At 43.9% G+C, this 144,179-nt stretch overlaps 1 protein-coding gene across 2 annotated transcripts; it reads left to right on the top strand.

Annotated features, from left to right (window-relative positions):
- The first annotated feature begins 31,989 nt into the window (after positions 1-31,989).
- On the top strand, positions 31,990-134,009 carry pcdh7b (protocadherin 7b). 2 transcript variants are annotated; one of them, XM_054601768.1, is made up of 4 exons: positions 31,990-35,064; positions 80,326-80,545; positions 132,961-133,441; positions 133,991-134,009. In XM_054601768.1, exons 1-4 carry the CDS (start codon positions 31,990-31,992, stop codon positions 134,007-134,009), a joined length of 3,795 nt encoding a protein of 1,264 aa, XP_054457743.1. The 2 variants fall into 2 exon arrangements, with proteins under 2 accessions (XP_054457743.1, XP_054457744.1); XM_054601769.1 differs by lacking the exon at positions 133,991-134,009 and having other exon boundaries at positions 32,029-35,064; positions 80,326-80,521; positions 132,961-133,445.
- The last annotated feature ends 10,170 nt before the right edge of the window (positions 134,010-144,179 follow it).

Below are 144,179 nucleotides of genomic sequence, written 5' to 3'. Positions count from 1 at the left end.
GATGACAAACTATATGCTAAGCCATTAGTTTAGCAATTAGATTGCTTGTCACATGCCCTTTGAGTCACATATTCACTACCCACGTCCTAGCCACGTCATGCATGTGCAAATGACAATTAAATTAGATATATGTTCATCCCTGGATTTACCATTTTTGAAATTACCTTAATTTCCCAGTCAATCCTCTTAACAGCCAATGAGCAAGCGATGTATAGGTAAACAAACCCTCCCCTCACCCCTCATTCCTCAACCCCACCTCTGTGCAAGAAGCTCGGCCCTTTAGAATTGATCCTAATGACTCATGGCTTGTGCTGGGGCTGTTTGTATGAATGTGGGAGTTGCAGTAATTGCCGGCCCATTAGCATGTTCAGGATTGTTTTGTTTGATTTTTCTGTGTGATAATTGATTGAGTCCTCACAATACTCGCTTGGTGACGTGATTCCTGAAAGCTGCATTCATTTTTGGCCCACTATGGGGCTATTCGACTCAAAAAAGATATGAGTAGAAAAAATGTTGATGTTTTGGTGGCTGTCGAGGAAATATGCTCATTTAAGAGCGGCTGTTGCATTTTTCATGTAGCGAGCTCTGACATTGATATTCCGAATTACACCTGTAATATATTTTCTCATCTATGAGTTATATGAATCACACCTATATGAATAGCTGAGGGGTCAGGAACCAGTTTAGCTACAATTGCTGACAACTGAAAAATTGGGAATGTGATTATGTACTGTGGTAGTGGCTATAGCACATAAACACATTTAAATATAATATCTGTATAAATGTAGCTTTCTTAATAATGAGATAAAGGGAGCTCCTTAATTTATGAAGTTTTAAAGAAACATGGGAGAAGTTAATGTCTTATCGTCTCGTATGAATTACCACAACATTTCCACATGTATTAAGCATACCGTTCAACAACCTGCAAAAATAGAAACGGGTAGTGAAATCTCTACCATGACGGGCACGCAGTATATGCCATGCCGCATGACATAACAACCTCCTAAGTCTCAGCTCACCAACGCAGTAAAATCAACTCAGCGTTGTTTGTGTTGCTTGCCACTTGTCGTTCTTTCACTCTCATTTACTCGCCTCGCTGTGGTTTTTTTCCCTCCTAACAACAAGCACAAAACATTGTCACTGGACCATCACTGACTCGGCTCAAACGACTTCTCAAATTGCTTTGTTTCCCATTCCCTGCGCGCACACACACACGTCACAGATGTTGTTCGGCTGAGTGTGGCTGCATGCCAAAATCAAGCGTGACGTGCCATTAGCAATTGAGCTGACTGTGCGGGGTTTAGTCCTTCTTCCATTATTCATTTTATGTCTGAGGACTGAGAGCAACGCAGACGCAGTAAGTAACTGTTTTGTTGTGGCAGGGGTGCATTTGCCCTGTGATGAACCTGGACGGAGCATGAGATGAGTCATCTTTAGCCTGTGTCGGTGGATGTAAGCAAAAAAGAGCCTTTAGGCCTATAAAGATTTGGTGGGGTAAAGTTGGTATTTTGTGTGATTGTATTAAGTAATATAGGTTCAGTAAAGCAGCAGGTTATCATTATTAGGATGATTACAATTACCAATCCAAACTGTAACATTCATTTTGCCCTTGAAACTCTTTTGGTGGCAGATTCATTTCCAGAATTAAATGCGAGTCTGTCTGTGTTGTGTTGGAGGAGCTTTGGCGCATTAAAGAGTCCGTTGTCTCTCTTCCCCCAACTTGCTCTGAGGTCAACTTCGGATTAACTAACGTGATGTATCCCCGCTGCCACGATGCATTACCGCTCACATTGTTCTCCGGGTGTGCTCACACGGCCGGCATTGCTTTCAATTACACCCTCAACTTTTCTTTTTAATTAAATGTACAGGCAGATTAATTACAGGACAACTTAAATGATGAAAAAATTAGAGGTGTCCCGAAACATTGTGTTCGGTGTGAATCTGCCTGCCTGCTCTCTGGGTCCCCTCCAGCCCTTAAGCTGTCACGCCCGCTGTTCAATAAGCAATCTGGTCGGGAGGCGTACAAACGAGGGGAGTCGTGCAGGGCAGTTTGTTTCTGTTTGCCAGACAGGTTCGATTCTTTCAGAGACACGGCCGACAAAACCCAGACACCCAGGGCTGGAGGCTTGGTAAAAACTAATTATGGTGGTGTTAAAAGGCGAGCTCAATGAGGCACAGAAAAGACAGCCAGATGCTCAGCACCTCTTGACTTAAGCTCTGCAGGCCAACAGCGGGAGTTGGTTGGACTAAACAATGCTGTTTATACTTTTCTTTGAGGAACCTTACTGCCAAATTAACTATGTGAGCTCCTGTCTTTGAGGACAGTTGAGTCTTGTATTATGAAACAGGCCCTATTATGCTATTTTCCGGGTGCATATTTTCATCTCAAGTTACAGGTACAACATGTTTACATGTGTTAATGCTCATAATCCTCCTTGTTTTTCTCATCCTGCAGCACCTCTTCTCACCCTCTCTCTGAAATGCTCCGTTGTAGCGCTTGCTCCTCCCTCCAGAAAGCAAAGTCTGCTCTGATTGGTCAGCTAGCCCACTCTGTTGTGTTTGGTCAACATTTCACATTTCAAAAAACTATTCCTCCGGAGCTTCAGCTCTGTCTCTCTCTTTTGTAGTTTGAGGGCCAAACTAGCTGGAAGGAGTTTTATGTCACTTCCGTAACATTATGACCTCATAAAGTTCCGGAAGTGAAGGAGAGAATTCAATCGAGCCGTTTCAGGAGCTTCTGAGGGGGAGGGTAACTCCTTTTAGGCATGGACTTCATGTGTTACACTCTACGGACCTTTTACATGTACAAAAATAAATATAACACACTAAAGAAGAGGGAAAAAAGTGGAAAAGCATAATAGGGCCACTTTAAGAAACAAGTGACACAGGACTTTCGAATGAGTGCGGTACATATTTAAAATGATATAAAACATAGAAATAGGTGGAAAAATGCCTATACATGTATTCTCTTATCCTTTTAAATTGATTTTCATTCATAAAAAAAGGAGGAATGACAGCAGAAACACGGTTCTTTTCATTTCAGACTCTCAAATGTCTGTGCGAGACCAAAGTAGACAGATATCTATCAAACCGTCCCGATCGTCATAGTGATAGATCTGGTCTATATCTGGAAGACACCAGAGGGCCTTTAAAAAGGGAGAACAACGGATATGTGGGTATCAAATGAAGGCATTAGAGAGAGAGAGAGTCTGAGTGACACAAACATGTTATGAGAGATGAGCAACATCTGGTGCAATGGATCTTATCCTCTGGTCGCGGCCATTACTTCGAGTTCCAACGCAGGCCCACTATTTGCTCTACTTGCCGTACTAATCTCGGCCCTAATTCCCACGTATCCGCTGGCTTAATGGGCTCTTTAGAGTATTAACATTTTTACTTGTTTCTAGTACACTTTAATGTTAGTGTTTCTCCTTTTACAACGCGCAGAGCAGGAGCTTTCCAATGCGTTTGCATTGTTTAAGTAGCATTACAAGGGATTTTAAGGAACATCTTGTTTGAATTGAGGTATTAATAAGGTTAGATTTTTTTAGCATTAATGCACTGTTACAGTTTGACTTTCATGCAAATGATACATGTCTTGCCGCAGAGGACGGTCTCTCATTCTGCAGGATATCTCCGGGGATTTATAAAGTGCATTTGGCTCCCCTTTCAAAAAACTGCTGGAATGTGAGGAAGAAAAGGCAGAGAGCAATACAAGGGGTTAGAGAGGTGGTTGAAACTGCCTCCGACAAAACGAGCACGGCCCCTGAACTAAACCCAGGGGATTGAAAGTGGATTGAATGCATCTCACCATATATAGACAGCCACTGGCACAGAGGGGACAGCGATAGGGAGAAGGGGAGAGAGAGAGGAGGACTTGGAGTGAGTCGACGAGTGGGACGAGGGATGAAGAAAGGGAGCAGCAGCGGGAAGGAGAGAGAGAAAAAGAGCAGTGGTGTGTTACCAGCTGACCACTGGAGCTTTTCAAACCCCCCCCACACTCCTCTCCCATTATACCATTACTGAGACTGAGGGGTCCTGTTTTCACCCAGCCGTGCAGGATTCTGGTCCAGCGCCAAGCCTGCTGGCTGCCCCGCCGAGTGCCCCGCGGACTTCATCAACACCACGAAATGGACACACAATTGAAAAAAGAGCCAGACTAATTCCTGGATGACAAGAGCTAGAGGGCACCGGGTTCCTAGGGGGTTAAAATGCCTTAATCTTTTTATCCTGTGCCAGAGAGGACTATTCACAGATTTGATACACTTACTCTAAATCCCTAAGTGGCATGCGGGGGCAAGGCTTCGGGGGGGGATTCCACACAAACAGATGAATGTTGGCGGCCAGCCGAGGATGCCGGATAAAACATCACATCTATGGTGTTGGGTTTTACAATGTGCATGATGACATTTTTTTTTTTTTTCTTTCTTTTACCATGAGGTCTCTATGTTCTGGGATTAGTTGGTGATGAATCCGCTGTCAGCAGAGCAGATTCATCAGCCACAACCACACAGAAAACATCACACTGACAGTCTTTAGGTGGGGAATCTTGTCCCCTGTAAGCAGCTACATTCTCTACTCCACACTTCCTTGGTGCTCTCTTATACTCACGCACATCCTCAGCATCCCCAGTTCCCTAATGAGGCGTGATCACTGTGTTAAACTGCTAATTAAAATCAGATATTAAAGCCCCACTACCCATAATCCCTCTTGGCTTGCGCTACAAACACCATGGCTGGCTGTCGCCTGGTATTATGCGCCGACGGATCCCAGGCAGCAGGGCAACAAGTAGCTCACCTCACCTTTCGCAGAGCAGCCAGTCCATCAATCAGCCGGCTAATCTTTAAACTCTGCAATATGGGCCATCATGAGGCAACTTTGATTTTCCCACGTCAATCCCTTTTAACCGGTGTCGCGGTCGCGTCTAAGCCGGGAATGAGGATGTGTGCATAGGCAAACAGATTACTGAAAACATGTTTGAGGCATATGGTGTATGTCATCATCGTACATATTTGAACAGAGAGGCTCTAATTTGAACAAAATGAGGGCGACATGTCAGGGAGTATGCTCATTCTGTCTGTGAGGGATCTGGCTTTCACAGAACAGCCGGTGGGCCATTACACTAATGATCAGCAATGCAAAATTGATGAGTCATTGATCTTAAACATTTATTGGATTTTTGGGATCTTAAATGCGTTCTTAATGTGTTTAGATGGAGGAGAATATAATTTCCTTCTTTGGTTGGAGACAAGGCAAGAAAAGAGCAAATATTTAGGTTTAGTATGTGTTTGACATCTTGTGATGTATGAATGCCTGTATTATATGGGCATTTTCCTTCCTATTACATACCCCCATCTTACCTCTCAAATCCTTCCCTGCTCCAGAAAAAAATGAAAAAGTTTTTCCCCACCAATTTCCAATTAATATTCTCTGCTGTAGAATGGTCAAGACCTTAGTGATCTTCCGTCTCCTCTGCTCTCGGCGATACGGAGCTGAGGGCACGGCTCCAAACAAACTCAGGTCTCCACGGTGGAGAAGTACTGCTGAACTCTGAACCCTACTCTGCTACCTCATTAGCCTGCACACACAACGGCATCTGTTCTATCTTGAACCCTAATATGACCGCGTGAATCCAGAAAAGAACTGCTCTCATTGGGCCGCGTGGGATTAGACCCCGGCGATGACCGGAGTTCACCGACTGCATGGCACCATTCAGCTTTCATTCATTTGGACAATAAATGCCTATTTCATTACAGGAAATAACCAAATGAGCCCTTTCACACGTGGGACGTGGTTGTAGTTTTTTTTTTTTTTTTTTTTTTTTTTTTAACTTGTGCTTTTCCTGCTTGAAGAGAAGAGATGAAATAAGAGGAATTTGAAAGTAGCCAAGAAGGAGGGAAAAAGGAAATCGACAGTCAGAATGAGAGGGGTCATTGAGCACAACAGGGACACGGGGGCCCGCTCAGCTGGAGGGACTCTGGCGAGGACGAAGCCACCTATCTTATGGTGACAAGCGGCAAATGGGGGCCCATTACCACACGGAATGCTAATGCCAAACTTTGGGCCCCGGGGGGATTGGCCCCGGTCCCTCAAACACGCAGAGAGGCAGACCTGCCAGGGTGCATGCATGACAGCTTCCATTCACACCCACAAGTGCAGGAGATAATAACCGTATAAATCACAAGAGACTCTTCTTCCTCGCTCCTTCGCTTCTCTCAATCTGTGTCTTGACTGCTTCTAACACTTGCTGTTCCTAATTGTCCCCTCGTCTATTTTTTCCTCCTTCTCCTCCCACTCCCATTCTTTATTGTCTCTTAGCAAATCCCACACACACACACACACACACACACACACACACACACACACACACACACACACACACACACACACACACACACACACACACACACACACACACACACACACACACACACACACAACCACACAATTCCCTTCGTTGTGCTCTCTTTCATTGTCAGATTGCTTGGGTAAAAAAAGCCAAGGACAGCTGGTGAAAACCATTCATATTGATTAAACAATCTCTGTTCACTCTTATCCAAATATAGTGCTTCCGACATAGATTGAAATGCACATCTTTATGAACAGTAATGGGCTAATAATTAAACAAACAAGTGCTTACGTCTCCGGATGTGGAACATGTTGTTGTACGTTTTGTCGGAATTAACGCTCCAAAAAAAAAAATGTTCCTATGCAAATGCCAATGATGGGAGAAAAAATATTTTATCATCTTTTTAGATTCCTTTTGATCAATACATTCCCTTTTCCGCAGGTCTTTCGTGGCAGGGAGGGAATTCAATTTTTAAATAAACTATTCAAAATGTGGACTTCTATGTTATTGTGTTGGAGAAAAAGTGAGGGGGGGAGTCAAGGGGGAAAGATGAAGAGAAGAGACTGCAGAAAGGCAGACTTGTCTCCCCGTTCCCTCAGGCCTGTGGTGTGGGCACTGACTCTATTTGACATCGAGTTGCAGTGCTGAGAAAGACAGAGTGAGGCAGAGACCGAAACACACAGAGAGGGAGACATCAGAGCTCTTATGCCTTCAGGGGTTGTGTAAATGTGAGTCATGCCATGATGGGGCGACTTGTTCAGGGTAACATCGCCCTTATGACTTTCATTTCGTTTGGGGAGTTCAAACAGGTTTGATTTCCTTGCTCCCGCTCTTTTCTGAGTGGCAAAAAGATAAAAATACAAAAGTGGCAAACTGAGATTAGATATTAAAGGGGAAAAAGGTGACGTCTCGCTGTGTCCGACCATAAAGTTATGGGCCTTGATAAAACCTACAATAGATCTGAGATATGGGAAAAACATGTACGATGCAGATCACTGTAAGTATATTGCAAACATATTATGTAATGTCATCAGCAAGCAATAGCAGTAAAGCTGAAATAATATATCTATTGGAATAAGCAATAAATCATTTAAATGATTTATCAATGCAAACATTTGGTCCAGCTTTTTATCTGTGATTTCTTTTTTTGGTGTTATCATATATCATAAGAAGATTTTGATTTGGTGTGTATTCCTATATTTGTTTGAATGCACCGCCAAGAGTAGTTGGTACCTGCTTACAAATGCAACAACAAATATAATCTTAGGCTAACATGAGTGCTACATTACTAAGGCAGTATCTACAAGGGGATTTTTTACACCGTACTGAAATAATTGGAAACCAATAGCTGTTCTGGTGGTATGAAATCAGTCAAAAAACCTGGTATGCTTTGAAAATAGTTGGCAAAAACGTAGCGTTCGTGATAAGTTGTTATTTGGCTAAGATATGGAAAAGCTTCGGTACGGTCCTTTAATTAGTTTTTGGCCACGTAATTTATTTCAGAAATCATTTCGCAAGAAGCTGTTGAGCCATTTAACATTAAAACAGTCTCTTCCCAGAAAGTGTTCTATAAACACCTGCTTTCAACACATAAAAAACCTTCTCCTAGCCTTGGCCCCATAATGCCTTTGACTGCAACAGTAGAAAGTGAGGCCAATACGATACTAGCCGCAAACCACTAGGGAGAGATGGGAGTAAAACCTTTGGGTAATGCACTCCACACAATGGCCCTATTTACTGAGACACCTGAAAGAGAGCTGAAAAACAACACATTACTGTGTGGGAGGACTGTGTAGGATTTCAGGCCAGTCGCACGGTATCCGTCACGCTGTTGACAATAAACATGCAGTTGATTGTGGTGATTCTAGGTTGTGCATGTGTGTAGGTATGTAGGGATGAAGGGGAAAGATCAACCATTGTGTGAAGATGTGTATGTGCACGTGTGTATTCATACATGTGTGCATAACATCTTGCATCTTCCTGTTCGGTGCAGTATGTGTTGTGTATATGATGTGCTGCATTGTAACATAATGCATATACAAAAGTAAAAAGAGTAAATGCACACCTAAAAATGCACACATATAAAAAGGGCGGGATACTGGGATTTTTTTATTTATTTGACACAAGAAAATTTGAATTCAAACCTGATCTCAACTTTATAATTGTTCACTTTCTTATCTGCACGTTCCCTTAACACCTCAAATTTGGCAAAGCAATCTAAAATGACGTGAAATTAAATAGAACAATTCAATGCATTTCCAAGCAAGCCGTACTTCAACCTGTGTGTGTGGGTGTTTTTCCATTTATTTGTCTGTCTGCCTGAATAGCTGCCTGTCCCCCCTTTTGGTTTGTCTGTCATTGTTGTGCCGTGCTCCATTTGGCCCCACACAGTAAGACACGGAGTGGCCGGCTGTACAAATCCCGTTTGAATTCCTCAGTAAAAAAGGGATTTAGTGCCCACCTTCTGACCGTGCATTCCAAAAAAGCAGCAGGGCACCCTCTTTGATATCCGCCTGAAGAACAAAACACAGCTCCATTGCCTATAAGGTGGCATTTTCTATCAAAGCAAAAGGCCATAATCCAGACTTATACTCTAAATCCTATGTACACTGACATAATGCCCCTTAAGCTGTCTAATTCCTTCTAGAGCCCTCAATGTTTTCTCCACTGTCTCTCTTTTCCCCGTCCGTCTTGCTGTTTCTCGCTCTCACACAGTGTATCTTTCCTTCATGTCTCCTCTCTATCCCCTTTCACATGCCTGTCAGTTCAACCACGTCACAGTATCGTTATGCTTTTTTCCCCCCCCTTCTCTGTATTCATCGTCCTCTCTGGCCTTCTCTTTGTCTCCCAGCACATATTTATACTCTTCTGCTTTTTTTCAATCCCCCTCCAATCTGTGCTCCCATCACAATAAGAACCACAACAACAATATATTCTGTACTATGCCCAAACAACCATCCATGCGATTGCCGGTTGCTAGGATACCCCGAGGCTATTGTGATTGGTTCTCATTATTAGCTTGGATTTGCCGTTTAATCCCGGCTACGTAATTGGCCTGCTCTCCGGTGTTCAGGCAGGCTTAATTCCTCAGACGAACGTGAGTTTAGCGATGATGCAGTGCTATCATGTATCAACAAATATGGCGAGCTAATACAGAGAGAAACACACTCAATTTCAGCCCTCTTGCTGCGCTCTCGCTGGGCAACATAAGTGGCGATGAAACAACACATGCTTTGTTTGCCATCCAGCTCGACAACAGCCCCGGTCAGTACGTGCCACATGACACCGAAAAGTCAAGTTATGTTTGACACGCCGTCGCTATGTGCTCGTGTGTCACTTTCCGTCTGTGTGGGTGTCATGAGTGGTCACCGTGTCGACACCCGACCCAATCACACACACACACACACACACACACACACACACACACACACACACACACACACACACACACACACACACACACACACACACACACACACACACACACACAGAAACACAGAAACTTCAAGGCAGCGTTGTCACATCGGAGTGAACTGTCGATTCCTGATGGGAGATGTGTCACACATACAGCACGTGAACACAAGCAGGGCTGTCACATGTGTGATGACTGTCAGTAAGGCAAACTGGTGATGAGACATTAAAATGCAGCAGAATGTATGTGTGTGTGTGTGTGTGTGTGTGTGTGTGTGTGTGTGTGTGTGTGTGTGTGTGTGTGTGTGTGTGTGTGTGTGTGAGAGAGAAATATAGAAAGGCTGTAGGCCTATAAATTTGGACACGTTTACAGATGGTGACCAACTTGACAGAGACAATTCTGTCTTGTGACTTATTAAACTGAAACGCAGAATGCATGCAACTGTAGTTTAGAAAGTCACACAGTTACCTGTGAGCCACCATGAAAACTGCATTACATGATAAGAATTAAAGGGTTGGTTCACCCAAATCACAAATATTTTTTTATCTGGCCATGATGACATTTCCGGTTTAGGTTAACACCTGCCACTTCTAGGTAAATCATTTCGCTTTCGAATCTGAAAAGAATATTCGGGATGAATGATTTTGAAGTTTAAAGTAAATTTATCCAAGCTCTATTTCCAAAGCCACGCCCACTTTTGAGCTATACAATGAAATGTTGTAACCATTTGAAAACTCCATCCACCTTGATTGTATTCAGGCTGAGGCAGAAATATGACAGACTGATATTTCAAAACCTCCTCATGTTAGATACCACTTATCGGGGAAAATATGTCTTTTGTATATTTATTTGAGTGAACTGACTCTTTAAAAGGGCCTATTATTGTGTCTTACTATAATAACATCTGGACTGATACTTTTGAAAATGTCTCTCTAATTGGGTGACCGATTACACTTTCACCTAAACTCAACCTGTAACTGCCGTTGTTAATGGCCTACCAGTTTGATTGTGCCCTTGCAGTTATTTCTGTGTCGCTGAGTGTGTGTTGTGGTGTCTGGCTAAGCCGAGCAGACTGTTTAGGTGCTAATAGAGTTATGGCTCCCATATGGCATCATTATGGTGTCAGCTAGCCACACTCACACTCATGAGACACACAAACACATTTGACTTTCAACACATATACATGCTGTTGGCAGCTGCTGGTTATGAAAGACCCAGGTGCAGGAATCTTTAAGGAGTTCACACTTAGCCTCAGATGCATGTGCATGCCAACACACACAATTGTATTGCAACATAATGGGATGTATTTTTCTAACTTTTTGTGGGATATGAATGAGTGAATGAATGAATGCAAGGTCCAAGCTACATCTGATATTTTGAGCAAATACCAATATCATCAAGAAAATCCACAAGTGAATGAATCAACTAACCAAGTTTTGATATATTCCTTTTTATATTTGTTTTTGTTGCCCAATTTAACATTGAACCTTTCTAACAGTCCTCTGCAAATTCACAGTAGGCAGAGGTTATTTGGTACAAGGTCCAGAATGCATCTGAATATAAAACGGAGGAATATAAAGCATATGCATCTGTATATATATTACGCATTTACACAGTGAATCATAAGTCTGTGAGTTAAGCTAATAAAATAACGACAAAAACAACCTTTGAATTTCAAATATAGAAGATAATAATTGCTTTTGCCGACCAAAGTATTTGATTTCTGTTACCTTGAACTCACCCGTATGCTAAGCAAATGGCTTGGCAGTAAAAATAAATAAAAATCAAACCCAAGAAAGAATGAATTTCAAAGAATGCATAAATAACCCACGTAATTTAGCAATTGTTATGCTGTTTGCATATCCAGTTGGGCATGTGAAAATGCATGTTTTGTATGCTAATGATTAGTACACGACACAGTGTGTGTACACGTCTCGGCTTGTGTGTGATAAATGCTCTCCACACAACCTTGATTAATAGCTCTGAGAATGCATGTGATGATGGCGTCGATGATGGTTCCTAAATAGGGATTAGCCCATGGCCGCACTAAACCTGCAGCAGTCAGTCAGAGGAGCACCGGGGTCAGAGTGTTGACTGGGCCTGCCATTCATCTTCATTTGGCTGTTTTCACTCCATCATTGCTGAAGGTCAAGCTGAGAGATACATGTGAATGAAACGCTTCCCCCTTTTTGCAGTCAATTATGTGTTCACGTGTCAAGGACATGATGGAGAGGATTTGAGAATGTTGGGTTCTGGAAGGTGAAGGCATTTTTCAGTCCGAGGTGGGAGCATCGCACTGCTTGATACGGAGGCACGTCATGTGAGGTGGGGAGATAGGAAAATGTATAGGCCCATAAAAGGAGCTTATCCTGCTTTCTCTCTGTCTTCTGTTATTTATTCATATTTTTCATGGAAAAGATAAGAAGAAATAAAAGGGAAACTGCTTTGTGTATATGTGGGTGTGTGTACTTTATATTTCTTAAATCACTATGATGTTTAAGAATGTAGCTGAGTAAACCCTTATCATGATGGGTAATAACAGTCAATTCAACCAAATGACATACAAATATATCAGTTAATTTACAGTTTAGAGGGATCTAGTCATGAAAGAAGTAAATGTGCATATAATTATATTTGTTCTGTTTATACTTGAGACAACATGAAACAATGTCCTAGTTATGTTGTATATTCAACAGAACACTCAATTAACAGTATTCAAGGGGGACTATTTCTTCACCAGATAGAAGTCCCTTTAAAAGTTGTTACATTGAGTTTCTGTCTGTGGATGTTTTCTGGACTGATGAGCACCACAAACCAAATTCCATTTACCTACATTGTCCTAAAGTTTTGCCATTTGAGACTGACTCATCCACTGTGTGGGAGAAGGTCCTGGATGCCTCCCATTTAAAAACCATAGTTACTTCCAGTAAAATATAAATATTTTCTGTGCTGTGGACAAGACAGTTGCTTAGAGCTAAAGGTTCTGATCATATACCACAACGTCTTGGGTTTGAGTCATTCCTCTTACCTCTCCTCCTCCACAAAATGCCCCAAAAAGTAAAAAGAGACCGATAGCTCAAAACCTGTGGAGGTGAAACCAATCTGAATCAAACAATAATTGATCTTTCAACCAGGAGACTGCTGTTTGTGACCCATGGGAAACGAGAAGTCAACGTTCATTTATTTGTCACCAAGCTTCCGTACATAGCAAACCCTATGTCTGTAGTTATTTAAACCCAAAGCACAATCTTTTCTCAGACCAAACTATGTAGTTATGTTGCCTAAATCTAACTTAGTATCTCAAAATATTTTCCTAAACTTGACCAAGTAGTTTTGTTGCCTAAAATTAAGTTGTTTCCTGTGAAAAAGGAACTTTATTCTAAAAAGGCTGTATGCTTGAAACAAGCAGAAATTGACATGTGTTGTTGGAATTTTCTTAGGAAAACACACAAAAAATGAGGAATAACTTCATTCGTAATATACCATACAAACCGTCGTACAAGGATACGTTGAACAGGGATAATGCATTTTTTCTATTTGCATCACAACGATAAATGGAAAAAAAATTTTTCCTTGTTATTACGTTGAAGTGGTCCTTCACCTATGGTTGCATTGTAGTTGAGAGCGGAGAATCAAGGAGGTTTTCTCCTTTCTCTCTCTCTCTTTGTCAAATATCATGTGACAACCACTGACAACAGCATTTCTTCATGGGAACACTTCAAGAAAAAGAAGGTTATGACCTCATGGGAAAGAGCACTTTACTCCTCCTGCTTCATTGAGGCTGAACAGGGCAACTCCCAGATTCAAACTCATGTTACTGTGCAGGTTTGAAGTAGTACGGCGACGGAAGAAAAAAAAACCCCACAAGCTAACATGCTTGGCTAACCTTCCCAGAATGCGTAAAGGTTACATCAACCAGTGCTGCTGTCCATCCGACTCCCCCACCGCAGTCTCTCCTCACCACAGCCCGGTCCACTTGCAGTTTTCATGCGTCTGACTTGTGTTGTTGTTGTTTTCTCCTGTGGGCTGAGTTTTACACAGTCTGTCAATCTCCTGAGCGTCACACATTAGAAGGACCAGTGGAGTGAGACACCAAGAGTGATCCCTCTGGGGAACATCTCTTCTTCCCACCTCAAACCCCCACCTCCTTCTCTGTTTGTCTCTCTTTATCTTCCAGGCTTCCCCTCTCTCTCTCCCCTACTGTTTTATTTTTTTTCTCTATCTCTGCATTCCCCTCTCTCTTCCTCCGACTCCATCACCAACTCCCTAGACTCCTGGCCAAGTTTGAGCGAGTCAGCTCCCCTCTGTTTGGAGAGGCTATGCTACATCTGTTGGCGCGCTCAGTGCTCGAGTGGTCGGCCAAGCCCAGCCAACATCACGCAGCATGCATCACAGCGAGCGTGCAACTAATGAACGCCACCGAAGGAATATGCCAGTGCCCATCCGCCGCCTTTTTTTGTTTGATAAGTTTCATTCTCAATGGGGGCACTGTTTGCAATGACTCAGTCTTGGAAACAAGGAGCGGAAACATCCAGTCAGATGACCGTGAAATGTTTGTGGAAACCTCTCAAATGAAACAGAAATCACACACCAAACCCCTCAACTGCCTTTTGAGGGTAGAAAGTCAGTGAATCACATGAAGATCCCGGGTGTGCGGCTTCTCAAAGAAGCAGGAGTTTGGCAAAACTTTGAAAAAAGATAAGAGCATCCTGACCCTGTAAGAATGACTGCAGCCCAGACATCTAAAAAGTCAAATGAAAATCAGTCAGAGTCAACGTGAAATTCGAACTTTCTTTGCTCTTGCAAGTGACTTTATTTGAAGGATTGTGTCTTTAAGTATATGGAGATGGGGATATATGGAGAGGAGGGGGCCTGAATGTTAAGGAAATATAAAAATGCAGAGCTTTTAACTCAGGCCTCTGTGTGAATAGCCCTGGCATTCTTCTGGATTTAATGAAAGCTTCCAAAGTGAGTGAAAGCCTGAAATGGCATTAGTTGGCACACAATAGTAGCCTTAACTGTAGGTATTAAACTTTAACAGCCACGACCTAATTGGCTGACCAGTGAATAGGCCAATGGGTGGCTGGCTCTTGAGGCCGCAATGTCAAAATGCCTGAAGGTCCTACAGCTTATCCTCGTCTCCTTCTTTTTTACTTCAAATGAGAAAAAGCACGGACGTCCTTCTTGATTAAAAATCCGTATCGAGCTCCGATCAACCCTCATGCCTGTTCTTTTGTTTGGGGGCTTTTCTTCACAAAATCGCCTGTTAAATTCTTCATTGAACGTGGAGGCCTCAGCTTGATTTTTTTGCCAAATGTAACCGCTATCAGTCCTTTCATCTGTGTACACCTCCGCGGCGAGAGTTTAGATCTATTCTGCTTCTCGGTTGCTCATTGCTGCCTCCATTTAACTCGCCTTCGTGTGACAAAAGCAACACAAAAACACTCAGTCAAGTGAAGAAAGCATCAGACCCTTGAATCTTTTTACAACAGAGGGTGGAAAAGAGGGGGTGGTGGTGGGGTGGGGTGGGGGGGATGGGGTCTAGGGTGCATCCAATCACTGACTCCAATGAAATGAAGTACTCCCTGGCCAATAGAGGAACAAGACAGTGGAATGGCGGAGTACAATCATGCAGTGAAGCACCCCTGTTATCCAGCCAACTGTGCTAATCAAAACCTTGTGTGCCTGATCAATACCAGTGGACAGCAGATTGCACTCCTAGGGAGCCGGTGGAGGCTAAAGGGCTGTATCAAGGGCCAGGGGAGAGGGGACAGATAAGAGACAGTGTGAGGCCTGGGGGGTTAATACGGTAAACGGGGACGAGTTGAGTGATTTGAGCGGGTATGTAGTGAGACACCGCCTGGTCCAAAGACGGGAGAAAGGTCGTACTCAGACACACACTGGGAAGTCATTCAAAAGGGCATTGCCTGGTGTTTCTCCAGCAGTACATTCTTATTGTGCAAAGAGTCAAGTGTCACATATATAATAGTAAAATAAGAAGAATAGACTTTAAGGAATATTGTTTAATACTGTCAAAAAAGATGACACAAACCAATAATTGTTTATCAAAATACTTGTTTGGTTTTTCTGTAAAATTGACTAATCAGTTAACTGACCAATGATTAATGACTTATCATTTCAGTTGTAAATAACAGGGTCATTAGGTTTTATTTCCAGCATCTCATTGAGATTCTGCAAACTGCTAAATAATTACCTATGGTTGGCAGGTAGACTCTCAGTAAAATCAATATGCTATATTTGTGCACTTGTCTGTCTAGCCGGAACAGAAAGTTACTTTTTATGTTCTACTAAAATAACATTTTTATCACATTTTATAGTATTGCATTGGAGAAACTGTGTGGAAATGGCGAACAAATCAGAGTTATGTTTTTTCCACAAAATGGAGAGAAATTCTCGGCCAGAGGCCCGTTATTACATCACTGTGCTCTATTATCAACAACTCAGGTTGGTATCAAGTTTCACAAACTTTGCACAGAATGTTTGCAATACCATTTCTTTCCCCACAATCATGTTGTGGTTTCTATTTCTATGTTTCTATATTCTAAAACAACTCTATATGCAAAATATATAAACAAAACATCTTCAAATTCATCACTGGATCTAACAAACAAGTCACAGGTGAGGTTTTCCAGTGTTTTACTTACTTCACGACAGCACACTCTTTAAGTACCATTGTATTTCCATCAATTTTCCCCAAACAAATATAGAAAAAACATGATTTTAACAAAGGTATTATGATGTGATTAGAGTAGTTCCACCTATACCGTGGAGTACTACATTGTTACCATGGTAATGCAGGATTTTTTATAGCCATGTTGGAAAATTGAATTTTCCTGCAAAGCCTCAAAACAAACGTTTCTACTTTTTCATGGTTATGTGACAGTGAGACTTTCAATGGACAAGATGAAAGAGATGATATTGTGGCCTGTCCTCTATTTGGTTCAACTACAGTGCTATGACATTGGCAGACAAGTTTGAAAAAAAAGTGTACACATGAGTCCTAGATCTACAATTATAACTTTTTTCCTTATAAATATAACATTACCAGATAGGCCTGACTCGGTGGGCTAATAGGAAGCAGATGATGACAGATTTCCTTCATCAAATGAACGAGACATATCCTGGCTTAGAGGTAAGAACCATCAAGACGCCAAAGATTCTGGACATGTTCCGCTGAAAATAAAAGGCCCGCTCCGAGAGCAGGGGACATGACAATGCCCTCCTGAGACAACAGCAGGAGCAAGCAGAGAAAGACCAAGCAACTCTGCAGTCCATTTCCACTGTTCTGGGTAAAGCAGTGCAGTGCTTTGCAGTGCAGTAGACAAGCAATGGAGGAACAAGCATGTGCAATTGGCTGATCCAAGGCCAACACAGTGCAAGGCCATATCTGATCACCCTCACCCTACCACAACAAACAACCAATACCCAACCACCTCTGCTGACACACATGATTACAGTATTCCAGTCACATTGTATCCATACTCAGACTAGGCAATTTGGGGAATGTTTTCCCTTTTCAATCCTTAAGTAACAAATAGCTACTTTTGTGTTGTGTTATTTGTATAAGGCCACTTATTATGTGTGCAGTGTCACTTAATAACATCACAGATATGTTAATGTTCTTCTGCCTCAGGGCTTAGGGAGACCAATGTCTATGTTTACTGATATTGAGTTGGAATAGCACAATTTGAATCCTATGTTCAGTTGAATTAGATGGATACATTTACAGCGTATGTTGTAAGACTTGTTGAGTTGCATACTGCACCGCAGAAGAAGCTATGTTTGAAAAATAATAAATACCCTGTCACGGATTAGTGCAATTTGAAATCTTTTTTGAGCACTACTTGCAGTTTAAGGTGAAGTAATCTGAGAAATGAACTCAAGTCAAAGGCAATACCCAGAACAAGTGATATGTAGATATTGTTTTAAACTACATTTCCCTCAGATGAGTATATGTATCTGTCCGTGAGAGAGACTATCCGTTGTTATCCTTGTCCTCCTAGCTTTAGGCAGTTGCCTTGGGCCTGTCTCACAGGAAATCTACTGAAAATAAAGTGAAACATCAAAATCAAGTTTCATGGTCAAGTAGGTTATTCACTAACAGGGAATTGACCATGGTGTTTGTTGCATACAATATACCTGTGGCACAATATGCTTCATGGAGTTGCAATGAGCTATTGCCCGTGCCTCAGTCAGATTGGGTAGTTTGACCAATGGACTCAACAGTTTGAATCGTATGCACCTGCACACTGCTGTGAATGTTCCTCTTGCTGACACCTAACTTCCTGTAAGTCGCTTTGGATAAAAGCGTCTGCTAAATGACTGTAATGTAATGTAATGTAACGTGTCCCTGTAATCCCTGTACACAGGTGGCTAACTTGTACAATGCAATGGAAAAACGTTTTTCCATTGAAGCGTGGTGTCTAACACGGCTTGGCATGATAGGCCCAACGAATTAACAGATCATTGTCCACAACAGTTCAAAAGTGGACTTGGACAATCTGAAATGCTGTAGTCAAAGGCTGGCTGGAAAATCTGTGTCCACTATGACCTACCAGACTGTCTCTCCCACATGTATGGCTCCGGTCGTGGCATATGGCCCTTGCTGCGTGCATTAGAATCATTGCATTAATTTGTCCTTGTCTACCCACAGCATAATACATAGCCAATACTAGCTGAAATGAAAAAACGATTAAAACTAGCCCAATTGAAAAAAAAAATACACTAAACTTTTTCTCTTGTAAATCCAACAAGGTAACTTTTTCCATTTTGTTTTAGGTTTGTCACCTTTTAACCTTCTTCTCTGTTTACTGGCAGTTTTAAAAAAAGTTTCCATGACTTTGGGCACACAGATTTTTCTTTTTTCTTTTGTCAACTGCTGTTTCCAACCTCAAGAGCGTACTTTGAAAGTCAACATTTTGTGGTCGGCATTTAAATAAAGGAAAAGGAAGAATATTTTTCTTTTAGATTCTATAGATGTAATGCTTCGGTGTGGGTGGCAGACTTTTAGAGATATGTGGAGACAGAAAAGTGTCGACACCGTTGGGATGTAGCCTAACATTCCTCACACTCCCCCACACTGCCCATTATAAAGTTTACATTGGAGGAAAAGGTTCAAGGGAAGTTGCCCCCGGAGAGATTGAAGTGAAGGCCTATCAGGTGGAAGAATAAAAACGTTGGCCACAGTAATACACGTTTTTAATAAATGATCACTTCTTACATGAAATGTTTCTACACCATACACTAATTGATTAAAATCCAGCTCATTGAATCGAACCGCGTTTCCTCATCTTCAAGCGTGAATTACATGAATGCCAATTTCCATAAGTGCACACAGGATCAGATTTTAAATTCTGTCAGCCTGTCTCTTTCATCATCTGCTGCATACTTTCTCTTATGAATGTATTAATACTAAAGGGAGTGATAGTAGCCCTGGCTGTAATTGATGCACACAGATCTACAAAAATTAACGTTGTTTAATCTGTCTGTCATCTCTGCGTGCTTGGAAACAAAGGAGATCATGGACGGGATTTAAAGTATTATACTTTTTAATTCTAATCACATCAGTAAAGCCGGAGCTTTTTATCCGTGAAATCATTCCTGCTGCTATTTTCAAAGACGACAACGTGGTATCACGCGGTGGGAGCATCTTTCTGATGTTGACCAAGTACTGTATACTACTAGTGGATAAACAGGTGCTAGGTGTGACAATTTGAGACTAACACGAGTCTGGAAAAGTACAGTCGATCATTTTTACAATGGAAATTTGTAATTCAACAGGCAGCTTTGACTGGAACATTAATCTCAGATAATCTATTGATCAATCCTGATGATCACATTAATCCTGGCAAATCACTGTCATTGATACAGCCACATAACGAATTACTACTGGCAGAGCTGAATATGCCAATATGAGTTTTATTGTACTGCACAGGGGTTTTAAATGAGAGACATAGAGGCAATCAGGAGACTAAAAACAAATAATCTACAGAAATCCTATTATATAGATAATCAGTGATATGAAGACATACATCACTTCACTATAACTTGCTGAGATTCTATTAAAAAAAATGTGGTTTTGCTATTCTCCTCCTTTTGAGCCAACACAAGTGACACAAACAGGTTGTTGACTAAGCACACTCTCTGAATATGAATGCCAAATAAATATTCAACCTTTCCAGAATTTTAATTTCGCCACTTTGTTGTTGACAGCTGTGTCTTCGGCGAAAACATACCAACAATAATAACAAGCAATTATAGTCGGTTTGAGCCTCTTGAACGCAACAAGGACTTATCTCCTAATTACTTGTAATAACAAGAACTTGTTTGGATGTTTACTCGCCTGTTTCTGCTTTATCGAGCCCAGGAGTGGATGTGTGAGACATGCATCTTTGCGATGGGGAGAGGGCATACTATTTTTTTTACTTTACCGGCAATCTTAGGCTGCATGCTGGTTTGAGGGTGTTATTCATTGAAAATCAATATTTTCCATTTCTGAGGATGCAGAATGAATTATTGCTGAGATGAGCATTGTGGAGAGATTGAAGGCTTAGTCCGAGGCATCACTCATCTGAAGACTTTCACAAGGACATTTACTACGTCTCCCTCAGAGTTAACTCCAAGAACATGGATCTGACTGTTTCTCACCACTGTCAGGACACATATCACCCTCCGTCACGAAGACTATCTCACAGGATGCACATTTGACCATATTTAAACAGGCCCTATTATGCTATTTTCCGGGTGCATATTTTTATCTCAAGTTACAGTTACAACATGTTTACATGCGTTAATGCTCATAATCCGCCTTGTTTTTCTCATCCTGGCTGTCCTGCAGCACCTCTTCTCACCCGCTCCGTTGTAGCTCTTGCTCCTCCCTCCAGAAAGCAAAGTCTGCTCTGATTGGTCAACTAGCCCGCTCTGTTGTGATTGGTCAACGTTTCACATTTCAAAAAACCCTTCCTCCGGAGTTTCAGCTCCGTCTCTCTCTTTTGTTATTTGAGGGTGGGCCAAACTAGCCGGAGAGTTTTACGTCTCTTCCGTTACATTGTGACCTCATAAAGATACGGAAGTGAAGCAGAGAATTCAATCGAGCCGTTTCAGGCAGCTCAGGAGCAGCGATTCTGAGGGGGAGTGTAACTCCTTTTAGGCGTGGACTTCAGGTTTTACACTCTACGGACCTTTTACATGTACAAACATATATATAACACACTAAAGGAGAGGGAAAAAGTGGAAAAGCATAATAGGGCCACTTTAAATAAATACGGCTTTAAATCATCAGGATTTTGGCATTAATATTCTCTCTGCGTTTAGTCCTAAGGGTCGGGGTTATCAGATTCCTTAAAGTTCTCATGTTAGGCTGGTTAGGTGAAACTGCCATTTTTAATGAACGTGTCCAAAGAATGCCAACCGTGTAATCCAACAATGACCTCAAATCCTTTTTCGGAAAATGGCGAGCTAAGCACAGACACACTCTAATTAACGAGCCACTCACAATAGAGACGAACAAATTATGGAGCCAGTTTGAAATGTCAAGATAACCAATTATCAAATGAAAATGGCCATTAGGGGGTTCCTTCTGGCCACAGGTGATGAAGCCACCTGAAATAATGGGAAAAAAGCACAGGCAGAATGGGGTTTTAAGACATGGTCATAGGAGAAGTATTAGATTAACCATAAATATAAGATGCCTTGGGGGCCACATTTCAGCAGATAGATTTTTCAAGTGTCCACGCCGTGAAATGAATGATGATTGGCTTCTTAAGTGATGGATGTGCTGCACGTGTAATGACATATTTAATGGCAGAGTAGTGAAACATTATTCTGTTCGTGTTTGTAACGACTGTACACTGAGCATCCACATTCTCAAATCCCTTGGTATGTCTGCTGATGTGGCCAAAAGTACTTGGACAACTTTTGTAAACTTGTGGGTATGTTTGCTTTACTTCCTATTTGGGGGAAATCCTAATGCTACAGCATCATATCTATAAATGTACAGTAAACAAACCCACTTTTATTTAAGGTTGTTTGTAACTATTGTTTATTGTTGTTTGTACAAAATACTGTCATTTTTGTTACTGTCTTTAATAATCTAAGACACTGTGACAGTTACATTTCCTGTCAGGATTAATGAAGTACAATATCCATCTATCCATCCATTTGGTGGTTCACAGCCTGGGGCTTAGGACCCCCGAGACAATCACAGGACTAAGGGTTTTCAAGATGATTAACTAGTTAGGAAAGAATTAAAACGTTCATTCTGCTACATATAACTATATTTAGTGAGGTAGCACATTTATGTTATGTTATTTTCTGGTAAAGTACAGTGCAGTTTTACATCTTTAGGTCTCCAAAAATATATCTGAGAGGGTTAAAAAATAAAACTTGACATGCTCACATCAAGGGAAAAGCTATTTCCTTTTTCAATATCACAATGCTCTCAAGCACAGATCGAGGTCCATTCGAAATGTTTTACTGTTTGTTTTTTAGTGTGGTGTGGACTGACCTGCACAGAGCTCTTACCTCAACCCCGTGCAGCACCTTTGGAAGAAATGAGAGCAATGCCTAACATCAGGGCCCAATGTCACTAATAATGGTGGGCAGATCAATGTGGTGTTTTGAGTATCACTACTGGCGCCAAAACCCTCAAAATGGATCCGACTTGCGGTAGCTCATATTCAGGACACCTCACCTTACATGATCTGGATATTTACTTTTAATAATAAATGGTATCATTGATTTCAGCCCTGGTATTAACCATCCACAATTGTATGAAAAGCTTTTGCAAAGGGCGTTTAAGGACTTCATAAATAACCGATAGAATCCTGTTCAGATAATATGTTCGACTGTACACAAAACATAAAAAATGTTAAATATGCAAGTGTGCCCTGTTAATTGACCCCAGCTGATGCTTTGATTCCCTTTGGTTGTGTTTGTGGGCTACACATCATAATCGCTTCTGACAAAAAGGAACCAAAACCTGCACTGTTCTACAGACAGGACCCAGGAGATAGACATCATGTTTTAGTGAAGAATGGACTTCTGAGTGACTGGCAGATACCTCACCGAGACAGAGAGCTCTGGCGGGGCTCCAGCGAGAGAGAGAGAGAGAGAGAGAGAGAGAGAGGGAGAGAAAGAGAGAGTGGAGAAGGGTGTTTTTCTCAGAGCAAAGGCAGCATTCACTGAGAGCTCCACTGGAGAAGGGGAGATGCCCTTTTCTGTGTGCGATGAAGGATGGACAGAAGGGGGGGGAAGAGAGAATGAGGGAGCGAGAGAGAAAAACAATGAGGAAGAGGGAGAGAGAGAGAGAGAGAGAGAGAGAGAGAAAGGGTGAAACTTTACAGTCTGTATTTCCCATTCAAAGACATTTTGACAGGGCAGAGCCCAGTCTGTGGCAGGGAGTGGAGCCATTTTGAAGTCTCCTACCGGCAGCTTGAAGGAAGCGGGGAGCCAGAATAGATACATCTCAGGACTGCCTGGGTTTTTTTTCTATTTTTTTTTTTTTCCCTCTCTACCACCACTCTTCCTTTTCTGTTTTTGACAGCTAGCTCCGAAATCGCCGAGCAGGTGTCTTCTTATTTTTCTGCAGGAAACCGTGGGACATGCACACAAACACTCCAACGCTGTTCATAAGCAGATAAACACACCGGCAGGCCAGACAGACAGGCAAACACACGCACACACACACACACACACTCACTCACACGTGCACTTAAACATAGCAGTCAAGGAGTAACTATGCACTGGAAAATGACTACCCTTCACACGTGATGTTTTCAACACGTCCGCTCAAGTTGAGGGGACAGTCTGGGACTATCCGCACTGACTCAAGATGAGTGTCACAAAATAGAGCCGCTATTTTCCCCTTTAATACATGCAAATAACAGGCAGCTATTGACACGGGGGGCAAGATTTAGTATGCTCTGCGATTTCTAGGTCACAAGGAAAGGAGGGGTAATTCATCCTTATTATTCCCTCAACAGATCCTAATAATGTAGCTAGTGTTGCATGCTCTGGCTGCGTTCTTTTTTTTTGGAGGAGGATGGGTAGGGGGTGGAGGAATTAGCAGGGTTATTGTGCCAAACTTCCCTTTTAAGTGTCAGATTTCTTTTTTTTTTTAAGGCTCTTTCTCTGCGACAAGAGCCGAGCTCATTGAGGATCAGCGGGCAGAGGGGGAGGAGAACAGAGTGTTGACACTGGAATTATCACAATACGAGCTTCCTCAGACCACATTTGCTCCAAATCAATCCATTCATAGCAGACACAGTGACCCTCAATTGCGTTGAAAACAAAAAGGGTCTCTGAATGGGTGCTTTGAGAGGTCCCCTTTTGAAGTGTGAGGGGCTTTTGAGATGCAGGGTGTCACTGGTGTCTAAGTGATTAAGTTGTGACTGGCTGACTGCGTGGGGGGGTGACTAATGCCTACAATGTATATGCCCCTTGTACTGATGGCAGGGATATGGGGTCAGTACTTGTAAGTCCTCAGTGCTTTTGAAACATCTCAATTACAAGACTAAAATGTATTTAAAACATCAAACAAAAAAGTAAAATATAAAAGTAAAAGTGAACTTTGAAAAATACATAAAATAAGAAACAAAAACAATTGAAAAATGTCCTACATACATTTCTTTTTAACGGTAAATAGCATTACAGTAGGTAATATTTAGCCTGGTTGTGATCAGACCAGAGTTCTGTTTATACAGTACAAACTTGACCAAACATCAGTTGTTGTTGTTGATAAAGACACGTATTTCATTTTTTTTTACCCAACTACATAGTTGGTGGTTCAATCCCTGGCACTTGTTATCCACATGTCTAAATGTTCTTTAGTGAGAACTTCTAATTATCCAAATGGTTAGCAAGTACCTTACATGGAAGCCATACCGCGAGTGATGTGTATGTGTTTAGGTGGATGAATAAAACACTACTACCGGCAGTTTTTGACACATTTGGAGCCAAAAACTCAGAGTTTACCTGTGGATGCTCCAATCAATATGTAAGCCAACAAGCTGTTTCACTCACGGTGTCAAATCAAAGTCAATATGACTCATGAAACTCAATAATCCTACCGGATTTCACTTTCCCATTTTTTATTTTTTTTTCACTGAATGAGAACAAGACACACTACTTCCCTTTCATATTCAAAGCATGGCACCATCCCTTTTACCCCCTGTGACTACCTGAATGATCTGGGCGGTATTGAAACTTTTCTGAACCAATTCTATTGTGTATTGTGATCTCTTCTACAGTTCTTGCAAAGCCCAGGGGGGGCAGAAGGCAGAACAAGGCGTCGGGAGTCCCAAAATAGAAAACTCGCCAGAGGGAGTTGGAGAGAAAAAAAGGCTTTTGCCGAGCTACACCACCACAATACTGGACGCCTCTTCTCCGCCTTGTTGATGTTTCTGTCTTGCCGTTCAAAGAGGAGGATGCCGTGACATATTACCGCTAGGGCAGCACTACAAAGAGTCGCCTAAGAGTGGCCTGGCTGGCTGGCTGTCTGGCTGCCTGCCATCGGCTGACTTTTTACACATTGTTGATGGATGGTTGTATTTCTCTCCTGAGGGCGAGCAGTCAGAGAATACACAGCGACAGGCTCCACACAGGCTCAACCAGGGACAGTGACTGACACATCCACACAGCATACATTGGAAAAAACCTACACATATGCTGCGGAAGCGTGAATCGATGCTTGCACCCACACATGCAAAGATGCATTCGGATACACGCAGGAAGGCAGGAAGATAAGGACACACACATACATTCCTCATTCAGGAGGTGTTGGCAGAGTGTTGATAAGGACATGTGCAGTTTCTGTACTAACATAGCTCTGATAGGGGAGACTGTAGCTCACCAAGACACATCGTCCGGAGCTTTTTTGACACTTATTTCTGCCTCTGTTTCGTGTTCATAGATACACACTGCAGGCAGGAATAGCGAAATGATCTTAACTTTTGAAATAGCTACAAGAGTGAAGTGTGAATTGCGGTCCAATAAGAACAATTTGTGCTGGAGAACTCAATAAAATCCCCTGGTTCGGTGTTGATGGAAACTAACAATGCCTGCTATGTTGTGAAAATACACAAATGTGACTATTTCTTGGCTTTTTTTTTTTTTTTTTTTTTTTTTTTTTTTTTTTTTGAATGTAGCCTTCCTCCTGCCGTAGAGTGCAATGTCATAATTAATTGAGTACATTCGCCCTCAAGTCCAAAACACTCGGTGGCTCAGTACCAGCCAAAACAAACAACCACCAATGGGAGCTGTCAACCACTTCAAAGCGACAGAGTCTATTTATTGTGTTATTAACAGTCCATGCAGCTTTACCAATGTATAAAAAAGTGGGCTGAATTTCTTTGTGTTTCTACAGATTGCAGAAAGGAGTAATCCAGATATAGATGACAATTAATGCACGTACAAAAAGTTGGAAATTGAAAGCCAATTCAGGAGTTTAATGCATCCTGGATCCATAGTCCAATTGTTGTCATGCAGCATCTTTCCCAACTTTTGTAATGGGCTGAAAACAAAAGCTAGATGGAAGAAAGAACAGAAATCAATCCTTTTCAAAGTCACAGGATTCTCATGGAACTGAAATTACAGTTATGCATTCCAGGTTGAATTTGAATGCAGGTGATTTGGCCAATTATGAGCCCTTTTACATGTCTGGTGTTGCCTTGAACACTCACATTCAAACTGCAGGATTGCAAAGTCCTCTATTGTGACAGAATAATCCTGCTAATTGGCATTCAGTTTCGATGGGGTTACAACAATGTTAGCATTTTTCCAGCAAGGTTTTTTTTTGTCTATTTTCTGAGATTTCAGATGGCACGACCAAAATTGAATATGTCTTTGAAATGAAAATTTAGATTTTGGACATTTGCATATCGTACAGAAACAAACAAGATATAATAGATAAATCTGCATAAAAGCAGACATTTAAACATCAACATACTTTTCTTATTGGTAGATGACATTGATTCCCATAGATATATCATCTTGAAAGAGAGGCAAGATTTTCCGATGAAGTTGGACTGCATAGCAAAACCAACGTCAGTTTTGTTCACAGTGTTTACATCTTTGAAAGTTAGTTTTGAGGAATGTAAGAAAAGTTTAATGAGTTACTTCCTGGTTCAAACAATCCAATCAAATTAAGATAATATTTCCCTCACCTTAAACCAATCCCTAATCACCATCCCCTTTATCAATCCACTTAGCTGCACCTGCAGTGTGCAGCTTCCAGCTCCTGATGCCAACATCCAACCAGCAGCTCTTCCATCATGGCCAGCATCGAGATTCCACGCAGAGTCAGAATAATGGCGGCCAAGCTAGAGGTGGTGGAGTGTTCATGCCCGAGGTTCATCTCTATAATTATCAACAGTGTTTCACCATATTCAGAAATATCTAATATTTTCACAGTATTATGACCAACCTTTGTGTTTTGTGGGAAGCATTTTACAGTGACTACTTCAACAAAGTTCTTGCACACTATGATGTCTTATCACAAGTGAGTTGATCAACAACTTGAATGCACTTTCTTATATGTATGCTGTGGAGCTTTTGACCACTAGCTTTTTAATCAACGAGTCAAAAAACATATGCACAGCCACCACCCATTTTCATTGTTATTAGCGGTATATTTTCAGTGGTTATCAGAACCATTACAGTGCCTCAGACAGGCCAAACTGCACCTACCCTTATGTGAAAGTGGAAGTGAAACTTAATGTTGTGGAGTGAAACGAAACAACGTCAGGCGACACAACTGCTTGATTAGGCTTAAGAAATGATCATGGTCTGGGTTAAAATAAGTACCATAGTTATGTAACAAAAGTAGAGTTAAATAAGTCAACGGTGACTTTTTGTTTCACAAAGGTGACAGCAGCCTTCTAGGTGAAAGTCCTGTGTATGTTTGAGCCATCCATCACCCTTGAACACCAGCCCCAATGGGTTTTGTTGCTCTTCATGCTACGTCACCGGACTTCCTCCTTTGCTCCTTCTTATAATCACAAAGGGGGGACAGGTCGGAGTCGTCGTCTTGTATTTGTTATGGTGATCAATCATGAGAGTATATGATAACCTTCTGAACCTACTAGTAGGTGTAGCAGGAAACTTCTAACCCGTTTCTATGAGGCTGATGAACCACTGATAACATCTACTCAATTGGTGTTAACATCTGAAATGGGTTCACCAACACACGTTTTCCTTGCAGGTTGCACACTATATTGCACACTTCCTGCAACCTGATGGAAGAAAGTTATTCAGTAAACACCTTTTTTGTCAACAAGCCAACTCAACTGGGTGTTGAATCTTAAACCGTTTTAGCTTCTCAGTTTTAGCAGTTAAAGTAAACAGTTTTTACTTCCTGTATATGTGTGAAAATAATGGTACTGGTACCATGTTGTCAAAGTCTCCTGCTTAGGTGTGATGTAGTTAATATACAAACACTGACATTTTCTAATGTCTGATTCAGCATTCAGATGTACTTAGCTCCACCCTCTCATGGCACTTCTGAGATGATAATAACCAAAAACCAAGATGCTATGTCCAAAATGCCAAACTTGAGACTCCAAAACGGCAGTCTACAAACAAATGGGTGACCTCACGTTTTCCTTTAAGTAGAGTCACTTGGATCTCTCAGGTTATCATTTAAAACTGCAGCATTAGTCACTTGAACATTTTACTGATGGGGATTCTGTGACAGATGTAGAAAATGTGTGTTGTTTCCATTTGCAGTATGACTGGAAAGCAGAAAATCATAACGAAATAAAGATTGGCAGACATTTCTTCAGTTTTTCCTTTTCTCTTCCCAAATTGCATTAATACATGCCATGGGGCAGGAGTAAAAAAGCAGGAAAAAAAAAAAGCAAGGAAAATATTTTAAAATTGGTATTCTGAAGCTTTAACCATTTTGCCATCCTGATATTCACTAACTTTTGCATTATATGTTTCAAATGCAAAAGATTCGGTTGGAAAATTACTTTTTGGGGCAGAAAAATGTGAATAATGCATCATCTCTTATCAGGACTTATTTTAATTGTGTGCTACCAGTCATAGCGTGGGAGTATGAGTCACTTTTTTTTTCTTCGAACATCTCGTTCTCATAACACCTCGTTTTCGCCAAAGAGGTCTTTGTAACGGCGTGCAGTGCTTTCCCCCTGCATCATTTTAGACCACTCATCCACTCGAGAGCAAGATCGATGCTACACACAGCATGATAATGACTTTCAGTGATGATTTTGTAGCCTTGATCTTCATGGTTCTAATAGTGAACACTGTCTCAGAATCATCTACAAGCTCTGTTCCACATTGACTTATTCCAAAGGCCTTGGGATACAGAGTTGTTAAGGTTATTTCATGTGAGCCTTGTTTGATGCAGCGGATTCATACTGGCGGTTGATCTTGAGGCCGTGGAGAAAGAACCATGTGCTGAGTGTGAGTCTTTGAATGTTTTGATTTTTATAACAGAAGACTATCAATGTGACTGTTTTCCATACATTTCTTGACATATACACACACCAAAACAAATCATCATTGATCAAATTTAGCCAAACTACTGTAATACAATATGGTACGCTCGCAAACTGTTATAATGTACTCTTGCTCTTAAAAATGACATGTCAGTATTTGCTAACAATTGTTCTGCAGTTTTAATGACACATGCACTTGGTTTTGTACAACACGTTTGTGACAGTTTTAAGGTGAAACATCAGCCTGTTATGTCTGACACAGGATCATCATCATCATCATCATCATCATCTCTATTTTAGTTTGAGTACAAAACCCTACAACAATCTCAACCTCAGCTTTAGGCTTTTAGTGTGTTCATTCAAACTTATTCCTCATGAATCATAAAGTTGGATAAATGACACAACGTTTGTTGAATAAAACCTACGCATAGTCATGAGGGAAGTTATAGCCAACTTCCCTCTGATGAAAATATTCTAATTCAACTTGTGATAATTAAAACTGCCTCAACGCATTCATATAAAGACTCTGCATATAAACATATATCCCTTATAATAAAACTTTTATTTAACTCTACAAAGTGTCTTTTGAGCAAGACAAAAAATATGAAAATTCTCGTCCATGATACAAGTAATACATGATTGGATTAATCTTCTATCTGCTGTACTTTCCACTACAGACATTTGGAAGACATTTGGATTTTAATCCGACGATAGAGGGCGCTAGTAAGCAAGGATACAGACACTGCTGGAATCCAGACAGCCGTCTGAGAAAGATGCAGCTGCTGAGGCTGGCTGCTCTTCTCCCCTCAGTCCTTCACTCACTCTTTCTCTGTATAATCAGACGCACTGCCCTGTGAGCATCCCACATTCCAGTTTAGTAGTAGTGCATCCTCCAGTTTCTTCTTTTCTTTTCTGCTCTTAAAATGCACTTTTTTTTTAAGCATGATGATCAGAGACACATGCATGTTTGCCCATCACAGCTGTGGTTTTGGGTTTGCGCAGTGGCCGGTCGTCTGGAGGGATATTTCTCTGTCTCTTCTTCCTCCTTTACGTTAATGCATTCAGAGCCACTGTGTGAGGCTCCTGGATGCTGAGTGGACTGAACAGCAAGCGGGGAGGACAAGACACCGAGCTGCGACCACACACATTCATATTGAGTAACCACAGGGAAACCACAGACAGACAGACAGACAGACAGACAGACAGACAGACAGACAGACAGAAAGCCCCTGTCCCGATAGATATGTGGAACATATCAAATTAAAAACAGAACTTGTGATGTCCTCCTATGAGTGCGTAAAAGTTAGTTAGTCCTTTTTCTTTTTTTGGGGTAAGGAGTCTGTTGCGGCAAAGCCAACATCCCATCATCACACTGCACAGGTTACAACATGAAATAACGTCATGCTTTTTTTTTTTTTTTTTGTAATATAAAATACATGCAATTGTATTTATTTCACTCCCACCAAGAGCATTACACATGAAGCATTCGAACTGTGCTCAAAAAAAAAAGAAGAAGAAAAAAAAAAAAGGTCCGAGCCACGTCTCGGGGAGAAAACCGATATATATATATATATATATAAAATAAAAAAGGATCATTATTAAGGAGTCTCGCTCCCCTCCACCCCTGTTCCCCCTTTTTCGTCAAATATTATCTGCAAGTGTCTGGTGGACCTGGCGATCAAGACCAAGTCCTACCCTGAGCTGCTGGGGTGGGTGGGGGAGAGACAGAGAGAGAGAGAGAGAGAGAGAGAGAGAGAGAGAGAGAGAGAGAGAGAGAGAGAGACAGAGAGAGAGAGAGAGACTGCAATATCATTTGTGAATCCCTCTCACAGTGCTGCAGATAGGAGCTGCCAACACATGCGGCGCGTCTGCAGGTGAAGGAAGGAACAGACAGGAATCCAACCAAACAAGACTGCGTCGGATATACATGATTTCTTTTTTTTTTCTTCTTCTTCTTCTTCTTAAAACATCCGTTGCATTGCAGGGTTGGCAAAAAAGGGAGAGAGAGAGAGAAAGATAGAGAGAGAGAACTGTGCTGCCCGCAAGTGACTTGGGAGGAAAAGAGCCGAGTAGGCAAACCGGACAGGTCATTTGCTTCATATATTCACATCCTCAACATCGGAGAGTTGACAGGCTCCGCAGACAGACAGACAGGCAGGCAGACAGACAGACAGGCAGACAGGCAGCCCATCGCCGGCTTGCTGAGTTTGGGTAAAGTGTTTGGGCATTTAAATGATCCACTGACATATGTGGACACACCGTCGGACAGAGGAATATAGCAGCCTCACCCAAAGAAAGAAACAAAAAACACAAAAGGAGATTCGAACCCAAAGACTGTGAGTAAAAAACAAAAAAACGGCTGCATATGGGACTGAATTCACTTTCTGGAGAGATGATTCTCGGACTATAAACATTTTGGCTTTTACGCGCATTTGGAGAAGGCGCGCGTAAGGTGAGTTTTTGATATCATTGCGTTTTTTTTTTTTCTTTTTAATACTAAAATAAGGTTCAAATCATCTGGAGGAGGAAACAAGCAGTCACAGACCAGAGCCCCGTGCACTGCAGCAGGAGCCATGTAGGAAGCCGTCCGGAGGATGAAGAGAGCTCTGCTCGGTATGAAAACACACATCTGGTTTTATTCCATATTCGGAGTCTCCCTGCAGTGATTCAAATCTTTTTTTTAGGGACATTTTGTGTTTTTGTTTGTGTTTTTTCAAATCTAACTGGACATTTTTTGCAAGAGGAGAACAATGAGGACTACTGGTGCAGTGGACTATTTGTTCTATTGCATGCTCATCCTGCAGCTCGTGCATCAGCCGGCTGCCAAGCAGGTGCTCCGGTACCGGTTGGCTGAGGAGGGACCGGCCGATGTGAGAGTCGGGAACGTCGCCGGCGACCTGGGCATCGTTGCCCAGTCCGGCGAGGTGACATTCACGCTAGAGTCAGGCTCAGATTTTTTCAAAATAGACAACATAACAGGTGAGCTCACCACCAATGAGAGGCGCATAGACCGTGAAAAATTACAGCAGTGCCAAATGATATTTGATGAAAACGAGTGTTTTATAGATTTCGAAGTGTCAGTGATTGGACCAGCACAAAGCTGGGTCGACCTCTTTGAGGGAAAAGTCATCATATTAGATATCAATGATAACACCCCGTCTTTCCCATCCCCTGTCCTGACACTGTCTGTGGAGGAGAACAGACCCATTGGAACCCTTTATCTGCTGCCCACAGCCACAGACAGAGATTTTGGCAGAAATGGAATAGAGCGATACGAGCTTATCCAGGACAATGGGGAGAACTCAAGGCGCTTGGGCTCTTCTGGGGATTCATTCTCGGGGAAGAGGAGATTTGATGAAGGCGCGAGCCGGAGCAGCGTCTTTGAACTGCAAGTTGCTGACACTACCGATGGAGAGAAGCAGCCTCAGCTCATCATTAAAGGGGCCCTTGATAGGGAACAGAGAGACTCCTATGAGCTCACACTGCGCGTACGAGACGGAGGAGATCCCCCTCGCTCCTCTCAAGCCATTCTGAGGGTGATGATCACTGATGTGAATGACAACAGCCCTCGGTTTGAGAAGAGCGTGTATGAGGCCGACCTACCGGAAAACAGCTCCCCTGGTGCCCCCATACTGCAGCTCAAAGCGGCTGACGCAGACGTGGGGGTTAATGGTCAAATAGAGTACGTGTTCGGGGCAGCCACAGAGTCAGTGAGGCGGCTGCTGAGGCTGGACGAGAGCACGGGGTGGCTGAGTGTGTTGCACCGCATTGACCGTGAAGAAGTGAGCCAACTGAGGTTCACAGTAATGGCCCGTGACCGAGGCCAGCCCCCCAAAATGGACAAGGCCACTGTGGTGTTGAACATCAAGGACGAGAACGACAACGTCCCCACTATAGAGATACGGAAAATTGGACGCATTTTCTTAAAGGATGGCATAGCCAACGTGGCTGAGGATGTGGTGGTGGACACACCCATTGCCTTAGTTCAGGTGTCCGACCGTGACCAGGGGGAGAACGGCATCGTCACATGCACAGTGGTCGGGGATGTTCCCTTTCAGCTCAAGCCAGCCAGCGAGATGGAGGGAGAGCAGAATAAAAAGAAATATTTCCTCCACACGTCTGCCACGCTGGACTACGAGGCCACACAGGAATACAATGTGGTCATAGTGGCTGTGGACTCGGGAAGCCCTAGTCTGGCAAGTAATAACTCTCTTATCGTCAAAGTGGGCGACACTAACGACAACCCTCCTATCTTCAGCCAGAATGTAGTAGAGGTGTCGTTTCCAGAAAACAATGCCCCTGGCGAGAGGGTGACAACAGTGGCAGCCATTGACGCAGATAGTGGGAAGAATGCTGAAATAGCCTATTCCCTAGACTCATCAGTAAATGGGATTTTCTCTATCGATGCAGACAGTGGAGACATCCGGGTAAACATCATTCTGGATAGAGAGCAAACAGAGCGCTACGAATTCAAAGTGATAGCAAAAGATAAGGGCATAAACACTCTGCAGGGCTCCGCAACCGTGGTCGTCCTTGTGGCGGACAAGAATGACAACGAACCAAAGTTCATGCAGGATGTGTTCACCTTCTACGTCAAAGAGAACCTTGAGCCAAACAGCCCCGTTGGCATGGTCACAGTCATTGATGCAGATAAAGGCCAAAATGCAGAGATGAGTCTTTTCATCGAGGAGGATGGAGACGTTTTTTCCATTGAGAATGACACTGGGACTATTTTCTCCACCCTGTCCTTTGACAGAGAACAGAAAACTACATACACGTTCCGTGTCAAGGCCGTGGACGGCGGTGATCCTCAAAGAACCGCCACCGCTACAGTTTCACTCTTAATCATGGACGAAAATGACAACGCACCCACTGTCACTTTCCCAATAAACAGCTCCTACACCCTCCTCCCTCCCTCCAGTAACATCAGAACAGTAGTCAGAACTGTCATAGCCACTGATAGCGACCACGGCGTCCATGCCGAGTTGAACTACAGCATCATCGGGGGAAACCCCTTCAAGCTGTTTGAGATTGATGGGGGCACTGGGGTCATTTCGCTGGTGGCAAAGTTGGAGCTGAAGCACTATGGCCTCCACAGGCTGGTGGTCCAGGTGAACGACAAGGGCACGCCTTCACAGAGCACCACCACACTAGTTCACGTGTTCGTTAACGAGACACTTTCCAATTCTACAATTGTGGACGCCCAGGTGGCTAAGAGCCTGAGCACGTCCCTCAACACCAACATTGCCGGTGACCCCAACTACGATCTGAGCAAACAGCGGCTAAGCATTGTAATTGGAGTAGTTTCGGGCATCATGACCGTTATCCTCATTATTCTGGTTGTCGTCATGGCCCGTTACTGCCGCCCCAAGAACAAGAATGGCTACGAGGCCGGTAAGAAGGATCACGAAGACTTCTTCACGCCACAGCAGCACGACAAGTCCAAGAAGCCCAAAAAGGACAAGAAGAAACAGAAGTCCAAACAGCCGCTCTATAGCAGCATCGTCACCGTAGAGGCCTCCAAACCCAACGGGCAACGCTACGATGGGGTCAACGAGAAGCTGTCGGACAGTCCTGGCATGGGTCGCTACCGCTCGGTCAACGGAGGGCCGGGGAGCCCAGATCTGGCGCGGCACTACAAGTCCAGTTCACCGCTCCCCACCGTCCAGCTTCACCCGCAGTCACCGACAGCTGGGAAAAAGCACCAGGCAGTTCAGGACCTGCCCCCTGCCAACACCTTTGTTGGCACCGGAGATAACATTTCCCTTGGATCTGACCACTGCTCTGAATACAGCAGTCAAACTATCAACAAGTACAACAAACAGGTAAGAAGACACATCTCCATGTTCTTTTTTTTTTTTTTTTTTCTCCCCCCTCCACCACTCTTAAATGTCTTCTGTTTCTTCCTGTTAGTGTTCTCTCTTCCATAATGCTTTCTGACAGGGCTAGTCTCAGTAGTCTTGTTGCCTTTATGGTGCTAATGTGTGTCAAGTTAGCGGTATTGATCTGTTTTGGTTTGGAGTGCCATTCACATGTAATATTGAAAGGGAAGAAAAAGGTTTTAGCTTATCTTAGGAAGGGGATATTGTTACCACTCGACCAAACTCCTCAGACTTTTCCCCCCTTTCATCACGGCATGTGTTGAGGCTGCCTTTTTCCGTCTGCGGTGTCACATCGACTAAATTTTGCAACTACGTGTTGTAGTGCTGCAGACAGCTCACATAAGGGTTTGGTTTGCAGTTATTTTATCCCAGAGGGGAGCGTGCCAGGGGCTGGCTACGCTCCCCCTTCAGCCATGTCAAGTCCTGCCCTGGCCTTCTGTCTGTGACAAGGCTGCCTTGTCTTCCAGTGAAAGAGAGCAAAAACAAAAGAGGTAAAAAAGGGAAAAAGGTAGATGTGAGGTGAATGCAACACAAACATGGCTTTGTGAGCTTTTGTGAGTCACTTTTTACAGTCTCGACATGAGTATGAACATCTGGCCAGGAAGTCTTATTAACATTCTTCTGCACTTCGGGGTCTGCATCAATTCATTGACCTAGCAGAGAAATTGGCCGTTTTTATATCACCTACCCTATTGTGCCTCGGCTTCTTTTACTCCCTTTATCCGTTTCCCTCATATATAAATGTCGGCCGCCTTCTACCTGCTTTTTCTTCCGCTCTCCTCCACCCTCCAGCTAGTCTTACCTCCCTTCTTGTCTTTTCTTCCATTTGCAGTGCTGGAAAAAAAATAAAAGATGTAGGTGGCATGATGTGATATTCAAATGTGGGCTTTTATCAGTTCAATTTTTTATATTTTTTGTCTTTCTTTACGCTGTGATGTGCAACAACAGCAAGAAACAAAGTTAATACATAATGGAGTCAGTTGATTTGCGTTTTTCGGGAAAAAGAACACTATTGTTTTATGTTTTTCCACGGCAGTCTAATGAATTATTGATCTTTCTTTTACGTGGTGTCAGCACTGCTCTTTAGAAATCTGGAGTGCTGTTTTCTCTCAGTACACAGCTGGATTGTTCCTTTTTTCCCTCCATTTTCTGTTTTTGATCTTTTCTTTCTTTTTCTCTCGCCGTATCTTTGTTCATGTTGTTTTATATTCTATGCCTACTGTCGCTCCTCAAACTCTACTTTGGCCCTATGTAGTTCATCTTTGCATGCCTTGCATCCACCCGTGCTGCCTCTATTCCCACAGTTTGCCTTTTTCTCTGTGCATTTTTTTTTAGCCTCCGCCACATCATACCCTTTACAATGGTGCTCTCCGCCTTGCTTTTTTTTTTTCTTGCAGTGGTTTCTTTTTAAATCTCCACTCTCATCTCTCTGTATCCCTCTTCCTTCCCCTTTTCTATTACTCCTCTCAAATCATTTCACTCCCCTTTTTACTTCTCCACCTCCTCTTCCCCTGCTATGTCTCTAACAGCTTCTAATATGGTGTATTCACTGAGCTGCTTCCCAGAGTGTGAGGAGTGCTGTTGCTTTCGGATGTCTCCTGCATAATTAAAAGGGCACTCTATTTGCTGCTGCGGCAGCAACATGTATTGTGTGTCACTATGCTCCACTTATATAATTATTTATTTACTCTCTACATTAATGCTGCGGTAACTTTTATGGACTGTGTTTGTTAGAAGACAGTGTCATGGGAAACACCATTATGCACAAAGAGAATTTTCCTGTGACTCTTGTTTGGATATTTCAAATTGTAATAGTGAAGAAAGTGTTTACTGGTCTACCGGGCAATATCGGCCTTGTTTATTCGTTGGTGTAGCCTGTTGGGTATTTAATACACAATAACTAGCAGGTTTTTCAAATAGCCTTTTTATATCCCATGGGCTCAGTAAATACTCACTGTTGATCATACATTATGTTGGGGGTGAACAGGGTGTTATTTAATGGCTGCACAAGCGAGCTAATTGAAGAGAAGGTGTGTGTTCATGTGCTCCAATTATGGCATTAAACAGCCACCTCTGTATTAGATTAAGTAGCGAAGCGGTCACACTCTCGATTTTAGTTGACGTCTAGAAATATTCTGTAGTCACATAAGTGCCACTACAGCTAAAAGTCATAATAAAACACTCAGCGACACTCGTGGTCCTCAGTTAAGGGAACAATTTGTGCAAGATCTAGATTAGTGGTTGATGCCGTCAACGAAAAACAGTGACATTATATTATTATTATTATTATTATACTTAGCATTTTTCTTAGAAAATGGTATGCTTTACTTTCTTGAGATGTATTTTTATTATAGACATTATAGTTTATATTTGATCTTTTCATCACATTCAGCTACAAATGAGGTTGAGTGTGTTTAAACTGTGTATGGTTATGATAAGTGATGGTAAAGGAGGTTTTTTTTCATTGTGTGTGTGTGTGTGTGTTTGCACAGACACTCCCTCGCCCACAAAACCCTTCTCTTTTACCACTCCCTCTCTTTTTGTCCATCTGTGGGAAGAGATAGAGACAGGCACAAGAAAGACGGCCCTGTTAGCTGCATAGAGAATGGCCCCTACTGTTCCACAAGGGACTTCAGGGGTCGGGCGGAGAGAGAGAGAGAGAGAGAGAGAGAGGGAGAGAATAGTGCAGACCATTGACTGCAAGGTATCGGGTGGCGTCTTTTTCTCTCTCCTCGCCTACCTAATCTTACAATAACTGCAGAGGCAACTTGCTCGGGCAGGTAACCAAGCAACTGAGGGAGTTAATCGGCGAGGCGAGCCTCTCTTTTCAGCCCATCAGACATTTAAGCAGTCATTAAGCTGATCTAACGGTGAGGGAGAAGCCAGCGTGTCACCCAGCATCTGTTGAGGCTTGATCAGGAGGGGCAACTGACTTGACATTTCATCTCTTTTCTTTAACTCCATTGATTAAGACTTTCTTTCTGTATATCGCCGTGTGGCTAAATTACACTTGTTGGTCTGTCTGCTTCTTACATACCCATGTCAAGTCCTTACATCTGCACACTGATGAGTAGTGCATGCACTTAACAGAGCACTTAACTGTATTACTTTTGGCAGTAACTTCTGTTGTACCCAGTGCCAGAAAAATAATGCTGTCCAACCGTAATGTGGCGAGGAATGAAATCACTTAGCCATCGAATTAGCACAAGCCATCAGCTTTTGTTTTTTATCATTGCACTTCAAAGCGCCACTCGTTGCCCAGGTGGATCACTTTTAATCAGTGGTGAGCCACAGCAGCTTGTATTCTGTGCTCTCGCCGCGTACGCCCCTCAGGGCAGGCAAAAAGCCCCGGTCCACACTCTTATACCAGGTTGTCCTGCCTCAGGGCTGATGCAGCACGCATAACTGGACATTGTCCTGGACCCAGCACCCAGCGTTCACCACCCGTGCTCTGGCCAGCTGTTCCGTCCTCTGCATTGTTGTAGCTGAAATACAGCCGAGAAGCATTGGATTTGCACAGGGCAAATCCCTGCACCGCCCAAACAATATGACAATGCAAATAGGGGTCACCCGGATGGTGTTTGTAGCCAAAACATAGGAAGTGAGTGCCCTTCAGGCTCCGGGCAGATCAGGAAACCAATATGGAAATGTATTGGCCTCATTTGATTTAACCAACTCAATGTAGCTGCCTTAAACACCTACGAAAAAAGCCACAAATGACCTGATTGAAACTCACAAAAGCCCCAGTGCTGCAGCATTCCAGGTGTCCCCAGTTTAATAGAATCACCTGTACATGCCGACACTGTCCAAACCACTGTATCTGTGATGCTGATGTGATTCTTTCAGCTTAGTTTCAGCTAAGTAATTGCGTGATGAGAGGATCACCAACATATCAACAATGTGTGGCCATCCCCCACCCTCGATGGTGGCTAATACAGGTCAGCCTCCGAGTAAGCAGACAAAGTAGTCCCTTTTCTCAATCATCAGCAACCTGACTTTCTATGGCAGTATGCTGCAAAATCATGGAAGCAATCTGCTTGAAAACTGTTTTCATAGCAACTTCACTGAATGTCAGGACGAGGTGCCAAAGGTGAAAAAAACACAATCTGGAAATCTTGCATTCCGTAAGAAATGAAATTATCTGCAATGAGCTGGTTTGTTTATTGCCACATTATTATTATTAGCGCATGCCCTTTTGTGTGGTGCCCCGTACCGCCAACTGTGGCTAATTTTATCAAAATTGTTTTTGGATCTATTACAGCTTAATTCAATCTACAGCTGCTCGGGCTTTTGTTGTTTACGTTATGAAAGGAAAATGGAAGGAGTTAGAGTGCACGGTAATACTCGTGAAATTGCAGCGGGCAGCATTTTCTGCTATAATTTGGTTTGGTGATTTGAATGCGTTCGCTCTAAGGCAATTACTAATCTCAGGATTAGACTTACCTGATTCGCCATCAGAAATGGTGGGGACCGAGAGAGGAAGTCAGAGAGCAATTGGGACAGCTGGTTTCTGCTATATTACCCTGCATAGTATGTTAATACTGCATCTATAGGGGAAACCATGAAAAGTGTTGCTTCATTTCTGTTTCTTTGTCTACCCCTCTCTCCTCTACATACAATAGATGAGAAAGGCAGCTCTGCTTTTTTTTCCCCCACATGGAAATAAATACTCATGATTGAAGGAGCCCCAACTCATTCGCCAACATTTGTCATGATAAGATGCCAGAATACGGAAAATAGGGGGGGGGGAGGAACAGACGAGGAATTTAAGCCGCATGCCACCTTGATTGCTCTCCACGCTGCTGATTGTAAGTGGCAGTGTCGGGGATGCCACCTTCTTCTCGCCGCTTCTTTCAATTTGATGTCATCGAAAATGGAATTTCATTTCATACGCGGCAGCGATCGCATTAGATAGGGGCTCGCCTGGATGAAGCCGATTCATTTTTGCAGATTTGCCTTTCCTGTGGCACTATCAATCATCGCATACTCATCATATTGCAGACTTGTTTTCCGTGGCAATTTTTTTTTAAGGAGGAGTTTGTACAGTAAATTGACTTTTACAAGGCTCGCAAGGTCTATGATATGCTAGCCTTGTTGTTTTCTCTATAGCTGTCCTCTTGTATCGACTGCAGAAGATAGAACCGACTAAATGAGAACATCGCTGAACTCCGCTTGCTGCACGGCCCCGGGGAATAGTTCTCTGTCGGCGAGCTGGATCACAACACGGATCAGACGTGAGGCTTGTTGTTTGTGAGACTAATAGGCAAAACAATAGTGCTTTGTTTACCGTGACACTGCACCTCATCAAAATTGCAAAACTGTCTGGCAGAGTCAGTCCCATATTGATGTGATTTTTTTTTTTGTTTTGTTGTTGTTGTTTTGCTGAAAAGGTCACTGGCCATTTGTTCTCTGGATGTTGATTCAAACAGGTGGCGGATGGGTCTATTTTTTTCCAGATTCTCTATTAGCAAAGTTTCTGTTTACCTTCTTCTCCCTCCGTCTAATGGCTGATGTAGCAGATGGATCACTCCCTGTCAGTGTTGCTCACATGAGTACACGGTGTCAAGGGAACTGCCAGCAGGGATCGCGGCCCACCCATCAGGGAGCCGGCGATTTAAACCCCATCCAGCATCCACTCATGTTGTGACACGTGGCCTTCGTGGAAAATGAGAATAAAAGCCATGAAAGCCAAGACACGTGGAGTCATGATTTAGCCCCTTAAGCACCACCTTTTGCTCCCGAAACCAACTGTAAAGCTCTTCAGCGCAGAACTTGTTTGTTACGCGGAGCTGACAGGTGAAGAAAAAGACACTTGAAGTGACATGTTGCCTAATAGTATATCAGTACAATTAGAAGGACTTCAGGTTCACATTGTTTTTTTTTTTAAAAGGCTCTGACAGACATGCACCTGCTCTACCTCCCATATGACTTTGACCTTCCTTTCTTTTTTTTGTTGAGAAAGTGCTGAAATATTAACATGTGCTGAGATCTCCTGACTGCGTAAGACACATTAAGAATTGTCCGGTTTAAATAATGCATCTGAAAGCTTTTTTTCTTTGTACAAAAAGGATATGGCGTTTTATTAACAGGCTGCAGTCATACATATTTGCTAGAGCAGCGGAGTATAATGGGTACAACTTGACTCAGAAAAGGGGGGCTTCTATTAGCCCTGTTTTAGTGCAGCTCCCACAGCGCCCCCCCCAAATGAGATTATATGTGTATGAAACAGGAGGTAGAGCACTCACCGACTATCCATCAAAGCCTGGGGGAGGGACCTGCGCGAAAGTTTGTGCACGTGTACTCAGCTGGTGCGGACGTTTGTGTGTGTGTGTGCATGTGTGAGGGTGTGATAAAGTGTGCGGGCGTACAGTATGAATGTGTGCATGTGTGTGTTTTGTGTATAAGAGTGCAAACAGGGGGCCTCCACAGTTCAGCCTCTCCATCATCCCGCACGCCAGGCACACGCGCGGCGACATGCCTGAGAGGGTTTCAATATCCTCTGTGTGTGTGTGTGTGTGTGTGTGTGTGTGTGTGTGTGTGTGTGTGTGTGTGTGTGTGTGTGTGTGTGCGCTGCTGTGTTTACCCAAGGAATGCAGTTGATTATATTTGTATGTGTGTCTGGTTATTACATATACACTCTCCACACATGGGTACAGAGGCAGTTGGAGCCCGAAGGCTAGAGCAATACTTTATCTGCAACTGTTATAAAACCCCACAACAAGCTCGATAGTTGTTGGGTGATGTCACTCCCGGTAACCATTAGTACCCTCGAGCAAGGCACCGGGAATCCTTTGCCCCAACCGAACTATTCATTAGACAACGGCTTAGACGACTTACGTGTATTTGAACCACATGTATCAAATTCTTTGCCCCCAAAAAAAAAAAGGTTAGATATTCATTAGCAGGAGAAAGCCCCGGTATCGATGAGGCCTTAACCTGGCAGAGAGCAGGCTATTAGCCTGGCCCGATAACTCTTGTCAGAGGCTGGAAGAGTCTGCCTGCCTGCTGGAGAATGAAGGTCATGGGGCGTTTTGGAGTTACGAGCGGCCTCGCTAGGTAGCTGCTAGCAAATCAAATGAAATATGAAGTCCAGCCAGCTAAATGCTAATTTCTCAATTTCTTAGCGTGCTCTTTCTTCGCTCGCTCCTTAACCATGCAGCGATGTTGGATTGGAATGTGAATAAGATACGGAATGATTGTGATCACCATCAGGCAGACGAGGGTAACATTGATAGACTGAATATTCATTAAACATCTTGTGTGTTTTTATCTCGTCTTGCCTCTGCTTCTCATTAGTTTAATGATAATTTAATGTCATATACAAAGGGAGGACAGATACTCCTCTAGATATCCCTAAAAAGGACAAAGTAAATAAAAGGAGGACTGCAAGTAAGATGAGACAAGTCTGCCTCTTGCTCTCTGTTTGTTTGACTTTGTCTAGGTAATATTTAGAGCTGAGGGATCAATCAACTAGTTGATCAACAGAAAATGAATTGCGCTATCAAGCAGCGATGCAGATCAATTCCTAGTTCCAGCTCGGTGAATCTGAAGATTCCAAGCTTATGATTGTCACATATGAGAGTTTACTGAATATCTTTGAGTTGCAGGTGAACAAAAACCTTTGTAATGGACATGTTTCAATACTTTTCACTAGATTAATCGACAATGCAAACAATCACAAGTTACCCGCTATTGTTGTTGGAGTGATTGTGTCCAAAAACTGCATTGCAAATAAGTCCTCACACCTTGCTTCCTGACAGTGATAGTGGCAGATAAAAAAGTAAGAATTGTTCTAAGACTAAAGCTTTAGATTTAAAGTTGTGTACTACAGCAGAGCTCTATATATGCTCCATATATATATGTCTGCCAGGATAAATTGTATACAGCTTACACAGTTCCTCATATGCTGCATGTTCCCCCAAAAGGCCTGCCCTGCTAGAAACTGGAAAATAACGTGGAGATGACTGTAAGGCTGGCCTTAGTCAGACAAATTCTGCTGTGGATTGAGGAGCTCCAGACATTTAATATGGTTTCAAGTATTGATTTGCGGCACCTTGCCCTATAGCCTGTTTATTATCTAGCTTTGGTTTCACCTTTTACTCCTTTTCTTTGCAGCATCTCAGGAGATGGAGTCCTCCTCATCATTTCTCCCTCTCTCTTCCCCAGCAACAACGTTCTTAGTAACAACTACAAACAGTCAATCAAACCGGCCACTGGCGAGGAACAGCCAGTCTGCTTTGTGAACGAGCACGTTAACTCAGGTGCTTGAATATTGCCGTGTTTCGATGCCTGTGGTTTTTGGTCAATTATGCAATTATGAAGTAGGGAAACAGGGTTGGGGGGGGTCATCAAGACTGAAAGACTGGTCTTTGATACGGTCCATTTACTGTGAGGTGGTCTGATGCAACACCCGGGACACAATAGCCGATTGTAAATTGCACAGTGGATTCAGTGGTGAGAAGTGACTGGAGTGGGGGGGGAGTCGGTCCACAGAGGCGATCGGGGGGGGGGGAAATAGGGGAATGTTGTTTCAACGGTTGCTACTTTTATCCAGGTTGATGAGGTCTGGGGATTGCGAGGGACATCAATCAAATTGACAAGTCCGGGGGCGGTAAAATAATTAGAATAATAGTAAACAAAAACCGCTCCAACACGAGCAGGTTTTTTTTTTTTATTATTATTTTTTTTTACCTCAACTTTATTTCAAACCCAGCCTTAGTTTAATAAGCTTCACTTAACGTCAGATTCATCACATTTAATCCGCCCATGATGATGTATTAATAACAGACTTCAGCGGAAAGGAGGCGTACCGCTGGGAACATGAGTGCATAACGGCAGCCTATCGCACAGCGAGGAGCCATCGTGAACCGGTGACGTGCAGGGAGCTAATGGGGGGGGGCGTGGCGTTGACAAGCAGCTAAGAGCCTACATGGGTGACATTTAGGAGTACGTCGCGGCGGTCCCCCAGCCGGACTTTAGAAGGGGGGAAGAGGGAAGACCACTACTTTCCTGTTTAATCACCATCAGATATTCTGCGGGTGCTGCAGCAAATGTTTGAGCAGCGCAGATTACTTGCGGGGCGACCGTTTGATTTCGACCCAAATGTGTCCCCGATTCCCTCGCCCCTTTCCTCTGCACATTCGAATGATTTACGTCAGGGTGTGTGCATGTGTTTGTCTGCTCCTTTGAATTCCTTTGAATAAGCCTTTCTTTCGCCCGAGACAGCCCTCTTCTCTCGGTGAATCGGGGGACACGACATGACAATTGGAGACCTTGTAATTTACGTTTAAAAAGCCAGCGTTATCTGGGCCAGCATGATTCTGTTTGAACAAGGGAGATCTCACACTGGCGGACGGGGGTCCTCAGTCGCTGTTTAAACCCTATGCCTGCCGTTTGCTCAGGAATCCTTGGTGGGCTATCCAACGTTACTATGGCAATATACAGTACCCTCCACGGCGCTCGCAACTTCTCCCATGGCCATATGCCTGGAGTTTTAAAGGTTTTCGCTGCCCTCTCATCTTGCTTGTACCTGGTAATTCAGACACATAACTGCCAAAAGCAGAGCTCGGGGCAACGTCCTCCTGAAAAGAAAAAAAAAAGTCACAGTACTCTAACAGCGTTGGCCCGGAGGTTGATGAGGCGTGGGAACGTCATGTTCCACTAAAACTCTTTTGATAAAAGCCACCTGGGCAAGTGGGGAGCGTTTCAAAGATGAAGGTCCCTGAACACTAAATTGGCAGCAGGTTGCTTCACTACAATGGGCTCATCTCTTCCCCGTGTCACAGCTCCTTAGGGACCCCGTAATTTACTGCCCTCTCCACTTTTGAGTACTTGATTCATGAGATCAAATTAGACGGTGAGGGGGAAACATCAGTGGGTGCACAAGACTTTGCTCTTTAACCGGAGCCTTGGTATTTCGGCACCACCTCAAGTCTGGCTGTGCTGGTTAACCATTCACACATCTATTCCTGCATGGGAAATGTGCTGACTCAGGGAATTGCAAATACAGTGCGTCCACCGTACTGTTTTTGGGAGAGACGATGGTGCTTGATGTGGCTAAACAAAAGCATTTAAAAAAAGATCTGAGTCTCACATCCAGCCCCTCTTTTTGAGAAAAGACATGCCTCGCAAGGTCAAGTCTATTACTGATGTAATGCGCCACGCAGAATTTGAAGTGTTTTTCAAACATCCCGGAGTATCAAATAGCCATGAATCGTAAAGGCGGATGAAACAAGTCCTCTATATTTTATGCCATATCTGAGGAGCGTGACGGCTGAGTAGCAATGAATTCATTCAGACAGATTAAAGGAACCGGTGTCAAGGATCAGAAAAGGAGGAATGTTGATACATACTGTACGTAGTAGTAGTAGTAGTGTGTGGAGATTCAAAAGGTATGCAGGTAATTCAGAGGCTAGAATGACGGGAATGAGCTCAGAGAAGTGTGTGTTTGTGTGCAAAAATCGAGCTGGAGTGCATCTCCCCGGGTGTGGCGACTCTTGGCATGCATGTGTCCTAATGAAGTGGGACCGTGACCACCAGGAATGTGTGTTTTGTGATTGCAAGTTGCTGCAGCGTTACCCCCGAAGGACCGCCTGCAGTGTTTTAACGTGTCTGCGCTGTGTATTTGCATAGCTTAGCAAAAAACACTTGTTTTAACCCCCTTGAGGTTGGCAATTAGCCCACGCCCTCATCTCTCAGGTAGGATTTAGTTCTCACGCTCAGTTGATATCATTATTTACAAAAGGCAGATTTTTCAAGTTGATACTTGTATTTTGGGTTTCTACTTAAAAAATAATAAATCATATTATGTCTGTCTAAATATATCAATTCACCCTCTGGAACCCTCCGTTTTCACACCTGTCTCTTTAACCCCGCCCACTTCCCTTCTCCCTGGTTTGCAAGAAAATATAGTGCACCTGCAAAAGGTAGCTCTCAAGCCGTGGTGGAGATACTCGGATGAGGGGCAGTATATATGCTAATTAGCCTGAATGTGACCTCAGCAGAAGCTTCCATACAGACCCACCCTGCCAAGCCCCCCCGCCCCCCAAAGAAAGCAAAAGAAAAAATGATGGAACAGGCTGCCTTTAGGAGCACTGTGGCTCCTGTTTGATTACCAGCCTCAGCGTCTCTGTAGACCTTCTGTCAGAGCTCATAATGAACACTGTGGGCAGTGAATGGTGTGCACCTCTGTTTGTGTGTGTGTGTGTGTGTGTGTGACAAACCATGGGAGAACAAAGGTGTCATGTGTGCCTTGGCATGTGGGAGACATGTACCTCAGGCGTCAAGCGCACTAACACTCGCCACTGACTACATTTTTACCTGCCGGCCTGCAGCTACCTGGTCTGGGTTTTTTTCTCGCGGGTTAGCGCGCAGCTCGATGTAGACGAGACGCCGTTCTGAGGCTCAGCAGTTTTTATATTAACTGCCAGGAGGTGTAAAAAGGTTGAGACTGAGAAAGACAGAGGTAAAAAAAAAAAAAAAAATAATAATAAATGCTGTGGATTACCCAGCAACCACACAGTTGAACTGCCGATGTGTACGATCTACGACATCCTCTCATTGCTCAAGCCATCGGCGCTTATTTGCACAAGTCGTTTTTGGGTTTTTTTCCCCGCCGTTCGTGTGATTTTTCAATACTGACGGAAACATGCTCCATGGATATTGTGCGCTGTCACAAAGCGGGTGCGTGATAAAAAACTGTACCTCCCACAGTAATGTGTGTGTGTGTGTGTGTGTGTGTGTGTGTGTGTGAGGGTTATGGACGACACTGCCTCACGTGTTTACCTCGCATCGGCACAACGACAACAACAATAGCGACAGTGCTAGGAGGAGGAGGAGGAGGAGGAGGAGGAGGCCCCCCCCCCCCGCCTTTTTGTGAGGCGCAGAGCCGATGCACTGAAGGGGAGTGACAGGTTTTGAAAAATTGGCAAACAGTGTTTGCTGGAAGGCTTCCTTGGGGCTCGGGTACCTTTGGAATCATGTGCGAATGCAGAGGAGTGTGAATGAAAAATAGCTGTGTGATCCTGCCATGTTGCCTCTGTCAAGAATGCCTGATTTCGTTTCCCTCCTCTCTCTCTCTCTCCCTCCCTCCCTCCCTCCCTCCCACTGCTTGCTGTCATCCTCATCATCTGCCCCTCAAAGCTTGCTTTTTCTCTCTCTTCCTCTCTCCTCTGTTTTAACACTGCATTCTCTCACCAACATACCCTCCTCCGTCTCTCCTCTGTGTTTACCCTCTCTCTAACACTCTCTCATTCTCACACTGCCGGCCTCCTCCTCCTCCTCCTCCTCCCCCCTCTTCTGTTCCTTCCAGCTTAGCGGACGTGGTTATTTGAGGGCTTAGAGTCCATAAAACCCGCCTTAGGTGTGTTTGCTTTTGTTACTTTCCCAAAATGCTGCATTGACTGCCACATTGTTAGCCGCTGATCCTTGTTCAGCCACTGGCCGTCGGAGGACAGTTTCATGTGGTTTAGCGGTGACTTAAGCCTAGGTGGAGCCCAGCGATCCCATCAGCAGGATTTTTTAAGTGGTGTAGCTGCCACTTAGCGGGGAAGTCCGGAAGACATTCTCGGGATACCTGTCCCTGATTCCCTTCACCGCTGAAGGAAAAACTGTCAGGGACCCCGCCCTGCAGGGCTGTGGACATAAGCTCTTAACTGCTTAGATTTAAAGCCACACATGCGGTTCTCAGAAGCAAAATTTCCCATATATTCTAACACTTTCCTCTCTAGACGACAAGTGTTGCAATTTTCTTGTTTTGCCGTTTGTCCATTCTGTTTTTTTAAGGGGGCAGTTGTGCAGCATAAGCTCCCTAATAATAAAACAAGACCATGCTTGCAACTCCAGACACGACATGTAAGTGTGTGTGTGTGTGTGTGTGTGTGTGTGTGTGTGTGTGTGTGTGTGTGTGTGTGTGTTTACAGGCAATCTTCAGAAACAATTAGTTGCTTTTGTCTTTCTGGAAGAGCGAAAATGTGTTTTTTTCTTCTTTTTTTTCCTTTACTGCGACACAAACTGAAAAACAGTCACAGTGTGATCCCTCCTGCACAACATCTGTCCCGGATTGCTCGACCCTTTCCTAATTAAACCCTGTTTACCTCAACATTCTTAAAGCAGTCTACTGACTAATTATAAGGCGTAAGCTCCTCAAAGCCCTTTTTTCAATCTTGCACACTGATGAGAGTGCTTGGTGTCCTGGTTGGCGAGCCAGCGTTAGTGTTCTATTAGACAGGAGAAGAGTGATTCCCCTCGAGCGTAACGCCATCTTTGTGTCCATGTCTGGCCTTGATGATGCCAAGTCTCCAACAGAGACATATTGGTCTTTTACGCCGTTAAAAAAAAAAAAAGAAAAAAAACTTTAATTAAGGCTCTGAACAGTGCTTAAACAATGTTTTCGTATACTCAACGGAAGGCAGTATTATTAAAAAAAGAAAGAGAATCTAGAACTTGCGGCACTTTCCAATCATACATTTTTAATGTTTATTCCGCTGATTCTTAATTAAATCCATGCATCTGAATATAATAAAACTGGGTTTGGGGATGGGGAGAGTGACTACATGTATAATGCATCATTTCCCAGGGAATCACCACGAGGGAATTTAATAGATATTTTTTCTGAAAGAGTTTCTCATGACATAGACGCAGCAGAGTATCCCCTGGGTCCTGGCAGGAACGGGCATGAGGCCTGGCGGCTTGTGAGTGCACACACACACAGTATTCCCATTCCGTTCACGCGGAAGAAACATATTGGACGGTTATCTGAAGCGAGGGGGTCGGCTCAGAAAGTCAAATTTTAACGATTTTTAAAACCTGGTTTAAAAGACTCCTCGCGAACACACACCTCCACATTCCCTCTCTCTCTCTCTCTCTCTCTCTCGCTCTCTCTCTCACACACACACACACACACACACACACACATACAGAATTATCCTGGGCAGCAGCCTGATTCAATTAGTAGGAGGTGAGGAGCAGAGAGATGAGGGTCACACTTGCCATTCCAGTCCAAATGGAGATGCTTCCTAGGAGACCCAGCTTGTCTCTAAATTCGGCAGCTCCTGGGTCATTGTTTCATCACGGCCTTAAAACGGCTCCCGGGTTTCGCTTTGACTCTATAAGTCTATCTATACATCTAAAGCGTGCATTTCAATTTAAAAGCTCCTGCTCCCTTGGTGGTGGTGTTTTGTTTTTTTTGTGCTCCGCATCTCTGCAGTCACTACCCAGTATCCCCTGCAGCTACTAAAAAGATGTGTTGGTTTCTGTGCACATAGCATATCAATGAGGCTGAAATCTACAATTTACATAACTACAAGTTAAGCTTATATACGTAGGCTCGCATATAACAACTCTGAAATATTGTTTGCATCCCGAGATTCTGACTCAAGGGGATATTTTTCTTTTTTTTTTTTTAAAGATGGAGGATGGAAAATATAATATAAACAACGGAGTAAAACTAAGCGACCTCTATAAAATCACTTATCCTCCCCCACCCCTGAAGGAATGATGATAACTGCCCACACTGCGGCTCATCCGTTATTGAAGTTTTCAAAATGAGCATTCATAATAAGAAGGGTATTAGGTATAGATTTCCTGCAATGGTGGTTACTGACAGGTAATAGATGTAATAGACAGAGGGTTGGTGGGGGGGGGATAAACACCAGGCCTTCACGTTTGAAAAGTTATTCAAACAAATGCCGGTACCAATCTCTAATGGGAGTGTTTATAAAGAGCACCTGGCTCCACGGCGCCTCCTCGCTCCTTCTCCACCACCACCACCACCACCACCACCCTGTCTGGACGGGCGGTCCTGTCGGCCTCGCCTGTAGAAACAGCTCAACTCTGATAGGACATAAAGAAAAAATTCAAATATATGTTTTTGATGCAAATATTTCCCAGCCTATTGCTGTAACCCCAAGTTCTTCTTCCTACAAGGCCCTGCTGCCACCCAGATGTGTCAAAGCACGAGTTCTGCTTGCTTGTCTCCAGATGTTTTCCCTTCTTTTCCGCTTCCTCTTGGTTAGAACCTCAAGAGCTCTAACTGAAACTTTAAGGACCCTTTTTTTAAGCCTTATTTTGTGTGTAGTGAAACATTCCTGACCTTTTACACTGACGGACCTTTGCTGTGTGTCGATGTTTTCTGTATGTTTCTGAGAGGATGTGGATTTAATAAACAGTAGCTCAGGCAAGAAACATCTCCCGGAGGGGCCAGCTGTCAGAGATACAGTAGTTTAGCCTAACGCCTACAAGACGAAGAGTTTGGGACGGACAGCAAAGATACACAGCAAGATCGAGCACTAGCAGCAGGGTGCTTATTTTATACAAAGCAAAAAGAAGAGTTTTCCTTTACCAGAAAAGGTACTATATATATATATATATATATATATATATATATATATATATATATATATATATATATACACACACACACACTTCATCAAATATTTAATATAATAAAATATGAAAAAAGAATATAGTAGTATGCCCTAAAGCACATTTTTTTTTTCAAAGCATCTTCCGTCCCTCTGTAGGTGGCCCCTGAGTAGAAAGAAATATGTATCAAAGCAAAGAGACAAAGGCCTTTTTTTACACTTATGGAAACTGCCCAGGATGAAAAAAAATAAAATAAAAAAAAGAAGCAACAGGAAATCAAAGGCACCCACACTCACCCTTTCTACGGACATGTCTGTTTTTTATTAATAGCACATCTCACAGGCTGTAAATGTACTGGCATGTGTCTCCAGGAGTTAACATTGTCTGAAGTCAAGTGAGGTTTGGATTCGGCACTCGGCTCTGAATCAAATTGCGTGTGAGGCGCATTCCCCTCAGGGGAGAAATGCAAGACGGAGAGAAGGAAGGAGCTCAACAAAAACAAGTTTGTCTTGTTTTTGTTGATTCCTCTCACTGATCACTAATTATAAACTGACAATGGTAAAAAAAAAAAAAAAAAAAAAAGTACAAAAAGGAAGAGAAAAAAAAAGCATTAAATACCTAGTGTAATTACATTTATTGTGATAAGATGGAACAAACAACACTCCACTCATCCTCCGGGGACTCGTGTGTGTATGGGCGGATGGAAATGAATCTCTTTTATTTTATTAAACAAACACTGATATGAGTAATATGTGCTAGGTCTTTGATGTATTGAATTATGGCAAAGTTAAAAGTGTTGCTGGGAGTTTGTCAGTGATTTCCAAAACCCCCTCTAGGAGATGCATTACGCCCTGTTAGGTGTAGTGGGAGGAAACAAGGATGCTTTCATGTTGACAGAAGGTGCTGATGAGGGCGGTGAATGCCCCATCGAGGCCGATCGTACTGCCAGGTTGGAGCATGCCACCCCCCCCAAAAAAAACAACAACACACGCATCAGCGTGTACCTAGCCTAACTGGAAAGGAAGTGGATGACTCAAATCCTCGTCTTTGTCTTTCCTCGGTGGCTCAAGGCCGTTTATTATTGCAACGGTTGTAGTGCAATTTGGATTAATAGCATAATGACCAGATTCTCCTGTGAAAGGGCAGACAGGGTGGAAATAGATGGGCGTTAAGTGAAACATGCAGCGTTCTGTTTGCTCCTTAAAATCTTTTGTTAGAGAGATGAAAGGGTGGGGAAAAACCGCATTCACTGCAGCTGTTGGTTTGATTTTGTTTTGGTCTTTGAGAGGTTGAGTCCAACCTGTTCGCGTGCGTCGGCGCCGTCAATTACACGCCGTCAATGCCATGCTGTCAATATGGAATTTGAAAAGTGACGGCGGCTTCTGTTTTCTCCGTCACCTGGTCTGAAGGTATGTACGCGCAGATCTTATCTCCTCGTTCAACCTCTCCCCACCCCTTGCACAAAGTAGGCGTGTGAAACTCCCCGGCATGCCTCGCCGTATGCAGCTGTTGTTGCGTGCGATTCGAGGAGCGTTCCTTTCATGATCGCAACGAAGTCGCAGCGCTCGTCAGAGATGTTCCACTTCAGAGACGCAGTATTTCTAGCAACTGGAATCAGCGAAGGAGTTGAAAGACGAAGAGGCGAGGAAACAGGCGTGCTGCTCAAAATCACAGTGTTTCTTTTGTTGTTTTTTCTTAATTCGAGACATTTTCCTTAGCCTTTGTAAAGGTTGCTTCAGAAAAAAACAAGTACAGGCATAGAGGAAGAATGAGTCACCTATAAATGTTGTTGCTTGCATATTTTAGGCAAAAAGAGATTCAGATTCTGAAATGAGATCTGAAAGAAATTAAATCTGCTCCTTAGAAAAAGAATTCTACTTCTGATTTAAAGACATTTTTAGAGTCAACACTTTTCTATGAATTCTAAGACGAGACTTAGTTAAAGTCTTTATTTAAATTGCTACATTTAGATAAATGGTGGCCTTGCAGCTGCATAACTTGAAGCATTTCCCGAGTAAACGCTTGTTCACACTGAATCCAGAGAAACTGGAAATGGCTTCTGTGACCTCACGCTGAACTCCTCCACCACAGACAAACCCTGTCTTCTTTTTTTTTTTTTTCCCCCGAGCTCATATCCTCATATCTTTTGAGGCCACCACGACACTTGGCTACTACGACACTCTCTTCCTGGATTTATGCGATGCTACAAGGAGATGTTGGCTTCTGTACACAGTAATAATTCAGTCTGTGTCTGGGGCCTCGGAGGAGCCCCGTCTGTTGCTCACGTTTCTAGACCCCAGGATCATTAAAATGCCTCTGGCAGTGCAATCCTCTTGTAAACCGTTTCTTGTCTTGCACTTAGCTCCGACGTATCATTCTGGCAGAGCACGGCTCAGAAAAAGTCCAAATAAGGTGTTTTTCTGCACAAACACCTTTTTATTTCCCTCTCTCTCTCTCTCTCTCTCCTTTTACTCCCGCTCTTGTTGCCCCTCATTTTTCTAAATCAGCATGCTCTATTAAAACAAAGCCAAACAAGGGTCTGTAAGCAGGGAAACAAACTTTGGGGGAAATTCATTAGTCAGGCTGTTGTTATCACAAATTAAACATTAACTTTTCTTTCTTCTTATTTTTTTCTTTCTCTGTTCCCTCCGCGACTCGCATGAGACACGGTTGCCCGGGCGTTGTTTGTAGCGGTTTCATTCGCCTGGGATAATGAGAAAATTCTGCATATCAATACGAGCTGAATAAATCTCATATCCATACCAGGATGAGGTTGGTTAATTTGAAATTACGAATTCTGTGGATTTTTTTTATTTTTTTTAACAGTCTCTCTATGCTTTTTCAAACAGGAGGGGCAAAAAAGAAAGGTTTGTTTAACAAACTTTATCAATGGAATCCACATGGTTGACAGACTTTGAATGGCTTTTCGCTCTCTGTGTCCCTATATTGGTTTGGTAAATCAATTATATTAAGCTTGTTGGTTTGGGAGAGAGGGAGCTGGTGTGTGTGTGTGTGTGTGTGTGTGTGTGTGTGTGTGTGTGTGTGTGTGTGTGTGTGTGTGTGTGTGTGTGTGTGTTGTGTGTGTGTGCTAAACCAGGCTGAAAGAGAGGGATATAGCCTCAGTCTTTGTCTCTGCCATGAGGTGGGTCTCAGAGGAAGGACGCAGCTGCCACTGCTTTGGAGCTGGTCTCAAGTCAGCCAGTATTGGGGCCACCAATCGAGATATAGGTAGCTGCAATTTTGGCCTGTTTTGGGATGCTTCCCATGTTTGTTTTTTATTCTGGAGTGGTACTGCGGGTGAGATCTAAGGGTGACGTAATGCAAATTCCAATTTAGATGTTACTTACTTACTAATGAGCGATTAAATAACCCAAATAAGAAGATAACAGAAATGTGGACTCATTTATTTCTTACTTTTTTTCTGAACCATTTGGAGAACTAAAATATGTTCACCTTCAATTATTACTAGAACATTTGTGCAGTGATACTATCAGAGCATCCTGTGCTGTAACTGTACTGTGCTGCTGATTCTCAACAGTAAAGAGCTGTGCTATTGATGTACACAAGGCTGCCATACATCACTTGAGGATACTCTGGATTGGTTGCCTTGGGGATACAGAGAGCAGCGGCAAACATAGCACGATTTATTGATTAGATTAATATTCCCTTTAAACATTAATATGGATTCTGCTTGGAGGTGGGTTTGAAAGGTCACAAGATGAATGCTGCATTTAGAACATAATGATATGAAGTTTTTTTTACGCAGCAAACGTGTTTAAATAAAACTACATCACTCACCAAGTACCAGTCGGCCGAAGCGTGCCACCAGCACCGGCCTCCAGCAAACACATAAATTGGAGCCCCATCGGTCAACTCTCAATTTTACTTCATTACTGTGCGTAAAAAAACGGAATACATTAACGTACCTCTGCATGCGGAAAATGTGTTCGCCTCAGCAATTTAATCCATAGAAGGCCCTTTTAATGAGGGGGGGATTTCATACTACAGTGCGTTATTCAATTAGATGGAAGGAGCCAAAGAGGGTCTGCTGTAAAAGTCCCCATCATGGGACACTCGCCAGGTGGCTGCAGCACCAGAGAAGAAGAAAGGCACGGATTGAAGGAGGAAAAGGGGGATGATGGCGTGATGGAGGAAGGAGAGGAAGAATGAATGAGCAACGCAATGCACGATGCAGGTTGCGTGAATACTTTCACTCCAGGCGAGCTCAATAATGTGCACACACCTACACACACACACACACACACACACACACACACACACACACACACACACACACACACACAGGCAGCCATAGCCTTGCCAGTGGCAGCAGCTCCAACCTGCATACCAAATGCAGAATGATAATATAATATTTTGGCTGGATTGGCAGAGCATGCATTACCACTGATGACAGTCGTTGAATTGCAAATCCGCGGCGGCGTGTTCTTGCTTCGGTGGATTATTAACCCAGTTATTTAGCATTTTCCTCTATTACTCGGATTAAAGAGCAAAATAACGCTCCGTCTCTTGTCTCAGAACGCCCAAGACAATTTTTTTCTTTGATGAGCTTGAATGATGAGTGACATTGAAGTCTGGAACATTGTCACGTTACATCTTAACGCGTGCCAAGCGCAGTGTTTGTGTTGGCTGTGCTGGCAGATGCACATTAAAAAGCAGGCAGGTGCACAAACATACTGTAGCTGCATAGAACAACACTTGTCGATGGTTCCTTCCCACTCCGTCTCCATGTGAAGGCAATGAGCTCAGTTTCTTGGGGTCCCTGAACAAATGTGCGCTGATTGAGCCTGATGTTTTTTAAAATGCTTCGGTGCTTTCTCTCCCTCTCTGTGCACACACACACACACACACACACACACACACACACACACACACACACACACACACACACACACACACACACACACACAGACAGACAGACGTGCATACCCACAAACAGGCACACACATACAGCCGTCAGAGTTCTGTAATATTACCAGATTGACCCCCCGACCTCACACAGTTTGAAACAGAGTGGGAATAAAATAGCAGAAAAATGAGCGAGATTTGCCTCGAAAATAGGAGCCGCAGGTTGGCGTCTGCTCGGGGAGATTCGGTGCTATTTCTCTTCCAAACAATAACCTGGAAATCAGAGAGGCAAAAGCTGGGACACAATCTCGCTCGGCGGCCAAAGCGGGATAAGAATACAAAATGCCCGTTTTCTTTTTTTTATGTGGGAGAGAAAGCGAGGCAGGCTAAGATTGCACACAAAGTCCTTTAAAATCCTCTGAGGCGCTAGGGGCCGTCATGTGCCGAGCGGTAAATTGATCATGACATAGCGCCGTGAAGAAAAAAAAAAAAAGAACCCAGAACGTAAAAGCATGTCAAAGGCACAAAGGGATGAGGCCGCGGATGCAGGGCCTGAGAGAATGAGAACACACACAGACCGCATCGTTTCAACATCTTGGCTGAAAAGCCGAGCTTATGTGTTGGTGTCTTTATATTGACACGCATGTGCAAAGACGCCGCTTCACCCTACATAGAGTGAAAAATCTACCCAATCACAGTCCCTTGACGGTGGCATCGTCAGCTGCTCACCTGGCCTCCTCTTATGATTAGGAGTTGAATGTGGGTTCATAGCCCAACCCTAGGCTGTGCACACAGCATCAGATACACACACACTTTGAAACCATTCATTTTACTGAATTGCTATATTTTCTAGGTTAAACACACCCTTCCTTTGAAGTGGATTTCTCTGTCCCAGAGCATGCAAGTATTATGCTCACAACCTTGAAATATTAACGGCAGAGTGCTGCAAAGATATCTGGGTGAATCCCTCTCTTTGCCTTTTTACTGCATTTCTTTTTTTTTTTTTTTTTTTTTTTTTGGGACTGTCACATGCTGGATGGCGACCATCTGGATAAACCTTGGGAGGATTTAGTCATATATCCAAATGGCAAAGAAAAGTAAATCTACCAATGAAGTATGAGGTGGGAGGTCAGACGAGCGACTGGCTTAACCCAAACAATCTGGCGCTGGGAGAGCGAGGAGACCGGAGAGATGTGGCTCTCTCGACATGCTGGCATTTAACGCTGAAATATTAATCATGAAGCGTTCCATTTGAGAAGCTGCTTTGTTTTGTTGTTGAATGCGAGCCGAGGCCTTGGCTCGACGACAACAGGCTTTTATGTCAACACTCTTTTTTACACGTGGATTTTAATAGTTAATCAGGGGTCTTGTCGCCCGAGCTTTGTTTGGACAGCGAACGTCAAAGCGATGCCTGTGATCGCTAAATGCGAAGCTCCATTCGCTGCGATTTTGTTTGCAAGAGCTTTGTATTTGTTTGAATGAATATGTCTTTGCTTGTGGGATGATTTTGATTGAGGTTTATATTGTGATTCATAAAACCTAAATGTGCAATTCAACTCAGCTTTTAGTTAAACCTTCAATCATCAGTAGGAGCCCTGGAGTGTGTTGCAAGCCTAGTTAAGTGTCCTCTTTGTTGAGCCGTCGTCCGGCCTGCTCCCATACAACCGGGCTGGCCCCTTTGAAGAGACGCTTACCCTGGGTCTGCCCTTTTGATCCGCTCGCCTTGGCCTCCCTTGAACTGTTCACTCAAAGCATTCCGACACTGCTCACTACACGTAACATGGGAATTAAACAACAGGCTGAATGAGCAGGGGTAAAAAAGAGGATTGCTACTCCAAAGAGGCAATGAGGCATTCTTGTCAAAAAAAATTAAGGGAGTTCTGGAGGCAAATTCTTTCCTTTGCTCAAAAGCCTCCTGCCGAGATTTGGACTGATTTCCCAAAAGAGGTGTCTTTGCCAATGAAATAAAGCACCATTGTATTGCCGGAGAGTAAGTAGTGCCTCTTTCTCCCGGCACATTTCGCTTTTGACCACAGAATTATCTTGGAATATTTCTGTCTCTATTCAGAAGACAACCCTAACCCCCATTCCCAGCATGGGATTTGGTTAACTATTTTCTCACTGGGGGGGGGGCTTCCACTTTGTCTTTTATACATATATAACAATAGGAAGTGCCGTTCAGTTTTATTCCCGTTTTGACATCAATACCGTTTTAGAACTATGCTGTCGAGCTGGCCTTCTCTCTGCCTGCGGCTACAGAGGATGCATGCAGCATACCTCAACAGCGTTGCACAGCTGAAGAACCTCCGGCCCCTTCTTGTCTCCGGTCTCCTTCTCCCTTACTCTCCCGGCCAATTACCAATTCCCCTCTGAGATACAATGACATTGAGTTTTGACAGCGGAGGTTTTTTTTTTTGGGTTTTTTTTGTTGTCATTGAACTTTTTTCTTCTTTTTCTTTCACCCCCTCTTTTTTTCCTTTCTCCCTGTCTATTTTTTTTGAAGGTCTTTAATCTCGGCTCAAAGACAGGTACGGCGGTTGAGCCGGGCGCCAAATGAAAGCCTGTGGAATTGTAGTTGCCTCTTTGACCTCAGGTTCTCCTTCCGCTAGAGCGGGCCTCGTTACCGGCAGCGGGATGTCACCTCAGTGCGAGCCAGATCAAATGCTGTGTGAAGTGCGTGCTCGTGCGCGTGCACACGTCTGTGTGTATCAGCCAGAAACCTGTTAGAACACCTGATAATGTCAAAAACTGACAGGAAAAGAGATAAAAAAAAAAAAAAAAAAAAAAACCTCGACACGGACACATTTTAACAAACTTTTCAGGGTTCAAACTTCTCTGACAGACCCAAAGTTTTTATCCGTAGGATCTAATCCCCCCCCCCCCCCCCCTCCCCTCGGTTGTCATTCTGTTTCTGCTCGGCTCCCGATAACCATCTGTGATTTACAACCTAAAGGTCAAAGACTGCATGAGGGAGACTGAAGCTAATCCATCCACTGAGGATAACTCTTTTTTGATGACACTTTGTGATGAGTATGGCGTAACCCTGGGTTTGGAGAAGATCTAATATTTGCAACACGCTGTGATATTGAAAATTTGATTTCATACCACCGTTTAAAAAAAAAAAGCCTCTGTAGACAATAAAAAAAAAGTATTTAAACTATTTTCACTGTCGGTGTCTTGTATTTTTGATGCCTGAAGCGGCTTCTTTCTTGCAGTACCTCTGTCTTTTTTCTCTCTCCTGTTTATTTAGTTTTCTCTCCCGTCCCCTCATTCAATCTTTTCTCAATCTGGTGTTTCTGTCTACTGGTGCGGGAACAGGTCAAGGGCAGGAAAATGATAACATTCGCTCATTCTCTGGTCAAATGAGTAGAGCAGCAACCTGCGCGCACGCACGCACACAAACACTAGGCGATGATGGATGACAGGTCTCTCGCCGCCAAGGGTGCAGACATGATTCATGGCTCCTTTTTGGGTATTAGTCCAACTCCCATACGCACGAATGTTCACACAGGCACGAAACTGTACTTGTATTTTCAGAAAATACGCTCTTTTGTCAACACATTTCTTTATAACGCCAGATGGATTCCACCTCTGGCACTTCACTAGCAACAAAAACCTACTACACTGTTTGAATGTGAACAAGAAGAAAAGCAGCAGAGGAGCATTCAACACACTGCCTCCAGTCAGTCACGGCAGGTGGAAACAGGTTCAAGGAGGTGTGTTTATACCCAGACACAACGCCACAAAACAGACTCAGACGCAGATGTCGAAATGCCTCTGATAGTATTTGTTTATGCGCGCAGTCACACACACACACACACACACACACACACACACACACACACACACACACACACACACACACACACACACACACACACACACACACACACACACACACACACACACACACACACACACACTTCAAGCGCAATGACGCGGCAGCTCTTTGTTGATTAATGCTCTTTTTCCATCTCTTAAACAGGCATACATCGGTCTCCACAGAGAAGGGAAAAAATGAGTGGGAGGAAGAAAGATTTAGAGAGAGGCAGACAGAAAGGGAGGTGTGTGTGTGTGTATGTAAAGTAGGGATGAAATGAAAAAGAAGAAGGATGGCAAAGAAGAAATGACCCCCCCCCCCATCCCCGTCCGTCCACCCTTTGCAATAATGCACGCAAGACACGCCGGATGCAATTGATTAGCGCTGCAACATATCGGGAAACAAGAGTTCTCAGCCATGCTAGCAGCTCTTTGAGGCTTAGGCACAGAAATGCTAACATCTGCATGCTAACACGCTCACAGACACACAGCTAACATGCAGATGTTGAGCAGTTTAGCTTACACCTGCTAATTAGCTCCGGAGACAAAGTACACCTGAGGCTGATGGGTAGTGGGAAGCAGGTCCATAAACAAAATAATTGAACAAATTGAAATGTTGACCTGATAGCGGTGTTATGTGGAGTCAGGGGATAACCCTAACCCTAGGGACCTTAAATATCTGTAGCAAATTTCTCAGCAAGCCATCCAACAGTCAGCAAGATATTTCAATCAAATCCAAAAATGGCAGCATTGTGGTGGCGTTGGAGATCAGAGGGATTCATTCCAAATGTCATGGCAACTATTTAATGGTTGAGATATTTTAGCGACCACACACACTCGGTGCACATCAGTCTTTAAGCCCTGTGCTCCTTTGTGTTCCTCTTTATCTACTTCTTATCCATGTCCTCTATCGCATTCTTTCCAACTACTTTCTTCATCTCTGTATCACTTTTTTTTAAAGTCACCCCTCCAGCCCTCTCCCCCCACACACACAAAGTCGTTTTTTTTTCTTCTTCTCCTCTTTCTTCTCTTCTGGGTGGCTTTTTTGTTGACACAGTACAGAAGATGTCTGTTTTGTCCCTGTGCTGGATGCTAAAAGAATGACCTATTTTTGCTAAAAAAGACTTTTCTTTCCTCTTCTCTTTTACTGAGGCCAGTATAGCAAAACAAATTGTATAAAATCCACCATCCATTGTGAATCCCTCTGCGAGAATTATTTTAAATGCCTTACCAAGGTAATATGGATGAATGTCCCCGTCATTACTAAGTGAAACCCACAGCTCGTCTGTGATTTCAGACGCCATTGTCAACGCAGACGGCTATCTTTCAAAAATATATTTAATTAAATTCCTCTTCCACTTTCTCATCATTTAGTCGCTACAGACACTGAACTCCCTGCACTTTGCTCTTGCTAATTCTCTCAAGCTTCTTTCTCCCAATTAGTGTAGTCTGTGACCATAGGAAGGCTCATGGCTCGCCCATTGGGTGCTGTCCAACGGATTTGATCCCCTGCTCAGGCCACGGCCATCTGTGTCTGTTGGCGTGGTAATGAGGGAACAACGCCCGTTGGTCGCTCCTCCAATCCCCGGCCTTCAGTCCTTTTGCATGAGCGTGAGCTCTGGACAACAGTAATTTGGTATCGGTCATGTTTCGACCTCGCAGTCCGGTTTCTCTGCTCATGCTTGCATAAACTTGCGGATGATGAAAACCGGATAAAAGGATAAATATATATTTGGGTAATGGCAAATGAGCCAGGCACAAACAAGTAGTATTTTGCTGTCTCTCTGTTCAGCTAAACAGATATGGTAAAACATTCTGCTTATCCCCTGAGCTAATCCCTTCAGACAAACCTCCAATCCCTCATGGTGCTCAATGCAACACTAGCTGATGTACAGCATTGTCAAATCATGATTTCTTTTACAGTCCTGTATTTCAGACATTTCACATTTATTTTGCCTTTTCTTCTTGCCACAGATTTTTGGATTTGGATTTTTTTATTTTTTTTGAGAAATAGAAAATATCAGATGTTTTGTGTGATTGCTACAAAAGGTCACAGCCTGTACAGGTTTAAAGCATATCCAATCTACTGTGAATCCTTAAATCTCTCAAGCAGTACAAACAATCACATCTTTGCAAACTCTGAACACAGCAATGGCTGTTGCTAAGCTAAAAACGTTTTCAGCCGATTATTATATAGTATTTAAAGTTCAATAATATTGATGTATCAATCCATTAATTAAGAAATACATCCCGTGTACCCAAGTTAAATATTAGGCTACATCCAGTTAGCTTAGCTTAGCCTGCAGCCCGAAAGACTAAAAACATGGGCAAACAGGTAGGTAAGCTCTTTCCTAAGGTAACAACATCCATCTACTACAAACTCACAAAGCTCACTAAATAACAATATATATTATTATTTTTATTATTTTTCTAACTGTACTAATCTCAAAGCTGCTTACCTCTGTTCCTTCACAAACAGAAACAGAAATATTTATGATAAAACAAAACCGTCCAAGCCATAAACAATAAGTGGCCTCTCTGATATGTAGCATATGATTAAGAATTATTTAAACCGACTTGTGCATAGAGTGTGTGTGTGTGTGTGTGTGTGTGTGTGTGTGTGTGTGTGTGTGTGTGTGTGTGTGTGTGTGTGTGCTTGGCTCTAAACCCTACCATGGGTGCCTCCCCATTATAATGGTGCTATTAAACCCAGTGCTTAACTTTGCTTATGGTTCCCCTCCTCCTTTTACTCGCCTACGCTCCTCCATCTCTCTCTCTCTCTTTACACCCAATGCCCCCCCCTCCCTCCCTCCACACTCACTGAACACTCAGTTGACCCGCCCTCCCCACACCCTCACCACCAACCTCTCCACCCGACATGTCCAATCCCTCCGTTTCTTCCCCCCGCTGCATTATAAGTGCGTATAGCTCTCTCCTGGCTCTGCAGAAGCCATTAGCTGAGATTAGCAGCGGAGGAGCCAGGCGACTTTCTCTCACTCACTCACTTTATTTCTTTTTTTTTTTTTTTTTTTTTTTTGCAGGCCAGCCGTAGCTGCCACGCTCGCTGAATGATTACCATCCATTATAGGGCCTTATTGTGCTGACAGAGGCAACTTCTGGCCCTGGCCCCGGTCGTAAAGAAAAAAAAAATAATAAGAAAAGAGAGACTCATAATCTTAGACACACTCCCTTCTGAGTGTAATGTGTGTGTGTGTGTGTGTGTCAGGGAAAGAGAGAGAGATGATGTGACGGTGGAGAGAGGATGGAGGCTGAAAGGATGAGGAGGAAAAGATAAAGCAAAAGAGAGCTGGGATGTTAGCATAAGGGATTTGGAAGCAGGAAGTGCCGCCATGAATGTGAAACGAGGGGGACATTAGGCAGTGATCGGTGCCGTTATTACATATTTGTTGAGGTTTGATGGATGTTACAGCAATGCACCATGGGGAGCGATGTTAACCTTCTCGGCGAGGTACGAGGGCCCGCTACGGGCCCTCAGTCAGAGGCATCCACGCTCTCACAGGATGCCCCTATCCGCTGCAGGAGTCACACACACAAGGACGGCCAAACGCCGGCGCACTCACACTGAAATTACCGCAGAGAGGGGTGACAAATCTACTGTCATTTTTTATTTAGAATATAAAAAAAAAAACTTCCAACAAAACAAAACAGGCTCATTTCCTGGCTGCTGGCTCAGGTTGTTAGGGAGACGGAGAGAGATCGGGAAAAACACAGCGAGAGGAATTGTGTCACTTGACTGGAATATCAATCATTTCTCTCATTTTCTACCCCCCCTCCCCTTCTTCCCGCCCTTATTGCTCACAACTCCCCCGCCGTAGAAAAAAAAAACAGGATGCTCCCTGTCGAATGCTGTTTTTCGGGCCCACCAGGCCTGCGGTGAATAATGTACAGCTCAAGCCCCGCCATCATCAAACGTATTCCGCAATATGTTCTGGACGGGGTGGCGCGCTTTTAAAGTTATTGGTGGTCGGCGGGGGGTTAAACAGTACAAATCTGTGTGATTTTTATACAACGCGCAGAGGGATTTCTTTCAAGCATTAACAACTCCCAGCACCCAGCCTCCCTCTGTCTCTCTCGCTCTGCGTCTCTCTCTCTCTCTCTCTCTCTCTCTCTCTCTCTCCCTTTTTCGACGGTTTGCCGGGCTGCATTTCAATGAGCCTGTCCAAAAATGCCCCGTCAATATTCCTGACAGATCTTTAAAAAAAGCGCGATACTGTAAAGCGTGCCGGAGAAAATGACAAGCGGTCGGAGAGTTTTCTCCTGAATCCTTTAAATCTGTTTCATGATTTGTAGTTTTTTTAAAGGAAAAGAAGAGAGAGAGAGAAGTGTTTGTGTATGTGTAGACAATCCGATTCTGCCCATCCATCACCTCACGGTCACGACCATGTATGTCGCCCAACCATGGCCCTTCTTTGCAAGGTCTGGATTAGCATAGCGCGAAATGTGCACCATCGCTCTCACTTTACTGGTGATCACCGAAACCTCAACCTTAAAAGAAGTGCGTGTGTGCTTGCACGTTGACGTTTGTTCATATATAAAAGGTTGTCATCTGCGTATGCGCCATCTCCAGCTATCGGTAAACATGAACTTCCTGTATATTTGTACCCATACATTAGCACCTCCTATGATTGCATCCCCTTCATCTCCACTCTTCATCCCACCTCCACCCTCCCTCGCTCCCTCTCCAGTCACATCACTCTCAATCACATCCGTCTCTTCCGGAGCCCCTTCTCCGTTCTTGAGCCTTCTCCGTTCTTGAGCCCCCTTCTTCATTTGTAATCTATTTTCTCTCCTTCGCTCAACCTTTCTTTTCTTTTTTCGCCAACACCCCCGCTATCTCCACCACCTCTCCCTTCTTTACTACTTTCAATCTCCCCCCCCCTTCTCAGCCATGCTATTCTCTTTTTGTTTTCCCATCTCGTCTCGCTTACTCCCCCTCAACCTCTCTCTCTCTCTCTTTCTCAGCCTGTGTTTCCCACCAGTCAATAATGAAAATTGCTTGCTACCTTGAATGGATTATGGGTGTGCGCAGGGGCCCTAGGTAGTTTGTTTGAAGGCACAGCGGTGTCAAATGAAAAGGCCCGGGCCATTTTCTACCTGCCACAGGGCCTCTGCCTCCATCACACCATGCACACAAACAAACACACAGGTGCAGAGACACATGGATAGCCACACGATGGAGGCGAACAGAAATAAACACACACACTCACACACATACCCACATCTGATCAATGACAGCGGATCACGCATTACCACTCCTGCCGGCACACTCCAACGCTCCCCCCCCCTCTACCTCTCTCTTCTCTCTCTCTCCTTTCCCCACTCCCCTCCCCTTCTTCCTCCCTCTCTCCCTCCGGTCATGTATTATGAATGTTGCCTAATTACACGGCCCAGAATTCTTCATACGGGCTGGCACATTTATTTGTTTGCTTTGTATCTCTTTGCCTTTCTCTTGTATGCTAAAATCCTTCTGTGATAGAGCTGTTTATTCTTTGGCTCTGCCTCGCCGAGATCAAACAGCTAGCAGATTGAACGGGGACGGTGTTGCGACTGATGGTCAATCCTCGGGTTGATACACGCAGTGAGGCGGGGAAGAAGTGGTGAAAACATGCTAGCAGGGTTACGTGCCTCCCTGCTTCTTATGGAATATGATCCAAAGCACAAATGCTTAGTTTGTGAAACAAATCTAAAAATATGTTTTGTTATTCTCTTAGTCTGCCATCTCAATTATGCCACCCAGTCTGCTGCAGGAACCCGATATGAATGTGTACATCTGAGATGCCTCAGTTTGATCTCATGTATTACTTAATGCTGCCGTCTTCATTTTTTACTCCCTCATTTGTATTTTCTTTTCTATTACCGCAGTAATTGCTTGTAGCGGTGACTCATGACAACTATTGAGAGGACCAGAGAGTGGGAGTGTGTTTTTTTTTATTCGGTCAGGCTTTGACTGACAGCTGCTGTGCATCGTTATTGAAAAATCACATAAAGCCCTGCATTTTGCCTCTTCCTCCAGCAAGTGTAAAGCAGCTGCATCTGTTTGACAAATATGTTAAGACATCGGTATTTCAACATTGATGAGCAGAGCGAGAAAGACGAAGGGGAGCGCGATTCCAAACCTCCTGCAAATCGGAACGGGGCTGCCTGTTTTAATGTCACATCGATTTAAACGGCCCGTCCGTCGGAATGCGAGCCTCGCAGATGTGGGCTCGAGTTGTATTTTTTCCACGTCTGGGGGCGTGCGCGGTCGTACTCGTTTATTAATGTATGAATGCTCCGAAATGTGGGCTCCCTCTTAAAAATCTGAATTCGCTTTTGCGAGTGGCGGCCGTCCAAGCTATTTTTCTTAGCATAACGAAGGGTCAAATCGAGGCATCACAACCACGTGAGGGTTGAACTCGTCGATTTTACATTCACCGGCTTTAACTGTGAATTTAAATAAAGCAAACGTTCTCAGTCGATGGCCAAAGTCAACCTAGCCAATCGGCCTTCCTTCCAGTGTGGGATAAGGAGAAGCCTCCAAATCTCTGGGAACATACTGTACATCGAAACTTATTTCCTGATGCTTACAGTAGCAGAGTTAGTGTTTTGGACATACAAGTAGCTCCTCTGCCTCGTCCGTCTCTGCTTTCACTCCTCCTGTATCATTTTGTGCAAAACAGCAGAGAAAAAAAACATCCTCTTAAAGAAAAAGCATTTCTGACTGAAGCCTGTGAATGCAAGAGAAGCTTTGGGGCTAAGATTTCACAGCCACTAATAAGCATTCAGCCTCATCTCCTCCTCTGCCTTGTGGTGACTTGGCTGCTAATGTGTGACTGACAAGCCTCGGCTTCTGTGTTGATTGGGGCAGTATTTTTTTTTTTTTCTTTCAGGTTGGCTAAACACATGGCTGATGGACAGATCTGGGCTGCGTGTGGGATGGGTGTGTCTCGCTTGACGCGCACCAGATCATACGTGCCCCCATATCAAAGTTTCACCTCGTGTTTGCCGCACCTCTACAAAGAGGTGCACGGCGTGTTCTCCCGTTTGAATTACGAGCGCTCGCTGGCTTGCATCGCCAGGTTTTGTTAAGACTGTAACTCTGAGAAAGATTCAGTGGATTTTAGCCATCTCTCTGCGTGATGGCCTTGGCTGGCTGGCTGCAGCGGGGAGCATTGTTTTTTTTTTTATTTTGCCAGATTTCTCGGCTGCCTCTTTTGTTTGCCTGCTTAAATTAGCCCAGCAGGGACTAGGAGTTGCCAGAGTGATTTCTTTTGGGTCAAATTTTACCATTAATTCCGTCCATATCTCTTTCTCACTCCCTCCGCACGCTCCCTTTCCCCAACAACAGATCAATATGAATTATCTCTAAGCAGTCTAGCAAACAGAAAAGTCACAAGGTCATGTATTGTAGTGCATTGTGGGTCAGGGCCCTGAGTGGTCATTGCTAATGATCACTGGTCCCAGATCAGCAGCACAGATGCACTCCTGACCCCCGTCAGCGCCCGTCAGAGCCATTAAACAGGCCTCAAACGAGAACATTGTTTTTCGTTTAGTGGTCTATAAAACCATGATGAGCCCTTCTCTGTGTTTATGTAAACTATACTCAGCATCTTAAGCAGATAAAGGCCCAGTGATCTCTTTAAATCCATTCCAGAGCCGCTGTGTTGACTTCCTAGTGGAAAAAAACAACAGCAAATGGCTCATCTATGACATCTTTTATCGCGTCCTTCATTTGAAGTACACAATGCAGACGATTAAAGGACCCCCCTTTACATTTACCAGTGTTATCATACATGTAAACCAGGACATCCTATTGTTAAGCCTCCTAATGCTGTGGTTATGTATAGGCAGGGTTAATCAAAGACCTTGCAATGAATGAAGCATTGTTAATCCAGTTCAGATACAGCATCTAGGATAAACCCGCAGATTCCAGCATGCACTTAAGACCCATACTACACACACTTAATGCGCCTGCACAGATGTCCTTTAGTGAGCGCACATGTAATTACATACAAGCACTAAGAAAAAGAAAAAGAAACACACACACGCAAGTTCATTAACGACCAAATACACGTTCGTCTCGCATAAACTGGTGTGTATGCCATTACTGTATAATTAGCCATGGTTTCCAGTTCATTGTGTGGTCAGAAACCATGGCAATATCATGTCCTTAGCTCTTCCTAATCGAGGGATTTGTCCGAGACCAAAGAAAAATCTGTAAAAAATCTGCTTCTCATTTAGCTGCGCAACACTTTAAAACCCGAAATGCTATTTTATTCATGTGGACTCGGGTGGTCTCTGCACTATCCCTGTCTCTCCATCTCTCACATCAACCACCACCATCCCTCCCTTCCTCCCATCCATCTCCGGCGCTTCCCCACCCTTCAGCCTGCTCTCGGCCACTCACGGCGATTGTGCGATGAGGACTCCAGCGAGGGGCTCAAATTAATTTCAACTTGTAAATTCCCTTTGAAAAAAAGAAGGGGTGAGGAGAAGAAGCAAGAAGGAGAATTAAAAAGAAGCAAGCCAGGTCGCTGTTTGAGTTTCTAATTGCCGAGGCCCAGAATGTGACCTACAGATGTGAAATTCCCCACTTGATGAAATATTAACTAGATTGCGGGGCTCGACGGAGATCAGCCGCACTGGATAGCACTGTATAGAGAGAGAAAGAGAGATGGTGACTTTGCAACTCAACACGACGGAGGTTGATGGGGTCATGTTAAGGAATGTGGGAATGAAATGGAACTCATTAGCGGAGAGAGGGAAAGGATGACAGGGACCTTTACCCGTGTGTGCTTAGGCAAGTGTGTGTGTGTGTGTGTGTGTGTGTGTGTGAAGGAAGTTCCCTACGAGGTGTAGCAACGGGCTAAAGCCGTAACGTGGAACATGCCGCGCACCTTATCAGCGGATTTACGACCCAACAAGCAATTCGTCTTTCTCTTTTCCTTGTTAGTATTACGCCTGTACTGCACAGTACGAAGATAAGCGGAGCGAGAGACGCCAGAATTAGGGAGTGGATTGAGTGTGATGGATGACTTGGTGGAGTAATATTCTTGACAGATGGATGAGAAATGAAAAGTTGTCGGTGCTGAAAAAACAATCACTAATGGTGATGATCGCATCTGGATGGGCTGGTACCTGACACATATCGGTTGTAGGGGAAAAAATAAAAATGCAATGACTCCACGTTACAACTTCTGCAAAAAAACACAATCGGAATTGTTATGTAGGACCATGTACTGGAGCAAATGCGTGCCATTTTCTGTAAACACGTGTGTGTGTGTGTGTGTGTGAGTTGCTGCAGTTGCCTTCAGATGTCACGGTGTGATTATACTGCCACTGAAGTAGCAACAAGGCTCGGCAGATGCATCTTGGGAAAAAAAGGACAGCCACCTCACAGCCAACACTTCAAAACCTGCTCCCTTGGGAGTGCGTGTCAGCAGTTAGAATCACTACAAAGGTAGATTTATAACACTTGAAATAATATTCACAGGCACATTTTGCCTCACAGCGGCCGTGTGCTGAATGCCAACGACGATGGCCGCAACTCAGTTTTTGGGGGTATTATACTTAGATTATTGAGTTGTCATGTACGCCCTGACCTGCTTTTCATTCTGGCCGAAGAAGAGGACCAGAGGAGCCAGTGATGGGGCGGAGGGATGGCTGGGGTAGAGAACAGGGAGGGCAAAGTAAATACATCAGGGATAACAGAAACCGTAGCCTTCTGAATAACTTCTCTTCCAATGCCCCAAATTCATAATAATGTGGCATACGTTGCAGATAAATAAAACACGTACAATTTTCTTGTTAGCATAGAAATGTGGGCCAAGCAGCTGTTTTCTTTTTTCCTCTCCCGTTTTAGAGATCTGATTATTGTTTTTAAGCCGGAGCCGCTTCATGACCTCTACCTCTCAATTTACACCAGGGGGTCAAATTAGCCAAGCCTGATGAGGGCTGTCATTAGTGCGGCGGGCTGCTGTGTTGTGCTGTGCTGCCAGTGGTTTGCATTTCGCTTTATGAGACGGTGAATGGGGAGTAAAAACCTGTTCGGCAGAAACTAGGGATGTTTTTAAGAGGCAGCTCGTTCTGATGCAAATCCAGGGGCATTGTTCTTAGATCAAAGAGAAAGAAAACGGCAATGTAATACGAGCTCAAATGAAACGGATGTTTTGTCTTTTAATGTGACCGCCTCCTTTTTCTGTCGTGGCTGAGACAGGGACACAGGGAAGAGATAGAGAAAGTGAAAGAGAGGAGCAGGGGAAAAAAGTAGAGAGAGAGAGAGAGAGAGAGAGAGAGAGAGAGAGAGAGAGGTTCGACACAGAAAACTCTCAAAGCGATCACAGACACGCATATCGCCAACCCCGACTTTCATGCTTCCGTATTGATCCGGCATCATGGAGCCTTGATGATGCTGCATGTGATGCACTGCGTCGTCGCTGGTATCTGTCACACCGATGTCACTTTAAATCAATAATCATCTCAGGAGTCACTGACCTCCCTAACCACCACCACCACCAGCAGCAGCAGCAGCAGCAGCTCCGTCATGGAGTTAGAGAGCAGAACAGGTTTCTGTAACTGCAGAGACTGTGTGTGTGTGTGTGTGTGTGTGTGTGTGTGTGTGTGTGTGTGTGTGTGTGTGTGTGTGTGTGTGTGTGAGCCCCGTCTGATGTGTCCACACGGCGGCGATTTCCACCGCTAGCTTAGGTTACTTCAATTGCAGCCATTCTTCTCTCTGTTCCTCCTCAAAGCTCCCTGCCCTCTCATTCCTGTCCTTCCCTTGATTAAAAGTACAGAGAAGGAAGAGGAGGAGGAGGAGGAGGAGGAGGAGGGGGGGGGGTCGTGCATACAGTAAGGTGCTTTCACCTGCACCACGAGGAGGGGGGGGATTTCAACAAGACACAGGATCCGTTCCATCTGCTTTACCCCCCCCCCACCCCACTCTTCATCTTCATCCTCCGCTGGCCATCTCTCTGACGATTCCTTTATTCCTAGGATACCAGCTGCTGGTGAGGTGATAGGTGAACACACACACACACACACACACACACACACACACACACACACACACACACACACACACACACACACACACACACACACACACACACACACACTCGTACATTTTTAGCATTGGTACACTGGTACGGAGCTCACCGGAGAGTTGGCACAGGTGTCCAGTAATCATGCCTGTTTGACCTCTTTAACCTTTGATTAAAGTGGGAAAAAAAGAGATAGTACTTTCTGGATTGTGCCTGTTTACTTAACAAAGAGCTTCATTGTTGGCAATCTCCCGTGTAACCTGACCACGTTTTTCCCCGCTCCTTCTTATCCAATAAGAGGGAACAGCTTGCAGCTTAGAGAGGACAAAAACAGGGCCAAATAGAACGAGTTTCTTTTGTACTCCTCCACCAGTGTTTTTCTGCATTATTTTGACTTATTGGGCAGAAACACCGGAGGGAACAAACAAGCTGCACTGTTAATTGTGCTGTTTCCGACACTCCTGCGCTCCCTTAACTAAGTGCCACTGCGAGCGGAGAGTGCTGGAGAGCTCATGACAACGGGGACCAAAACAACCTGACGCCATTATCAAATATCCCCATTAGCTGCCCCAAAATGGCCGCCCCGGTTTGACAACTGAGTAATGAGATCTAATAGGGCTGGAGCCGGAAAACGAGACCTTAAGAGCACGTTGAGGATCTTATCTGCTTGTTTTTATTTGTTGGGAATAGACAAAAGGGAGAATGAGGAAAGGATCGGAGAGGAGATACATTGTTAGCTTAAGTGCACTCGAAGAAGTGCCTTGGAGGAGAGGACTATTTTACATGCGGATTAGTGTTCGTATCGCTGTCATCAGACAGCGATACGGAGCCTTGATAGACTGTCTCTTTGATGCCTTCTGAGGCATGGGGGCCTTATCCCTTTCGCCTATCTCCTGGAGCACACATAGCACACTGCTCCTCCTGTAGAACCGCTGAGATGAGGAAGATTGAATAGTAGGATGCATGCGTGTGTCATTTTTTGTAAAGTATATCATACAAAAGTCAATGTAGATATCTGGAGGGCGCATGTCCGCATGCAAGGTGTTTCCTTTAAACATCACACACAAATTCAAGATATTTAATCTGTGAGAGCCACACAAAAAGCCCCACAGGTGTGCACGTTTAGCGCTCCCAACACGCTCCCTCCTCTAAGTCCTGCACTTCAGTTACTTCATTTTGCATTCCTACGTCAGGCAGAATGAACACTGTCGGCTTTGTAAAAAAAAAAAAAAAAAAAAAAAAAAAAAAAAGAAGCCTTTCTACTCTCCCCTCCGCTCAAATGCTATTAAAATTTTTGTTATGTTTTCTACTTTGGCCCCCTGGTGAAAATAACACATGGGGATTGTCTGGGGCCCGAGCCAAACACACATAAATTTCAATATTAATTTGGTCGGCACCTCAGCGAGCCTCCCCAGCTTCTCAGAATCTCCCGCCGCATATCTTCATTATCTGAAAGTGTGCTTTCATCTTAATTCCATTTTCATCCATCAAACGTCGGCGAGGTTTGACCTTGCGTGATCTCGACGAAAGATAGCGAGGCAGGGGAGGGAGCTGGGGCGAGAGTGACGGAGGCTGGAGATAGGGGGAGAGAGGGGGAGGAGGCTGGGGAGATAAGGGGGCCGAGTTGCCGATGATGAACGAGGATGGAGGGACGGGGGGGGAACATGACAGGGAAGAAATGCGGAGGGGGAGAAACATCTCCGACGCCAAGTTTCGAGTGCAGTTAGATGTAAGCGAGTAAGTGTGTGTGAGGCCCCATTCCATTTCTCATAATCCTCACGTTAGCGGCGGCAGAGTGTAGCACGTTAGCGGCGGCAGAGCGGTAGCACGTTAGCGGCGGCAGAGTGTGCACGTTAGCGGCTGCACACATTTCCTTCAATTCCTTAACCTCTCCCGCTGCTCCTGACTCATTCCTTCCCTCCGTTGCCTTGGGCTCTTTTTTTTTTTTTTAATTCATCCTCCTTCATCCTCTCTACCTTCTCACCGTCAGTTTATTTACCACGACATTAGGGTTTAATTACTCGCTTGTAATAATCGTTTCCATAATTGTTGGGATCGTAATTGTCTTATGCTTCTGTTGTCGGGGAACAGGTGGTGGAAAGGACCTTTTGGGGAAGTGTCTGTAAGAGATATGATCAGGAAATACAAGTTGGAAGAGACGCGCCACCTGGTGGTGCTACGCTTATGAAATGAGGGTGATTCTTAAGATGACATGAGCACACGCGCACGTATATAAAGGGGCCCGGACAGTCATTATAAACCCACACACACACACACACACACAAGGACACACAGTACTTATCCCACTTGAATGATGTATGCCCGCATGATCATACTCAAATAGAACGCCTCATTAGCAGATAAGCTGGATATGCTCTCTAACCTCCCCCAATCTATCTCTCTCCTCTCTCTTTTTGCCTGTTTGGATGGCGGCCCTGATCTCCTAAATGCAGGTTATCTGTCATCAGTGTCACAGGATGGTAAATAAAGAATCATTTATCCTTCTGTCTCTTTCTCCCTCCCTTCATCTCAGTCTTTTTCTTTCTTTATCCTTCTCGCCACAAATCCGTCTATCCCGGTAGATCTTATCATTGTCTTTTTTTTTAATCGCTCTTCTCTGCGTTGACATTCATTTCTTTAGATATAGCATTTGAAGGCATCTGTGCTTGCGCGGGACAGGTAGCAAAACAAGTGAGCCGCTGCTTCTCATAACCGTGGCAGCGAGTGCTCAGCTCTGGCATTTGGCCGCTTTGGCTGCGTTGATGCCGTGTCATGTTTTTCTGCTGACACCCAGACCTGTGTCACAACAAGCTAACGTTAGCGCCAGCCCCGGGGCCCCGTCACAAACTGACAGTAGTGGGCCGTTGGTCAGATGCAGCGCTGCCACAGCTGTGATGGGTCCCCCCCCACCAACATCACCACCACCACCACCCACTACCTCCGATGCCATGACAGAACTGGGAATTTAAACTGAAGGCAGGTTGAAATGTGAAATGACATAAGAATGCCAAAGACTTGACACACACAAACATGCACTTATACTGAGATGGACAAGAGGCACTTGCATGCTTGAAAGTACAGGGAGTGATTTTTCTCTTGCACATTGAATGGTACGCCATTCAGGTGTTGGCATATAAACAAGGGCTGAATTCGCCAAAAGTAGGAAATGCGATCTTAAGACTTTGCAGGCAGACTCTATGTAAGCAACACCCCAGTCAGGGTTTGGTTGACAGTTATGCCAGCGCCTGTGTCAGCAGCAGTGGCTCTAACATGGCGACACAGGAGAAGGCCCCATCCATTCATAATGAGAGGATGTAACACAATTCACGTCTGACAGACGCGGATGTTCCAGTGGAAATCCGCAAAGAACTTTACCACAGCATGAAAGCAAATACATTAGCTATTTGGTCAACAATGACAAGCCTCCCTTCATGAATTATGAAGCCTTCATGTATCATTTTCTTTCTTTTTTTAAATGTCCCTTTTAGCGTCATGCTATCAGCTACATGACACCGGCCCTCACTGGGATGGTGTTTCCTGCAGCCCAGCAGAAAAAGCAGCAGAAGCCCACAAAGGGTGTTATTTGTCAGCTTGAAGCTAATCCACTGCCACTCAACATCCCCCCAAACCCATCTCCACCCCCACCCCATCAACCAAAAAAGAAAAAGGAAAAAAAAAAAACCCCACACTTCTCCTTTGGCATTCAGAGCGGGTCAGGGGTTGGGCTAAGCTTCTGAAGATCTTCAAACGCATCCCCCCCCCTGAATAGTATCTCTGTTACACCAATGGCCTAATCCGCCACTTGAAGAGCAATTAAAAGTTTAGCCCAGACTTTAAGAAAGTAACCATGTGTTTTTTTTTTTCTCTCTCCATTTCTTTTTCTTTCTGCTGGTCTGTCTCTCCGGCTGTACACATGGGGGTGCATGCTAATGGTATTGCTAGCCGTGGCACTCTTCCAAAGCCATTCCAAACACAATGGGAATGGAAACGACTAGAAGGGGATGTGGATGAAGGAAGAAAAATAAGCTTGGGATGGAAGGATCCCCCATTTTGTAATTTCCTTATCATATATTTCCCTTTTTCTGCCTTCTTTTAGTCTCTCCAACTTTAGCATCCCCCCCACTTCCAATTCCCACTTCCTTTTTTCTCAATCCAAAGTGGTTCCCAGGGCACAAGCTCTGCGACTAAGAATTCATTCCTCCAGAGTTCTTTCTGAGGACATTTTATGCCTAGCAACAACTTCTCATGGCACAATCCCAAACATTCAGTAGTCGGAAGCATCACGGGACTTCATGTATTCGGTTTCCTGCAGTCTTTTTGTATTTATTGAATAGTCTTTTCTTACTGGAGCACATATAGTTATACAGCTATTTCCTCTGCCAACAAGTGCAATAAAGGGTCAGTAAAGGGAACACTAGTGGACAAGCGGTGGGGGACATGCAATTGGTCGGTGTGCGGTCTGATCATAAAACGACCACATGTTAAAAAGGAAGGGTAAAAAAAAACATTCATGCGTTTAAAGATCGACTAGAGAGTGCTAATAGCATCATCAACTCTTAACGAGGCTGTGTGCTGTGTTGCCCATATGTCTGCACCTTCTGTAATAAAAGTATTTTTAAAGCTGTATAAAAAAAAATCTTATTATCACGCTTTGGACCCATGTGGATTGTATGACCTCACATCTCCCTGACTTGATTTTAAATGAAAGATTGCCATTAAAATCTATCATTGCACTTTCTTATTATGTTCCAATCTTTTATTATGGGATAAGCACCTGTGAGGAATGGGCCGGATGCCCTCGTGAGAATGGCTTTCTAGAAGGACTTTCTTTTCAACAGACTGGAATAGAAAAAAAGGAAAAAGAAAAAAAAACACTCATGCATCTTTGTAGGCTCAGAAGATAATGTTGGTAAAATCAGACACTGAACTTGCAAGGGCCTGTTTTTTTTTTACCTCGGCTTTGGGGGTTTTTTTTTGCTCCACTTTTCTCCCAGAGTTTTGTGTGTTCTTTTGGAAATGTCACCCTCGGTTTCTCCTCTTCATCCTGAGTGACCTGGGAGGAATGCGTGCAGGGGGGTGAAGCTTGAAGAAGACGGGAGAGTGGGGGGGTGAAGAGGAGCACCGGAGCTTGACAGGGCTCAGCCAGGCTAGAACATGATACCTGAGACGGTGCAGGCGGTTGCACTAACAAAGCTGCAGCCAACGACTCCGGCCAGAATTCCCACAACTTACTCGGCCCTGACAGACGCCCTTTGAGAAAAAAATCCCCCTTGTCACAAACACACCTGAGAGACCGTCCGAAAATCTAGCCCTATTGTTTTTGACTAGTGAAGCCAAACAGCAGCGTTCCGTGCTTAGATCAGCCTAGCTTAGCTTAGCATAGTAATTAAGTGCAACAGTGCAGCACCCAAACAGAACCTGAATCCACCCTGATCAGATTCCAATTGATTTCCAGTCAGACATTCACCTTGAGGGCATTTGTCCCATTTATAGCTTCGGCCTCAGTGTATCTCATGATCTTTTTAATTCCCCGGTACTGGAATTACAGCAAGCCTGGCCAGCACTTCAGTTCGCAAAGCAAGCAGCCACGATTGAGTTGAGGCAATTTGACGGTTTCCAGCCAGTCTGTTGTTTGGTGTGCCGTGGCTATTTGGCACTTCCTGCCCATCTCGGGTGGCGTACTGCAGGTCGCTGTCTGGGTTGCCCATTAAAAATGAAACATGGCTTCTTAATTACATACTGGCACTTTTGGCAATCATGGGCCGTACTCATGTGTCACTCCCTTTTTACTGGCCTCTTTATCGGCCTCTCCATCTCACTACTCTCCTCTCAGTATCCCTCCATCTCTCTTGGTTGACTGCAATAAGACACTAGCCCCCCCCAGTCCAACGTCCTGGCCAGCGACAATTACTTCCTGCGGTTCAAGGTAGTGGGTCACCGCCATCCGCCAAAGGTATTTACAGCTGAAATTACAGACGCTGTGTTTTCCAAGCCGACCTACCTACATGGTTCTATTATCCTACGCTCCACCCAGAGGCTCTTGCGAAGGAGGGCTTAATTATAAACCCAGACGTCCAGAGCGATCGGGTTCATGGGGCTTTTCTTCGGTGGATGAGGACTGGTAATAGAGCATATGAACACAGTCACCATTGTGCGTTGTGTACACACGAGCATGAATGAGTGATATTGGATGATTGGATTGGAGGTCTGACAATGCAAGCTCTTTACAAAATACATGACATTAAACGTACTGCATAGCCTTAAGTAATGTGCCTGGACTGTTTTCTCAACTTGATGTGAACGACTATGAAGTTTCGCGCAAAGGCCGAGCGCTCGACCTCAAACAATGTGTTAGCCAGTCGAGGTTGGGCCAGGAGATAAAAGAAAAACTACAGCTCAAACAGAGTGCTGCTGACGGCGGCTCAACTTTTAGTTTTGAAAGGGGTGGGGTGGGGGGAATGAAAATCAAATCCAAGAGGTCACACATTATTGACACGAGTGGCACGGCCCTGTTTTTATTGGCCCCGGCTACGCTCGAGTCAGGCAGCCCATGTGTTTTCCCTTTGGCGTCCAGGAAACAGGCCGGGCCAAGCTTCGGCCAGAGCTCCCAGTAAACCTGTGGCTTGTTTGCATTGTTCAATTTGGTGGGATGACGGATTTGCTCAATCACCCGTGGCTGTCACAGCTGGCTTTCAATCACTGAAAAAGAGGTCCCCACATCTGGTTAAGATAAAGCAAAACTAGTGCTAACTTGTAATGAAAGCCATACATTGGAAGTCAGTGGCAGCACACATCAAGGGCTTTAGCTACTTTATACATAGATATATGTGAAAGTGATGAGATACAATTGTGTTATTTTTCTTTCTTCCAAGACTTTATATGTAATATACTACTGATTGTAAGTCGCTTTGGATAAAAGCGTCTGCTAAATGACTGTAATGTAATGTAATGTAATGTAACTTTAAAAAAGACTCATCACACAATAGACAGAATTGGCTAAAACAAATGGGACTTGGCCATAACATTTCAGTATGTCTGTGTGTGTGTGTGTGTGTGTGTGTGTGTGTGTGTGTGTGTGTGTGTGTGTGTGTGTGTGTGTGTGTGTGTGTGTGTGTGTGTGAGTTCACTGCTATATTGAGTGGCAGCTGAGTAGACCAGGAGGCCAGGAGGTCAGGGTAGGAGGTAGAGGGACCTGCATCAAAGGGGCATGTACTCAGTCAGGCTTAACAAACTCACCGGGTCTGAAAATGACCAGTGTCTGGTGAGAGGGGGGGTCAGCTCTGTGTCAGCAGAGACAGACCGTGAGGCGAACCCTTTCACCCTAACACCCACAGCCTTTTTTTTTTATTTTTCTCACAATGTAAAACCTCCCTTGCTCATCGCTCATGCATTAAAGTAACTTCTGGTCAGCGAAACCCCAGCCGTCAACCCTGATATGGCAGTTAAATTTGTTCCATCTGATGAGCTCCCAAAATAGTTAACTATGAATACTTGAAAAAGAGACAAAATAACATTGGATTTGACAACCAGAAAGCCTTATGCGATTTCACATGGCACGTTGGACAATTCATTTTTTTTACTTCTGAGACACATGCCTAGACATGCACACACAAATATAAAGGGAAGAAATGACTAAGAAAGAATCACTTTTTTATATTATTCATTTATTTAAAATACACAGAATGAAGGGAGCGAAGGTCGCTGTGCAGACGGTGGTTGCTGCAGATTCTAATCCAAAGCCTCCGGCGATCTCTGCGTGAACTCCATTTCTGGTCTGCAAACAAATTAGCTTTTTTTCCCCCCACTCTCTCTTCTATCTTACTCTCCCTCCAGTGAAAATAAGAGAAATTCAGGTGAATAAAATCTATTTGTTCATTTAACTTTTTTTCTCCCCCCTCCTGTCAGCCTCTTTTCTCTCTCCCAAACTCAATTTTCCCTCGGTGCGTGCCTGCTCGAGTGTTTATTTTCTTTGCAGCGGTCTCGCCAGCAATTCATTAGGAGACAGTCATTTAATTTGTATCATTAGAAAACCGTGTTTTCAACGAGTGTGGCACTCCACTAAATCTGATCCAGACAAAGTACTTTTTTTTCTATCCCCCGACCACACACAAGCTGTCGTATTTGTGAACACACACCTCACACCAAACAAGTGTTTTTGGAGGAATAGGGTGAAAACAAACAAACAAACAAACAAACAAACTAAAACATGGTTTAATATCTTAGCATCCTTTCAAGTGTTATTACACTTATAGAGAGCAGTTCTCCTTCTGGGCCCCCGAATTTAATTATGCAACAAATGTTTGACTATCCAAGTGAAATTTGCATGAATATTTATACCAATTCATTTGTTGAGTGTGGATTGCAATTACATGGAAACATGATTTATTGCCAAGATTGCTATGCTAGCCAGCCAGCCAGAGAATAGAGAACCGGCTGGAAATAAATAAATAAATAAATAAATGCAAATTTCTACACAGGCACACACAGCTAAAGGAAGCCCATGTTTTTTTGTTTTTTTGGGGTTTTTTTGCCCAGTGGCTTGTGGGAAATTTCATTATGAAAAAGACAATCTTTCACGGTATGCGCCTGGCAGAAATTCAGAGGTGCTTACAGTAAGTGTCTCGGGATGACAAAATAACAAAGAGGTTCACCTTCATAAAGTGACCTGTCAACACTTGCTGAGATTGTCCCTTATATATCCGTGTGCATTGGAGTTGCTGTCACTTCATTTGTCACTCTATTTTCAAAAGATGTAGACGTACGTTCATGCATACCAAATATCCGTCGGCACGATAAGAGCTCGACGTGATGTTTTGTCATCTGCCTCTCAGATAAAAAAAAAAATTATCAGAAAATGAAGGGGGAAAGGATAGATGTACAAATTAAAGACGCGGTTTTTTTCCCCGACAGCAGGGGCTGATAGCAGATTTCATTTCATCAGGTGAGACAAACAAGAAGATGGAGGGAGAAAAGGAAAAACATCTGAGTAATGGGCCTCTGTCCTGTTTAATATTAATATTGTGGAGGGAGGAGGAGAAGGAAAAACAGAAGAGTGGGAGAACAAGTGATGAGGTCCACCAACGGGCTGGAGGAGAAGATCAGCTCTGACTGTGTTTGTGTCTAATTAATGAATAGCATTAGGCATTTGTTATGCCATTTATTCCCGTAATGACCAAGCCGGGTTCTTTCATTCCTTTACTCATCCACCCTCTTTCATCCACCCCCCTCTCTCTCTGCCATTACCTTTGTACGACGCTCACACAGGGATTTAGAGATGCAGAGGGGGAGGGAAACATTTAATGACATGCTCTGTTACTGCTTAGCTCAGGACGCTGTTCGATAATGAGCAGGCTACAACTTATTGGCAGCGTGAACCGGCAGCTCGGCTAGCACAAGCTTGTTGGGCGTGTGCACACGCTCGCATGCAGTCTAGTCGGTGTCCCCGTTTGTGTGCATTCGGCCTCTGTGCGAGTGGAATCAGACCTCCTGCAGAGCCGGACGCCTGTTCACCTTGTCCTCTTTTTGAGTGGCCAAAATAAACAAGCGAATGAGGCCGATGCACTCCTCCCGCTTTTAACTGTATTTAACACGCAGGTTTTAGCGAACTGCCATGTCACCTTGGTTCCCCCCACCCCCTACCCCCACCCCCGAGCTTCTGAAAGGCTTCCTTTGTACAGCCTCCTGTGTCTCCCTGTTACAATGTCTTCCCATTGATAGTTTTCAGGGTGTGAGAAAGGCATGACCTTGTTTGCTGCCATAAAAGGTCTTTGTTGGTTTTTGTGATAGAGCAGATTAGGGTTTGTTTGTGTTCTTTTTTTTTTTTTTTAGGGGTCAGGAAAGTGGCATCACAGCTAGCTTGGAGATTTATGTCTGCTCCAATAATTGTGTCCTTATAATCTAGCCAGCACACTTTTACGACTCCTCCAGACTCCTGCAGTTAAAGCAGAGTCTCCTTACCCTTGCCCCCCTTTTTTTTCCCTTACTTATTTCTCTACCATCCTGACCCAAAAATCCCAATTTACAAGATCTAGAGGATCCAATTCGGTAGCTGTACAAACAAATAAAAGTAAAACAGTCCCTTTTATAGTGACCCCCGGCCGTTTGGTTTGTCTTGTAGCCGTTTCGCCGAGTGACCTTCTCGGTGGTGAGCCAGCCCCAGGACCCTCATCAGCAGGGATCGCTGCAGAGCTGCTACGACAGCGGCCTGGACGAGTCGGAGACGCCCAGCAGCAAGAGTTCGTCGGGCCCCCGGCTGGGCGCCCTCCCCCTGCCCGAGGACAGCTACGAGAGGACAACGCCGGATGGCAGTGTCGGTGAGGCAGAGCACATGGAAAATGGTAGGGGCAAACACTAAAGGAGGTTAAGAAAGCGCTAAGATACAGGAAACACACACATACTGCCTAGAGCATCCACGTACAGTAGCCCGCCCGGCGGCAGACAGTCTCAGAAAACATACAAAAACATGTGAGGGTCTCTCCTTTTTTTCCATTATTTGTTACCAAGTAGACAATTCTATAAGTGTTTTTTTTTTGGCTTGAGGGATGTTTTGTTAGTCCTGTAGCGTGTCATGGGGGTGCTGTGGTGTTGTGGTCGTGACGTAGAAGCTGTTGCAACTTTCATCAAAGCTTAAAGCCCCTCCACCAATGTACATCATGTGAAGACGAGGTGCGGGATTTATTATAAAACCTACGGTTCTGTTTCAGAAGACAGAAGGCTTATTTGATCAAAGGTGCTACACGAGGGAATATATGTAACAGACATATTCTTAAAGATCAACACCTTTCAGGCCGTATTACTACTTTTCTTTAGTTTGCAGCTCTCTTCCTGCTGAATCTCATTCGTCGTCTCGATTTCAACTCGACTGAGGATAGATTTTTGTTTCGAGATCTCTTTGAGATGAGGTAAAGGAGGAGTAGCAGTGGGGGTTAATACCCCACTTGAATTGTTTAGAAGCTGTACCGGCGTACTGATTTTGCAATGAGTGCTGGCTCGAGGCCCTTATGAAGGAGTTTATTTTGCTACAATTGGGAGATGGAGCTGATGTTCTGGAGGTTGTAATGTAAAAAAAGACTGCAGTCCAGAGAGAGAGAGAGAGAGAGAGAGAGTGAGTGGGAGCGGTGGAAGAAAAAAAAAGAGCCTATTGTAAAGGCAGTCCCCGGGTACAGTACTGCATAACCTTCTCACAGCCATTCTGAGCTAGTCTCCTACCAAGACCAAATATGTGTGTGTGTGTGTGTGTGTGTGTGTGTGTGTGTGTGTGTGTGTGTGTGTGTGTGTGTGTGTGTGTGTGTGTGTGTGTGTGTATCTGGGTGTGCAGTGAGAGATGGGGGTAATGGTCCCATTCATAGTGTAGGAGTCTGAGGCGATGCTTAACAAGGAGGAGCTGTCTTGAGAGTGCTAAGCCTAAGTGCAGAGGCTTTCCCCACTGCAGCTTAGGATAAAGATATTCAAATGGCATACAGATTCACTCTTTTTTTTTTTTTTTTTTTTTTTTTTTTTTTTTTTTTTTTTTTTTTTTTTTTTTTTTTAGATGGAACTGTTTTGGAGATAATGTCTTAACTCGGCTCAGATCAGTGGAGTCGATGTGATGGTCCGCTGTATCCACAAGATGAAGCCGGGGGAAAAACCTTTAGGGAGAGGTTAAATGTGTAGTTATGAGTTCGAAATGACCCCCAAGAAAGCAGATAGAAAGTCAGGCACAGATGTGAACATCAAAACAGGCCGTTACAAAGGTGCCCACGCTGAGCTTTCACAAATTTTGGCCTCAATGCAGATTAAAAAGGATTTAAAGCACTTTAATGTGAGCTGATAGGGCTACTTAAAATCTGCCTTTTCAGACGATACTGGCCGAATTTTCAATTTGGTCTCAATGTAAAAGTAATAGGACATGGACAGGCGATAGCAGAAATCCTCAAGTTACATGAGAAGTGAGGTCAGCCTGTCAATCAAATCCACCTTGAGACCCCCCTAAAAAAAAAACCAGTAATAAATGTAAAATAAATGAAACATTAAATACCAAAACCAAAGCCCATGTATCTATAAGACATTGTCCAATGTGGAATATTTTACATTTAGCACATTGACCCAAACTATGTGGTAATTTCATCCCCGTCAATTCTGGTTTCGGCTCAGTGCGCATATGTTGTTAATTCTCCCTCTTTTTTTCCTCAACAGTTTCAGAGGGAGCTTTTGTAAAGTACACTGGAGCTTTAGACGAGATTTGTTGGAGGAACTAGAGTCAAGGTCAATTCATGAATCAGTCTCCATCCAAGAGAAACTGCCAGGCTCTGCTGCTGCTGCTCGCTATCTTTAGTGAGATCAGCTGAACTGTGTGTCTGTTAGTGTGTGTGTGTGTGTGTGTGTGTGTGTGTGTGTGTGTGTGTGTGTGTGTGTGTGTGTGTGTGTGTGTGTGTGTGTGTAAGATGGAAAGGCAGTGGTACAAGTGAGTTTGTGTGGAATTCGGGCCTGTTTTGTTCAACATATTGTTTTCAATCTCAAAGCAACCCCAGCATCTCCTACGGTTTGTATTAGGAACCTGGCGTTAGGAGGCCGAAGGGGCGGCCTTGAGGTCTGGGAGACGCTAATTGGTCTTTGGTCCTGTCATTCAATCTGAGAAAAAAAAGGCTTTATGCTTCCTGTTCAAGTGTCCTTGAGGAAGACGCCGAGCCCCTTGCTTGCCCACTTAGGCTAGGTCACTGTGGCTAAGGGCTTCAGCTATATACCGAAGTGTAAAGTAAATGCAATCATCTAAGGTTAGGGCAAATATTGGCAAAGTGCTTCACCCTCTTGAGGGATGCTAACTACAGTCATTAGCACTCCCCCTTGTGTAGTAGCCAGAACACACACACACACACACACACACACACACACACACACACACACACACACACACACACACACACACACACACACACACACACACACACACACACACACCAACAGCACTGCTTTAAGTGTAACCTTAGCCATTTCGGGAAACGATGGAGTTCAGAGGAAATAGGGAGAACAAGAGTTAGCAGATGGCCTTGCTGTGTCGCCCAGTGTTGGCCCGAGCGTCAATGGTTACAGGTGATTACAGGCATTTATGAGCGTAATGCGGCGCAGAGTCGCGGTGAGTCAGTTTTATTTCTTTTTTGTCCTGATAAAGACCAGAAGGAGGCAGGGGAAAGGCGGAGAGAATAACTGCGTGTAGTTGAGAGCGATCGGAGTCAACGCAACGCAATAAAAAACCCTCTGTGCCTCTTCCAGCTCTAACTTGCTTGTTGTCGATCGATGTTCGCACGATGTTCAGGAACAATCGTCCTCTACTGCAGCTGCTCGTCTGTCTCACACACATGAATGCACGCACACCAACACACACACACACACACACACATGCGCAGGCATCCGTACTAACACGGACCCAGACAAACACACACAAAGACAAAACACACACACACACACACACACGGTCTGTCTTTCACTCTCTGGCCTCCCGCTCTTCATCCCCTACTTCCTTTCCAGCACGCACAGATGTGTCGAGGGACCGTGTTTTCTTTTTCTTTTCCTCATCTCCTTCATCAAGGTCAGGTTTCGAACTTTATTATTTTCTATTGGTTGACTTCTTTCCACGGGGAGTGTCAAATAGGAGAATAAAAAAAGAAAAAGAAAAGAGAAAAAACAACAACCTCTCCATCCGAGACAGATTCTTCCAGAACCCGTCTCCAAACAGGGAGTGCTGGGGGGTCATCGCGGGAATATGAACACATTCTTGACCCAATCCACACTGCACAAACGATCACACTCCTCTGTAGTTTCCTCCTCACAGATGTTGTTTGGGCAGATTGAGAGACAGTCAAAAGCTGCATGTCAGGAAACCTAGGAGAATTCTGCTGCCTCTTCACAGATGTTGCAGAATTTTTTTGTTCTGTTGAACAGCGCACAAAGAATTCAATTTGTAAGTTTTAGAGCGTGTAAACTATTTTACCATGAATCTCGAGCAGCACATTGAGCGCCCCCCTTGTTTTGCTCAGCCACGGCATTTTTTTTTTGTGCATTTCACGAAAGTCTTGATCTTTTTGATGCACAGCTGGGCCCCTCACTTATTCATAAGCTTACCCTGGTGCTCATCAGATATTCATAAACGCTGAGTGTTTGGAGTCAAACACCCGATTAGGTCGTTACGGATGTGGAAGAGCCCTTTCCAGATGTACGCCGGCGTTATCGCTGGGTCAAAGACGGGCGCTCTATTATTGATCTCCACATCGCCGGGGGCGGGGCAGCGGATTTATTATTTTTTTTCTCCGATTTTTACCATGTTAGTTCAAGTACACCTCAAAATAACATGCTTCCACGCTGCCCTTTCATCGCGAGTCAGGTGTCTGAGGTGTGCAAAGTGTTTTCTTGTGGAAACCCCCCCCGCACAGCTCCGGGGCACTGAAGATGTAGTAATTGTTCAGTGCAGCTATACGGTTTTGCACTTCCTAGTCGCGGTAGGTCACGCTGCCAAGGATTTATGACTATTTGATCCACAGCATGAATCCATTATATGCTTGCTTTCTTATGGAAAAAAAATAAAAATGCTCATGTTGGATTTGAACCTTTTACTCGAGCTTCACCTCCTTGAGTTTTCACCGTGCCGTGCTGCTAGCGGCTAATGCTATACACAGGTACGCAAAGCTAATACTGTATATCCTACGTGGACATGTGTGTGTGTGTGTGTGTGTAGGATGACTTTTAAGCGGGAAAACTTTCCTCAACAGAACTTGTTTTTCATAACTTAGGGGTTATTCGTGCCTCGCGATGCCCACCAAGAGGTTATATATTAGTTTACTCGACTTTTTTTTTTTACTTACCACCACATCACTGAGTGCATCTCACAGAGGCTGATGCCGGATTTCATTTTTACGCCGGCTGCTAAGACAGATGAATAGTGCAAATTTATTGTAGCCTCTGAGAGAGTAATAGCACGTCCTACTGGCTGCTAATGTTAGCATGCCTCCCACGTTTCTGTGCTTTGGCTGCCAGACAACCACCACCCCTCCAGCACACACACACACACACACACACACACACACACACACACACACTCCAGGCTCTATCTCTCTCCCGCTGAGAAATCCAGGGCTACCACCGTTGGATTACAAACATCATCATTTAGTGTTGGCTAGCTGGCCCCGATAGAGTAGGACAGACAAGTGGCACATCACGGCGGCTGTCAGTGAGGTAGTCCAGTAGTGAGTACAGACACAATCTGCACTGATATGCACACTTTTACACAGAGAAATAAACACACATGCTCAGGCGTGGAAAAACAAATAAGCTTTAGCCACACACACCTCATTCAGCACTGCATCATTTTCCAGCTCTGTGAAGCACCTCACTAGATCACTCCACTGTTGTTTCTGTCTATTTCCAAAGCTTTGCCCGCTGGAATGCTGCTTAGCCTGGTTATTAATCTGCATTTGTGTGTGTGTGTGTGTGTGTGTGTGTGTGTGTGTGTGTGTTTGTGTGTTACTCTGTTCATTAGGCAAGCCCAATTGTAGGGCCAGATGGCAAAGCGAATTTGTTTAATTAAAACCATTCATATTTCAAGAGGGGAGCGGCAGCGGCACTGGTCTTAGGTCTGATTTCCCCCAACTTGGTGGAGGCATGGGAGCGCGTGTGTGTGTGTGTGTTTGTTTTTGTGTGTGTGTGTGTTTGTGTATGTGTTGCGTGCCCATCGGCACCCAGTAGAAAGCGGTATCGAAAAAACCCAAAAAACACCCTTCGGAAGACGCTCGCACTATCAATCAGCATGTTACACCCGATTTCCCTCCCCAAGGTCGCACTCCATGTGTGCACGGGTTAAAAAAAACATAAAAACGCTTCAACATTAATTAGGAAATTGAAAATCGGGACGGAAATGAGAGAAATAGTGATGAGTTACAGTTACAGTCAGGTGCACTTTGCAGCAGGGTTTGCACTGAGTGTGTGCCTGCAGTCCTCCGCCGTGCGCCTCTTGATTCATTTCCATCTGTCCCCTTACCTCACGCCCCGTATTTCTTTTTGGTGACGTCCTCAGGCGGGCCGACAGCGAGGGAGATGGAAAGAACAAGAGGACCTGGCGAGATGCCGTGAGAGACAGCAGTGAGGGAAAGCATGGCAACGCAGAGTAAATGAGTAACACATTGCTCAGGAGCCCAGAGATGGATCGAAGGATGGGAGAGATTTTTTGGAAAGAGACCAGCAAGATAGAGAGGAAATAAACAAATACAACTAAACAGTATATAGGGATAGAGGATTGAGAAACAGAAGGTGGGGAGGGAAAGAAAGTAAGAGATGGGGTTACATGCGTGGAGAAGTTGCCAGCAGGGAGTGGCGCTTGACAGAGATGATTGATCACTGCTCAGCCGGAGCAGGCAGGTATTCAAATCATACCCCCAGTGTCACATCCACAGTCCTGTCTTCCTCTCCGTCTCTCCACATGGGCACACATGGACGGCAAAGCCCACCCAGTGGCGTCTAACTCCTGTAACACACCACCACCCAGACAGAATTAAGCCTGAAGAAAATAAACCTGCTAATTCACATGACGCAGGGAGATCAGAGGATTCTGTTTAATAACGCTTCCTGCTAAAAGATCAGTTCAGCAAAATCTACTTCTTTTGGTATCTAGCCATGCATCATTTGCTCAGGTTTGGAGATAGACACCACAGTACAGAAAAAGATTAAAATAATTAAGCATCTCTTTCCATAAACAATGTCCAGGTTACTCTGGATAATCCACAGGCCTCACTGCAGACAGTTCTCATTGTAACTTTATACCGAAGAAATATTCCCTAAGACACTGACAAAATATATATTTCAGGGTTCGTAAGTTGATGTAATCACATTTTTTTCTAGACGATGTTTCTTTTTACATCTTCTTTCATGTGAATCTGACCTCTTTTGACCTCCAAAAACAGGCCAAACCACTCCACTTGAGTATAATTAACAGTTTTTCGGTGTCATTTTTCAGATTGTATTCAACCTAATTGTATTTAGGTGGTGGCAGACATTTAAACAACTGAGTTGCAAATTACAAATAGTTTTCTTTACCGTCCAAAATATTACACGCTCTGCGATGTAAGATGCTGCAAGAGAGACTGCCAAAAAAATAACCAAGAACTGTATTGTGTAGGTCCGAATGGGGATAATGGAATTGTTGCTGTGGCGTTTTGTGTAGCGAGAGTCGGGCTGACACCCACTCTTGACAGAGATTTAAAAAAAGCCATTCAGCTAGCTTACAAACGATGATACACGGAGTCATCACACAGCCACGACAGGCATTTGGTCTGTGAGAGAAAAAAAGCAGTGCAGCCACTTTATACTGACTGTGTATGAACAGAATATGAGCATTTCATTTTCTTACACAGAGACAGGCTGTAAATGTGTTTGAAAGGTGTTATTGTCAAGTACTCGCAATAAAAGCTCCACGCGTGGGGGGGGGGACATGCACGCGCGTCCACTTACATGTCAAAGATGGTTGTCTGTTGTGTTTTTTGCATCGTTTTCTGGAAGCTGGAAGGAAAGAAACCATAAGTCAACGCTTGTAGGAGACTGAGGGAGAGGAGCATTATGGGTTTCCATGAGACCGCAAAGACATGACTGTATTTTCAATGAGAGCCGACAGTCATACACGCCGCCATGTGCCTTTTTAGGCGCAACGAAGCGCAGACTAGCAATTTGGCTTGTCTCCAAATGGCACGGGCATTTGTTATGTTCGTAGTAAAAAAATAAATAAAAAAAACACTTTCTCCGACAGCTGTTAATTTGGAATGCACCTTGCTTATTTTTTTTTTACCCCCCCAAACCACCCACACAACTCTCTCACGATATCATCACTCCTTGGCGTGTGTGTATATATATATGTGTGTGTGTGTGTGTGTGTGTGTGTCAGGTGTAACATTTGGTGGGGCGGTCTTCAATGAAGACAATTAAACACCTCCAAGGCACTCAGCCAAAGACTCCCGCCCTCCCTCTGTCCCCCCCTTTTTCTTCCCAGGCACTCTGTCTTCTGCTCGTTCCTCCCCCTCCTTACCCCCTTACCTCCCGGTCTTCCTTCTCTCTCTCTAACTTTCCTCCCCTCTCCGTCCAAATAAGCGGTTAGGATTCTGAGCATGATGGTGGTCGAGGTGAACAGGTGGTGCAGAAGGAACATCGGGTGCGCAGCGCGGGGACACGGCGGGTGCCATGTCTGTCCCAGTGTGACGTCTATAGCATGGGAGGGAGCTAGCTGCAAGCTATGCCAATAATCGTACTGGCTGCCCGCGAGTGTTTATTTATTAATCCGTACATTTTCTGATCATTGAGCGTGGGCTGAGCATCCAAAGAAGACCACTGCAAGGGGACAACTGTAACATATGTATGCACATATGTTCGCCATGCCAACCTCACACCAGCAGCAGATCTGAGAGAAAACGCTGAGAAAAGAATGAAGGCATACGTTTTTTTGTTTGTTTTTTTGAATTTGTTGAAAAAGCACAAACAAACAGAATTCAGAAAAACATATTCAGGTGTTCACACATTCAGTAGGGCCGACACCATGCTGGGGCCCGCTCATGCATTCATTCATGCGTTTGCCAAACATACTATACTTTATGTGCAAACACCGCCTCTCACCAACCCCTACTCATATCTCGCAGTTAAGGCGCGTACACAAATCCATGAATAATAACTCTGCTGGAACACTTTTGTCCTGCTCGACACATTCTTTTCAACTCGCCTGAAAAATAATAGTAGGTGATTTAATTTTGCACACAAGGAATTCTGGGCCGATTATGAAACGCAGCTCATTTATGTGATTAAAGAACTTTCCGAGAAAAACACTAAAAACGTGAACATGTTTTGCCAGACCGGACTGAACCAACTGGAACCAGATGCAACCAGCTTACAGCCAATAAACATAAATGTGACTTCATTATTAATGATTGTTTGCCAAAACTTGTAAGAGACACTCATCTTGACCTTTCAGGTAGGAATTGCAAATGGTGTACATTCAGTCTGTTTGTGCATGAGCGGACCCGTGCACGTTCCAGACCTTTATCTGTTTATCTAACACAAGGCCCGCCAGCAGCTTAACCTGCAAAATCCAATATTTCACATTATGCTTTCTTCTGCCGCCCCCAACTTTGTTCCCAACTTACTAAAAACACACAAAACACCCTAAAGCTTTTGTTTTCGTAGCTTTTCTTTGTAGCCACCCTGTCGGGGTTTTACCCACGTGTGCCTATTTACAGAGCAGCTTGCTGTGCCACATCTCCAGCAGGCATTGCTGTGAACTGGCATTCCGTCTGGGAAAGGGATTTTGTCAGGGAACTCTTCACTCTGCCAGCAGCAGCAGCGTCGGCTGCTACCGCTAATTGATACCAATTAGGTCGTATAATTTGGGAATTTGACATCGTGTTTGTCTTTTAATCGGGCTGGTTTGATGACTCAGAGACACACCGTTAAATGCTGTAAAAATGTCAAAACACTGGCAAACAAATGCTTGCTTGCTTGCTACGGGCATCATGTGGGAAGCTTGTGCTGTTTCAGTGTGAGTGGACGGTCTTGGTGTGGGGTTTCTAGTAGCTTAAGATACACCGTGAGATTTATTGTCCAATCTATTGGCTTGTATAGCAATAACGCTAATAACAACTGTTACAGCAAGTGTCGCTTTCTTAAATTTAGCATTCAGATAAACATGTAATTAAATCATTTAAACCCCAGTATAACACAGTGTTATATTTAGGGCTGTGTATTGGCAAGAATCTGGAGTTATGTGCAGTTAAATATCATTACTACAACATATGATTACAGCTATGTCACACTGCGTTATCAATCATTTAGTAACTGTTAATACACTAGTTACAGATGCTTCATATAGGACATATAGTGGCAATTGCATTAATCAAAACTCTTACAAAGGTCCTTTCTTTGGCTATAAATGATGATTTAAGTGTTTATAAGCTGCTTATAAACACGACAGTGGGCTAAAGCGCTTTAGAGGAAGTGGTGTGCATCAATACTGAGTGCTGAAGAAAAATACATGTGTGTGTGTGTGTGTGTGTGTCCTCCAGCATGCATGTTTAATATAGCCGGGTGTGTGTGTGTGTGTGCGCACATGCCTTTTTTTTTTACGTGCATGTCTTGGATCCAGGCGGCGATGCATCACACTCTCAGCGGTGCAACAAGACTACGGGTCCGTGGCCCCACCAGAACTTATTTTTACTCCCCCCCTCCCTCCCTCCGCTCCCTGGCTTTACCAAAATAGATGAAAGCTTGCGCAACAATGGAAGAAGGGGGTTATCCTCCCGCTTTGCTCTCCCTCACTCTCTTTGAGGACTAATGTGTCTCATATGGAGGAGGGGGTAAAATGAAAGGCTAAAACAGTCTATAGAACGTGGCTCTCCGGGCCGCCCCCCTGGCAGAGCCGTGTTAGAGGTGGCACACACTGTGACCTTTGACCCTCGAGATGGGTTTAATAATACCCCCCCCTCTTCAAACAGAAAGACACATACAGAAGGCTTTGACACACACACACACACACACACAAAAACCTCCTTATACAGCTGTATGCATGCTTGCACACAATCCACCTGGAGGGACAATATCCTCCTGAGTTCCTCTAGCTGAGGAATTTCATTATTTTGTCTCTCCTTATTTCCTTTTGCCAGGGTTTCTTTCTCCTTTTTTTTTTTCCAAGGCGCCGCGCTCATGGACACAATTACTCAGGGTCATATATATATGCATTAGTGAAAAAAAAGAAAATCCCCTTGCAAAATAGATGTGTGGGTATTTATTTTTCTATTTCAGGGTTGGGGGGAAAAAAGAAAAAAAAAGAAAAACGGATACTCATATTTCTCTACCCTGAACAATCCGCCTGTGGTTCTCTCAGAAGTCTAAAGAGAAACAGAGGATACGGTTTTGTCCGAGCGAGAGACTTAGTGCCTTTTGCGAGATACTTTTTTTTTTTAACAAAGGCTTTGTCAATTTAGTCCATTGAACCGGTTTCCCTAGAAACTGCGAGGCAAGAAATGCACATAATGGTCAGCATTAGCACCATACATGTTTTATGAAGGCCTAGAGCTTAAGACCAAACATTCCCCCAAACCGTTAGCATGGGATCAGTGTGGTGTTGTGTGTGCTGCTAATATTTGCTTCTGTTTTGTCAGTGTGAATCTGCTTTTTTTTTAATATATGTATTTTCTTAGATTATTCCTATACGTACAGCACCCTGCATAAAGCCACACAAAGGAAAAACTCAATGTACTTTGATGCTTATTTCCAACAAGAAAATACTCTTTTCTCAGTCTCTCTCTATTTCTTATTCATAAAAAAACCCATTATCTCTCCCACATGATCGTCTTTCTTCCTCTCTGTCGCCCTTCGATTTAAAGTTGAAATTAACTGTTGTCAGCCAAAACAGGGAATGCATTGCAGGGAATAAAACAACTCCGTTGACAGCTTGGGCCTTATTTAGGGGCAGCACGCGACACCCCCCACCCACCCCCTCACGCCGGGATGAATATGCATTTGCATCCAGTAATAGAAGTGCCGCATCATCTTGAGCCCGTGCTTTGAGAAATTTCACCCTGAATCTCTTTCCATCACCGGCCTCCTGTGCTCCCCCCCCTCCCTGTGTTGTTTGTAATTTCGGTGCACCTGGTCGCGAAGGCTAAGAAGCGTGCATCCAAACATACAAATTCCCCCAGGTGTGGATTCTTTTTTTTCTTTTCACCTCAAGGTTAAAAAACAAAAACAAGCAGCAGAAAGTAATCCCTCTCTCCTTTGTGCGCCATTCACCGTGGCAACTGCCTTTTCAAGCCCGTGAATGGCTGCAATCACCTCACAAAGCTCCAACTCGGTTATGCCCATTCGCTGATGACTGCGTCCGAAAGCACAACTTCCTGAAAGGGATGGGGGGGGACGCCAAAGCGGCAGTCAAAAAGCCTCCGTTTTAACGCACAATAGTAAAAAAAAAAAAAAAAAAAAAAGCACCCGGGAGCCAAAACATATCAGCGGACACGATCAGCGGGGAAGTAACGCGACACTGAAAACCAAACAATGGCTGCAACTGTGGTGTGGTTTTGATGAGGGAAAAGCCAGGTGAGTTGTTTTTCTTTTCCCCCAGGGAGGGGGCGGGGTTTGCAAAAGGATTAACCCTTTGAACAAAGGCAATAGAAGCACACCTGTTTCTGTGCTGTTGTAGCAAAGCGTGCGACTCTTTGTCGGCTTTCCTGCCCCTTTTGTTTGCAGTCCCGCCCGCAGAATAATGGCTACCTCGAAGGCTAAAACAATAGCATTTATCTTGTCTGGAGCACAAAGTCACGCCTTAGGCAACCACTTTAGCAGAGGTTGTGGGACGAGTCACAGGAGTGTCTCCACAGGGCACACATGATTAGATCTAATGTGGAGGGGGGAAACTAACTAATGAACGATGACCAGCAGAGAGTGAAGCATTGCTTAAAAAAAAAAAAAAAAAAAAAGAAAAGTTCAACCCCGCCGCTTTGCAAGTCATCTAATTTCCTCAAGTTATTCCAGTTTTCTGTTCTTTGATTTCTTTCTGTGACTTCTTTTTTTTTGGGGGGGTTTCACACATTGTCTCGGCATCAAGCAACCCTTCAACTTTCATCAGGCGTGAGGAGAGAGAGAGAGAGAAAAGGAAGCAGGAAGAGACTGACATGATGACAAAAGACGCCCCTGCATGCGCCCCCGCCACCGATGGCCTGACAAAACAGAGCGTCCTAATCCAGATGATGTGCCTGCATGTCCGCTCACAATGCCCGCCAACATGACACACAAATACATATGCGACGGGAGCCGATTTAAAAACACACAAGAAACGCTCTCTATCTATCGCTTTGAGTGAATGCCCTGAAAATCAGCTTTTGGCAGCCTCGGCAAAACATTGTATCGCCTGCAACTTGCTGCGAGTGAATGGATTTGTTTAATTGTTGGAGGGATGCAGCTAAGAAGAGGCTTACCTCTGACAAACCAAGAGCTTGTATACATAGAGAAGAAGGAATCCTTTGTGCTGTAGGTGTAAGTGAAAACGTAATATGAAATACTGAAAAAAAAAAAAGAAAAAGCCATGTTTGGACTGTTTTCAAATTAACACTAGAGTGTCTATTGGTTGCACCAGGCTGCTGTGTTCTCCGCTGCATGCACACTGGGGCTGTGGGATGCAGAGGAGTGCTGTTTAGCCTGCCTCCCACACATAATGCACGGCTCGGATTTGAAAATCTTCTGGAAGTGACAGATTGGGTTCACACACTGCGCTGGGAAACAAGTTACAGTCATTATCCAGTTATAGCGGTTATGATGAACCCGTTCTCAAACTACTCTTTGGGTAGTTGTCTCATATCAGTACTGTAACACACACAAATACACACACACACACATAAGTGTTTGCCATATCATCGTATTCTCTAACCCAATACAGAATTGCTTTTATCCAAAGCGACTTACAGTCAGTAGTATGTTACATATCATTCACCCATTCACACACTGATGACAGGCTACCATCAAGGTGCCACCATCAGACTCTAACTAACATTCATCATCCAGTCCACACCGATGGCAAGCCTTCAGGAGCAACTTGGGGTTAAGTGTCTTGCCCAAGGACACATCGACTGCTGAAGCCGGGTATCGAACCACCGACCCTCTGATTGGAGAGCTACCTTGCTCTCCACTACGCCACAGGCGCCCCTACATCACCGATTGGTTTGTAGACTACGGTTTTGGATGAAATCAACAAATTCGTGGTCTCAACCTGTCAATCACAAGTTAGCCGTGCTCTAAAGCATACCCTGCTATATCGTCTTTTTAACTCTTAATGGGACCATCATTTATTAAATACACACAATTATGTATTTAAGATGACTTAAAACTAGCAACAATGTTTGCCAAAGTATTAAATAAAGTAGGGTGTTTTTCTCATAGACTTCTATACAATGCAGATTTTAGTCACTACCTGATGGTCATTAGAAAGAATGTAAGTTCAAGGCACTCCACGAAAAGCATCTCAATAGACTACTGTAGCCAGCTTCTCATTTCTGCTTGAGGCTAGCAGGATGTAGCTGAATAAATTGCTACCAGCATAACACAACTGAATTGTCAGTGGTCAAGTTGCATTTGTGGGAAATGGAGGCGCCAGGTTTTGACGGGGGGAAAAAAAAGAAAATGTTGATTAAAAGCAGATGAAATCTCATGTTCTGCTGCATCAATTTGTATTTATTTTATAAACCATCCATTGTGAGTCTGTCAGTGAGTGTTATAGGAGTGCAATACTAAATCATTGTTGTACATTTTAAAGCACTAAAAGCCAACAGTAAGTTCAAAACCCGACGTTGTAAAAATTTTGATAAGAATCTAAACTTAAGGTGGTTGACTCTCTGAGTCTGATTTTTACTGACAATGAAAAAGAAAAAGAAGAGAGAGAGAGAGAAAGATGAATGATGGTTCCATCGCCCCCCACGTTGTGAATCTGAAGTCAGGCCAGGCCGGCATAAATCATTTTAATCCCTAAGCGATTGCAGACGGAGCAAGGACACACACATCCACACACACACACACACATGCATATAAACACCCAAATACACACTCTTCACCTTGTTCCAGAACTCCTCAAATCACCATTCAAATCACTCATCTTTATTAAAAAAGCACAAAAGAGGCTGCACTTCCTGAGCAGCTCGAGGGGTTTGGGTGAGGTTTAATCTTAATCAAAAGCGACCTCAGATTATAAACAGCAGGAACAGATGGTTTCGGCGTGAAAGTTGCACTTACCAGACATTTTTTTTTTTGATTGTTTGCTCTTTCTCTCCCTCCCCTCCCTCCTTGGTGTTATTATTATTATTACTACCCGGGCTTTTGGTGATTTCATTTTGGTCTTAAAGGCATTATTTGAGCTTAAGACTCGCTGACCAATTCCGGAAAAAAAGGCTCCTGTCAGGACCTTTCATTAGCGCCAAAGTCTTAATCCACCTCAATACATACATGCAGTAATCCCCCTGTCCTCTTAAAAAGACCATAGCTGTCAACACCCATGTTCTTTGGATGAACCTCGGCGCGAGGACAAAGCAAATTTGTTTCCAAAGCATCAGAGGATAAGCAAAGGGTGGGGTGTGGTGGGGAGGGGGGCAAATGTGAGCGACGGCTACATGGGGGGTGGGGGTGAGTGTGTATACAGTGCATAAACAGATTTTTATTTTTTTATTTTTGTCGAGAGACTGCAAGAATAAAGAGAGCAAGCTCCTTTTTTGTGGTTTGGGGGCTTTGATGGAAAGCCTGCAAGCCAAAGAGTTTATCCTCTGGCAAAACGTGGTGACGGGAGAGAGGAAGGAGCGAGAGACTGTGGGAGTGTGTAGAAGCGATTGTGGTTTTTTTTCTGTACAAGGTGTTATGCAACCCCGAGCAGACTCTTCCCTTTTTCTTGTGATTAATCGTGTGTGTGTGTGTGTGTGTGTGTGTGTGTCTGCCTGTACGTGTGGGTGTTTATGCATCCTCACATGCAGGCAGGAGATTGATTCAGTTTAATCTGAAGTGCTGATGATGTCAATAGGGCGAAAAATAATGAGAAACAAAGAATGCTCAGTTACGATCCAGAGGGCACTTCTCTTGATGAAATGCATCGTATGACACATTTTCATAACCCCCCCCACACACACACACACACACACACACATACACAAACACTAGCTAAACAAAGCCTTATTGTCTTGAGCCGCTCAAGATGAAATACTCAAGAAATCAATTTCAGAGAGCAGGACCAGAAAAGGTCCATTAACATTAGATCCCACTGACCAATCTGTAAGTGCTGTTTGTTGAAAACAGAGAGTTAACAGCGATAAGTCTGGCGCGGAAATATAGGCCAAAAGAAAAGTACAAACGCTCCCGCTATTGCTAGCAGGATATGACTCGTTCATGTTGTTGCGAAAATGAGGCCACAGACGAGTGTGTTCCCCCTGCAGCAGGAATAATCTACAACGAGTTTGCTTCAAATCAGGCAAATGTTCACAACCCACTCAGTGACACCAGCGTTTTTTTGGGATTGTCGGCGTGCGATGCATGTGCATGTGTGTGTGTGTGTGTGTTTATGCGTGCGGAGACTGTAAAGGTCCACTGGACAGGGCTCTCTTTACTCACGATGACAGGCAGAGCTGTAAAAGAATTGCACCATATTTCCTCTCGAGTCTCTTCTGATACTGAGAAGCAATGTTTTCACAGCTGCCTCCTTTTCACATTCCCCCAGTTTCTCACTCTGTGTGTGTGTGTGTGTGTGTGTGTGTGTTTGTGTGTGTGTGTGTTTGTGCATAATATATTTTTCCTTCTTTTTACCCAATGTGAGCAGAAATGAAAAACAAAAAAAGTAGGTGCCAACTGTTTGAGGCGCAGAGAGACAGAGAAGAGAGGGCTCCTTCTTTGTTCCAAAAACGTATCTCCCCCCCACTCCCCGACGACTCGTTGTAATCATGTGTTTATCCAAAAGCCTCAATATGATTCACAGAGTTCTCAGCTCGCCACCTCCCCCGAGACATGTTTTTTTTTTTTTTTTGGGGGGGGGGCTTATTTAATTGAAAATATGATTCTCACCACTTGGCCGCGGCTTGTGAGACATGGATGCGGCCCCCTCTGTATCCAATTAGAAGCCAGTCATCTATGATGACAGCGCTGTGTCGGCAGCCGAGGGTTTGGGGGAGGTGTGTGGGGGGGGAACAGCCGCTCCTGCAGCTAATAATAGTCTAATAACTGTGACGTTGTCTGCTGACGATGTTACGTGGAGATGTTCAGCAGTGTTGCTAAGTTCCTGGTAATTATTGCATGGGGGGTTTGAGTGCATGAATGTGTGTGTGTGTGTGTTTGTGTGTGTGTGTGTGTGTGTGTTTGTGTAAGGCCACATAATATAATGCATGTTAGTCAAGGGTATGTAACAGCAGAATAAAACATATACACCAGCATATACAAATATGCATTTAACCAATAGCACAATCACTCAGCTCTTTTAGAATGCTATCTTGGCTCAGTCCCTCCGCTATAATCAGGAAACTGAAGAGCCAGCTCTGATTATTATTCTGTTCATAAAGCTTTTTTTTTCTGGTGATGGAATTCAATCCAGCATCCCATAGCTCTAGGAGAGAAATCCAAAGAAAAAAAAACCCCAACTTCCTTACTTCTGGAGTTAAAAATTCACATTGTGTAGGCTTTAAAACCCCATGTATCTCTCCATCCTTGGCTACTTATTCCCTTCCGGTGTAGAAACACACAGAATACAGAGGTCTGTGTGTTTTCACTTGCTTATGTTGCTTCTGCAGCCTATGCAGCCCGCGTTCCAGCAGACGATACGAGCAGAAATATCGATCTAGACGTCGCAGACAACCTTGGCTGTTGGAGGGCAGGCATTTGTGCTATACGTTGCTTGACCTAAAGTTGTCTCAGTCTGGCTGAATAGACAAACCACCAGAAAGCCATTAATGATGTATTTTCTCCTGCAAAACAGACATACTTGTTCTAGGTGTTTGGGAGCTAGTTAATTGCGTTTTTTCCCACCTGAACGAGGGAGGGTGGCGGACTCTGCAGGCGAGGCACCTGCTCGCGGAAGCCGCCGCAAATGACAATCAAAAGGAGTACCGGCAGCTGGACAGCTATTCTCTAATAATAGAAGCTAAGGTCTGGGAGCGAGGTGGAGTGTGAGAAGAGCTGTTAGCATAATGGGGAAGGGAGTGTGTGTGTGTGTCCACAACAGAAAGAGAAGTATAGAAAACACACTCTTTGTCTCTGTGTGGCATCTAAACCCCTTTGCACACACACACACAGAAGGTACATCAGGTTTAACCGTCACTCATATTCCATGACATGAGCAGCAGGACACAAAGCCACTGAATGAATGTCGTGAGTCTAAAGGCTTAGGAACCTTAGTGTGTAGATGTCAGCCGTTCTTAAACAAGACGCTAACCTTGGCTGCCAAATTCTGCCCTTATTCACCTCACATGAGGCCAGTGGATTAACTCTGAACTGTCAAAGCTATGGGGGAATGTCTCACGGTGGCTGTTTTACATCTTGGCATCAATCCACTTTGTTATAATATTCTCCTTTTCTTTTTAGGGAAAAATAACTCTGCTTTTGATCATTTAAAAAGAAATGGGATTCAAAAATTGGAGGTTAAGACAGAATTGGGGGCGACTTTAGGAGCAAAAACTTTCCAATTCAACCACTTTTATGTTTTTCTTTTTCTTACTTCCACCAAAAAAAACCTCCCTTTTTCTCTCTATGACTGGAAGCATTTATCTTCTCTCAGAGCTGAGAGAAGAGCGTTTTAACTGTGAAATGCATTGATTGATGTCCAATTGCTGCCAAAACAAATGTTTGTTGGGACATAAATCCGAGTGTTCTGAACCTTTTTATAAATGTCGGTATTGGCAGTGACAAGATGCTTTAAAAGAGCATGTGTGAAAGAAAGTGCTGCAATCACAGTTGATTAGAAGGTAGAGGTCTACGGTAACATCCCCCGTGTAGCAGGAGTGATCTCATGGAGGCCAGCAGTGTGTGCATTGCTGACAGGGGGGGGGATGATATGATATACTGGCTGTGGGAAGTGCTGTCTGACAGTAAATGCCTTCCCCCTTCCTCCATGTTTACAGTAGTAAATGGATTATGGTACACGGGAAGCTCCGCGTTAACCTGCATGCACGTCCGCTCCCGGGTTCACGTGCTCCTCTGTGATGGGAAAAGAGAGCCCGACACCTGCACCCCTCGCAAGCGCCAGTGTGGGCCTCCGGTTGAACGCTAGCGTGTCGCTAATCACGTTAGCATCGATCATGTGAGTGCCCGGGCTTTGACCTTGCCGCCGCGCCGCGTGGGCTCTGAACTTTAGAATGAGGTAGCCGAGCTGCAACCTCTTGCGGAGCAGTTTAAAGGCGCAAGGCTAACGGTGTGAGTGCATTAAAGAAGAAGCTAATATGTGGGTAACGGAGTACGAGCTATCACTCAGCAGAGCGTTAGCGCGTTCGGCTGCCGCTGTGACCGAGAGCTTACATGTTTTATCCCACGTGTCAGTGCGATGTGTGTGGGCCGCTGCTGCACAGACCCCCCCCCCCCATGTAATACGCTAAAATACATTAGAATTAGGCTCATGCCTCTGAAATGAAAACACCGGAATTAGCCGTCAAAATGAGAGTCAGGCTGAAGAGAGTTGGAAATAATTATTGGTGGTGGTGGGGGGGGGGGGGGTTGGTAATATTATGAATGCAATTTTTCCCTTTCATAAAGTCGGGGATGAGGTCGCCACAAATGATTCCCCTCGACGTAAGTCCGGGAAATGAAGCTTGCTCTTTTCAACGAGGATAATTAGTTGGGCTGACAGTCGATCCCCCCCATACACTCTAGTTCGGGACTGTAATCCCTCCTCTGAGGATGTTCAAGTGACAGAAGTACTTTTTTCATTTTTTTTGTCCTTCTAGAATATTCCAGCAATGGAGAGAGGGTACAATAATACCCATCATCTCCGTGTAATTAGCGAGCATTTGAGATGATGCCAGAGAAACTGAGAGCCCTTTTGACCTCGAGTGGGGCCGAGCAGTGATACGGGGGGGGGGGGTTCTGTGTCTCGCTGCGTCTCCGCGTGTCTCCGGGTCTCGCCGCACACGAGGGAGTCAAGTTCGGATGAGTAAGCAGTGTGCCGCCGAGGCAGCACAAAGTGTACCTGCGCCAGCCTCCGCCTGAAGGGGCCGATTCAGCATTAATGCACGAGCACATTCAAAGAGTGGTGCGTGAGGTTGTAACTATAACCCAGGCCTGTGTGTGTGTGTGTGTGTGTGTGTGTGTGTGTGTGTGTGTGTGTGTGTGTGTGTGTGTGTGTGCGTGCCTTTGAAAAGTTCTCCCTCTCGGACGTCTGTTGTTTGTTTTCAGCTGCCAACTTGTTGTTGACTGTCTGTGTCCAGCGATGGTTATCACAGCTGATGATGCCCTTCTCTGTCAGGCCGTGACCCCTTAACTCCCACTGAATTATCATCTGTCAGATGCACAGGGGAGGACGGAGGGAGTCGGGGGGAAGGGAGGGAGGGAGGGAGGAAGGGTACAGAGCAACAAGGGGACAGAGGGAAGATTTGGCTGAGTGCCTCCGAGGTGTTTAATTGTCTTCATTGATGACCGCCCCACCTGCTCACTTGACACACATTTCCCAGCCAAGACATGTCAGGCATAAACAAATAACTCATGCAACCCCCTCTTCTCAACCCGTCACGGTGAAAAGGATCGGTTTTTTTTCCGGCAACACGCGAGCCAAAGCATTGGTCAAACCGGCGCTCAATAAAAGCATCTGGTTTTTACGGATCAATAACATCCAGCAACCATAAAACTTAAAGGTCTCTCTCTCTCTCTCTCTCTCTCCTCCTGCTCCATGTCTCAGATGAATTCCACCAATCATCAGAATGAATGAATGAATGAACAAGCAGACGCTCGGGGGGGGGTCATTAAATCCTGCAACATGTGGCGCAAATATGACATCTGGGCGTCCCTACGACCTTTGCCCCTCTCGCGTTTTTTATCTCGCAAAAAGCTAAGTCGCTTCAAACAATGTAGTTGTAGCGCTTGTGTCATTAAATTTAATTGAGCCGTACGGGTGTAAAAAGAAACGCCAAGCTCCAAAATAACACCCTCACTCCCACTCCCGCACTTGCAGCAACCTAGATTTGAACATAAACAAAGATTGGAGGTGTGGTGGTGGTGGGAGTTGCGAGGGGGGCTGAAAGAAAACGAGTCAAAACAGAACCTACTACTTAAAAAAGAAAAAAAGTTGAAAGAGTTGAAAAGTTTCAATTAGAAGGAGTTTCTCCCTCCCCTCCCTTCGCCGCAGACAGTAGTTTGTAAAGGTCAGCGCTGTCTGTCGGCTTTATTTGAGTGTCTGAAGACCCATTTAAGACTGACTTTAACTTCAAATGTGCTGACCTAGACAGCGCTGATTTGCTTGAGCCCAGGGTGGCATGCTGTGATTCCCCCCCCCCGCGCTCTCTCGCCAGCCCATCTTTCTACATTAGCCTCTCTCCCCGCTTCATTCATTTAGACACTACGCGGTGAACAAACACACTGCCGCGCATTAGCTTAAACTGTGATAGCTTTACATATTCAGAACACGGACCTGATGGAGGCTTACTTGGATTCTGATTCTATAATTAGGCTGTCAACTAAAATGTAGCACTTTTAAGAACACGCACTCTCTCTCTCTCTCTGAAAACGCCAAATTAAAAAGATAGTAAACTAGATTTCCAAACATCCAGGACTCTGCTCTGGCTGCAAATTATCTGCAAAGTCTCTCCAAGTGTTAAAAGAAAGTGTTTGCTCGAGTATTTCGTAAACCCTCGACACACAGGCAGTATCGGAGAAGATGAGCCTCACGTCTCAAATATCGCAAATCATTTTATATTTTTGGCAGACTCATATTTCACTCCTATAAAGCTACCTTGCAGGGTAGAGATTACAGTGTCTTTATATCAAAAAAAAAAAGCCATCAGGGCACTGAACAGCACAACATAGCCAGGTATGACACTAATCGTTTCAGACCGGGATGGAGGCACCAAAGGGGATGAAAAGGGGAGACACGAGGAGGGAGGGGCGGGTGAGATGGGGGTGTAATGGAAGGAAAAAGAGGCAAAAGAGCGAGAGTCATAAAATGGCTGGAGGCGATGCTGTTGGCCAAAGTGGGCCATTTTCTGTGTGTCCGTGTGTCTGTTTGCGTGGCTACGGTAAATACATGTCAGGCCCGATCATCCTCGCCGGCTTAACGAGCCATGGCACTCTCACTAGGTGAGGCCGCGAGGGCACGCAGGTTAGCAGCACACACACACACACACACACACACACACACACACACACACACACACACACACACACACACTTACAAGCTTTTTTTTTCGCTCATGCACAGACACAAACACCTTGCCCCCATGCCTCTGATATCAGGAAAAATAAAGAAATTCCCAAGCTATACCAACATATGTAAGTGTTGTGGTTCATGACCTCAGGTCCTCTGGGTATGATTATGAGCTAAGAACATGTCCGGTTACAGTAGCTCCCCCTCTAAAAATGCAAAAAAGAGAGCCCTTTAAAAAAAAAAAAAAACGAGAGCTGTGTGAATGTGTGTGTGTTGGCATGGAGGACACTGAAAATGTCCTGCCCCACTTCTCTTTCCTCATTTCTTGGTCAGAGCAGAGAGAGGGAGACTGTCCATCCGTCCCTTACTTTAAATAGCCATTCCCTGCGGTGCTGGTGGTGGTGGTGCTGGTGGTGGGGGAGGGGGGCACCACTGGACACATGCAGAGGCTGAACCCTGCTAACCCGCACACATTCTCCAGCACATTTACCCTTCACCAACTGCTGGAGAGACACTTTTGTCATCAGCCGTGTTAAACATTACAATTGCGAGGCCTCAGATTGGTGAAATGAACGGCCAAATCAGCACCTGCTCTCTGTTTTCAGGATCCATCTTTTTACCATATGTCTCTCCATCACGGATCATCTCACTTGTCTCCCCCCACGCGGCTACTTGTCCATCAAATCCTTCCGCTCACTCGCTCGTTCACTCAACCCCACCACCCATCATTGTTGCTGCTCCCTCCCCCCCCCCCACCCGGCTCCCTCCACTCTCCTAGCACATCCAATTATGCGGGTAAAAGTGAGTCAGAGAGGGACGATATGAATCTTATCTCACGGCTGCTTTAATTATTCCATCTTCAAGGTGCGTTCTTTTTTTTTTTTTTTTTTTTTTTTTTTTTTTAAGGGGGGGGGGTTATTAAATAGTGTCCGTTTTAATCAAGGCGTGCTATAGCCCCCCAAATTGGGCAAGTAATTAAAGGTGCAATAACGAAATTGAATGGGAGAGTCTGCCACATTTACATTGGGTTTGGTTCATTTTTTTGCGCTCGCCAATTGGTTCTCTCCGAGAGGCAGGAGTCCCTTGAGACTGAACTGGATTAGTTTCTGAAGGGTCTCTCTCTCTCGCTCTCTCTCTCGCTCTCTCTCTCATACAGTCATCTTGGGCACCTTCTCTTCCTCAAGCTCCCCCCCGTCCCTGCGTTTTTGAGACAAATGGGCCAGTAATGATACCCCTTACTTTTCCTCCTGGCCTGTTCTCCTCTCCTCAGTGTCCTCAGTCTTCTCTGTGCTTTGTAATGAAGCATTACTGTCTCTGTCTTGCAGGCAGACAGTGATAATTACCAGCAAAGTGAAGTAGACTGCAGCAGCTTCATATACCACAAAGATGCCTTTTATGGGATTAGAGTGTCCCTTTTTTTTTTTTTTTTCCCTTTCTTTTTCTCTTACCTGCCACGTGGAACAAGTACGCGTTTCTGTCTCTGTGTTTGGGTTTCCTTAGCAACGTGACAAACCGCAGTGTCCTTGTCGGTAAATGTTCTGGTCGTTGTGTGCTGCTTTTTGAGTATTTCTAAAAGCTTTTTTTTTTTTTTTTTTAAATGGAGCCTGCTTGCCAAATAGGTTTATTTACCACCTTGTTTACCGGCCCTTTAATTCTCACACAGCAAGGTGTTTTCAAAACATAAAAATCCAGTCAGGTAAACTTACTAACCGTAGGTTATTCAGGTGTTATCGGGTATTTAAATGGCGTGATTAGTCAAAAACAGACAAACATATGCATTTTCTTTTATCCATCGAACATTTTCTGAATGAACTACATAGAACAAAAACTCCCGCACACTGGCTTCTTCACTTGCGTATAAATGTATTTTAGTCACGACGTTTCGGTACGTAGACCTTCATCAGGTTATTTTACATGGAAATGAGGATGCATGCATTTGAATAGCATTTGGGGTTGCATCCTCATTTCCATGTAAAATAACCTAAACCTGTGTGCGGGAGTTTTTGTTCTATATTGTCTACCTAAGGTATTCTCCTACGCACCTGTCGTCCTACTGGAGTGCAAAAGTTTTGCTCTTTTTCTGAATGTACTACATAACAATTGATATCAAATTCACAAAATAAGATTATACATAACAGGATAGGTTAGTTAAACCATATTGGGTGCTGCTACAGCATTTAAGTACAACATTCTATCTTCTAGTACATCGATAAGAGTTGTATTTTTTCTTGCAGTGGTATACAGTAGTTCGCCTTGACTTTGAGGCCAAAGTTTTATTTTTTTGTTTAGCTCCAGGGCAGAACAGGCCAAACACTCAGGGTCAAAGTTTTCTAGCTGCACTCGTGTCACCCAAACTTTGACTCCAAAGGCACCACCTAATAGCTCCAAACTCACACTCGCTTTTGTCCTGTGACTTCCTCCCTCCACGCGTTCACGACCTACTAGAGCAGTGGTTCTCAACCTTTTTTCAGTGATGTACCCCCTGTGAAATACTTTTTTAGCCAAGTACCCCCTAACCAGCGCAAATTTCTTCGTTGAAAAAAAGATGTAATACTAAGCGCCATCAATGTCTGATTTATTAAACTGTCAACACTGACGATTGCATTGTTGCATTAAATTCAGTTTATGAACTTACACTTATATTTTATTGAATATTTATTAAATAACATTTTTTAAAGGATTTCTGAATGGATGCTAATTTTAAATATATTTTTAAAAAAAATCTCACGTACCCCCTGGAGTGCCTTCACGTACCCCCAGGGGTACACGTACCCCCATTTGAGAACCACTGTACTAGAGCATCACATGCCTCTCTCTGCCTTCCCCGTCTTTTGCGCCCGAAGGTACCCGTGTGGCCTATCAACTGCACTCCAAACAAACAGCCTCTGGATCAGTCAGGCTCCCTGGGATATGCCTCGGGGAGGGAGAGGAAGAAAAAAAAAAAATGAGAAGAGTAGAAGAGGAGGAGCAGGAAGAGGAGGAGAAGAAGTGATACGCACAAGGAGGAATTGCGAAGAAATTACGAATGCGGTTAGAGTCGGGGAAGCAACCGAGACGTGGAGGAGGGCTTGCATCTGAGCGAGTTGTGTGTAAGCGTGTGTGTATGTGAATATATTTGTGTGCGATATGCCTAGGGGATTGGGCTGCAGAGAGCTCATTAGTCCTTAGTGTACTGTATGGTTCATCTCTCGTCCAGGTAAATACACTCAGGGTTACCTCACTGCTTTTGGAGTGATGAGTAATGCCCGTACACACATATCATCTACGTGTGTTGTTTTTCAATATTTTTTTACTGTATCTATTTGCATATTCAGATTCATAGCCGCTTGCATATGAAGTTGTTTGTCAGCAGCACGGTTTGTGTTTGTATTTGTCGGAATCAAACAACGAGGAGGGGTTTGTGTGTGTGTGTGTGTGAGGCGGTAAGACATTCCTCACAAGCCCCAAAGAACATGGGTGACTCTTACTCGTGCTCTATTTTCTGTTGGTGCCTTGGCAGGCCTAATGCAGAGCCCCTTCCATAAGCAGGTAATTAATGGGAGTGAACACTGCAGCTATGCTACGAATGGGGGAGCCAAAGCAGGAGGGGCTGGTTCAAGAGGAGAGCTCGAACAGATTTCTGAGCGCTGGAGAGACACATTTTACTCTGCGGAGGAGAAAAACAACGGCAGCCTCAACTTTGACGGCGGAGATGTGAAATCAAAATGGCTGCCGTGGAGAAGGCTTTTTATCCTAAGTGAATGCGCCGTTCGCTGAGTCACAGCTTAGCGCTTTAGCAACGCTTTTATAACTCATTTCACACATTTGAGTTTTCCGTCTGTCAAAGGCAGCGAAGAAAAAAGGAGTCAGGTCCTTGCCGCTGTGTGTTTGTGTGTGTGTGTGTGTGTGTGTGTGTGGGGGGGGGGCATTGATTGACATTCGATGGTGATAAGCAACGCTCTGCTCAGCGTCAGCAACCCCTTACGGTTAATTCTGGCGACCGCGCAATCGACCCTGAGCGGCAAACACGGCGGCGCTGGCGAGTCGCATGTCGCCGGAAAAAAAGGACAAGTCATTTACGCTTAATGATGCGAACCGCCGCCGCACGCCCCACCTGCACCGAGTCCAAGTTGGACACCCAGAGCACACTTCTGTCCGCGCGCTGGCATCATTAGCCGGCTTGTGTCCACTTCCCGAGTCAAGGGTCACGATGACAATTCGCCAGTACCGTATTTAGGAACATTACCACCATCACTCACGGCAGTAATGAGGGAGCAGCAGATGGATGCCATTCTAGGAACCGCTTTTTAATGACCGAACAGGGGATTGAGCTTCCGTCTCCAATTGGACCCAGCAGACTCTCACTCTTAAAGGGCAACTGCCAGATATTCAGAGCCAAAATGGAGGCAGGAGGGCTCATTTCTACCTTTTTTTTTTTTTTTTTTAACCCTCTTTCTCTCTTTCTTGCTCTGGCGATTATACTCTCCCTTGTGCTTGTGGCACCGTGGAAACAGTAGATGAGAGGAGGAGAACATTATCCTCGATTTTTTTCTATTTTCTTGTCTGCGCAGGCTCAGTGGAGCTGGCTTTCGTTTCATCCAGAGTCGGCCATTCGGGAGCTCAACCCGCCCCCCAATCCTCTGTTTTGTAAATGAATGCCCGTGACGGCCAATCAATACTGGCAGATTAAGAATGGGATTTAGCATTACAAAGGTATGTCCCACAACATTGTAATCCCCCACCCCCTTTCCTCCACCACACTTTTGTTCGGAGACAGAAAATACAGTATATAAATAGCTTTTATCAACAACCACGAGCTTAAGGGGCTCTATTCTGTCTCCTTTTTTTTGCTTTCGCATCTCTGCTGGCACATTGATCACTAATGCAGCCATTTTGCAGACCGGTTTTAATTGCCGTACAGAGGTGGGCTGAGAGCTAGAGAGAATAACAACGTGCCGATAACTTACTCACCTGTGTGCGCTTTCAAACTGAACCTCGCTACGCTCAGAGCGCTGAAAAATAACAGTTTAAAGAAGTGCAGCAAACCGCCAACCCTCCAGGGAGGAACGGGAAGCTAGGTGTAGTAGCAGGGGGCATTTCCAAGCCCCCCGGAGGCCCCCTTTGCTGTTACCTCATTTCCCCTGTTTGTAATTAGCCGTGTGTATTAGCAGTTAGCCCGTAAGGAGACCGTAAGGACATCCAGGAGACCACTTGGGGACGGTTGCAACAGGATATCGGGCCCTCTTCCTCTGGTCCCGGAGGGCAAGCCGGGGAAAACAGCTTAAGCAAACAGCCTCCCAGGTAGTGTCCTCATTAGCGACTATCATCGCCATTAACGGCATTAGTGCCAATGTTTTGATTGCTGTCATTATCATTAGCAGCTTGAGCGGCACAGCTACCTATCAGGAAGGGGGTTGACAGTCGGGGCATGACAGGTGTTGTAGCTCTCGTCGGGGAAGCCCACAGGTTGTTGCTTAGAAGCAAACAAGCCAGTGCATTGTCTTAAAGAAAAACATTTTCATTAAAAAAAAGGGATAAATGATCTCAATCTTTCTATTTACAAGCTCCTTAACCTGTGCACAGGCTTCAATAAAGTTTCACAGCGACCTAGCATAACCTGTAAGAAACGGTGACAGATGACAACAACACAGCACAAAAGGACATTAACCTGTGGGTTGAGGTTTAGTTCTGTGTGTGCCACTTTTTTTTTGTAACAGAGCAGCATTAAGTGAAATCTCCAGAGAGCATGCGCTGGTCTCTTAACTGCTCTCGCCTTGTCCATATTGACTTGATTCATGAGGCCATTGAGCCTTGCCGCAGCAAATTGCTTTTTCTCCCATAATGCCCCGCTGCTAGCTGCATGGCATTATGGTCAGCGGAATCTCACGCAGACCTCGATGTTCAAATACATCTAATGAGATTCGGCTTGCACATGTCACTGGCTCGCCTCTTCCTCCCCCTGTGTCTTGAGTTTTAAATCTTAACTTAAACGGGCAATGTGTCTTCTAAACAATTATCTTCTGGCTACCACTACAGTAGGTACATAAAGAAACAAGTACCCTCTTGTGGAAGAGGGATTATGTTATGTTCCCGAAGAAATGGATGAACAAGGACAAGGAGTGTCTGGTAGATGTGGAAAGGTAGAGAGGACGGGGAGCGATGGAGGGAGGGAGGGCGGGCGGAGGAGATAGCGGTGAAGAAGGGGGCGCCTACAGCCGCACGGAGGATTTGTATTATTTCCGGCTTGTTGCTGCACTGAAGTGCACATTTCCCAGGCCATCATGATTGACAGCTTCGGTATCAGCGAGGGAATGCGTGCGTGGGGGAACGGGGAAAAGGGTGGGGGGGGCTCGCACACATGCGAAGGTGTGCATTCCCCTGTCAACGTCGTCCGTTTTGCTACTGACCCCGATGTGCAGTGTGCACGGTTGGCTGGCGTCAGCCACCTGGGAGAGGAGGGGAAGAGAGAGAGAGAGAGAGAATAGAAGAAAAGAGAAGAGAATGTTTGAAAGGAAAACATTCAGGTCTGTTACATGTTCCACCCTTCAGACAATGCACACAGAGACACTCGAGGCAGAGACTGCGATAGAGACGGAGAGAGTAAAAGAAAACCGAATAATAAGTCAGAAAGGCAACCCGAGTGCAGATGTAGATGCTCTGTGTTAGAGGAGCAATCGAAGTGAATGCACTATGAAGGCACCCTCTTCACCCTCACCTCGTCATGACACAGAAACATCTCGAACAATCGCACAATATACATATGAGACATAATAAAGGAAACGGAAACAAGAGAGATAAAAAGAACGCTTTAAAAGATGGCAGCCATTCTCCAGCTCATCTCGCTCATTTCAAAATGGTCCTTTTGTGCGCGCGGTGGCATCTCCCACTCCGGGGCCTGTGATCAGGTGGTGGGCTCTAACAAGCATTAGACAGGAAGAGATTAAACACGCGACTGTCAGACGCCACACCCGACGCATTCAATTACAGCTGCTTGCAAGTGACATTAAGAAACCCGCCTGTATTAGACACGTCGACAAAGGAGACGCGGAGAGTGAAAGGGATGGGAGGGAGATCGGCGTTGGATGTGATGTCAGAAGAAATTAGAGCCTTTCAACTACTTACTATTATTCTAGACTCAGATAGGGAAGTGGGAGGAAATGCTAAAAAAGAGTGACTTCACAGGAAGTAACTTTGAGTGAGTTTGGACTGCATTTGCATGCATAATGCCAAGGCAGTTTTGGTTTTCCATCACTGGCATTATATTAATACTGTTTATCCACCTTACATAATATAATAGGACCAATCTTTTCCAATTGGAGCGACAGGGTGCAGTGCTTGTTCCACACATGTTAATCAGACCAAACACAGGACATTACAATGATACTAGACTATACTTGAATGACAACTCAACAATGTTTAACAACACGTTAAATCCCAAGCATCTGGTAGTCTGAGCAAGCAAATAAAAAATCATGTGTGAATGCTAACCCGAGTCTAATTGTATCCACCTTTTGTGAAGAGCAGATGTTGACATTTGTACACTGCACGCTGGGGGAGCCGGTCTGAAAATAACTATTGGCATCAACCCAGGATACCATCATCTTTACAGCCTAATCCTTCATTGAAGCCATTGTAAAAGCCATGGGGGCGATATCGATTGTAATCTGAAAAAGAGAAATCTATGGTTTTTACACACTCAGTGGCTGCCTCCCCGGTGCCTAACATTGGGGATGGATCACGCTCCCCTTAAGGCCCATTATTCAGCCATTATTGGCAAGTACTTGTGCTCGCTTAATTGGACAACGTGTCTGCAACTGCCAACCCCCCTGGGCTGGCCAAGACACAGCCTAAGCCAATCAGCTTAATTGATCCCAGCAAATGGTAGTAGTCACCTTTCATGGTTACAAATAGCGGGGTCTTTTCTGGAGAGGATAGCGATTTCATTAGTAGTGGCTCTGTAGAATGAGAATGTTGGCAAATTTGAATTTATGTTTTAATACCAACAGAAGAAGTTATTTATTGACTTATTTATCTGGCAACTTGTTCCAAAAAGAACCCAGTCTTGCCAGTTTTTCCTGAAATTAAGCTGTAAACCATTGGATAAACTTCAGCTTTACGACCCAAAGACGTCAAGATATCTAATCAGCAAATGAAAACCCTACACTCGAAGGACAATTGGTGATCTTAATCCCCGAGGGGCAATGTAGGCCACCCAAGCTGAGGGGCCCTCATGTCGGCTAGACTGAAGACAAAAGAAGGACTCCTCCTAAGTGATTAAGTGTGGTCTCTGTCAGCAAACATCTTCCATGTCAGTAGCTTCCAAAGCTAATACGCCTCGATTGTTTGGAGAATTACGATTGTTCAGAAGCACTGCCAAAGACAGAGCGGTTATTTCCAACTCGTTTAGTTTCTGTGGTACAAAAAAAAAAAAAAAAAAAAGGTGAGAGTCAAGGGTACATGTGAAGAGGGTAGAGGGGTGCAAGGAAAGAGACTTGCCCCGGAGTCGAACTTAGACATCCAAGGCTCTTTGTGTTTTTTCATTAAAGCGCTCACAGCGAAGAGCGATGCGCTATTCATGGGTCCTAAAAGGAGAAGAAAGGCTCTGGCCTCCGAATAAAAATAAATAGCACAAGGAACGAAATGCATTAAGAGTGGAGTATTCCGATCAAATGAGCTCATCGTCATTATGAGATGTAAGAGAGGTACAAGCGGACCGTTGTGCGACCGAGGTATTGTGTAATGGCTGCGGGGACCGAGGCAGCAAATGGGTTCAATCAGCCGAACCAGAGTCCTAATGCAGCGTCTTCTGCATATACATCAGCAACAAAGTCAGGGGAAGAAAAGGGGGAGTAAAGGGGGAGGAAGGCACTCAGCGAGCATTTTAAACACTTTGGTGTCGAGCCGGCACATACTGATTCTAGTCCTATCGCTCCAGCTGGAGCCAAACACACATTTACATTCAGATGCTGATTAGGAAACACAAAGAAGAATGTTCTGTAGAGTTTGAGATGTCTAATCACACACACGCATTGCTTCTTTTTTCCCCCTTCAAGTTTGCGATAGAGTACGAGAGTACATTTGATGTGCTTTTGATCAAATCTGGTAACTCCCAAAAATATATGCAGGAGGAGGGGGGGAGAGAAAGACACACATAAATAAATAAATAAATAAATAAATAAAGGGGAGAAGAGGAGGCAGGCTCGGCTCTCTCTGTGTGTGGACGCCTGCTGTCAGGTCCTTCTGTCAGTGTGAAATATTGCTGATCCCACCACACCTCCAGTGGGGTGGTGCTTGTAATGATTCAGTCCTTGCGGGGGTTCAAAATGTCATCTGTCTCACCTACCACTGAGTGTACGGTGTCCTCTAAGTTCAGACTTACACAATATGGGGGTGGTTATTTAAAGGGATAGAGTTATAGGAATGTATTATTATTTAGGGAGGTCTTTAAAGCTACTATTAGGACCGTTTATGAGCTGGCAGGGTATTACAAATATTAATTAAAGGCTGTGTTTTCTATTTGCATGATTGTAACTGGCACCGGTACAGTAAGTGTGACCACCTACTTGACTTTGCACTGCAATTCAGCTGTGCTAGACTGACGCCTCCTGCGGGATACATTCTTTTTTCAGTGCTCGGACATACATGTGAGATTGTTCCCTTTTAGAGAAGAATATTGACTTTGCAACAGCCCTTTTCCCCATCCGAAGACAAATTGACTGCATTTCACACGTTAATTACCGGTGTCAGGGATGGCGGAATGCTCTTCCTTTTCCAACAGGCTGCATTCCAACTCTTTTTTCATTTTTTTTGTTCAGCTTCTCACGCTTGACCACTCACAGACCCCTGCTGTTCCTCCTCAGCTAATCGATAACCTGCCCTGATGAGTGGAGACTCCTTGTCACCAGCTCCTCGGCCAATGGAAATCAATAAAAAACAATACCCCTCTACCTCCATGAGCTCAGAGCCCATTTGTTTTTCCTGTTTACCAATAGTGGGTTCTATTCTATCACAATACCTTTAAACAGTGAGGAGAAAACAAATGAGGTTAAAGGCGGATAACGTAAAGCATATATGAAGAGACAATGCCATTATTTTAGCTTGTTGGGAAGAGTTAAGTGCACAGATGGTAAAGCTTTAAAGGTCCAATATTGTAGAAATTGAGATTTGCTTTTTTATTATTATTGTAAATAGGCCTTTATACAAGCCATTGGGACCATCACCACCAAGAAGTGACGCTAAACTCTTTGTAGTTAATATACAGTAAGTCCCCAGCTGCAGTGATGTTGTAAAGACGGTGAAAACGCTGACCAATCAGAGCAGACTTTTATTTTGGAGGTTGTCTTAAAGAGACAGGCACTAAAACGAAGCGTTTCAGACGGAGGGTGAATACAGGTATATTCAGACAGACGGGATGAGAAGAATGAAGTGTTTTTTTAACATCAAAGCATGTAAACACATTCTAGTAGAAACCAAAATACAATTATGAACCTGAAAATTAGCATACTACGTCTCCTTTAATCTCTCTTGGTATTAAAATCCCCAACATTCTATTATATTCATCTAGTCAAAAAAAAGCATTTACCAAGACAGTCACCATCTAAATATATCTATCTAAGTAAGATTTGAAGAAATCTATCAATAATTCAACCTAACTTCTCAGCTTTGCCCAAAAAAACAACCTCTAAATCTGGGGATTTTGACTGGGAAGCCTTTAATGCAACAGTATTGTTTATCCTTTTGCAACAAATGTCACAGCCACACATTCTGAACCTCCATATAGTCTAATTTAGCATTCATACACTGGCACAGAGGAATTTGTATCTCGGTAATATGCTCCCATAGCTTGTTTGTGTCGGTAAATATGCGCTCACTTTCAAGGAAGATGGCCTAATCCATACTCAGCTGTTGGCGGCTGATACGTTTGTTGTGTATTAAATATTTGGTGGGTTTCCCTGCCTTTTGCTATGATATACACAGCTCCAATCGATTGGTGGAGATTTAGCACCCAGAATGCTTCTGTGTTTGAATTACAAAATCTGTGTATGTGTGTGTGTGTGTGTGTGTGTGTGTGTGTGTGTTGAAGATTGGCTGGCATTGCATTTGTATATCATTGCACTCCCACACAAAAAAAATAAAAGCTTTGTTTCTGGCAATTTTAAGGATGACACACTATGCTGTATATAATGCACAGAAGAAGAGAGACAGATAAATGAGCTAGTACTGTACGTACTCTGCTACTGTCCTCCTTTCTTTTTCCACCATGGACACCGGGGCCTTTCATATGACAAAAAGCCCACTATAGCATATTTATTCATGCTATGCAGCAACACAGTAACTCCCAAAAATAAAGCACAAACACAATCCAAGAATAGATGGCGTTTCATAGCCTAAACGCATTCCTTTGATTCTTTCCGAGGCTCCCTCACTACGAAATCCAATGAAAATGGGAGTTATTCTCCCCTTCCCTTTTTCTAATTCATTTCACAAGCGTTGCGCCAGGCAACATGTCTCAGAGCTTGGTCCGCTTTAAGCAGGGATGAAAATCAAGTTGCATGGTATTATTTAGTGATGAGGGTGGGATAAATAGTTCTGACACATCAATGAGTACACCTCCCTAGCCCCCTGAAATGGCCAGGCTGACCCGCAGAAACAAACCAAGCAAGTCATTACCTCCCGAGACCAGAGTCGGCCCCCCCAACCCCCTTTTGGACTGTGTCGGATTCCCATCGATTTAATACGCCACCCCCGGCTCTCGCGTAGCATCCCTGTTTCTTGTGGACAGATTTGAAGACTAATCTCATACTTTAGGCCTAATACAATTAAATGGTATTGAACCGATGCTTTGCTCCATACATCAGTTCCCATCCAGTGAGCGATGGCGCTCGCTGTTTGCCGCAGGCCTGGGAGAGACATATGAGCCGGGGTGAAAAGGTTACGATTGTGGCTTTGGGCCAGGGCCAAGAAATGAATCTTGCGGCCGCTCCAATGTAAGAAACCCAAGACCATTACAGAGCATGTATATATTACATTCATCTGCTGGTAGCAGCCTTATATTTCCTTGTCTGTTCTTGTCATTTGAACAGGACTGATGTGACAGATTCATCCGGTGAAACATATAAAATCAAAGTGTCTCATAAAGCAAAAAATAAAGAGTGCATGTTGCGATATCCACAGATCGTGTGTTACTAGGTTAAATGGCAAAGACGTCACATGTTTATGGGCCTTTAGATTTGAGTTAAGAAATTTGTCAGCAGACATAAATAGTGAGGTAGAAGTAGCGTGTAATGAGTTCCAAAAAAGGACTTCCTGATTTATAAACAAGCTATAACGTGAGGTACTAAATGGAGATGTCTTGATGCGCTGATTTAAAACTGATAATTGAGCTTCAGGTATCAAGAGAGGGAAAAAGTAATGATGTGAAAAAAGACTTTCTACAGAAATCGTTCCTTTGAGTTGATACAGGAAATATATTCATATTTTTTCATGTCCGGTATTTTGTTGCTTTTAAGGTGGTATTGAGCCGGTAGCTCAGCTAGTGGTTTCTTTGTGTCCTTCACACACTTAACTGGAATGATGTGGCCTTGTTTTGAAAGCTCTCTACCAGTGTGGCTATTCATAGACGGGCATTTAAAATATGTCTTAGAGACCTCAAAAAGTGGTCTAAGTCCGTGTTCAAGGTCTAGCCACGGGTCCGGCGGGTGATTTTCAGCCATTGGCAACACCACGCGCCGACCCTCCATCATTTTGTGCCCGCTGTCAGTGTGAGGCTGCACACTGTGCCCTGACAAGACAGAGAACATTCATAAAGTTCCAGCAACGTCTCAGCAACCTTGACAGAACGCGGTGTGTGTGTGTGTGTGTGTGTGTGTGTTTCCCCCCCCCCGCAAACTTATCTCCAGAGGCAGGAGTTGAGGGGAGCTCCGCTGTTCACAAGTAGCCCTAAGAGCACCTGCCACATTCGCGGCGCAAAGACGTCAATAAATCTGGCCGCTAATGTACCGCGGAATCCTTTTCTCTCACTCTCTCCCTTTCCTCTGCCTCTAATATTAATGAATGTCAGCTGAATGCTGCCGCGGGCAAAGATAGAAACATGTTCTCTCCACTATGCTAACATGAACAAGGTTATAGCTTCCTTATTACGAGTGGAATTGGGAAAGAGTGCACTTGGCTTGCAAAAGGTTTATTGCAGAGCCATGGGTGAGCATTAGCCAAGTGATAGGCAGGAATTAATGACTTTATCCGTTCAGAATGGTTATTATTGAAAGCCGAGCCAATGAACTTCCCAGTACCAGCGCAAGTAATTCTCAGCTAAATGATTAAAAGCTGTAATGAAGAGAAATGGTCCACATAGTGCTTGAATAACAATGAGCATAACCAGTATTAAAAAAAAAAAATATGCTCTTCCACTTCTTCCACCCAGCGCGAGAGCATACAAATGGATTTACAGCACATGAAAACCTTGAGGCTATTTTTAGAGGCCGCCTTTGCCTGCAACTCAGCAGTTGTAGCAAAGAAAGAAACTCTCTAGTCTGTATTTTTACCCCCCAAACGAAATTGTGATAATGAGGCTTCGCCAGCGACCATGTGCCCATTAATATTTGATTCATCTGAACACACACACACTCACAACCAGCCTTTAAAAAAAAAAAAAAAAAATACTATGTACGACATATTCGATCGAGGATATGCTCAAAGTATGTGTTGCATATTGTCCCTTTTGTTACGTTCCTCGTTTGCTCGTTTTCCCGCCACTCCGTCTCTCTTTGAGAGGGAACGTCAAATCGCGAGGGAGCGAGTGCCTTGATATACTTGGCCTATATCCTGGTGTGATAGTCACATGGCTTCTCTGAGACAGCAGTCATTTGTTACTGTCCTTTTAATCATGCTAATGCAACCTCTTTCTCTCTCGCTCTCTCTCTCTTTCCCTCACTCTCCTCCTCTGCTCCTCTGCTCAAAGACCCAACGTGCGCACATATTGGCTAGAAAACACGCTCACATGCACACGGACATTAAAGGAAAAAAGAAAAGAGAGGAAAAATTGAGTGCCCAAAGTCCCCCCTAAGGCATATGAACATCTTAAGTGGAGAGTTCTATAACTCTGTATCTATGCATGCCGGTGGACACACTTTAAAACACAGTCTTACATATATTCAACTAAAGTTACGCACGCATTAGTGCACGAGAAAACACGAGGCGAGTAGGCAACGGCGATGCTACAGCGTTGAATCAAATTAAGTGATAATTTTGTAGCACCACTGTCTTTTTCTCCCCGACTCCTTTTTCTCGAGTGCTGCACTTTATTAGTATTCCGCTCAGACGTTGCTCCGCTTTCTTCTCCTTCTCTCCCATAGCCCCTCTCTCTCTCCCCTCTCTCTCTCTCTCCCTCCTCCAGGGAGCTGAGCCCAGTGCATGTTAAGTGATAGGGCTTCAGAGTCTTACCGGCAGGGGTGTGGGTGCCACATAGTGCGCTGTGTAGGAGCCGTGTATCAGGGAAGGGAGGCAGGGGCCCTTTTAGTAAATCCACCCACCCGTGAAAAAAAATGATCAATCTCATGAATTTGCCAATAGGGAGTCGTTGGCCGATCAGCAGAGACAGAGGCAGATAATGAGAGAAATGGGGGGCGGGAGGGAGAGGAGGAGGTGGGGGGGGGGACGACAGAAAGAGTGACTACAGGGAGGAAATATCGAAAGGTATTGAAGAAAAAAAAAGAAGATTGAGCGAGCGTGAGAGAACGGATTAGCGAAGACAAAAGAGCAGGTGAGCCTTGATGGACAGAGATGCCATGAACGAAAGAATGTGAACATCAGTGTCTGCTCAGAGAGGAAGGAGAAGGACGGAGGGAGGAAGGGAGAAATGGGCGTTTCTGTGTGTTTCTTTTTTCTTTTTTTTCTTTCACGCTTTGTGTCCTCCGTCTGAAAGCCAGCAGCCCGTTATTTGGCGGCGGTGGAGCGAGGTACATGTTTTGGGGGTTTCTTTTTTGTCAAGCGTGAGCAGGTCCTGGTGAGGTAGTGACAAGAGTGGGAGGGGAGGGGGGAGCAGACCGACAAAAAAAGTGCCCGTCCTAAATTCAAAGCCTGGTACAGCCCAAGGGTGATTCCAACACTACCAGGCAGTGTGGTATGTAAATGTCATAGGACTCAACAGAGCAAAAGGCTGTCTGTCTCCGTTTGTTTGAGCGGATGTGACAGGTCATGGGGGGGGGTGCATGTCTCCGTTGCGTTGGTGTCAACATGAACACTTTGGGTTTGACATACGCGAGTAGGGTTGCACTTAAATGCAACTCTGGAAAAACTTGGGAAAGGTTATTTTTGAGGAATTCACACGTATGGAATCAAATGGGATTTAAAGTACTCGTGTGTGGTCGGAAGTATGTGGACACCCCGATGCTGCATGTAGATGTTACATTACATTACATTACAGTCATTTAGCAGACGCTTTTATCCAAAGCGACTTACAGGAAGTTGTTAAGTTTTGATGTTGGTGGATGGTCCAAAAAGGAAACAGTCTGCATGTAGAAAAGTAAATATGTAGTCCAACAGCAGCTTAGCTACAGTTGATCAAATGCAAATCCCTTTACCCACACTTTGCTATTTTGGCCGTCGCCATCTTGTTTTTTTGCAACCAGAAGTGCCCCAACAGAGTGGTTTACTGTTATGACCTGAATGATTAAAGTATTAAAGTTGTAAGACAAAAACATGGACAACTTCCAGACCGAACAATGCTGTTTCAGCGACCTGTCAATCACAAGTGGACCTGTAGCATCATCCATTTTACTGTGAATGATACCATACTTTACGAAATGAAAATCATGCTGTATTGAAGCAGCCTTGAAACTAGTGATGGAGACCATGAACTCATGTTTATAATGTTTACTGAGGCAATAAATCAAGTGAGAAGTAGGGTAAATCTCTCATAGACTTCTATACAAACTTTTTTTTGCCCCCTGCTGGCCATTAGAAATACAAGTGCATTTACAACTCTACTTTCATGTGGTCAAGCACTATCCGATTGCCCTCCTTGTGGAGCAAACCCCTGCTGTGCAGCTTGAGCAACTCTTATTGTGAAAGTACTTCTTGCTCTTTGATCAACTTTATCATTCATAGAAGCAAAGCTGTGACAAATCTTACAGCAGTTTCCTGTATATTCAGCATGGCCAGACAAGCCTGGACGCTCCAAAACACACACAAAACACAAAACAGGAACTCCTGCCCATGTCCGCTAACAATTCTGTCAGTAAAGCTGCCATTATTCAGGCTCAGCTGGAGTCTGAATAAGTGTGCAGCGTGTGTGACCTTAAAAGAGGGGAAGGTTTTGAAAGAAACACAGCATAAGGAGAAGAAAGTGAATAATTCTTTAAAGTGTAGCCTGGGGCATATTAGCTTGTGCGCTAGCTATGGAGGTTGGCGCGTGTCTGTTTTTTTTTGTTTAGTTTTTTTTTCTTTTCTTCTCCACACCCCGTTTGTCAGAGGGAGGCATCATCCTTTATCGGCACATTTCATGTTTCCCAGAGGACTTTGTGAAGCGGGTGATATTATTGAGGAGCGCTGAGCCTTATTAAATTCCCAAGCATATTACCAGTCTCTCTCTCTCTCTTGCACACGCTGCCATCTCTCAATCTCTCTCTACCACTCGCTGATTATGTTTCTATCTCTCTCTCTTTCTCTCTCTTAATTTGGTTGCACACTCGGCTGTAGCTCAACGAGCCCCCTCTCACTCATCTCTTGAGAGGAAACAAAGGAAGTAAATACGTGTTATTACTTTTTTTTTTTTTTTTTTTTATCAAATATCGCTCATCAGGTATTAACACAGCATGCCCTTGACTAGCAGCAGACCCTCGTATGACTCACTCACTGTCTATGCTACAGTGTAGTCTCAACTGCTCTGTCCTATTCTTGGTGAATTATTTTTCATCAAAAGGACAGAGATAATGCTAATCTTTCAACCAGGGAACTGTATATAAAATAAAATATTCTGTCAGCTTTGCTTGGATTAAGTTGGGAGTCATCAAAATGATTTTTTGTGTGTGTGTGTGTGTAGCTGTGTGCGTAGGAAGTGATAAATCCAGTATTTTTAGTTTGATGTCATATTACAACGACTACAACTTTTTTTCTTGAAAGCTTTCTCCGCGATAAGGGTTTTTAATGGGGCCCAAAACGAGCTGGAGGCATGTTTCTTGTCTCCACACGTGAGACAAGAACAAAAGGAGTATGTAGTGTGAGGGTGATAATGAGGGTGAAGTGACCATGTGTTAAGCGTACATCTTCATTGCCCTTGCACAGAGCCGAAAAAACTTCCCCAGCTCTCCATTTCCCCAGACTTTTTTTGTTGTTGCTCTGGCCAAGGGAAAGAGTGTGACTGTACAGCCGGGCGTATTTATCAAACGCAGCTTTTTGCCATTTTTTACGGTGCTGACACGGACGGTGATGCCTCTGTCTCCCTCGCCGCAATGGAACTGTATTTCCATATGACCTTGCATGCAGCAATTGGTGGAACGAGTTTTATTTTGCTGGAATGATGTGCTTTTATCTTGGATGTGACAGCAGAATATGAATAAGAAAAGGGAAGTTGAGTCACATCGGGTCGTGATATTCATGAGGATTAGACATGTGTTTACTAGCTTGGCTGCCAACCGTACTGTATATTATGTCAACGGACTGTACAGTACTGCATGTGTGGGCTGCTGGCTATTTAAATGTACGCATGTGTCGCTCATTTTAATAGTAGTAAACATATTGTTGTCTCGGCATAAATGACAACCTGTCACTTGAATACCAGGGCGTCTTTGAGATCCCTTTTCTTTGATAATTGTGGAAAATGATAATTCAACATCACTGGGACAATTGTTCTATGTGGTTTTGTGTAGGCACAGACGGGACAGCCAGTAAACAGCGATGTCGGTGTGCGTCCACGCGTGTGAATCCGTGCTGAAGGTCTGCATCTGGAGGATAGCACGCATACAGTAGCAAAAAGGCCCTTGAGGAATACCACTGTCTGTGAACCGTGGACCTTGCCTGCATCCCCCCCCCCCCCACACACACACACACACACACACGATCCACACTGAATTCATTCACGGAGAAAAAGGAAACAGGCTTCAAGAACTTCATCAGTGTTACGTGTGAGCGTCTGTCAGACGGGCTGTCGAGACTGCTTGATGCTATGAAAATTTGATGCCGAAAATATCCTGTCGGCGCTGCATTTTTAATGTGGACCACGCAGATGCAGGAATTATCATAGGAGTGCTCCCTCTAGCCCCGAGTACGGCATCATGAGCAGCACCCAAACTACTTTGCGCCTCCGGGCAGAACTCTGTTCGCGTCAGGATCTGCTTCGGGTATTTCAATCATGCGCCGAAAAAGTTCTATTTGTCTCTTAAAACATTGTTCTCTGAGGGCTGACAGCTCACAGGACACCGCTCAGAATACACAAACACTCCATCACGGGTCAGTCTACGGCTGTCTGGTGTAGATTTCTTTCTCCTTCTGTCGGAAAATGAGTCTGGCCTTTGGGGCCTTGATTGCCCTAATCTGCAGTCAATCCTGCGCTTTTCCCACAAGTGATTGATATTTGGAGACATTGGTGGGACAAAAACAGTTTGAGTTCTGACGCTCATGAAAGACCCATCAGGTCCGTCGTCGATCGATGTGAATAAATATTTCCCACAACCCAGAAGCATGAGAATCAAGAGTGTGGGGGGGTGAAAGGAGGCAGACAGAGGGAAGAGGAAAAAATCAATTGGTCGAGAGCTTTGCTAAAAAGACGGCGGTGGTGGTGGGGGTAGAGGGTGTAGGAGAGGGGAGGGGATGGGGGGAAATAGGCCTGTCAAGCTGGGTGAATAATGAAGCATGTTTCCAGAGCTTCAAAGGCAAAGGAGAAAAAAGGCACGGTGAAGTTGCGTTACGAACTCCGTGTCATCTAAAGTCAAATTAATTTGAGTATCACATGAGCCGGAAATAATGTACAGAATGATGCGGCGGACGTGGGGCTTTTGAACTCGTCAAGTATTAATTTACCATCCTCGAGAGTCTCTTTAAGGTGCAATCGGTAGACTAATAATTCCCCCAGATATCAGCAGGGGATCTCAAGTGCTGCTGATCAATGCCAGGTTAGCGCTGCATTATAACTTTTTGGCTGCTGAATTAGAATTTATGAAACAGGCAGTCTTATCCGGCTCTGTATATCAGCTATAAATGCTCCCAACTTCCCATCACATGATGTAATGCTAATGTTAGCCACCTAAGCTATGCTAAGCTAACAGCTAATGTTTGTTGTTGATGCGACATATCAAGCTTTTTCACGCAACATCACAGTTGCTTTAGGAAACATCCAGTGCTACTGTCATAGCCCATTTTTTTGCTAGCTGCTAATCACTTTCCATTAGACTTGTCTTGACATGTTTATCCGACTTTAGTAGCTAGCCTGAATGTTGTGATACCACCTCATCTTACTCAGTGTGTGCTTTCTGGAGACGTCAAGTAGATACAATAAAATCGTCCAGTCATGAAGCTTCGTTCCTAAAGATTTTGCTCAAAAACACGTTTTCAGTGTTGCAGTTTCCTACACCTTCCAGTAGAGGCTGCTTAAGAGTCCACCAAAACTGAGTAATCCCTATGTTCTGTCAAAACAAACATATTGTACAAAATGTTAAGTGTAGACAAGAAAAGGTGGGTGAAATGCGTAGTGACAGGTCCTCGCTTTCATAGAAACTCCATTTAGCTGAAAACGAACTTCAAATCTAATACAGTGATGGCATTTATGTCCTACATCCAACCATTTCCTGTCAAGATGTGCCCATATTCCCTAGTCGCTGCCCACCTGTCCAAACCTCACCCACCCACGATATGAATCTCTTTCTCCCCCGTCTATTTCCCTCACTCGCTCTCCTTATTTTGATTGGGGATCATTTGGTTTAAATTGACTCATTTTGTCAGTCAGAATCGGAAGCAGGGAGACTGAAGACGGGGAGAAACGGGGAAGGCTGCCTCTGCTTTGATCCCTCCCGACAGGCAGCGTGAAAAGTGCATTTCATAAAGGATGTTCGCCTGTGATGAGCCCGCCAGAGTGACAAATTGGGCCCCTGGTGCTTTAAATAATACACTGTGTATGGCTGCAGCCTAGGCGCCGTCGTTCTATATTGCTCAACTGGCCTGTTAAAAAGGGCGTGTGTTGAGCGTTGAAAGAGTGGGATGCTTAGTGACTCGAATCCAGGGCCTGTTTCTCTCCCAATCATCTACCTTTCTTGTTCATAGGCGTAATACATTGATTTTTTTTTTGAGTGTTCAAATCTGGATTTGGAGTGACAAGGATAGGAAGCGACTTCGGAGTGATGACTGAAAAGAGCCTTCGTGTCTCCCTGTGGCGTTTGTTTGCTGGAACTAGAATCGTGCACTGATCAATGTTTAATATGTGGTGTGCCACTGCCGCTGACACCCCCTCAGCTGGTGAGGCAAGAGGAATAGAGGAGTGGACATGTTCAGATGGGCTTTTCTTGCTTCTTTGCGGCGAGTAATGTGACCCAACATGCAAAACCGTCTTAGGAATAGGGAGAAGATGTGGGAAGTGCACACGTAGCTAGTATGTTGTTGACACACAAGGGTGACATTGAAAAATCTGTACATGCATTTCAAGATGCTGTAATTGTAGAAAAGTAACATTTCCTCCTCCCACTTACGGATGCATCCGATAATTAAGGAATCGTGGGAGGAAATCTGGAAGTGGCGTGAACCACAGTGGACTCTCAAGTCAAAGATAGAGTGAATAAGGGAGGTGACAGCGCAGTGCCTCTCTGCAGCAGCAAAACCAATATACTGCACCGAGAGGGAACAAACTGTGGCCTATCTGTGAGATAGTCTATAATCCAGGACACCTTGGCGTTATCGGGCTGTATCGCTTTGAGCGTCTGCCTGAGCAAGAGAGGCTGGATAGTGTTTAAGGCACTCGAAGAAATCAAAGATCACGGTTCTCAACCGAGCTCCCAGGCCAGTTTGTTGCGGGACCCGAGCCAGATATTCAATGACATCTTGGCATCATGTATATCTGTACATGTTTTTGAAGGTATGACTAGTGTGCAAATGGGGGACGAGTCCTTCATGCTGTCATAGAGGCCTAGGCTTCCATTTCTAACACTGTGGGAGGCCCCCTGGTCAGGCTCAAGGATACATTAAAGAGTTGCCGGAGAAGCTATTTGCTGACTGGCACATCCTTTCATCAGGGGCTGCACTGTGCAGAGCCATTTGATGCAGTTTGTTTTTAACCTTCCTAGCAGGTGGTCTGGAGGGAGAATTCTCTAAAACCTCTCTGATCGCTTGTTTGGTTACCCTGGTCATAGCACTGTAAAGCTGTGTCTCGGAGTTTTGTCACATCCCAATGTCCTAATGGAGCTTGGGAGGTAGAAGTCATCATGGGAGATGGGAAAGAGGACCAAGAATACAATCAAAAGGGTGAAGGACAGCTTTTTCTCTTTAGGTGTTTGTTCACTGCAACAAGAACACCATTTTGGTCCAGCTAAATTGATATTAAATAGTTATGTCCACTGAGTTTTTAACATCATTTTCTGCTCACAGCTCCCACTAAATCAAACATAAAGTGACAGGTCACCCCAAAATAATAAATACATATTTTTTACTCTTACTTGTCGTGCTAGTCATCAATCAGTTGTACGTCACCACGACTACGCTGACAGCTGGGGCGGCGTTACTAGGGTTAATTGTCGTATGAGTTTAGTTCACAGCGGTGGCTATGAGCTATAGGCACACACCCACTCACATGCACTTACATGCAAGCAAGTAAAAGGAATTTGCAATGTTAAAAGTAAGCATTTCTCGAACTAAATCAACAGGACTTTGATCAGATCAGTTTCTCTCGGAGCTTTAAGGCAGAACACAGAGTTGTTCATGTTTTGTGAACCTGCTCAAACCCAGAAAAACAAATCCCTCCGGATAACACAGGGGCCTGGGGTAATTTGCCTTTTACGGCTGTGGAGTGGAGCTCCCTGTGCCTGTTCATGAGCCTACACGCCGAAAAAACTGAGAGCCTGTCCCTAGAGGTCGGCATAATTACCCCCACCACATTTCCACCACTAACTCTCCATTAAGGTCGTGACTCACTGTGCCCAGCCTGCTCTGGCCTACAATGTGCTAGCAGCTGAGAGCTAACTGCTACACTCAGGACGGCAAGCGGGGAGGATAGTGGCTGTCGCTTGGCTGAATCACAAGCTAAGTAGCTAGCCCGACACTGCTAACGACTTGTCACAAGTGGAAGCATTGTTTTAGATATTAGGTGCTAAGAGAGTTCATTTCATATTGAGGGGATATAGTATTATTTTTTTATTTTTTACTGCAAATAAAGAAATAATAAGTAGTTTCGGTGCTTCTTTAATTGAAGTTACGCAATGCATGAATACACATGAAAAAACATTATTTGTGATATGTAGGTCATGCTAAATTTAAGACATAATGAAACTCTGATGCAAATTAGTTCGTATTATGAGTGTTTTTGCCAAGTGGTATTATTCTTCTTGTTAAATCTTAATATTTCATACAGTGCTTAGGGCACAACATGAAGTATGCTCTGTACAGTCAAGATTCATTTCAACAGCAAAAGCTCAAAATACCACCAAAGCCCCAGTTGCTATCATAGGTTCTGCACCAACCGTGGTCATTTTAGAAGCTCCGCCCCTCTCTCCCTATAGACCTACAGTATTCTTAAGCACGATTTAGATGTTTTCTCTTATTAGTACAATCTGGAAAAAAAAGCACAAAACACCGACTTTCTTTTATCTCTTTTTTTTTTATTTTAGGGTGGGGATTTAATCGAAATTGTATTTTGACAAATAACCATTTAATGGTGTAAAACAGGCTATTGTGTGAGTGGGCCTGCGAGTGTGCGATAAGAGTAACAGTGGAGAAGAAGCAATGACACTTATTTTTCTAAAGACTGAGAGAGAGAGAGAGAGAGAGAGAGAGAGAGAGAGAGAGAGTGTGTGTGTGGGGGGGGGCAGCTAGTGTGTGAGAGAGAAAGAATTTAGAGGAATAATAAACAATAAAAACAACACATTTCTTTAACTGATTCAACCCCTCGCTGACACACACACACACACACACACACACACACACAGTAGCTCAGTAAGCCCTACCATTTTCTACACACCCACCAACCTTTCATCCCTATGCTGTGTTTGTCTAATCAAATAACTGTCTTCTTGTCTGTGCTTGGGAATGCTGAGCATCGACACACACACACACACACACACACACACACACACACACACACACACACACACACACACACACACACACACACACACACACACACACACACACACACACACACACACACACACACACACACACACACACAAGCTTTACACGATCTGCATGGTTAATGTAAGGTTTTGCTGCAACCGCAGTGTCTGTGTGGTGTAAAAAATGAGCCGAGAATGCCATGTTGTTTTATCGGTTGCTAGCAGTGTTGCATGTGTGCACCATAGCAGAGCGGCTAATGCTAATCCTTATGGGTCTTCCAGAGTATTCTGCTTAAGCTCAGACTGCCAAGCTAAAGAAAAAAACTGCACATGGTTCTTTAGTCTACTGCTATTTTTTTTTGGAGCATACATGAATTACATATACACATGTATGGATGCAGCCTCTAAAGGTGATCATGCATCAAGGATAAGCCTGATGAAATAATGCCTTTTTTTTTTTTTTTTTTTAAGATGTGTGTGTGTGTGTGTGTATTTGAGAGCATATTTTTGAAAGGTATTTTTGAGTCGAGTAGTTTTGTGTGCATGTGGCAGGAAGCCAGCACCATCACTCTTATTAGCAGAGTGGATGAGTCTCTCTGCTTCCCTCCCTCCCCCCCATCATCCTGCTGTTCTTTCCACTTATAGATGAGGGCAGGGGTCAGAAGTGATGTGAGGACGCAACCTGTGGTGTCTGCATATACGTGTGCGTGTGTGCGTGTGTGTACCTGAGATAGAGAAAATATGTTTCCGGTGAGCGAGACAGCCACCTGCTGTACGAGAAGCTGCGCCCTGCACTCGCCTGTGAGCGCCCATACGCATGCAAGATGAATGAGGGAGCGCGACATGCTGGGACATTTTTATTTATGGTCCCCTCCTCGGCTTGAGTGCTGACTTCTCAAATGGGCAGAGAGAGGTTGAGACCCGGAGAGACGGCGTGCGTGCGGAGGGGAGGGAGGGCGCAAGCCGCATTTGGTAATTGGCTGAGAGATCGTCGCCAGAATGAAATTATGCTAGTTAATCTCTCCTCAATTAATTACCTCGGGAGCAGGCCGCAGTACATTCATTATTCCAGGAAGAGTATTGACCCTGTTGGAAGAGGGAAAGCGGCCGTATCATACCCATAATGCCTCGAGTAATCGTACTGCTAGTTGGGAATTAGGCAGCAGGAGCTAAAAGAGGGAGAATGAAAAGGAGGTGATGTCATCATCTACCTACATATAGCTGAAAAAAAAGTAGCTGAAAGTACCTCATGGCCTCGTGTGGGATTTATTTATGCTGAGTCGTTGTTCCACATAGAGGTTGGGGGCATCTAGGAAAGTGAGGGAAAAGGAGGTGACAGCTCATTACTAAACTCGATCAGGGCTCTGTATCTTTTCTCCCTCACTCACTCACTCACTCACTCTCCCTCTACTTTTGCAGCCCGGCCTGCCCATCTGAAAGGCATGGCGGGGGGGGTTCCAGTTATTTGCCCTTGCGAGGTAGTAAATACGACAATAAACTCACTAGGCAGACAATAGAAAGAGCTGCTGCCATGTTCAACAGCATGAAATTCCTGGTATAGCAGAAATAAATATGTGTTCTCAGAACATAAGGGATGTTTTGTTGACGGCCTGTTGGCCCACAGGTGCTGAAGCCCACTAGAATTAGTCCCGGTTTGCCAGATGGCCTTCCCAAAATACCCTAGACACAGACAATATGAAAATATGTCTTATATATAGAAGAACAGTGATTAAAAAAAGAGACAGAGAATGTGTCATTTTCTTCAAATTGGCTTATCTAAGCTGCGCTAATAGGGATTACATGTTTGGATTTAACTTCCTGTGCCACTGAAGAAATCTGACGTTAATGCAATCAATTAATGTCGTCGCTAGCCGCGCACGCCATGACTTGCGTTTTTTTTTCAAAAAGGTCATTGCTCCCCAGGACTCTCCTCTTGTTCTCATCTTCCCCTGCACCACTGCGTATATATCTTTCTCTCTTCCATCCCTCCCTTAATTGTCTGGCAAACATCTCAGCAAGAGAAAGACAAATATCGCTTTTTTTCTTTTCCCGTGGATATTGTTCTGTCTGAACCCGCCGTCACGGTGTTAATAATTTAGCGACCATTCTTTTTCTCCACTCTCCTACATTTCCTCCGTCACCTTATTTTCTCCTCTTAGGTCTCCTCTCTTCTTCTTATTCCTCCATTTCCTTCCTTTTTCTGTGTGTGTGTGTGTGTGTGTGTGTGTATTCAGAGTCTGTCTGCCTGTCTGTCTTTGATGCTGAGGACCTCTCAGCTCTGAGGCGATGCCACAGGGGCCCTGCAAAGCCAGACAGCCAAACACAGTGAGACTCGCTCTTACAGCATAATTAGTCGGCGAGTTTCACCTAATTAAATGGGACCCTATTAGAGGCGAGAATGAGTAGAAAGTGAGAAACACTAACCGCAAAGAGCTGTTTTTAACCATTGTTTTCCGTTTGAGTTTCATTCCCATCCCGGTCTCGTTTTTCTTATTTATTTATTTTTTTGCTCTCTCTTTTGTCTCTTTGTATCACTTTTCATTTGTCTCCTTTTATTTCTCCTCTCCCATTTTGTCACAAAAGCCCCGAGTATTCCCAACAGCTATTTTTTTCTGGATAAATATTTCAGTCTCCCTCCCTCATCCCGCACAGAGTAATCCGTATGACACCCAGCAATGTACACTGTCATCTCCACGCTGATTGTTCCACCGTGTGAAATAGATCTGTCCGAACAGGCAGGCCCTTTGATGAGGGTTGCGAGGCAATCACAAGCCCATTTCCAAGCCGTACTCCCTGTACTTTTGTTTTTTGGCCCTGACCCTGAAAACTTTTCTCCTTTCATTGTCTCGATGGAGAAGATGTTCAATGTTGGCTTCGAATTGGACGCATGTGACATTTGGAGGTTAAAGTGTTTCAGTTTTCTTAAATCGGGGGGAATGTGATGGAGGTCTTATTAGATTGAGTTAATGGAGAGGACGGCGGCGCCGGGCATCGACCTGCACACAAGACTTTATTGTTGGGGAGATAATATGAAGCGTTAAACGGGGCTAAATCGAGCTCTTTGAGTTGATAAGTTAATGCGAGCATGTGTGAGAGCACGTTACCGGGATTTATTTACAGCACAGTTCGTCCGCTGTTATGAAAGTTCCCCTTCATCATCACTCGTCCTCCTCTTCCGTCCTTTTTCCTCCCCTTCTCCTCCTGTCTTTGCTAATGTCCTCAATTGTCTCTCCTCTCCTCCTGTCTCCCCTGCTCTCCTCTCCACTGCTCTCTTTGGCAGTGTGGTTGGCCTGTGACGGCCCAGAGGCAGCCATGCTGTCTTCTCTACTCAATCTGCCGCTTCCCTTCTCCCAGGCCTTGACCCTGCTATACTCAGCACACACACACAGTCTCCCTCCTTGTCTCACTCTCCTTTATTCTCTTCCCATCTCTCCCTCTTTACATCATCCCCCGTCTTCGCCCTGTCCCGCGTGCCCTCACCCTCCCTTTTTCTGCTCTGACCCTTATCTGCTGTCCGGCCGACTGTATTTGTCTGTCAAAGGCACGGCGTAGACACAAAAATGCACGCAGGCACATCACCTCTGCTTTGTCTCCTTTTCCTACTCGGTCCTTTTTTCCTTTCATCCCTCCCTCCACTCCTTCCTCCCAATGCCTCAGCTGTTTGGGTTCAATCCGCTGGCCTGAAAAAAAAAAAAAGAAGAGGTAAAAGGCCGTGGAAGCTTCAGTCTGCGTAGCAGCGGTTAATAGCCGAATATATAGAGAGAGAGGAAGGAGATGGAGAAGCGATGGTGCGGGGGACGACACACAGCTCAAGAGCGAAAGTGCCGGTGACGTAGATGAATGCGGACTGGCAAGTGGACTTGCTGACATGCAGCGAAAGCACAGTGTACAGTGCCATGACACAAACAAACACACTGAAGTGCAATTGCCCAGAAATGCCCACGCAACAGTCATTAATGTGCATACGGCCAGAGGCGATGACAGTCTAACCCTTCCATTTCTTTTTTTTTTTCCTTTCTTACCACTGCAACATCTCAGCGAGTGCTAAAGTCGCCGCGTCAAATTGCTACTGTACCCGGGCGGCGGAGGTTCTTTGAAATATCCTCAGAGTGTAAGCTAGTCAGCTGATAGGGCGGCTGACTAAAGCCGAAGCTCGAAAACAAGTGCAGCCACTGGCCCACTTTCGGCCTGCTCGCTTGCACAAAGTCTTTGCTATTGACACAGTGTGAGGAACAAATATCTCGGAGCGGAGCGCATTAACTTTTTGTCCATATGGAATTACATCTTAGAGAAAGCTATGCTGCTCTCTCTGCTCCACCCGTTGCCCCTCGTCACTCGTCTGTCAATCATTTCCTCATCCACTTCTCCCTTCTCTCTTCCGGAAGCCTCTTTTGAGTAGATGTTAAAAAAAAAAAAAAAAAAAAAAGAACGGCTAATGGCTTGCGTCGAACATTGGGCCATTATGAGCGTTGGCTAAAAAGCTCTTCTCATCCAGCAAAAAGGAGAAAGCGGGGGCCCAGACTGTGCCTCTTGTTTTCTGGCTCCGGATCCTCCAAACAACACATCCCCAGAGGGCCCCGGGGGACGTAACCTGGTATGGAGGGCCCTCCTTGTTTCGGCTCTCAGTGTTCCAGGGAGGCTTTTTTTTTTTTTTTAACACAGCCGGTTGACCCACTTGTATTGTGGTATGTTATAGTTGATAGTGCGAGCTTGCGGGATGTTTGTGAATATGTAACAAAAGCCTGCTACAGTGCTGTGTGTGTGCTCTTAGGGCCTTTTCTTTGAAGATATTTTCTACATCCTCATTTCTGAATCGGGTCTTGAAAGGGTCTGTGAATATGTTTGGAAGCCACGTTGCGTGTGTTCTCCACAGAAATACTTGAAACAAATATAATAGATTTGTTTTTTTTATCAGCCTTAATGTTATGCATTTGCTTTTATTCTGCAGATTTACATTCTTAGATTGAAAGACAAGTTTGAATCAAATAAGCAAGCAATAGTTTACAAGGTAATGTGAAGGGTGATGTTTTCTTTCTATTTCTTGCTAAAATAAATAATAATCTGACATTTGAAGTCATTTAGCATTACCCGCAGCTATTCCTAACAGTCCAGGCCAAAGCCGATTCAAGCGTGTGCTTATTTGTCCAGAGCTAAAGGACAGATGGATTTAAATGGTTTTAAAGTACTCATATTGATGGCCTAACCTCAGGGGGGAGGTGACTCTTGTGAAGACGGAAAGAGAGAAAAAACACAGCATTTTTTTTTGCTTTGATATAGCAGCCCAGTTCATTAGCTCAGCGGGAAACGTCTTCATTTCGAGCAAGCCTGCCGAGTCAATGGACCATGGCTAGGAAATAATCAGCCTCCTTTCAGTGCACACAACACACAGAGAGCGCCGGCTAACTACCTCGGCAGCTCGCCGTGCACGGATGGCGGCGACATGAATCCGAAGGTTTTTGCCGCTTTACCCATGAGAGCTGGAGGAAAGCGGGAGGTCCTCCCTGCTGATTTTTTTTTTTTTTTTTTTTTTTTTTTTTCCCACCGGTTTGTCTGAATGTAATCAGGGTGAGGAGGCAATTGGATAAGCATTCAGGAGCAGGGCGCCTGGGAGGCCTCATGAGAGCCGCCGTGCATTGTGGGTAGCCTGATGGCTCAATCGTAGGTGGAAATGAGCAAGACGATCAGTACCTGGTGTCCACTTGTGTCTTTGATGGCTGTGTTTGTCAAGCTGAGCAGGGAAATGGAAGGAGAGGGAGGCAAAGACGTGTATTCTTCCCATTCCATGATCCATAGCCGCTTTTTATCATTTCCACCATATCAGCTGGCATGTTAAATATTTGTAATTGCCAGTGCATCCCTCTGCTTTGTGTTTGTTTCTTGCCTTCTCATTCAATTTAGTTTCTTTTACATTTCATTGCATTTCGAACGGTTATTTGATATTTATATCAAGTGACAGTTGCTCCCTGAGGCTTTGGCTATATATTGACTGGCACTCATTAGCTGATGTTTTACAAAAAATGTAATTTGCAACATGAAAATGGATTCTAATAAGTATTGAGTTGAAATAGACTTCTTTGGCAGCACAAGAATGGCACTCTCGAAGCAGTGCTTTGCTTAAAAAGGCATTCATAGCGAAAGTGGATAGGTTCTTGATTCGGCACTCCAATCAGTACATTATGTACATTATGTCAGTATATAGAACGTTATTGTTATACCTCCTCTCCTTTCTTTGCTGTCCTCGTCTGGGTCGCATCGTTTCCTCGGCCATCTTTCTGCTCTGCATAACACCATGTCTTTTTAGTGAAAAGTTTCAATGCTGCTCAAGGTTTCCCATACAGTATATATATATATTTATATATAAACTATTGCAAGTGCGAAATATAAAGAGTGATTTCTGTTCTATTTGTTCTTTTACAGGGGAAAAAGAGCATTAAAAGTAAGCCATGGTCCAGACTCTTTTGAATTTTTATTTTTCATTTTTTTTTAATGTGGGCAAAGGCATGCTTGGCTTGGTTTGCACTCACCCTCGCTTTTGCTTGATTTTTTGGTTTTTCCATACTTTGCATCAGGTCATGAATAAATTACATCTAACATGGCATCTATATAACATTGGCACTCTTATTAACTCTTTGTAAATGTCATCGGTCAGGGCTGTGAGGTAGACTCCTTCATTTTTTTTTTACAGTTTTGGTCTTATATTATGCTACTCAGCTTTGGTTTGCTGTATTTGGGATAAGTATTTCCACTATATTGCACTGAAACAACCTCTTGCTCTGTCTGACAGCAGTCAAGGACAGTAGGGTATCCGTCAGACCTGTTGTCCTGGTGTAGCATTGTAAGCACATAATTTGCTTTCCCCAATAATACAAGAGCCATAGTTAATCTGAGGCCAGCTTCCGGCTAGGTAATTGGTTAAGAACCCTATTAGTGGATTTAAGAGGATATCGGGGCGCTTTAGCCACACAAAGCTATTAAGCTACTTAGATCCGAATGTGATTGCCGTCTGTCAATCACCAGATAAGGAAATAGGGTGTTGTTGTTGCTCACAACTCACAGACATACTCCCCCACACACACACATTACAGACACACACAGAGCAGACCCAGTTGTGCATCTTACATTTTTAGATCAGGGCAAACTGCAAAAACACAATCTGACCTCCTCCCCCCCACACCCTCCTCCTCCTCCTCCTCTTCTCAGCACAAACACGTTTTGAAGCATGACATTATTTCAACTCTGATTCACGCCACTGTTTTTTAGTTTGAGGCTGTTGTCGTAGCCAGTGGAGTCTTCTTTTCCGTTGGTGTTTTCCGTTTCTGTCATGTGGTATGGGTTTCTGCATGAAAGCAAATGCAATTCTATCCGTCAGAGCTAAATTCTCTCCACGAGCGATAAAAGTCAGAAGTTGCATTGGCTGTGACAATCGTGAACAGTTTTGTTTTTTTATTGTTTTATACCTTCTCCATTAACATTTAGATGCTGTGATGACCTCATTAGGGAGAAAATACTATTTCACGCATCTAATGAGGGAATTCATTATAGCCAAACCATGTGACACATACCACACCAAACACTAAGTGCTAGGAAATCTATTAAGTCATGTTAGTCTATCATTAAATATCCCACTCTAATGGAACAAACAGTATCTTTAATTTGTTTTTTCTCCTTCTGCTTCCTCTAGACTCTCGGCCCTTGCCTGACGTAGCCATGACTGGCAAGTGCACCCGGGAATGCGACGAGTACGGCCACTCGGACTCCTGCTGGATGCCTGTGCGCACGTCGCCTGAGCGACGGCCATCCAAGTCCACCACCACCCCTCAACAACCAAAGCTTTCCACTTTCATGAGCGGCAACGGCAGCAGCGGCAGCAGCAGCAGCAGCAGCAGCGCCGAGCCCGGCAGCCAAGAGACCCTCGCCATGGCCGCCATGGCCAACGGAGACCCTACGGCCGCTCACATGATGGGCGACCGCAATCGCAACCTGCTCAACAAGAAGATGGCTTCCTCCTCCTCCTCCTACGAGGCTTTCGGCTCGCCTTCCTACGGCTCGCCGGGAGGCGTTGAGGAGACTCTGCACCACCCCACTGAGGAGATCCCTCTGGCACCTACCGGGGAGTACAAGCCTACGTCCTGCGGTACTCTGACACGACGGGAGGTGTACCTGTGAGTGTTAGACACACCTGCTGTGCCACAACATGTGGCATTGACAACATTAGGCATAGTTGTTTCAGCGCTAGCAGCTTTTAGCCAACCCTTGTTCTGCAAGGTAAGACTAAACTTTCTCCAAAGACTTTTACGACAGCTCCTTAATGAAAAATCTAAGTGGACATATAAACACAATTTTTTTAAAGTGCTAATTCCGGCCATGACCCGGAAGAAAGGAAGAGGAGGAGGAACTGTTGAGGGGAATTGATGGGACTTGGGAGGAGGCTGTTCTACTGGCGAGTCGGGCTCTTTGGACACGATCTGCTGCTTGACAGTCAATCTGTACAATAATCAACACATTTTACATATACACTACATGCATGCATTACCCACCCACATCCGCCATGAAGGCCCCATTCCCCTGAAGATGACACTGTACAAAAGAGACAATTTCTTTTCTTTTTTCTGTTTGTGTTCTTTTTCTAGAAACAAAGCTGTACATGTGGACTATTTTGACTTCGAAGTGTGTCTGGTTATGCCTTTTTTTTATTTTTTTTTTAGTTTCAGAATACTGCTCTGGCCGTGATGTTCAGTGGCTGCAACAATATATCGGACAAAATGGTCTATTATACGGGGCTGACTATGGACTATCCCGTCCCCTTGACTGTTTGTGATTAAAGTTGCTCAATAGCAGACCAAAACAAATCTCATAAGGACGGGAAGCTTTAAATACTCAGCCCAGATATGAAAACCCCACTTGTGTCAGTCCTCTCTTGAGATGGAGATTCTTGGACAGACATGAGAGCCAATGAAATTTGCTGCACCACCTTGTTTCAGACTACACCACCACTGGTATGATGGACTTTATGATGACTGATTCTGAACTACCGGTGGGCACAGCTGAAAGGTCGCTCTTTGTACATAAACATTGGAACACAGCAACAGCGCTAACTGCTCTCATTCCCTTTTGTCTTGCTACCTTTCCTCAGTCTCTCGTTCTTTGTCGTCGATTGGCGAGGTTGAGAGCAAACCCCTTTTACTAGATGCAAAATTGCCGCATCGGCTGGAAAAGCATGCGTGCACATGGTCGTGGATATTCGGATCACCTCAGTGGGATGCTACTGTTTATGTCAAGTTGTTTTTTTTGCAATCGTGTATGCAGACACGCAGACACACACACAAACACACACACACACAGAACCAGAAAAGCAGATTCATTTAACTGAGGCCAGAGGCACTGCTGGACTGAAAGTTCCCGGGTAAGCACAGTGTGTCGCGCCGAGATTAAAATTACGAAGGTGCAATTGAAATCGTATGTGTGTATGGGCCCGATATGCAGTATATAGTGTGTTTGTAGGCTATATTTAGTGTATACTGTAGATGTACACCGATAATAGGCTTAGGTGGGGCGTAAACATGGCCGAGCTGATCCTAAAACAGCTGCAAGGACAGCTTCTTACTGTTATTTCTTTCTTGTTATGTGATAGACTGAGCAATAAATATCATAATGTACACGTGACCAACAAGCATCAACTTATTTTTCACCTCTACTCAAGCCTTCAAAAGGTTACATTAACCCTCAAGTGGCTGTTTAAAAGTTTTTTTGTTTTTTTTTTATGAGTAGATGTTGCTTTCCATAGTACATGGTGATGGCATCTTTGAGCAAGAATGTAAAAATCAGCTCAATGGAGAACAATCAAAACGCAACGTCTCTGTACGTGGAAAAATGGTGTCAAAGTGAAACCAAAGCTTCGCAAACAGGATGAAGCATTCCCTCGTTAGACAACAGAAAGAAATAGCCTTTTTCTTCTTGAGTATTTTGCTTTAAGTATACATTACATTTTCTCATTGGGATAAGAATGTGATGTCTCAACAGAACATCCTTTACATCCTCGGAGCTGACACTTAATGACCACTTACACACAGACACATGACAATGTTGAGATGTTGTGCCTCCCTGTCCACAGTGATGTTTCTTCTTTTTTTTTAGCAGCTGCAGAGGCGCAAAATCTCATGACTGTAATAAAGCAAAAGAATATCAGATGCAATGGAACCGTTTTTTGTATGTTAGCAAAACCCCTTTGGTTTGACCGGAGCTGCTTTTTTCTGCATTCCGGCAATCTATAGTCTGTAAGTACTACTCGTTGGAAAGAAAGTGCTCCTATACTTATCAACTGTATACATAAATATTTACTTTTTACTGCACGTTTAATGGGAACTTACTTCACTTACTGAGAAGGAAGAAGAAAAAAAAACTGTAAAACAAAATGTACAAAAAAAAAGTATGTTTTTCCTGTAAACATGGAAATCCACCTGGTTGCTTGCTTTTGTTATACCTGAAGTAACATGTAGTACAACTTAGTACATCAGTTCAGTCCATACTGTTGTTTTTATTTATTTTTAAACATAATCAAATCCCCCCCCCGTCTCTTGTATCACCACACAAACCCAAATCTTTCTCACGTTTCATTTACATCAACTTTATATCATGAGATTTGCAATTTTTTTTATCTTCATCTTGTATTTTACTTTATAATCCTATACATGTATTTGTTACACTTTAACAGTCCAAACCGTGGAAATGATCATGACAATGTACTATGTGTACTATTTTTTTTTTCTTTATCTGGTGCCACTTTGTATATTTAGAGTGCTTCTGAAAAAAACAACAAAAACCAACACAAAAAAAATAATACTAGAGTGAATGCAAATATGCAATTGTGCCTTTTTATACCGATTGGTATGATTAAATGTTGGTTTTGGAATGGTTCATAAACAATTCCTTTGACATGCTTACAAAAGAAGATGGGGTGGCATTTAAGAACGGACTGAAATACATTTGCATATCTTAGATGAAATCCCATGATGTCAAAGGCTTCTTGGAGGACAGTCAGCCTGTAGGTCTAATACTCAAAAGGCTATTGTTGGCTGGGTTCAATTATCTTGTTGAAATATCCATTCCTAGCATAGTGCATTACCGAATGAGTACAGGTTCATTCAACAGTTGCTTGTTGGTAGTAATAATAATGATATAATGGGTTTTTTTGTCGTGTTCCACACATGTACATGTATGACATCAGAGGTCAAGTAACCTTCTTTGTGCATGAAACAAGCTCTAGGACTGAATATAAAAAGGCATAGAAAGATAGTGAGTGGGGGAAAAGAAAAAAAAAATGCTTGGAGACATTTGACTGCTCGGAGTTGAGGGAGCCTGAAGATAAAAATGCTAATGTGACGGTTTGCAAGGAGGAGTGGAAGTGGAGGGGGAAAAAAAAAAACCTGCAGGGGAGAGTAGCTGACAGAATACACACCTCAGGATGTGTCGAGCGACGCAGCACTCATGCGCAGATTTACAGTATGCATATCTGTAGGCGATGAAACCCTGTACTACAAATAAGCACGGTATGATGTTTGCTGTGATAGTGCAAGGTGATGCTTTGAATTTGTAGATCAGATGGAAACAAAGACTCTGTGGTGTGAACCTCAGACGAAAAAGAGAAGACATGAAAGAAAAAAAATGCCATACATTGGCAACTAGACTGAATACATCATACACTTTCTTCATTTTGTTCTTTTTTTCTGATATCCACTGGGGTGCTAAAGAAATCTAGATTTTTTTTTTTTTTTTAGTTCCTGCCATCGAAATGTTTATATCTTGCCGCCCGAGGTGTGTGTTCGGTCCGTGCTCTCCTTCTATTCGTATAGCCTTCACAGTGTGTAATGAGATTTGTAATATTAACCATTACTATTTGTCCTGCGACTTGGATGTTGATATAGAAATTGAGGAACAAACTTTATCATCGTTTTAATATGAGTCACTATGCACGCAGCTTAGCTGAACATGGCAAAGTGTATTGAACGCAAGTCCACTTCTATTTATGAGATATTTTACATAAGTTAATTTTGCTTTTGTACAGGTTTGTGTAAATAAATTGCTTGTCATTTTTGTCTCTGCAGAAATTAAAATATAACATGGTAAAACAAGTCTGTGTGGTTACATTGTTTTTATGTGCATGTTTGTATTTAAACTAATTATGTTAATTTTAGAGCCTTTAATTAGTCAAAGGGCAACACCATTATCCAATAACATTCTTATTAAAACAGTAACGCAAGCAAGTATTTACCACTAACCAAAGGGTGCTTATTATATTCATGTACATATATGAACCCTGTACTCTAGCAGGTTGTTACCCAAACCATGAAATAATGTAGTTTATTTTCTAAATTCAATGTCCAACATCAAGTATTATTATCAATTTCTATTTTACACATTTACTCCAAACTAATGAACAATAACATTTATTTGAAACAACCATGTCCACACTTATGGCGCACATGGCAGCTGTGCGTTGATATGACATAATGTGCATATATTCATATGTTTTGGGGTGTGCATTTCCTTTCCTGCCTGTATGTCTGGGTGATGTATGAGGCGATTAGCGTCTAGGTGATTAGAGATCCATTCCCATATACGCTCTGATTAACAGAACGCCGCAGGATCTCCAGCACCTTCTAACCACTAATGGCGTCATAATGGAAAACTACAATGCCCTGTCAAATTCTCCCAAGAAATCTCCAAAGTTCAATAATTTGGAAAAGTTTTCCACCAAAAACTGTCACAGGAATTATTAGAGGACGTGCGGTTGGAGCACAGCTGGAGACGAACACAAGGCTGGGGGAAGTTTTTTGTTTATGTACGATATCAATTGAAAAACTCCAAAAGTGTGACCGTTTCGTTTTCTGCATGTTTGTCTTCAAAAGATGCCACTTCCAAGAAGTACGAGGTTTGAATCATGTTGATATGCAAATAGTCTGGCTCACTCTTGTCGTCTCTGAAGCATTTTGAATTGCCTGGCATGGAATTAGCAGCGGGTAGTATTCATTTTATTTAATTTTTTCTGTTGAGAGAGGGGGAAATTAAGACAAATTAGAATGAATTTGAATTTAATTAATGTTTGGGCAATGCATACTAATGAAGGAGACCTCTTATTTATGAATAAAACAGTGACTGACTATACTGTGAATACCATAAATAAGAATAAGAGCAGAAATAACAAAGGTGCAGTTAAATCCCTGGAAAGTACAAGTTGTCAGTCAATAATAATACAGTTTATGTACACATTATGATATCTTGATCTTTACATCTATTTTTCTTTACTAATTGGTACTAATTGTGAATCAGGTCTTATCAGGTCAGTTTTAAGTGGTTGTGATTGTTTATGTGCAAGTTTTTTTTATTGATTGTATCGCAACAAAGTGCTGGTTCAGAGGTTCCTAAGCAGCTGATACTTTTCCACTGGCAGCAACAAACACCCTCTGGCAGCTATCTCACTAGCGATTATTGCTAACATTGCCCTGTTATCAACGGTTTCCATGCAAAGTTGCAAACGGGCACCACGCATAAAAAAAATAAAAAGGTCTGTCTGATGCACTGACCTCCCACACAGGTTTTCACTGTGAGAACAGGAGCCCTAAAGGAAGCATAGGTGAAGCCTGGATAACAATCGCGCATTCACCTGAATCAAAAGGTGCATTCTGCTGCGGTGTCGTGTTCAACCGAGCTACGAGGGTGGTGTAAGATAGTGTGGAGCAGACAGGCAGATAAAACTGCAGGCTGTGGAGCAGGGGAAGAGGAACAGCCTCGGTTCTGCAAAGAGATATCAAAGTTATTTTCACCCCCCAAGCATAAAATATGGAAAGTTAATTAATGAAATCATTGATCACTTCTCCAACATCAAACACGAGGTATGCCATCTCAGTATGAATTCCATTCCCCGCCGTTTATGCTCACTGGTGCTAAAATAACGACTCAAAATCACATCAGCTGGGGGAATCTGACCATAAACCTTAGAGGAAGCGATTTGATATCCACAATTTATGACTTTTTTATTGTCTTTAGATTTTATTTTTCTAGCGCAACCGAAGGGAAATGGCATCTGAGGAGTAGCAGTTAAGGCTTTGTTAAATTGATTTCTGTTTCATATTTATTTTTTACGAATGCGCTGAGGGGATTGAGGGGCTAACTTTTTTTTATGTATCGAGGATGGAACAGATAAACAAGTTCATAAGGAAGCTCCTGCAATAACTTTGATTTAATTGTGATCACATAAATTCTATCAGCGTTTATCTCGCGGCCGATCACACCCCAGTGGACGATGTCTTTACAGTTAATTTCATTGCTCTCACAGCGGAGTGATGGACGCACACACACACACACACACACACACACACACACACACACACACACACACACACACACACACACACACACACACACACACACACACACACACACACACACACACACACACACACAGAGGATGCAGTCACTTCCTACTACCCTGATCACACTTGATCTGCTAAGGTCAGTGTTTTTCTGATGGAGATTCATTCTTTTTAAGTGAATTTGTTTCAGTTGCTTTATATTGCTGTAATTTTGGAATATGGTGGGTGGACTTTTATTGCCTGAACAATTCTGCCCTGCAAAGGCAGAGCCGTTAAGAAGAAGTTTAGAAAAATGTCTTGAAAGTTTTCAGACTGCAAAGCAGTAAAACAGATAGAAAGTTGTATTGCTTTCATTTTATGTCTGATTATTTAACCCTCTGTGGAATGTATTGTCTCAGCTTTCTTATTCATTTTAACTAGTTAAAAAAACGTAGTTTGAATACCATTTACAGTCCATATAGCTTATAGGAATGAAGTGTTTCTGTGTTTTTAACTGTAGTACTATTATAAGGCAGAGGCTACATTTATTCAAATCAGTATAATAAATGAATTTACAATTTCATACATTTAGGTATGGAATATAAAGGTATCTTAACCACCAGGGTCATGTCATGTCATGTTGTTAATCTTTTCAAATGTAATTTAAAACCCTGTTCCAATTCCCAACTCGTCACATACGTATGTGCCCTCAGAGTTTTAAAGACGTTGTGAATTCAAACAAAGGAACTTGGTTAGGTTTAGGATAAGATAATGGTTTGGGTTTAAATAAGTGCATTGGTTGTTTTCGCTGCAGTAAAGGAGCTGCAGCTATCTAACTATCTAAACTTGAGTCAGCTTTACTTGCCGTTTACTGTGGCTCTTTATACTATCTCTCACATACAGAGTGAAAACTGTAACAAAGGCAGAATACAAACAATCACCACTTTTGTTGGCCCCATTTGTTCATTCCCAATGCAAAATCAAACAGATTGACTAACAGGAATGACCACTGCAAAATCAGAACTCCTTCAGCAGGACAAAAGTCCAATATGCCCTAAAGGCAACACAGTGTGTCTGTTACGTACAATGTAAGGTAAGTAGACAACACAAATAAATCAACTGTTGGGTGAAGGTAACGCCCTTTTTTTACCCATCATTCTCCTCCCCATGCAGACCTTAAAACTATACAATACTACTCTACTTGTGTATCTCCATTTTTGTACTTACATACATATATTCCACTACATTTCAGAGGCAAATACTGTACTTTTCACTCCACTATACTCACTATTTTATAACTTTAGGTGATTCTTTTTTTTCTACGGCATTATAATTGGATATAGTAAAACACATGTAAGAAAGTAAGATACAGATATTTTGCTTCTATTCTGATCAATATTTGTTAAAAAAAACAAAACGTTTGAGCCACAGGATCCTCGCTCCAGCTGTGTACATGACAAACAGAATTTACCTGCAAACAAGGACACAGAGAAGGCAACGACTGGACTGGCAGAGAAGAGGTATGAGTGATATCCTTCCAGTGTGTGCGGGTCAGTAGTTATTACCCACAAGACTCTGCGTGACCCCTGCTGTCACATGATAGATTTCCCAGAAAATGACCCGCAGCCATGACGAACCCCATCACGTGATCTCTGACCAAAGCTCTATCACGGGTGCTACTTGTTGAGGGGCCAAACATCTGCAGTGGTAGAGGCAAATGGGCTCCCATTAATCACACATCAGTTATGAGTCGAATGCACACAAATTTATATGTGCTAGATTTATGTGGCAGAAGCAATTTGACAAAAATCTATACAAGCCTTAGTAGTCGGAGCCGGTGCTGTGATTAATGAGAACTACTTACATCAGAGAAAGTGAGCGGGTGAGAATAAAAAGGGGGAGACAGAGCTGCAGGAGGTGGAGAAATGACAAATAGATGGAGGGAGACTGTGGAACAAAAGGGATTGAGAAAAAGGTGACTGCTTGATTGACTATCTGACACCCCCCCCCCCCCCGCCCACTGACAGCTGACACCTTACATCCAGACTATTTTCTAAAAAGTAAGCCTCGACAAACGACAAATACATTGATTCATTGCAGCCAAACTCTTACTTTGAAATGTGTTTACTTTTGGAAGTTGTGGAAAAGAAAAATCATCATTGAAAAACCAATTTTCCCCAAATAAACACATCAAGACAAAAAAACATATTAAAGTTGTGTCTTTGTAAATAATTGACTAAGAATTATTATTTAAATATGAAAACGCTCAATGTGATTTAAAAAAAAAAACATTTTGAGGTGTGCTTTCCAAAACAAAAATGAAAAATATGAATTCAAAGTAACTGAGTAAGGCAAATGTCCAATGTGAGGCGTCAAACCTGAATAGAGTGGTGGTGAAGGGGGTTACAATCCTGACTGTGAAATTGAAAAGTACTGACAGTAAAAGAAGATATGACTGTGCAGGTGCCAAATAAATGCTTCTTTCATTAAAATAAAAATCACAATTTTGCAAACTGGACCTATTCTATAAAAGATATCCAGAGAACTATTGAACTAAGTGAGAAGAAGAAGAAGAAATAGTGTAAACATTGCTCCATGAAAGCTAATGCTAGAGAGGAACCTAGTCCATCGAGCTCCTCAGTCATGCGTACATTTTTCTTTTTGCAATATTCAGACTTTAATTTCCGGCATTTCAACTCAGGCTTTGTTCGTACACAAATTGAAAATGCAAATAGAAATGGGTGTATGTATGTTTGCCTGCTGATCTTAGACTTGATCTGACACTCTGTTCTTTATAATTCAAGCAATTTCTTAAATGAACAAATCTTATTTATACAGAATGCTTGTTTGCATGTGTGTATATGTTAGTTTGTATGTGTATGAATGAATGTATTAATGGCTGTTGCTGTTTCTGTTTTTGTTCTTTTTTTTAATATATATATAAAGCAGTCTGAACCGCTTTTGTATGACATGTTGCTAAACAAATATCTTTGAATTGAACTGGAAACTGTGTGGGAGAAATTCCAGCGCATTTGGAGGTCTTGTTCTCAACAGAATTCTGGCCATAATGTCAATTTCTTTTTTAAATCGCAAGGAAAACTTTGAATCAGTGCTATTCAAAACTTAAGCAACTCTGCAGATGCATCATGGCTGTATGTAAGGACTCTTTCAGAAGTAGCAGTGGAACTCCAGGTTTATGTTTTACATAAACAATAATACTTCCGAAGTCCATACTTGACAACAAATCTGGAGTGAATATATGGGACTATTATTGTTTTTACAAAACCTACAGCTACACTGTACAGAAAATATTATGGCCATTTTGTACTACTGGACAGTAGGTATGGTATTTGTACTTGTAATGTTAAAAGTACCTTCGACATGTCTCATGTGTCACTTTTGGGTGTTGTCATATGAGGTAGGATTGATTCTTACTGTGGCCGAGTATGATTGACCTCCCTCTCCACGAGTAAGTTTTCACATAAGTACTGTTGTTCTGTACCCGAGTACACTTGGTACATCATCTACGTGGCATTTTTATGTCTCTGCAATGTAAAAAAACACTACCCAAACACGAGATCCAAAGCCCATATGAGTCGACTACTGCATTATACAATTTTCTATATTTTGGAGACAAGAACGACGCTCTCGCCTGCCTTCCTGTTTTCTCCTCCAAAGCCGTGCAGTTCAGAGGATGAGATCGGCACATGCCGCACTCACTCTTCATTTGTGTGAACAATCAGAACATGAAAAAGACCTTTAGTCAGACGGCATTAATAATAGATGATTACAATACTCAGACTTTCACAACGATCAAAAAGCGGTGTTCATTCGTTGGGGGGGAAAGGCCACCACATATCATTTCTCACTTATGGAAGACATGGTGAGGAAGATCATCTTTGACATATGAATCATGGGGTGATTTCATATGAAAGTAGCATGGTCGGTAATGTTTCACTGCTTATATCTCTTATCTCTTCTTTGCCCTTTTCCACATCTGCGGTTCTGAATTTCCCACACTATTGTGTACAGAAGCTCTTCTTTTTCAAAGGAAATGTTTTACTTTAACCACAGTTAAATTTGACTACTGTACATTTAGCATCGCCTAACAGTGATTCAAGTTCCCCAGACAGAACGCTGACCCTGATGTCCAGCTGCTGAGACAAAATTCACATCTGGCTGCTTTAATTCCGCTTTGTTTTGTTTTCTTCTTTTTTTTCCTCCTATAGTCCCTTTCTGCTCGATCCCTATGCATTCTCTACACATGCTCCAAGTTGTTGCATTAAGCAAATCCAGACGGAAAGAGAGAGATAGAGTGAGAGAGAGAAATGAAAAGGAAGAAAATGAGAGAGAGACGTGTGGAGGGAGAGTTTTTTGGTTTTTTTTTAACTCCTCGCCTCATGCTGTTAACATGCACGGGGCACCAGCCATGAAAATGCAACGGATTTTCCTTTTTCTAAGAGAATGATCTCAGCGATCTCGTTATTTCCCATGTGGATGAATGTATAATGTACGGCGCAGCTGTGTGTGTGAGGGCAAGAACACACGCACA

This window comes from Anoplopoma fimbria, chromosome 7, assembly GCF_027596085.1.
Source record: "Anoplopoma fimbria isolate UVic2021 breed Golden Eagle Sablefish chromosome 7, Afim_UVic_2022, whole genome shotgun sequence".
Classification (NCBI taxonomy): Eukaryota; Metazoa; Chordata; class Actinopteri; order Perciformes; family Anoplopomatidae; genus Anoplopoma; species Anoplopoma fimbria.
The sequence above is the reverse complement of the archived record's forward strand: the minus strand, read 5'-3'. Positions and strand labels throughout refer to the sequence as shown.

Excerpts from the sequence above, each read along its gene's own strand:
- pcdh7b (XM_054601768.1), top strand. The coding sequence starts at position 31,990 with ATGAGGACTACTGGTGCAGTGGACTATTTGTTCTATTGCATGCTCATC. Across the intron at positions 35,065-80,325 it reads TCAACAAGTACAACAAACAG|CCGTTTCGCCGAGTGACCTT; the intron begins GTAAGAAGACAC and ends TTTGTCTTGTAG. Across the intron at positions 80,546-132,960 it reads GGCAGAGCACATGGAAAATG|ACTCTCGGCCCTTGCCTGAC; the intron begins GTAGGGGCAAAC and ends TGCTTCCTCTAG.